Source organism: Pezoporus wallicus, unplaced genomic scaffold, assembly GCF_028554395.1.
Source record: "Pezoporus wallicus isolate ANWC-B61680 ecotype Strahan unplaced genomic scaffold, APGP_CSIRO_Pwel_v1 contig_593, whole genome shotgun sequence".
Taxonomy (NCBI): Eukaryota; Metazoa; Chordata; class Aves; order Psittaciformes; family Psittacidae; genus Pezoporus; species Pezoporus wallicus.
In genome coordinates this window covers 1,892,327-1,999,351 of record NW_026642342.1, presented here as the reverse complement: position 1 = coordinate 1,999,351, position 107,025 = coordinate 1,892,327, and the positions used below count along the sequence as shown (strand labels likewise).

Genomic DNA, 107,025 nt, shown 5'->3' with positions numbered 1-107,025 from the left:
CCTCTCCAGGTTTCTTGTTAGTACTGGAAGGCTGAGTATCTGCCCACCTCCCCATTCACCCCTTGGCTTAACTGTGACCAATGCAAAACACTTGAAAGAAAGCAACAGATAGCAAGCTCAGGCTCTTGTTAGCTGGATATATTTCTTTGTTGGTTTTGTTTGGTTGTGGTTGGGTTGGGTTTTCCACAGAACACTTTGCAGTAGAGGGAATGTGGTGGGGCAGCCTATGGGGCCGGTGCCCACACGCTCACCTCAACACGCTGCTCCCATCCCACCCAATCCCTCCTCTCACCCTGGGTTTCACGCATTAGGGTTTTTCATTATTCTATACTTTTTTTTTTTTTTTTTTGTCTTTTCAAACGTTTCTCAAGCTTTCTGTGAAGGAATGGCCACTGGCTCTCAGCTAGCAGCAGGAGACTATGGAAGAGCATGGGATGGATTTCCTTCTCCCGCCTCGCAGCTGACTTGGTCAAGATCATTTTCCAACTTGGTTTTTATTAAAAAAATAAAAAAGATGCTCCAGCTATCAGTTTTACAAGGCATACAAAATCTCTAACAGGGAAACACAAGCGCAGGGTGCTGAGGTACAAAAACCTGAGGTAGTTTCTTGTGTGTGTGTGTGTGATGCATGGGTCCTGGGGGGGCTGGGGCTGGTTTTGTTTCAAATGAATTTGCTAGTTGTATCATTGTTTTTTCCAGCCCTGGACAACAACCTCTGGTAAAGCTGTTTTCCCCCTTCCTCCACTTTGCCCCTCGTCTCCCTGCACCAGTGATCTTTCCCCAGAGATCTCTGCCCCAAGCAGGCAGGGCTAGTGCTGCCCGTCCATGTCAGGGGATGTAATGAGCACGGCTGGGTTGGGCAGTGATGGACAGACAGATGGGAAGGGGATAGAAGGGATGCAAGCCCCTATCTTGGACTCTGTGAAGCAAAGAGGATTGGGTGTGTGAAGGAGATTCCTCTTTTAGGAGACGGTATCCCTTCTGTTGGCTCATACAGGCACTGCTTGTCTCAAAGCCCTTAAGAAACTGCTTCTTAACACTCATTTTTCCCCCTGCTGCTGGCAATCCTATGTCTCTACTGTGCATCAGAGAACCAATGGACTAGCTCCTTTCCTTACAACTCTAAAAAAGCCTGCTCTTGCAAAAAACCAAGCACCTCCCCCCTCACCCCACTGTGAAATTAAAAAAAAACCAAAAAAAAACAATTAAAAAATCCCCCAAATTATCTTACAAAAATTAAAAGCCCCAATAAAATAAAATCAGTGTTAGTTTTGTTATTGATATATTAATTCTACACTCGATGAGCACTGCAGCCCCCCAGGCCTGGATGGAACAGGTGGCTTTTAGGACATTACAGATCTCTCTCTCTCTCTGCCTATGTTAGTCCAACTAAAGGGATAGCGTCAGGAGGCAATGGACTCAGGGGGGGAGGCTGTGGGATGGGAAGAGCCCTCTCAATACCCCTCCCTGTACCCTCACAGCACCCCAGCTGCAGACAGGGGAGGTTTGGGGGGGTTCTTTGGTTTGCTCCCCTGACCTGCTGGGGCTCCGCTGGCGGTGGGGTTACATTCATCAGGCGGTGCTGGCCGGCGCAATGCAGGCCTCACTTGCTCTGCTGCTGTGAGGCCGGGGCTCCCTGAGCAACGTGTTTGTGCTCCTGCTGCTTCACCTGCTGGACGATCTCCCTGATCTTGCGCTGTGCAGTCTGCCGGGGGGGGGAAGAATGAGGGTCAGGGTGGGCACCACGAGTGGTTGTGTCCCCACACACCCCCCCAGCACAACAGCACCTCGCTGCTCAGCACCCTCTCACCTTTAATTACAGGACAAGCACGTGTAATCCTTCATTACACAGCTGTAATGAAGGGTCATAGAATCACAGAATGGTTAGGGTTGGAAAGGACCTTAAGATCATCGAGTTTCAATCCCCTGCCATGGGCAAGGATGCCTCACACTAGACCATGTCACTTTAAGATGCACTAAAGAAGGGGCCACCGTGCTCCCACCACACAGCTGCAGGGATTTAAATTCTGCTTCCTCTAGAGCCTGAGTTTTAGGGTGCTGCTGTCCCACTCAAAGTATGTGCACCCAGGGGGGATGAGGGTGTGTGTGGGAGCTCCCAGGTGGCACTGATGTCAAGGAGGAGCTGATTCATATGCTTGGTGTCTAAGCTAAATTGAGCCAACCTTTAGTGCTAGCAAAACTGGCGAGAGCTGCCAAAACACCTTTATGCATCCTGGATGCACAGGACCCAGCTGAAACAGAGCAGCGGGATGCTCAGTGGCTTGCTTGATGGATTAAACAGGCTGGGAAGCTCAGAAAAGCTGCAACAAAGCTTACCTGACTGGCAAAGAAATGCCCAATGATTTTAACAATAACCTCCTCATTCTCATCTGGGGTTTGATCTCGTGGCACAATGACTTCTGCACTAGTTAAGTTCTGCAGTTCATTCACCTGGAACAAACAAGAGCCGCAGGTTTTGTTGCGGAAGAGCCTAAATCCTTCACTGCCAGCATCACCCCCCCAGTTCTGAGCCAGCACACAGCACCAGGCTGAGGTTGATCTCACTTTACCCCCGCATCCTAAGGAGAGCCACCACCAGGACGCTGGGCAGTGGTCAGGATGCTGCTCTGTGCCCCTGGGGCAGGCGGCGGCAGTGCGTGATGCCCAGCTCTGCAATCTCAGGACCCAGGGGGAGAATCCCTGCACCCCACACCTACCGTCTTGCCACCTTTGCCTATCACACGGCCAGCAGCAAAGGAAGGCACCTTGATGTGGGCTTCAAGCTTCACCTCTTCTTTTGGGTTAAAGAAGTTTTCCTCTTTCAGCTTCCCAAATATCCGCCCCTGGGCCTGGAGAAGAGACATAAGGAAAGTAAAACGTTGGAGGAGCAATCCTGGCAGTGCCTGCTGTGCCCTGAGGGTGATGATGGGCCCATGTCTGGCAGCATCAAAACCATGGTACTGAGCAAAGAGCATTCAGTGGAGTAAAAACCCTGGCTGGCAGCACGGGAGCAACCAAAGGGATGCTCTCAACGTGTCCCCAGCTACAACCCTCACCCTGTAGTCAACGCACCTTGAACTGAGCCTCGGGTGGCCCTGTGATGATGACCATCCGCTCGCTGGCATCAGGACCTTCTGCTGGGGCAATCTGTAGAGATGGGGAAGAAGTGTGAGCATGGTCCCACTTTGGCATGCAGGGGCATTCTCTCCCATCCAATAACGGGTGATAACCAGGGTGTCGCAGGAATGGGTTTCTGCTAACTTAGGGAGCAAAACCCTCACCCAAGGCTCCCATTCACTGCCCTCAGAAGGGGAAACTGAAGCAGGAAGCCTAGGACCAGCCCCACGGCACCCTGCTCACCTTGATGGAGGCACCGGCAAACCGTGCCAGCTGCTTGATGTGCTGCCCCTTCTTCCCAATGATGGCCCCCACCGCCTGTGTTGGGATGAACAAGTTCACAACCTCCTGCTCCGGCAGCTAATGAGGGCATGGAAGAGCAACACAGTCAGGAAACCAACGCACCAGGGGACAAGCTGCCTGCCATGGCCATATGCCCACCCTACCAAGGTGCCCCCATGCAAAGATCACACAGAAGGAGGTGATGGAGCACTTACAAGGTGCTGATGGGGAAAGGCGCTGCCTGGGGGCGTTCTGTACAGACCCGACAGGTATGCTGAGGAGCTCTATGGTGGGAGAAAAACTGAGGGTCACCGACACTCCCAATGTGCCAGCCCCTTCCTGTCCCCTCCCAGCCTGATGCAGAACAGCACGCCATCACCGTGAGCCTGGCAGAGACATGGGGACAACCCTTCAGCCCCCGAAATCCCTCCTGGGGATCTCTCATGTGAGCTGCAGCCTGGGTCCTGTGCCTGCAGCACAGTGCAAAAAGGCTGAGAGACAGATGGGAGCCAAAACCATCTGTAGCCACCATCGGTCCCCTATGGAGAAGGTGGGGGTTTGGTGAGAACTGAGCAAAAGGTCTAGTTTGGCTTTGATTGCCATCGCCATTTCCCTTCTCCATTTCAAAGGGAAGAAAAAGCAACTGCTGAAGAAGATGCTCTCCCAAGACGTGGGCTGGGTCAGGGGTAAAGCAGTGGGTCTCCATGGCAAAAAGGGGTGCATACCAGCACCCCAACGCAACCCAAGCCAACTCCTCTTCCACTCGTCTGTGTCTCAAGCACATCAGACATTTCTCCCGCCAGCATACACCACTCTCTCCTACTCTGGATTTGGGCAAGTACAATCAGATGCTACCTGCAAACCACTATTACTCAGGTGGAGGAGATGCAGCTTCCCTGCCCACAGCAGACGATGCTCATGCTCCCAGCCCTTACTCAAACCCACAGTGCTGCGGTTTTGTGCTCTTCCTTGCACCAAGCTCCCTGGGTCCACCCTCTGCTTCTGGCCATGGGCTGCTCCATATCTGCTATACCAACACATCCTCTCCTACCCAGCCAGGATAGGCACCGCACCTCCCCAGCTCCCCCTGTTCACTGTGAGCCTCCTTCCCATCCTTCCTCATTCTCACCAGGTCTCTAGAGCCTCACAGTTGAAGCTACTGCCACTGGCCCCAGGTCCTGCTGAGGACATGGTCAGAAGTGACCACTCTTGAGGTGTGAAACACACCGCACCCTCCAGGCCCATCACACACACATCACACTCGTCCTTCCCTCCAGCCTGGCACTCACCATTCTCCTCCGACCACTCTGCTGCTGGCGTCGCCAGGAAAAGAAAACAGCACAAGTAAATTAACCCACATGCAGCCAAAGCATCTCGGCACAAGGATTTAGAGACTGATGGAGACAGACCAGAGTCTGGTCACCCTCAGGGTGCTCTGCAGATGCTTATGGGCTGAGGATGGACCTTCTCCATCAGCATTATGGTCAGAATGTTTTCCTTACACTGGACTGTCCCTGCCTGCACGCAACCTCAGTGTTTCCCAAACACATGCTTTGCCACAGGTCTTGGCAGCCACAGCACTCCAAGAAAGAGGAAAACCTCTGCCTCTGAAGTCAGGGGAAGATCAGTTCCCAGCAAGTACAATCCTTCAGGTGCTAGGGCTGGGATCAAAACTGACGGTGGTGGTTCCTGTCCCCATTCATGCTGTGCTCCGCATGCCCTGGGGTGAAGTCGGCAGGTTCTGGTGGCAACCGAGCCCACACCATCACCACCCATGTCTGGGTCTGGGGCCAGGACTCATGACAACCTACATGGCTTTTCCATGCTGGCATCAGCACAGATTGCTGCCAGCCACCTTCAGAGAGCAGCTCCCTTGGGACATGGCCAGTCCTTAAACATGGATGAAACCGAGCTCAGCACAACATGGGGATGCAGCTGATCTTCCCGGGGAGCTAAATCCAAGGAGGAATTCAGCTATGCTCATTCACTGCCTCCTTCACTTTGCTGCTGTGACAAGTATCTTCCCCAAATGACTGGAAGTCAGAGCTCTTGTTCAAGGTGGCTCCTATAGCTACAGCATCCACCCAAACCTAAGAGGTACACCAGGAGAGTCTAGAGACCACTCTGTCCCCAAGAACACATCCCCTGCACCCCAAACCCTGTCACACTTACTGCAAATGGGGGGTATGGGGCAGCTGCTGCAGCCCCTCGCGCCCCTGGATTAGATGGGAGCATTGACAGCCCAGTCGAGAAGATGCCCAAAGCATTAAGGTTCAGTCCTGGGATCAGGTTGGCTTGTTGCTGGGAAAGCAAAGACACGGAGAAATGTGTAAACAGCAGAGTGGGGTTTTGGGGATTCTCACCACATAGCGTGGACATGATGGATGAGGCCAACCCTTGCTATAACAGTCTGAATACCCCCCCAGTTTTCCTCTGGCCACTTCAGCAGCGGCTCTGAAGTCAGGGCATTCCAGGCAGAAAGGCTGGGAGCTTACATTGACGGCCACCACATCGTTCTCATAGGCCTCTCGCAACTTCTTCATGATCTCCACTTCAGCCTTGGAGCACGCCTCGGTGCTGCCCTTCACCGTGATGGTCCGCTCGGGGTTGTAAATGGTCAGATCCTGCAAGCTACCCCACAGGTACATGTGGAGAAGAAGTGTGAGACAGCATGGGACCACAGGGCCCTCTCCCTGCCCAATGCCACCATCCACCTGGGATGAGGAACGCCAGACCGGGATGGGAAACGTGCTCTCTTTTCTGGCTCCAGCACTGCCTGCGCTGTGTTGCATGGAGGGGAATGGCTTGGTGTTCACCAGGACTTACGGGGAGATGGTGATCTTTGTGCCCGTGTCCTGCTCAATCTTCTTGAGGTTGCGGCCCTCCTTGCCAATGAGCCGCCCCACCAGACTGTTGTGTGCTAGGATTTTCAAGGGAATCTCTTCTGCTCTAAAATGGATCAAAACACAGTAAAATCTAAAGGTCCATCTGCCCAGGAAATCAAATCCCAGCAACAGGTACTAATGATATAGTGAAAGGAGCAGAAAAACCACCACTGTTTCCCACCACTGCATCTCCTCAGCTTCTGCAGAACAGGAACTTAAGGACTTCCCAATGGCACATCTGTATTTCATGGGGGTTTGTTCTCCAAGCTTGACCCATGCTCTTTGGACCCATCTGAGCTTCTGGTCTCTACAGCACTGTCAACCACAGTTGAAGTTACTGAGGTTTAAGTTATTAACTGACCCATGACTGTATTCTGACACTCCAAATGCCAGCAGTTCCCTCAGGGGATGGGGGGTGACAGAAGATGATTACTGCTCCTTTCATGGCTGAATTTACCTTCCTTCCCCCTTCAATCTGCACATTTTTTGAGCCAGGGGCACTTACGATTTAGTTTCATCAGCTTCCTTCTGCATGATGTCAAGGATCATGCGACATGCTTCCGAGCACCCCTCCGGAGTGGCATGGATGGTGATGGGCTTTTCAGCAGCGCCAGCGTTCTCCTTCCGATGGATGTCAACCCTACAGCGAAACAACCAGCAGAGAGGAGCCCCCTGAGGTGTGTCTGTCAAAAGCCACATAAAGGCTTTTGAGAGCTCAGGAGCTGAGCTCGCTACTCACAGAAAAGCTCATTTCAACACCTGCACAAGCTCTGGGGTGAACCTGGGTCTCGCTGACATACATCTACCATCACCTGGTCCCATGCAAGCCCAGGTAGCGTTTTGCATTAGTTGGTTTAGATAGGTTTTGAGCTACCTTCACCTTCATGACCCGAGGTCTGACTGGGAGCTGAGGGATGTCAGCCAACATCAAAAGATGCATCAAGAGGGGGCAAGAACAAATCCACAACTGGACAAAGCCCTGCACAACCTGGTTCATCACCTTTGACGCCAGTCCCGCTTGGAGCAGGAGACCGGACCAGAGGTCTCCCTTCCAACCTCAACCTCTCTCTGCACAACACCCGGGGCTGTCCAGCGGCTGCCACGACTGTTGTGTGTCATTCAGGACAGAGAGACAACTTACCCAGAGGCAGCGTGTGTCACGACACGGAGGCCCACGGCAACAACAGCTCTTGTACTCACGCCCTTCCACAGGGGACCTGAAAGCTCTCCCTTGCACACCGGCAGGGACCGTGCTCTAGCGCCTCTGGTCCTCCCCTCAGCTCATGGCGGGGAGGAGGCACGCACCTCCAGCTCGCTCCTCACCGCTCAACCATACCTGGCAAAGGCCCTGAGAGAGAGGGAGAGAGGAAAGCAGAGTAGGAGACTCCTGCAAGCCAACCATGCGTCCTGAAGAGCAGAGGTAAGAGATCTTCCCATCTTCTCCATGAGTCCGTGCACTCTTCCCACTAGAGGATGATGCCATGCAGCCATCCTGCCATCGGCCACCACCTTGGCATCCCTGTCACTGCTGCAGCCAGGGCTGGGCTGGCCCACATCTTCTGTGAAGGGGCAGTAGTGGCTGCTCAGTGAATGCCACCTGCACTCAGCTCCAACTTGTTGCCCTCTGGCCATGTCTCTGTTTCCATAAGAGGTCCCCATCCTGACCGGACTCATTCATGGGTGCTGCTGTGCATGCAAGGTCAGTGGCTGTGGTGGAGAGTCGCCCCTAACGAGTGCCACGTTTGGAGGATGGAGGGTCTCAGTGGGATTGCACAGGTCAGCTCTTCCAGGAGCTCATGAACCAGCACGTAGGTAGAGGAGACATGGCAAGATGAAGCTTTCCTGAGATAATGGAAGAGCCCACCCCATCAGCTTCAAAATGGACCCCAGGGTGGTTTCTTCTGAACACTGAAGAGGGAATGAAGACAAGAGTTGGATCCCCTTTGCAGGCTACATCTCTCCAGATCTCCTACAGCTTCAGTGAGAGCTGCGCAGGCAGAAGACTGGTCCTGCTTGGACCGTGCAAAGGGGTGCTAGACACACCGGCACTGCCGAGCCCTCCCTGCCCTTTGGTTATGTACACGGCACAATGACCCTGCGCATGCTGTGTGGCACCTTCTAAGGCACTCCTGGCCGTGGACCTCCATCAGGCTGACCTGGAGGATTCACCCAGGGAGAATGCAAACACATCACAACGTGCCTCAAGAGGCGATGATGGTCCCATGCTCCAAAGTGGTGCCACAGCATCATGTCGGGTTGGTGCTTGAAGCAAGGGGGAACCAATGAGGAATCCATGGCTACCCCAACAAACCCCACACACAGGAGTCAGGCAGCTTCTTGAGGCCATGAGCAGTTGAGGTTGGTGGAGATGGGGCTTGAACTGAGCGAAGAAAGGCAAAGAGCCACAGATGGGCTGAATGAATGAAGTGACAGGTACACCAGAGAAGCCCAGGAAAGGGCCAGGTTTCTGGCTGACCTCCAACCTATCCCAAACCTGAATGTGCAGGCACAAGCTCAATTCGCAGAGAGAAGGGGCCAGTGTATTCAGTCATGTTCCACCCCAAAGAGCTGGACAGTGGAGGAAGGCTCTGGAATTCTCAGCACATCCCAGAGCTGCTGCTACACAGCCCCATTCCAAGGGGAGGATGGAGAAAGGGACCCTCAACCCCTCACCACATCAGCAGCCACCTGGGACCCAAGGGTGCTGCAGGGACAGGAGACTGCAGAGGCTGATAACAGAGATGGTGTGACAGGGACAGGGCAGATTGCCCAAGGTGCAGCACAAAAAACCTCCAAGAATCCCTAAGTGGGAGGCTAGGAACTCTTCAGAGAGAGGTAGTTATGAGGGACAGCCCTCTCAAGGTGGACAATGCTGTGTGGAAATAGAGTTATCCTGGCTCCATAGCTGTTTGGTAGCAATAGTCCTCTCCTCATCAAGTTACAAGGGCTGCAATCACTGTGGAAGGTCACTGGCTGGGCAGGCTCTTGGTCTGGGCTCCTCCTCAGCCTAGAAACAAGATGGTTCAACCTGGGAACACTTTTGTCCCCTGGAGCTCAGAAGCATCTCTGGCCATCACTGTGTGTGGAGACGGGGTCGAAGTCCTGTGTGACCAGAGGAATCCAGGACCCAGCATCACTGATTAGGAGCAGGGGATGGGCAACAGGATGTCACCAGCACCATCACCTCCAGGATCATCTCCTGCAACTGCTCAGGCCAGGGGCAGGAGGTCCCTCTTGCTCAAGGCACACGGCCTCCTTGGGCAAGTCAGGCAGCCTGAGAGCACGGAGCACAGCCTTCCTCCACAGCACCAGATCTTCAGGGCAGGCACAGGGAACCCAAACCACAAGGAGGGACAGCTCAGCAGCAGAAGCTCAGTAGCATTTGGTTGGGAGAAACCAGCAGCCGGTGCCTCCACCTTGCTCGCCAGGTTCAGGGCTTGCAAAGGTCAACCTTCCAGTCCTGAGTGGCACAGACTCGTCGCTACCCACTGCTCATCACACCAGGGGACTCACCTGGAGAAGGAGAGCTTGCGGCCAACCAGGACCAGCTCACAGCTACTGGGTTGCCATGTTCTAGGGCTAGTCAGGCTCGAAGAGTTTCTCTCCCTATGCATACGTCCCCTTTCCATACAAACCTCTTCCTGCACACCCAACACCGGGGTTCGGCCCGCTTGGCTGCAGAGCAGCACATCCTCCTATTGCTTGCTCAAGCAGATGCACTATTACCAAACAATTTGCCTCTAAAAGCTTCTCTGAGAACTAGGATGCCCTGGAGGATGCTCTGGTACAGGAGTCCTATGTCCTGTGGGATCACCAGGTGCAGGATGATGAGCAGGGGAGAAGACAGCTTTGGGTTAAACACAAACAAATCTGGGCAGGAACAAACCATGCAGGAAAACCATGCAGAAAATCAGAGGTGAAATCAATGTGAAAATTGACAAGAGAAACATGGAAAACCGTGGCAAGAAAGTCCCATCCCCATCCCCTCACACCCCCCCCCCCCCCCCGCTTTTCTTTTGTTCTTCAACAATAAAAATGTTAAGATTGCAAAAACAGGCTTCAGTTACAAAAAGCCCATCCTTCTCAAGGCAGAGCTCTCATGGTGCCCCTTTCCCCCCTACAACAGCTACAACCCATAAACCCTATAAAACAAGGCAGGATGAGCAAATCCTGAGGGCAAAGACCATGGAGGCACTGACTGCTGCACCTAGCACTCCCCTTCAGCACTTCATCCCCAACCTTGCCATTTCTTCTTAAAGCCTCATCCCCAGTAGTTCTTGTGATTGGGCTTTAGAAACACGTTCCTGGCCTTTTTGAATGTGCATCTCCCTCCTGCCGCACCCAAACCACCTGGGCAGCAGCAACGGTTTAGAACATGGGCTTTTCTACCATCCCATGAAGGCTGCATCCCAAGAAAACGCCACTGGCCAGCACTCAACAGCCCCAAGCGCATGGAGGATCCATGCTGGGGACCTACAGCACCCTTTGGAAGGAAACAAAACCATTCGAGGTACTTACTTGGACTGGGTTTGCTTAGTAAGGTTCTTTATGGTCAAGCCCTCCTTTCCTATGATCGCACCAACAAACTGCGTGGGCACCAGCATCCGCAGTGGGAAATCGAGCTGTTTGGGCTGCGAGGAGCCCCCCGGGGAGGAGCCCTGCTCCCTGGAAGAGTGGCCCCCGCGGCGGGATCGCTGTGGGGGCGGAGGGGAGCTCACCTCTTCATCCGGGATGTAGGAAATCTTGAAGGAATAGTTCTCAAACTGGTGATCGCTCAGGTTCTCAATTGCCCTGCAATGCAGGGAGGGTGGTGAGAGGCTCTGTGGGGATGGTACCCCTCCAGTACCACCACAACTTGTGGGCTGTGATCCCTCCCCAGCCCTGCATCTTCCTCCCTCCCCAGTATACAGAAGTTGGCCATGGGAAGCCAGAGCACCCTACTTTCCCACAGCATGGTGGCACAATGTCCCCTCCCATGTGGGTGATGCCAGGGCTGGCATGCAGTCTGTCACCCTGGCAGAGGCAGGATGCCAGCCTCGGGATCTGCCACTTCATCTGAGGAAAGCACTGGCTAGGAGCTATCACAGAACATGGAAATGGTCTCATGGGCTTTTCGGACATGGAAAACGTGACAGAGGGGCTCTGAGCAAGAGCTGCTCCAAGAAGGATGTGGCACATGGTGCCCCTGTCTGGTTGTAGCTCCCTAGCTCAGTGAGGCTGGACTCCTCATCCCCTCCTTGGCAGTGCAATGCTCAGCCACACTGGAAGTCTGCAGTGATTTCTGTGAGCAGTGATAGCTTCAGCCATCCTTCTTCCTACTGCATCCTGCTTCAGCTATTCAGAGGCAGGCGTGTGAATGCACCACTGCAAGCAGCTCCTTTACCAGGCCTGAACTTCACATCCAGCGAGGACTTCTGCAGCTTCACCGCCCCTTCCCAAGATCAGCACAGTGCCCCTGTCTGGTTACTCTGCTGAGCTCTTCCTTTTGCCTGTTCCTATCACACATGCTCTAAACCAAAACACGTCCCCATGAACCACTCTGGCCTTTCCTCCTGTCACTTGTTTCTGCATCAAGCTGCTGAGCACCACCTAAGACAGGTATCAGGATGCAACAGATAACAGCATCTTCTCTAACCCTGAAGTCTCTTACTCCAAAGCACTGAGCCCTGCTGTGCTGGTGAGTATGGCCACCCCAAGAGGCACAAGGAGGACTCTCCTCCAGCCTTCTGGACCAGCAGATCATTCTCCCCATCTCTGTCCTCACAAGTCCAACCTCGTGATGGGTCAACTCAGATGGGAAGTTTCTGGAACATCCATCAGCAAATGGACTCTGGCAAAGGCTCTTCCTTGAATGGGGTTTGCCTGGTCTTGGTCATACAAAAAACTACGCTGGGCACTAAGTCTGAGATACGTTCACTACTTACTCGTAGGTAACTTAGGGCTTGTCTGTAGCACAGGGTTAAAGTCTCTAGAAGCCTTTAATAAGTGTTTTGCTTGAAACAGCCCTTGTGCTTCTCACACCCCCCCCCCCCCCAATTCGTGTTCTATTTCCTCTCTGGCTATAATAAACCTTTAAGCATGTCTTCACCCAGCCCTGCTGCACAGCTCTGTTAGGTTCTTTCATCCTTTTAAAGCTTTTCTTGATGTGCGGCTTTTCTTTACAACTCCTCTGCACAACATCCAGGTGATTTACCCTCTGCTGCTCTCCCTCCCCTGCAGAAACTGGCCAAGGACCCCTTGGCTCCATCTCACCTCCTCTAACCAGTCATTCATTCACCCAAAGACCCTCTTTTGTCCAGGCAGAACTTTCTGACAGCCAGTTTCTCTTGACTCCAGGAAGGTGACAGTCTCTGTATATTTGGTCTCCAACTTGACTTTTCCCCCCACTGGTGATGGTACTTACATTTCCCATCACAGCAGTGTTTCTCCACCATCTCTCCCACCTCCTTCAACATATTCCACCTCTTCAGCAGCTCAGGCTGGGTGGTCAGACTGGTGATTAATCCAGTGCATTCCCAGTTCAGGTCTGAACTTCCAGCCTGGGAAGACGGCTCCTTGACAAACTGCCTCTCTGACCTGACCCTCTGCTTTCTAGAGCGCTTTGCTCCCTAAAGATAAGGACACTGTGACCCTGCAGAAGTCCTTTTAGGAAGGAAAGTGTCCAAAGGTAACTGTAAGGTGGCACATCTGGGAGCCCCTTAAAAAGAACAAGAGAAGGAACAGAGGAAGAGGGGACAACCCGAGGGCTGATGGCGCCACGCTGGTGCCTGTGACGTACGATGGGGCACCATGAGGTACACCATCTCCCAAGTTAGGGGAGAAGGCAGAAGACTGCACAGCAGTGGGACAAAGAGAAGACTGCTTTCAAAAGGCACGTAAGATGACACAGCTTAAGGTAAACCCAACATCTGGCTGCTGTATCTCAAGAATATACACTGACAGCCCTTAAGGCACTTGAAACTTACACTGGAAAAGCTTAGAAACAACCGAAGGAGGCTTAGAGAGAAGACAAGAAGCAGCCTGGAAGACACCTGGGATTTGTCAGGGGAAGTTCAGGTGGTGTGAAAAGATGGGTAAAACCCCACTTACACTTTTGCTTCTTCTTTACTTGCATATGTTACGTTGACAACGGCTGTTTCTGTGTCTGTGTTGACTGTGGAAAAGCAAGAGAAGGAATGTTAGACACGCCCTGGAGGTGGGACACCAGTGGGGATGGTGGGAGGGCAATGCCTGTCCTGTGAGGATGGCCCTGGCCACCACACAGAGCGTGCACTTATACACCAGGACATTCCCTCAGCACAAGGACTGGGCTGGGCTGGTGAAGGACCAGAAGGTGCCAAGGCCTGATCCCACCACCCTCGCTGAGGAGGATGCATGGGTGGATGTCACTGATCCACCAGCAGACCCCAAACAACACTCAGCTTGGTTTTGCTTGCAGAGGAAACTGGGTTTCTGATCAGTGACCAAGAAAAGAGCTGGAGATGAGGTGTGATGGCCTTTGCCATACCCCACCACTGGACGGGCGGCCCCACCTCCATCAGCAGGACTTGTGTCCACGGGGAAAACCATTTTAGCCAATGACTAGGTTTCACCCCACTGGGTTTTCTCTGGCCTGGGAAGAGCTGGGGAGCAGTGCTGGGAGTTTTGCGCAGATGAGGACTACTCTGGACCATCTTACCTTGCTCTACATTCTCCACTGTCCCATACTGAGCTAACAGGCCATCCAGCACCTAGAGGAGAGAGCAGCAAACAAGGCAGGTGAGACACGCAGGAGAGGCTGCCAAACAGGCAGGGAGCAGGAAGGGCAAGAGCCTGCTTCACCCACAGACACCCTCCAAAGAGCCAACGTCACGGACCTGCATCCCATTATCGCCATGATGCCCTACTGCTCAAAGATGCCCCACAATCCCGTGGGAGATAGAGCCCAGTTCAACTCCACCTCCCTCCTGGGGTTACTGGGAAGGTAAAGGGAAGGTAAAGGGTGGCCCATGTGCAGAGCACATGCTCCTGCAGCACAACTTGCGCTGCTTGGCACAACTGATGGAAACAGTATGCTTTTAGGATCATCCGTTTCTTACCTCCCACTGCAGGTGGGGCGGGATGTTTCGGATCTGGATCTTCCTGCTCCTGCAAAGACAAAGCCCTAGGTTAGGGGTATGTGGTCTGCAGGGATGCTGCAGCAGAAAAGCAAAGGATTCCTGGAAATCAGACAGCAGCTGGGGAGAACTCACCAAAGCATCCTGCTTCCCCACACTGAGCTGGAGCTGCTTGTGCCTGGGGAAAGTCACTTCTCCCAGCCTTGGCCTGGTCACCACCCATTAGGGCTGAAGCTGTCTTGGGAATGCTCCCTCCTCATGCTGGCTGTCAGGTTTCCAAGGAAACCTCCTGAAATGAGCCTCTGCAGAGCCACAGCCGCACAGGCACGGCTGGGATGTGTGCATACTCTGACCACGCTGCGCTGGGCTTGTTGGCTGGGAGGTGACAGGACCCAAGACCCACCAAGGCCAGCACTGCTGTCCCTTGAGGGGGGCTCTCCACAATGCATCCTGCTGATGTTCAGCACTTCCCAGCAACGGGGGCCTGCTCTCTATGGGGAGAAGCCTAAATACATATCCCCTTGTAGATGGCCAAGGCACCCAACCTTGCCTAGCTGCACATTTCCACTCACATGACTGCGCTCCCTACCTGCGGCATGGATGCACAGGATGCATTGCAAAGGCTTCCCAAGACATTAACAGCCACCAAATGCCACCCCAGCCTAGCTGCAAGAACATGTGCTTGGGCAGTGAGGAGTTCTGAGACACCCAAGTCCATGGAGGATCCAGCCAAGCCGTGAACTCATTCTCTGCCCACCCAGGTCAGCATTCATAATCCTGCTTGTCATCAGTCAGCTCCAACCAAAGTAGGGTCCTGTGTTCTCACCTCATCCAGACCTCAAGCAAGAAAGGGACAGCAGGGAAAAGACAACTCCTGAGATGTGGGCTGCGAGGGCAAGACAAAATCCACAGTTTGTCCCACCAGGATGACCATGTCCAAGCAGAGCAGCTGAAACTACCACGGAGCCTTGTATCTCATGGTGCTGCTTAAACAGGTACGGTCAGCAGTGCAATCAGCACTGGACTACAAACCCTACGCTCTCATTCAACCGAGGAGGTGTGCTCACTCAGCAGACCCCTGCATGGGTTTCACAGACAGTTTCCTCAGGCTAGATCCTCCTCCAGGGATTCTGAGCATGGCCATCCTTGTTGAGCAGTCACCTCCCCACCACAGCTATAAATCCTGCCTGGCTCACGACCTGCCACCACACCACACATCTCTGCAGGGGTGGCTCTGCACCTCCAATCACTGCGAAACAGTGGGGAAGCCAGAGCCAGAGAAGATGGTGATCTCCTGCAGTGTTACCAAACCTCTGCCATAGACTACTTGCGTCTTCAGCTGCCACCAGGGATTTCAAGGTTAGGCATGCAGCTGTAAGATCCTTGCAAGGCAATGAGCAAGATTCATCCCATCCTATCCAACACCATCCCATCTCCAAACCATTCCACACCAGCAAGGAGGCAGTAAGGAGGACTTCACCTAAGGGGGGACCATGGCACTGCTGATCCTGCGCTATTCACCAACAGCCTAAGCCTTTCTCCTGCCTGTTCGTGATGCCACACCGCCGCTCCCAGCACCAATGCTTTGCAGGGCCCACTCCAGAAAATGGGACACATTTCATTTTTAAAGTCCACCAACATTTCCAAGAGGGGCTATGTCAGGATGCCCAGGTCCAGTCCTGGAGCTGTTCAGTTCCCAGGGATACCACTACTGTGGGCTCCAAGAGACGCATCCAGCTCTCAAGCCAACCACCAGCATGCTGTGAGACCAGTTTGCCTGAGCAAATCCCAGCCCAAGTGGGCTCCATGCCACTTGCCCACCTCCGAGACACCCAGAGAGAAGGACCACAGCAAGGCGCCATGTAACCCAACTTCTCAGTATGACACTACAGCATATTCTCATTTCCAATGTCCATCTGAGCTGATGCAGAGCATCTTAAAGATGTCCAAATGGTGCTCCAGGCTTCACCCTTACCATCCGGTAGGTCTCCCAGCAGCTCATTATCACCACTCAGCTTTTAAAGTAAGGCTATTGCTCCTAGTAGGCATATTTTTTATAGCTCTAGTAATTCTCCACCTGGCTGAAGCGGTGCTGGACCACATATGGTCATCACTGATAGAGCGATGGATGTGTACCTGGGGCCATGATTCCCAGGGCTGTGGCATGGACCACATGCGGGCCTCAACAGGCACAGCATCCTCCTTCAACACCACTTCCAGAAGGACTTTGGGACAGAAACTCCCTTTAACTTTCCTTGCTCCTCCCGAAACCTGGGAGACTGGGGATTGATTTCAGCAGAACACACACAATGCCCAGCGCAGGACCTTGTGACAAAGGCAGCAGCCATGTTCCACCCAACCTGTTTTGCAGCAGGCAAGTAGGCATTAAAATAAAGTAATAAATCAGAATAACCAGTAACTACAGGCACATGGTTTGTAGAAACATTCCTCATTGTGTGGTGTAACTACCTCTGTTGTACTGAGCTACCCACAGATAACCACAAGAGCTGTATCCTTCTGTACCACCCTCCCGCTCTTCCCTGCCAGCCCAGGACAAAAGGCCCAGAGGCAACAGAGCACCAGCTTCAAGTGCTCAGTAAACCAGATTTACACAGCATCACCTGCTTTTCTGCCCTTTTAAATTCAACAAAAAGTAGTCCTGCTGGCTAGCAGCTATTCTGGCTTGAGGAGGAAACATCTCCTCCATCCCAGAGCTGGGGTTCTGCCACCACATGTCAGCTGGCACCACACACAGAGTGAAGCACCCCATTCTCAGAGCAAGTGAGGCTGTAAACTGGGTTCATGAAATAACGCACATCAGAGCTGTCCTAGGTTTCATGCATCCATTAGAACACAATCAGGACGCCAACACTGCAGCCCTGCAGGGAAGGGGTATGAAAAACCCATGGCTACCATGTCAGTAGTCACCAGCCAATGTCCATCACACCATGTGCCGAGTATCTGTACTTGCTGAAATCAAGTAATACAACAGAAGATGCCTTAAAGCTCACAGTTTACTCCCAGGATCAGGAGGACTGGGGCTCGCTGGGCACACCTCTCCCTTTTCCAGCAGCCTAGGTAAGCAGCAGCACTCTCACAGCTTCATGACAACCCTTCCCATAGCTCCCAGAGAAATAACAGGTAACAGCCACGAACAGGGACACAGAAGAAGGAGAAGAAAGCTGAGACAAAGCTGTGAAATGAAAACAAGCCACCAGACCCTGCCCAGCCTCCATGAACCTCCTGTGTCTATCCATCCTGCCCCTGCTCACTGGGCTGCAAGTACAGGGACCACCCAATGTCACCAACATCCCCTGGTCTCCCGCTCCGGGAGGGGGGGGGGTCACCTCCCGTGAGCATTTGGGAACCACAAACTCAATTTCACTGAGCTGGCTTAAACGTAAGCCCTTGCAATAGTATGTAAGGGATGGATTCACCATTCTTTGCCCTAAAAAATGAGGACTTTTTTCTAGTCGAGCTTTGCAATATCTTAATATAATAAAGGCATAAAGGGATTTTATCACCTTCCACCTCAGATCAGTACCGAGGGCAGAGAAAACATCATCTGCCAGCTCCTGCTTCCAATAAAAATCAGTTTTCAAGAGAACTGGGGGTAAAAAAGCACAGAGGGGGAAGAAACACGCTGGAAATCAACCGTGTCCCCTGCAGCCCCGAGTGCTTTATGAAATATTGTTACAAGCACGAAAACATCTACAAAATATACGATGCTCATCATCAGGCAGGGACTAAACTCAGTCCCATGTGCATTTTTCAGACCCAGAGCCTGAGGCAGGGACATTCCCATAACCAGGCAGGGAAGACGGCGCCTGTTGGGTCTGCGTCTATTGATAATTATATGTATTTTTTGTGTCTATCGGGGTCATTCTCAACAAGTTTTGCTCTTGTCCAACCCAATCCAGCAGCGGATCTTAATGAGCAACGGCTCCGTCAGCGCCGGGCGGGATAAGCATTAAAGAGCTGCCCCAGTTTCAACCAGTTGCCAAGAGCATCACGGATGTGTCTGCTCCAGTTCCCCTCCCAGGCCGGGGGCTTTGCCTTGACGCTCTTAAGGAATTAAAACCCGTGCATGTTAAAGCCCTGTCCTCGTCCGCAGGACGAACAACCTGCCGAGGGATGGAGCCGGAGGGGGGACAGCAAGGACAGCACGTGATTGATACATCCCCATAGCTGGGGATGTAGTAACAATAGGGATGAATAGGAAATAAGGTCCCATCTGTCACAGCCTGTCAAGATTAAGGGGCAGGGGGGAAGAGGAGAGGGGGAAGAAAAGACAAGGAAAAGAAAATATGAAGAGGGGGTGGGGGAGGGAAGCCAACCCCCTGCATCGCCATTCAGCACTGGGAGGATGCCCAGTGGGGCAAAAGGGCAAGTTCACACCACTGGAGGAACTATAAAATGACAAAAAATAATGGTTAATTAAAGATAAATATTCATGTCTTATTTTCCTTTCATCTTTGGTCTCTCCGTGATGCTTTCTAATCCAGGTAGGCTTCACAGTGGTACCAAGTAGCATCCTGGCAAGCTACAGCTCAGGCCCAATCACCCCTTGCATCCTCCACAGCCATACACCATCCTGCATCCTGATGCCACCCCACTCCCATCCCCACATCCCAGTGGGCAGCACAACACCAAGCAAAAAGGCAGTTAAAGGAAGACAAAACAACTCAGATGCCACCAGCTCCCAGTTTACCCAGACCTGAAAATAGATAAAACAAGGGACAGCATCACACCTGGCTGTAACAAGCACTGCAGTCCAACTAGGAAAGGATCACCTACAAAGGGTTTCGCTTGGCCAGATCCATAGGGAACAGCATTCAAGACCTATGGGAAACCTGCCGTGCACGCAGCAGGAGGGAGTTTCCACGTTCCCTATGCAACCAGCATCTCCCTGACAACGTCATATTTGTGTATTATATATATAAATGTATATATACTGAAAGTATATTTTTAAATATACATAATACATAAAGATATAATTTATTTTTTAAATATACAGAAATACATATGAAAAAGTAACTCTTATGTATATAGTGTCTGCTATATAGTATTTATTTATAGTATATTTTTTTTGTACATTAAAGGTACTAAATATGCATAAAGTATATATATTTTATACATATTTATTTATACATTAAAAGGTACTAAGTAAATACTAACATTTAAAGTATTTTACATTTATATAAATTAATAAGTATTAGGTACTAAATAAAGGTACTAAATACTTTAAATACTAACACACGTTATTAATTTATAGAAGTGTAAAAGACACTAAAAGACATTAAATATATATATCTACTTAAAAGCCAGACTAGGACTAAGAGCAGTGCTACTTTTAGTGCTCTGAATTCCATTTTCAACCAGGCGCAACCCAACATACACCATTACACACAAAACCCCCCAGCAAGTTTAATTCTCTTGGCAAAGCAAAGCAAACCCTCCCCATACTGTGACTGCAGGGAAAACCCTCTTCCTGCTCTTTACGTTTCTCTAAATTCATTTACTTAAAATCAGTAATATTTTTTAAATGAAAGAGATCACAACTGGAGAGCCAAGGGAGTATTTTCACTGCTCCTCGAGTGGTGTTTATAGACATTCGAATAGGTGCTGGTGGCTTTTCCTGGCAAAGCAACTGATTTGAACAAGGATTTCCTCTCCCCTGATTAAGCATCTCATTGATGACAAGCAATTAATAGTAAGGAAAGAAGCAACGGGTTGCCCATGGGGAGACAAAGGGCTTGCACACTGATTCCGTGCCTTAATGTCACCAGCGTTATGGGTTTAAAAACAAGGGGGTGAAGAAAAAATAAGTATATAAATAAATAAATGAAGCCAAAACACACGGGAAACGACAACTGAATTGATGCTCAAGAGAGGAAAATTATTTAAGGATAATTCCTTTTGAAAAAGGAGAAAATCCTGTAGATCCCATAAAATCATGTAAATAAAAAAAAAAAAATCACAATAAAATCAAAGCTGCTTGGGCAGGCATTTTCAGATTCATCCAATTCTTGTATACAAGTCAGCTTTGGGGTGGCTGTATTTAACTTTTCATATTTCACAACCAATCATTATTTTAACACTCTTCTTTCCAACTAACAGGAGTTTCAAAGATCTCAGAGATGTCCAACCTATCTTTAAATGGAAAGATATTGATGCTTCCCTCACTGCCATGCTCCAGATAAAAAAAACCTCCTGAAGCGGAATTGCATCGCCCTGCTTTAAGCAAATAAAAGTATTCTCTGCTCCTGCTGAATTTAAAAATCACTTGGAAAATTAATTTAAAATTTTAAAACCTTGATAAAAATAAAAAAAGGGTGATTTTTTTTCTTTAATTCTCCAAGGCACAACACAGCATATACAGGGAAAAAAGAAAGCACAACAATTGAGACACTGTTGGATCCTTCCTATAGGAGCCCAAACCATTTGCATGGCAGCAGCAGGGCTGAGTTTTAACTCGTGAGAGGCAGAGCGGGCAGGATTCCTGCTCCTTCCCACTGCCGTGCCTTCAGAGAAACAGAAACAAACCCCACTGCCAGCAACTCCTGGCAGCACCTCGAGGAAATCCCATCCCCTACCTACAGTGGCACGATGCCGGAGCCCATTTCTCATCGAACCCTATTTATAAGCACATAAATACGTTGGTGAAATAGACCTATGTTAGGTTTGCTCATACAAATAAAGCACTCCAGGTGAATGCAGGGAAACACCGGGCATCAGCACCTTCTGGCTCCCATCCCTCTGATGCAGAAATACTGGGGCACAAGAGCCAAGAGGGGCTTGCATTCCCCAAACCCAATTAAAACACAATCTCATCTAAGTAACTGGGGGAATTTACCATCTGATTCCCAAGCCTTGCTCCCTGAAATCCCAGCGCCTCTTTGGGACTCGATTTCACCTACAAAACCTGGATTTCCCACAGATTTAAAGGGGGTGGGGAGGGGGTCACAGGACTAAAACATGACCACGTGAGGCTCTGCTCCCTGCCAGAAATCACGTTATAAAACCAAAATCTATAACCTAGTCAGGCACAGTCACAGCCCACCTACCTGGGTATATTAATATAAACTGGATATATATATAAAGCAGAATGTATTCTATTTAGCTGGGGGAAAAAAAAAGAAACAATAAAATATATCAGCTTAAATTAGATCTCAATAACCCTAGGAAACTTGGGAGCCAAGCTGGTATACAAAGCTCAGACCCAGCTGAAAACAGACTGATGCAAAATAAACCAGCATTTATTTCTAGGCTGCTTAAGTGTCCTTTTTTGCTTTTAAAACTCAGAAGAAAAAGTAGCAGCACCCCAGCCTGATGGGAGTATTTAGGTAAATAAGAATTCCTTGTTTACCTCCCCTTCGTACATGGTAAAGGTCAAGTCCCGGGTCCATACTATCTTCCCGAACTCCCAATTTCTGGCTTCATCAGTCTTAAAAAGTCACTAGCAGACCAGCCTTAGGCTGCTGCAGAGATTTAGCTTAGAAATACTATAGCCGGGCTTTCTTTATTCCTTTTGCTTGTTTCTGAGGATGTTTTAAGGTAAGGGAGTGTGTGTGATCGCTACCGGAGAAGAAATCCCACTCCGGCACACGTGATGCCGGGCACGAGTTGTTCCCCCCCCGAAGCCTCAATTACACAACAGCATTTCTCCCCCCTCCCCGCCCCGTTATTCCAAAATTAATATTCCAACATCGATCACAGGCCAAACCTCCACGCCAAACAGCAGCAAATTATCCAGTGGGACCATCCGATGGAGTGGCTTTTTCCCAGCGCATGGACCTTTTATCCCGAGACATGTCGGGGAGAAAATAAACCCTTGCGACGAGGCCGCTACGCAACACGGTCCCAGGGTTTATTTCCTCTCTCAAACGAGCATGTCGGTGCTCCCCTACACCTGATTAGAATCAGAGGGCGCGCTTCGACGCAACAGATGGACGCGTCGAGTTTTGGGATCGCCCGGTGGTTATCAACAGGGAAAGAGGGGTTTTGGGAAGAGCGAGCTGCTGAATGGCTTGTTCAAAACAACACCCTCCGGCAGCGCTGGCAGCCCCGCTGCTGGGCACGGCTTCAACGGTGCCAACTCCAGCACACCCCGCCGGCCCCCCAAGGAGAAAGGGCTTCTTCCGACCCCGGCCGAGCGATCCCTTCCCCCGCCTTCGTTTTCCGGACTGAAAGTAAAACCCGCCTCTTCTTCCCCCCTCCTTTTTCCCCTCAACTCCTGGAGCTTCCACAGACACCCCCCCCACCCCCCTTTCCGCTCCCCGGTAGGATGGAGGGGTGATGGCGGGGGGTTTACCTGAGCTTTTTGGGCACGGAATAATCCACTTCCATCACTTTGCCGTGCAGCTCCACTTTCCCTGCGGAGACAGCGGGGCGCTCAGCATCACCCCGGGGCAGAACAAGCCGTACCAGCCCCCCCCCCCATCCAGCCCTCCATCCCTCATCGCTGCCCTCGGCCCCTTCGCCGCCCCGGCCCGCCTGCCCCCGCCCTGCCGGGGCTCTGCCTGCGCCTCCCCGGCCGCCGCCGCCGGCCCCCAGCCGCCCCTTCGGCCGCCCTTTGCTCCTCGCCCCCGGTGAGTTGGAGCAGGGCACCTCGTAAAATGGTCCCCGAGAGGCAGCGGGTGCCGGGGGGGGGGCGGGTCGGGGGGGTCCGCGCGCGGCCGCCTCTTAATAAAATCGAAGAAAAAAATCAGCGAAAAATACCCCGAGGTTGGGAAGAGCCGGGGCGGCCGCGGGAAGGGCTGGGAGCGGGGGGTGGGAACCGGCGGGGATGCCCGTGGAAGGGGGGTCATCGGGATGGGGGAGCTCCGGTGGAAGACGGCGGGGAGCCCCGGGGGTGCAGCGGGAGGGGAGCCGGCGGGATGCCGGGGGTGGGGGGGGAGATAAAAGGGGACGCAGCGCTTGGCTCACCCGAGAGGGTCTCGATAGCGCGGATGGCCCAGTTTTGGTCCGGGTAATCCACGAAGGCGTAGCCGGACTTGATGAGGACCTGACCGGCCAGGGGCAGCTTCCTCTCCCCGAAAAGCTGCTTGAGGTCGTCGGCGGTGGCGGCGGGGCTGAGGTTGCCGATGTACAGCTTGTTCATCCTCCGTCGCTTCATGGGGAGCCCTCCCCGGCTCCTCGGCGGCCGGTCGAGACTCGGGGACGGGAGGGTTCCGGCTCTGCGCCACCCGCCCTGCCCCAGCCCCAGCCCCAGCCCCGCAGGAGCCTGCAGGAGCAGCGGGCGGAGCCGAGCCGAGCCGAGCCCAGCCCGCCGCCGCCCCCGCCCGCCGCACCAACGGGGCGCCCGGCCCCGGGGCCGCCCCGTCGGGTCGGGGCTCGAGAGCACGTTGGAGCGGCCGGACCCCCGCCGTGGGGCCGCGAACGGGGGAAGGAGAGGGGGGGACCTGTGGAACCTGACTCGCAGCAGGGAGGGGGTTCCCAGCGCGGGGAGAAGTGGCTTCCAGTGGGGGTATGCAGAGCCCCGGAGCAGGTTCTCAGCTATTTCATACAATCCCAGACTGGTTTGGGTTGGAGGGGATCTTAAAAGCTCATCCGGTTCCAACCCCCTGCCACGGGCAGGGACACCTTCCACCAGCCCAGGTTGCTCCAAGCCCCGACCAACCTGGCCTTGAACACTGCCAGGGATGGGGCAGCCACAGCTTCTCTGGGCATCCTGTGCCAGTGCCTCAGCACCCTCACAGTGAAGAACTATGTCAGGTCATTTATTGATGATGGGTCAGGAGGTGCAGCTCTGCCGGCAGCTGCTCTGCCTACAGCGTGCTCCCTGCCTGCACACCCCAACATCTCTGTCCTTCAACTCATCACACCCCATCTCTGGCAGGTTGGTTCTGGTGTCCTGCTCACAGATCTGGCTCTGTCCTTGTTTGAAACCACTTGAGTACCTTCAGGGAGAGCGAAACTGTTCGGGAGCCAAGTTAAAACAATCGGTCAATAAAGAACAGCCTGGGTTACATGCACGTGTTTGGAAAGTGCGAGTGCGCAAACCTGCCGCAGCCGAGGTCTGAGTTGCCATCGCTGTGTGCGAGCCCATCATCCAAAAGGCTGCATGAGACAGCGAGCCAGTGCTGTGACACCTCAGCACTGAGTTTTGCATGTTCTCAGCTCGGTGCTGGATGCCTGCTGTAGCTTCTGAGCCATAGGGCTCTCTAAGGGGCTCTGCTGAAGGACATCCTCAAACGACCAAGAGTTAGAGTCATGACCTGCCTTGTCTGCTGAGGGCTGGACACTGCTCATCAAGTGTTTTCTTCTCTCTGTTCTTGGGAATACAAAGCCCAGTCTTTACGGAAGTGTGTCTGGGATGTGATTGGACACTAAAATAAGGTGCAGAAGTAATACTGGCTGACGTGGGGACAAGTATCCTGGTTGTTGAATGTTGTGCCCTAGGGCCAGTCATCCTTTACTGAAGTGTGCGTGAAGGGAGGTAATCTAATTCCTCAGATTTTAGGTTGGGTGGTGGGACAATTGAACACGACGCTCCCTCCGGCTGCGCTCCATCCCGCTGTCACTCTTCCCCTGTCATGCGGAGGTGTTGGATGGAGTAGGAATAGCAGTGACGGGTGCTTGATGCCATGTGTACAGCAAAAATAGATGTGGTTGGACTGCGATGATGCAAAGCAAGAAGAATCCTTTCTCCTCCAATTTCTTCGTCTTCGCTTTCAGAGCAGCTCTTGCCGGGCTGTCATTCAGCAGCAGGGCTGGATGGGGCTCTGCCATCTCCAACACCTCTTTTGGGTGCTTTTAGACTGAGATGTGTTGGTAATGTCCTTTTAAAAACAAAGCTTACCCTCATCCAGGTCATGAACTCATCCCAAGTGATGAGCTATCAACAGTAACGGGGCAGGGAGCTGCCATTTCATCGTGTGAGGTCATTGCCACTGGGAAGCAGCAGGAGAAACCTGATGTTTCTGGAGTAATTGGTTCCCGCGGGTTGGAATATTCATTCATGGCTCCTTGCTCCAGCCTTCTGCAGGAGCAGGATGTAACGTAGGAGGTCTCCCGCAATCACCTGCCTGATCTCATCCCTCCTGCCCCTTGTTTTTGGCCTTGCAGAAGCAGCTCCACAGCCTTCAGGTGTTCTCCCAACTCTGTGGAGCTGGTACTCGCTTTCCAAGAGTTTTGGTGGACTGGTCTTGGTCTGGAGGGAGTGTCCAAGGGAAGTATGTGTGCTTTGGTGAGGAAGATATAAGAGCGCTGGCACAAAATAGCTGGTGAGGCAGCAATCACACAGGCAAAGCTGGAGGTCAATGGTCCTAAGTGTGGTGCAGAACCCATCAAGAAAGGCAAGTCTTTTTCTAAGGGCAGCCCTGCAGGTGGGATGCGCAGCGAGATCGTTCCTCTCTGAAGAGATGCTGCCATGGAACAAGTCCAGGAGGAGGCAGCGAGACTGATAAAAAGAGCAAAAACTGTGATATTGAGGGAAGGTTAAAGGAGGGTTTGTTTAGTCTGGAGGAGGACAAGATAAGAGGCAGTGTGTGTGAAGGGCTGCCTTGAAAAGACAGGAGATATCGGGAAAAATACCCTGTGTTTGGATGATCAGACACAGCAAAAGAAGGAGGTGGAGCTCTTCCTTGGCTAGAGGTTTTGGGAGGGTTTTTACCCAGCCTTTGGTGATCCTGTTTTGAAGCAGGCAGGTTAAGATCAGTGAGGTTTCATCTCCTTTTTCTGATGGGCTGGTTTAACTGCGACCTGCAGTGAGGGCATTTGTTTGGGCTCTTGTTAAAGGATGCTTTTGGGGTGCCTGGCATTGGGGCATCCTTGGATCCTGACTGCTCTTTGCAGCTGAATACAACAGGGTTATAGCTGTACATGTGTGCCCCAGGGGGTGGATAAATGGGCTGTGTGGGGAGAGGAAAATTGGCTGGACCAAGCCCTCATCATGCTCCCCAGGGGATGCATTAATCCCATGGAAAAAGTCTGGCTACTTGGCTGAGGAGGAACCTGCCTCGTCTCTTTGTCCTGCCTGTTTCCCCTGAATCCTTAAGGGTATTTTTCACTCATTCATCACACAGGATGAATCTCACCTTTGGTTTTGGGGGCAAGGTGGGATGCAGTTTCTCATCGCTCTGTGCAGGGATGCACCTCTGTCTCCTCACTTTCCCAGGAGAAGCAGTGCCAAAAATACCCCTCAAACATATAAATTCTGCCCTACAAAATGACTGAATTCCTGTACAGAAATACTTATTATTTGATTCCGAGTTGCAGAGGTGACTTCATGTGCCATGATGCACTGCAGAAAGGGATCAGCGTGTGCTGGTGGAAGTGGCTCTCACCTGCCCTAGACCACCGTGTGCCAAGGAATGAGACATGAGGAGGTTGGAGCAAACCTGAGAATTTAAACTCTAATACAGCATTAATGAACTTTCTCAAAAGTGGCTTTTGGCTTCTGGAAACCTCCTATAAGAGAACTGAGCAGCTGCTGCAGAGGTGAGGGAAAAGCAGCACAGACTTGGCTGCAGTTGATGGTGCACTAAAGCCACCCGTTATGGACAGTGTATTTGAGAAAATAGTTCAGAATTTGTTTGAAAAACATTTCTGTGCTTTTCAAGCCACAGGCCCTCCAGAGGAGGCCACAGAGATGCTGCAAGCGCTGGAACAGCTCTGCTCTGAGACAGGCTGAGAGAGCTGGGCTGGTTCAGCCTGGAGAAGAGAAGGCTCCACAGAGACCTTAGAGCAGCTGCCAGTGCATAAAGGGGCTACAAGAAACCTGGACAGAGGCTTTGGACAATGGCCTGTAGGGAAAGGACAGTGTGGAATGGCTTTAACCTGACAGAGGGGGGATTGAGATGGGATCTTAGGCACAAATTCTTCCCTGTGAGGGTGCTGAGGCGCTAGCACAGGTACCCAGAGAAGCTGTGGCTGCCCCATCCCTGTCAGTATTCAAGGCCAGGTTGGATGGGGCTTGGAGCAACCTGGTCTAGTGGAAGGTGTCCCTGCCTGTGGCAGGGGGTTGGAACTGGGTGAGCTTTAAGGTCCCTTCCAACCCAAACCAGCCTGGGATTCTGTGAATTGTTTTGCTAACCATTTGCTAGGACACAAGTGAAAATCTCCACAGAATTCCAGAGGCTTTCAGGTCATCAACCCTGAATGCTCAGGGGTGCTGGGGTGCAAGGCAGCTAGAATGGCTGGGTAATTGAATTAGTAACTGGGCCTTTGTTAATTACACCTGTACAGAGGCTGAGTGTGGCTGAGACATAACTCCAAAGTTTTACCTATGGGAACAGTGGACAGAGACTGTCAGTAGGGGTGTACAAATAGGTCCTTCGCAACAGGGTCTGACCCTCGTAAGGTGATCTTGAAGGTACGGATGTCTAGGACCGAGGTGACTGAGCAAAGGCCAGGTGCTGCAGATGGACACCAAAAAAGCCCTACTCATCGTGTCGGAGCAGGCAAAAGAAAGGGTCAGCTTCTCTCATCTCTGAAAGCAGCTCTTTTGGGTCAGGAGTACCTGCCTTTCCTGCAGTGGATTTGCTGGAGCTGAAACGTGAACCACCCTATAAATTGCTTGAACCTGAATTAAGGTGTTGCTAGGGAGGACTTTTAGGAACTCACCAACTTCAGCAGAGAGGAGAAAGCTGCCGCATAGCTTGTGCAAGGAGTGCAGGAGAGTCACAGCCCCATGCTCTCCATCCCTCACGCTCAGTGCCACACTGGTCCCAGATGCTCTCATGACCCCGTTTCCAGTTCATGTGTATTTGTGAGCCACCTTACACATTGATTTTAGTGTTTTCCTGAATGCACTAAACCCATGACTACTCCTGATGCTACCAATTCTGCTGTGCTAATGCTCAGCAGCTCCCTTGCGCAACACCACCCCCCACAGGGAAGATGTTGTGGGGTTGTGCAGGGACTGGTGCATCTCTCTCTCATGCCAAGGGAGGAGGACGCACAAGCTGACCCAGAGGAAACTCCACCTGCACGCAGTGGGGGGAGACCAGCGACACAAACAGTGCCCAATTTCCTTTCTCCCCCCACGTGTGCTTTTAAAGCTTTTTATTTATCCTCCTCTTGACGGGAAAGCGGGTCAGCACAGGGCACAGCATGTCACATCCACCCCAGCAGATGTTGCTTGAGCAGCCACTTCGGCAGAAAGCACTTCCCTGCTGCTGGTGGGATTCCTGCTGAAGTTCAAGGGACGCTTCTCCCCCCTTCCCCTGTGCTGAATGTGTGCTGCATGCTGGCAGAGCATCGGGACATCCAGCAGTGATTCAGACGTGGTTTCAAAGCGCATCACATACCACAGCAATCTGTCATTCCCGCGTAACAGGGCAACATTACACACGACAGGGAGCATCTGACCAGGGGCTCTCTTCGGACTGACAAGCAATGGGAGTGATTCAGCAGCAGGAAACACCCAGACAAAAGGCTCTCCCTACTGCAAGGCTTATGATTTCCCCAGCCCTAGAAACAGCTTTAGCACGGATCTGAGGGTGTACTGGCACCCACCAACACAACACCCCCATTCCCTTTGGTACCCTTGGTGGAGGAAAAGCTTTTATCCATACACTGCTCCACGGCAGGTCCAAGCTGTACCAGAAGTACCAGGTATCACTGTGCAGGGAAGGGGTGGGAGGATGCTCTGCTGGCAGCAGCGAGCCCTCAGCTGAACTCATCCGCCTGGAACTGCACCACGCATTGTGAAACCCCGTTTTACTAAAACATAAAGCAGCTCGCTCCACGTTCGTCAGCCCCTGCCGGGTGATTCAAAGGAAGCGTAAGACCGTGACTAAGAAAACGCGGTCAAAAGATGGAACAGACTGCCACTCTGCGCAGGAGAAAGGTCAGCTCCAGCGGGGGGGGACTCCCCCTTCCCAGCAGTACAACTGCAACCATCCGTAATGCTCTCACCGAGCGGAGACCTGGCCCAGGGATTTGGGATGCTCCGAGTGCAGGAGCAGCACTACGTGCTCCAGGGGACATGTAAATGGGAATAGCAACTCAGCCCTAGATGGGATGTTACTGGTCATTGGGTTAAAATAATTACTGCTGCAGTGCTGCTCTGTCCTGGACAGTGAAAACATATGGATTTAGAAATAAACCCAGGTATTTGTAAAAGCCTTCCTAAGCTGCCTGGTGTACTGCTCTTAGCTGCCTTCCCCCGCAGGCAGGTGCAGCAGGTAGGGCTCATTTCTTCTGTGTATTGCTCCATGTGATTGCACAGAAGTTGTCAAACTGCTTCTGAGAGCAAAACAGAAAAGCATTTTGCTTCCCTACATCTGTACCGACCATAATTGAGTACAGAAATGAATACACGGCTATTTCTGCACACACACAACACCCCAAACCAATGTGGGAAGCTCAATGCACATCCTACAACACAAGGTTAAAAACCAATCCGATCACAAATCTAACTGCATCGATTTACCACACAATATGACAGATGTACTATGTAGTGTTTGCCCAGGAGTTTTTAAAGCCAATAGGTAACTTGAGAGTTAACCTTCCTGAACAGCAAACGGAGCGATTCACTGCTGGCCTTGGAAATGAGAAATGGACTATTAGAAACACTTCATGAAGACCCATCAATGCAATCCAACCTTCATGGAACAGCAAATGACTGGCTGTTCCTATAAGTGAGATGTAGCTCAGACAGCACACAGACACTCGCTCTGGGGATCTACCTCTGAGGGTTTTTGTTAGGCTGACAGGACTATTACAGTAGCTCCCACTTCAAAAGAATTTGGGGGTAAAACAGGCTTACCACTTAAATCCCAACCTGTGCTGGCTTTGGTGGCACTTTATAACCAGGTGCCACCACAGCAGCTCATGCAGCCATGTTTTAAATTCTCTGATGAAAGGATGACTGCAGGGACGGGCTCCTGATCATTCACCCTCCAGTGCAAGATCTTGTAAGTCATATGAAAACCTTCAGCTCACTGTTACATAACAGAACTAAACCAGGACACTTGTGAGGTAGTACTCTTGACAGATGTCAGTATTTCATTAAGACGCAAACCCCCAGTTCCTAAGCCTGTGGAATAACGTGTGCCATACCGGTCCTTCCACCACCCTCCAAAAGATCAAAGTTACTGAAAACTTCCATACAAAGATCTACCTTGAGCTGAAAACCACAGCAAGATGAGATGAGGGGGACCCCTTATTAGAAATGGTGCAGAGATACATGGAGAGCAACTGTCTGCTTCATTTCCACACAGGAACAGAGGAAATCATCAAGAAAAGGTCAGGAGGCTGCAGGTCCACAGGGTCCTGAAACCGCTCTTAGTCCATGAAAAAAAATGTATGGAAGTTACCATACAGGAAAAGTTGAGAACAGTGGTGGATGTAGCCTAGAATCTCACTGCTCCTTTTTTCTAGGTCCTCCATGCATGGTGACCATTGAGCTATGATACAAGGCTAACGCAAGTTGTTGTCTGACGGTACTTTCAAATCTTGCATAGATTTTTCTTTTAAGTGTTTAAGTTCATGAAACCACTAACACTGGTAGGAGAGCATCATTTGAGAATTACATAGCATTTTAGCTGCATATGCAGTTAAAGATGTACTCTTTAGAAGGAAGACCGTCAGTGAATCAAGAATCATAGATAGAATGGTTTGAGTTGGAAAGGACCTTAAAGCTCATCCAGTTCTGACCTCCTGCCATGGGCAGGGACAACTTCCACTACACCAGGTTGCTCAAAGCCCCATCCAGACCAGCCTTGAAAACTGCCAGGGATGGGGCATAAGAAATAAGAAAAAACAAAGTAGTCTAAATGTTATTTCACTGGATTCTCTAAGTGTATGCTCATTTACTGCCACTGAAGCTCTCTTCTTTTTAAAAGTCTATAGGAGATAAAGTGCTCACAGCTCACCCACCTCAAGGCTCAACAGCATCACCAAGAGTTTGTTACAAGCCTTGCTCCATGTGTACAGGGCTGCTGAATGATGCTTCTTGCTCCTGCACAGACTTCTGTACACACTGCGTTTACATACCTGAAGCTCTTACATTTAGAGAGCAACAAGCCAGCAACACAGGGTGAATTTTACTTCTGGGTTTTAAACATTATTGTAGCATACATAGCTTAAGTGTTCTTGTGTGTTTTCAACCCGTAACTCACATTTGGCAAAAGTAAGTAGGAAAAGAAAAAACAAACTTCATTTTATTTTTCACTTTTGAAAGCATTTTACACAGGTTTTGATCTTCAGAATACTTCGGAATCAGTAGAAAAAACTAACTGAACAGTTTGTTTTTACAATAGAAACCTTTCAGGAGTCAAAATGGAGCCTAAAAAAATACATGCAAAACATACTCCTTTCAAAACACAACTTGAAACAAAGCACCAAGCTACACAAATATGCAGAATGAAACAGCATTTAACACCACAGAAGTAGTCCTCACAAAAGGTGTAAAAGTCACCTATTCACTAGGCACTGTTCACTTGTTTAAATGGAAGAGACAATAAAAATATTGTCCACAAACTTGCAATTTCAACTCAAAGGCTGGAGCTAGAAATTCCTCTACATGTCATGCTTTAATAGCGACCTGGAAGAAAAGACAAAATACATACACTGTTAGACTTCCATGGGTTGTCAGATGTTTAAGATTCCTCCTAAACTCATTGCCTCCCCTCAGATCTGCATCAAATTTAAACATCTTGTGATGTGTCGATGATCAATTCAAGCAGTCAGGACAGTTCTACCATTACGTTCCTTTGTGTAGGAAACTCCCAGTTCCTGTCATGTGCCCAGGGCCAATGTTCTGGAGCACAATGAGAATTCATACTCTAACTGCTCTGTGGTGGCCAGTTTCCCTATGGATCAGTAAAAGCAGTTACACTTGTTTTCATTTGGACACAAAGGGTAAACATGAGAACACGACCTATTCATTCACTCTGTATCCATTACAAAGGGACTATGCTAGGAATGCTACTGTGGTTTATTACATTTCTGCCATCAAAATGCAGCTTTATCTTCCATGCAAATAAGCAATTCAGGGGGAAAAAAAAGCCCTGTTTGGAGCTCAGATGAAGTTAACCTCCTCTTTAACAAGTTAGGTTGGGAAATTTCATGTTAGAATACGTGAGGCTTGGGGATTCAACCTTGCTCCCATAGCAGCACCCAAACTGTCAACATACTACAAACTCCTGTTTTCCTGTTTGAGAAAGAAATGGTACCTCAGACTTTTTAACAAGTAGTATTATCTAGTTTGGTTTATTTGCAAACTAAATATTTGCTCTGTCCTCAAGGTTGCCAGTTGCTCAATGGAACATTAAAGGGAACTGTGGTTCAAAAGAAAAAATAACCACACTGAAGTCAAATAGTCTGTATGGACACTAAAGCTCCAAAGAAGTTGTTCAGGCAAAGTGCAGGGAATCTGCTTTTGATATGAAAACTCTGCAAGTACTTACGAGGTGAATAGGATCGAGATCTGGATCGAGATCTGTAGCCCCCTCGGCTGTAATATGGGGATGGTGACCTCCTCCTGTCAAAGAGAGTGACAGAAAAATCCCTTTGTTAAAGCCTGTGGCAGATGAGTTGCAGCAGCTTTGTGCTGATACCTCTAACCCCATCCTGGTATCAACAGTATACCTGGGAAAGCTACTGAGCACATAAATAACTGATCAATATTTCTACTGGATAACAAAGCAAGCATTTGAATTTTCTTAATACTCTTTTTATTACCATTTCAGAGTACTATTACTTTGGACTAACAGAAGAAATACAAGCTTTCTCGCATTCACAATTTGACTAAATGCCGTTTTAGTGCTTCAAGCCAGGAGCATCTCAAAACAAGCCAAGTCACACTTCAGCTTTAAATCTAAATTAATTGCCCCAAGACAGAAGAGTTTGACTAGCAGTCACTGCTACAACCAACCTCACCCCAAATCCCTCAAATCCAGGCACTCTCTCAAGCTTTGTGTTTTCTTGCCTAGTTCTGCTTAATTCAGCACACTGACTTCTTGGCATAAATCACAAAGCTTTTCCTTTGCTAACCTGTGCCTGTACTAACCGGACCCCTCTACACAGCGACAAAGGAACCTCTGCAATGAATCACACTGCTCACTGAAGAGCTGCAAGTGCTCAGCATCCGCCCAGTTTCTGTTCATGTGTTTAAAGAATCAAGCCTATCTGAGGGTTGAGTCATAGAACACTCAGTAAATGCCATGCGCATTTCCCACGGATGACCAGACACTAAAAGCTTTCCTATTATACCTGTAAAACTGATCCCTGTCTTGAACAGCTCTCCATCCTCCACCGCCACCGCCACCTCCTCTGTGAATACAAAAGAAGAATGGCTTTTGAATTTTAGAAACAAACAAAAAGTTCATTGTACAAGGAAGAAGCATCATCAAGCATGAGAAAATAACAAAGAGAAGAAAACATTGGTTCCTACACTGGATAATGCTGAATGACTTCATTTTGTATTCCTGGAAGGAGCTGGCTAAACTTGGTGGCAAGGAGCAGTCAAAGAGGACTCATGTTCCACCTCACCAATATTCTATTTCACAATGTCATATTCTCCAACAAGCAGCATTCAAGATTGGTACGTACCCTTCGCTTCTAAGGCCACTTCTATTCCGAGATGCTTACCTGCTTGAGGCAAGCAAGTCTACTTTTTTTTTTTTAAGTAGCAAGATCAATTCACTGTCCTGAGGAAAAAGTTGATTCCAAGGGGAAGGTAGGGGGAAAAGTTCCACATCCTTACATTTTAACATTTCACAATCATGTTTAAACAAGGGCATTTAAGATACAACTTCTGATTTAAGAGCAGCCTAGAACTGAAATAATATGTTATAGTATTTAACAGCCTTTGGGCTGGTACCACCACAGACTGAGATACAGTAGAGCATTACCAAGAGACTAAATCAAGTTTGGATTATGGAATAGTCACTGCCAGAGATGACTCACAGCACCTCAAAAAGGCTGCAAATCAGATGAAGGACAAAGAGCCCCCAAACACCACAATCAGCAGGTCTCCTTTTTTAATTATTATTATTATTTGTTTAATGTCTTCTCTATTTGGTAGTGAGCCAATGTGCCAGCTGGGTTTTTTTAATGTTATTCTTTACTTCACAGACACTTTTCCAGACAAGATTAAGCATCCCACAGCAACAAGAAGAAGCTGAAGTTTCAACATGACAATTCCCATCTGAAATTGTATTTCACTAAAGGCTTCACTGCACAGGGGGGAAGGAAGGCAAAGTGTTACCAATTGATTTTCTAGGATTGAGTACTAGTATGCAATGCTCTACTGCATCTTTAACAATTCTAACTTCCTTAAGGAAGCACTCGCAACATACCAAACACTATCCTCTCTCCCTCAAACCACCATTATCTGCAGGATGAAAAAATGTAGCCACACACAAACCATTTGTGGCTTACATTTACTGTTTCAATATCTGCTATCAATAAACATTACAAAGGTTCTGCAGTGAGCTATAACACATTTGGGGGGGTGGGGGTGTTTGGTTGTCTTGAGGTTTTTTTCCCCTGAACATAGGAAATGGAAAGTACCTCTGCTGGAATTGTCAACATTTGGGTATTTCCACGCCAAAGCCCTAGTTCACAACACACACAGGATGGGAGAACATGAAGGAAGGTCAGAACATTGCCCAGCGCATGACTGCCTCACTGAGCTAGATCAGAGCATGGCTGGGAATTCTGGCAAGCTGCATTCAGACTAGTACCCTAATTGCAGTAGCCCATCTTCTATCATAGAATAGTTAGGGATGGAAAGGACCTTAAGATTATCAAGTTCCAACCCCCTGCTATGGGCAGAGACACCTCACACTAAACCATGTCACCCAAGGAGGCTCTGTCCAACCCAGCCTTGGGATGGAGCATCACTACTTAGTAGTCTGCTCTTCCTCATCTCATGCAATGTAGTCTTTTATGTTCACCCACTATCACAGTCTGCAATTATTTTCACTAGCATGCACCCAGAACCGATGTAATTACAACTTCTGATAATGTTTTATGAACATTTGAACCACTGTTCACCATCAGAAATCAAAAAGGTAACACTTAAGCACTTAAAGACTTGGGGTCACGCCATAACGTAACAAGGAATAAATTACACTTTAAGGACATGCAAGCAACAAACAACAGATTTCAAGGATAACCAGTACACCCTGACAGATCCTTTAGGAAAGAATAAAGAAACCTGTACTATGAAGATTAGTGGCGTAAAACTCCTACCAAACACTGCAGAGCACCACATCTTTTGCTGGTCCTTCGGTGCCTTTGCCCTTCCAAGAGGTTTACATCAGAACCCCACAGAAAGCATGGGAAGTGGGAGAAGCACCACTTAACAAAGAGCTTAGCAGACTATGTTGCAAGTCTTCTGTTCCCCAACACTCTGGCGAGCTGCTTCAGTTAATTTACCCACTGGATTTCAGTGAATTCCTTTCGGTACAGTAAGTGAGATGAGGCTATGTTAACTATTCCAAGCAAGCTTTTGCACCTTGTGCTTCGAAACAAACTGGAAGTTTGACTGAAGAGCCATCTTAAAGCCTACATACAACACGTCTGGGTTGTGCTATGCCCACTGTCAACTTCAGATTTTTAGGTATTACAGTTCTCCAAAACATTTAAACCTCTGGTATTCCCAAAAACTGGATTGCTAGAGGCAGAGAAGTAGCCTAATCACTGCATCTCATACATGGGCAGAACATGTGTGTCTCCTGTGTTCATTGTGATGATGTAGAGCACCTTGATCCCCTTCCCTGTCTCCAGCAGCACTGAAGCACTGCAGAAGCAAGGCACCCGATTTAAGTGACAACAGAAAGGCAGCGAGAGGAGAAACAGATCAGAAGCAACGCCAACATCCCAGGAAGGAGAAGTAGCTGAAAGTAGTAGTAGGGGAAGGAAGAGACAGCTTCCCTTGGTCAAGTACCAAGACCATACAGCTACCAATATCAGCATAAAGATGATATTTAAGTCTTAGCCTACAAAAGCACCAGGAGAAATACTGGAAGCTTAGCACTTTTATTTCCTTTGCCCCTAAACGATAAGATGACAATGCAATTTGAATTCATGTATTTCCATGAATATACAGTTGCTATGAGGGAACAATCGTAAATCCACCTATTGCTGATTTAAGCTTTGTAAACCACTTAGGAAGTACTACTATAGAATTCTGCAACTAAAGGAACATTTAGTAATTGCAGACACTAACAGTGAACTCCTACCTTTGTGTTAAGTTGGGAGTTACTAACTCCTAACTGAAGTGTACCAGAAATCGTGAGGATTTCACAGGGAACAAGTCTCGTTGGCACTCTTAATGGAAAATGCAGAGGACAAACTTGCTCTATCACTAAACAAATTACACAACAATCACGTTTTCTATCAGCATTAAAAAAGAGATTTTCTATCAACTTTACTACTATGCTATCAAACACAGAAGTTTAAGCTGAAGACAGGCATAAACAGGAGGAGTCCTTCAAGTAAAACACACACATCCAACCTGACAGAGTATGTTAAAAAAACAGCTTTTTTTTTTAATGCAAATGTCCGATATAGAACACAATGTTCCAATGCCTGATCCCTTATCTTTGGCAATGTTTGAGGTGCCATATTTTTTAGTAGGGAATACTAGTGACCAATGAATTTCCCACATTTTATCTACTATCTGACACTCAAAATGTTAAGTTCACACTATAATACTAATTCAAGTATTAGATCTGCACCTGTGTTCTCACCATTTCAGCACTAACAGATGAACAGAAGATTATTTTAAAATCAGAGTACAGACATAATGTAGATTAAACAAACATTGTGACCTAACTCATGCCACAGGTTAAATACCACAAAGGCTTCTCAATCTGACCAATCTGATTTGTACCAAGCAGTCATTTTGGTAAGATTCCAGACGGACAGTGAGACCAAAATTATTTTGGCATACATATGTATGCTTTACACTTACGTATGTAGAAAGGTAGATGAGAAAGCACAGTTTAAATAGCAGTCGAATATTACAAATATTGCCTCACCTGTATGATCTGCTGTAATAGTCACGATCATCATACCCTCTGTCATACCCTCTGTCATAGTAATCTCGTCGTCGTGAGCTGCCACTACAAGCAGTGAATGAGAATTACATTTAATAAAATATAAAGCATTAATATTGTTTGCAGTGCTTTTCAGTAGACATACAGTCACAATTAAGTACACAACATTTTAACTGGGTTATATTACTACCTTGCATTCTCACAGCTGAAATGTGTGGGAAAGCAGGACTGCTCACATCAGTACAGATGGGAACAGAACTCCTTAAATAATGGCTTTTTAAAAATGCTTGAACTTTAAGACAGCTACTTTTCTCCTTGGTTTGAAACCTCTTAACCTTTTGGTATCACAGGCACACAAAGAATTCCATTCTGTGACAACTCTTCATTCACTTTTAACTCTCAGAAGGCTCCTTTTGGAAGAACTTTTCAATTAAAAAATAACCTGCAGTCTCAACAAAATATTAACTACATAACCACCAGTATCATAAGCTGAATGCTGTGGGAAAACAACTGGGAAATTACTTGGGGAAATTTAAATTCTTTGCAACTGTTGACTTAAAGTGCACTCTGTGGACAGGCAAACTGTGCCACACAGCTGCTCAATTAGTATTTGTCCATTCATTCTTGAAAACTTGAGCTTGCAGAAGACATTAATATTTGAATCACATGTGGCAACAATTAAAAATAATTTAGAAGTTGTCAAAAATCTTACCACAGACTTATTTAAATGTTTAGATAACTTATGTCTGGGCCATGTAACTAAGGAATCCAAGTTTCTGCTCACTGTAATCCAGGCTGGCCCTTGACCAGTCATGATAAGTGCTATATAAATGAACCCCTTGTACCTGAAGAGGTGGAAAGATACACATTACTACCGATGGCTGTCACAAGACTATTAATCCTATCCCACACCAATTTGGAAATAAATCCACACAAGTAACTTACTAAGTGGGTCTTCCCATATAGATTCCAGGGGTTGGTGTATGAGGTCTTTTTGTTATGGAGAAGTCTACCCGGATCCTTCTTCCATCCAGCTCCATTCCATTGGCACGTTCCTTTGCCTAAACAGTGATAAAATACAATTGGCTTTAGGTATGAACTTTATTACCAATACAAGTTTCACTTCACACAACCACTGCTTCAAGTATTAAGTCCTAAAGTGGCTCAGGATGTACATCTTGAGTTTCACTTATGCCTCAATAAAAAAACACTGAAGATAAACTGCAAGACATTCTAGGCCAGCTGGATGTAGACGTTTGGTAACCACCCAAAACGTGACTAATACTGCATAACTCTTTCAATATATCTGCTTCTAATATGATTATGAGGAACTTTCAAACATGCTTATGGAGATGCAAATGCTCCAACACACAACATGAAGCCTTTAGAAGTTCACAAAGGAGCACTGTTAAGACTTTTTCCTCCAATACATCCTCAAAACCTACCATAATCTCAAATATAGTAGTATCCAAGTCGTAAGTAAATCTGATATAAAAAAAAAAACCACAACAACCCACAAACACCAAACAAAAAACCAAACAAAACCCGTTGGATTTTATGTCAATTAGCAGCATCTACATCCAAAACTCCAACCTAACATGGAAGCCTTCAAGCCAAATTTGGAAAAAGACTACAGTAAAGACTTAAAATAATGGAACTTATGCAGAATACAAGCCTAGTTACAGCCCATAAGCATGCTACTCTCCAACAGCTGGCCTGAGCATAGAATTCTATACCCATTAAGTACAGGATTCCCTGTTCACTCTGTAGCACAATTCCCTATTCATTCATTTATAAGCACAAATCCCATAATTTCTTATATTGAGGCTGACACATATAGCCTGGCCTTTTATTTTTCTGAAAAAGATTCCCCCCTGCTGCTCCTTCAGACTGAAGCACTAGAGGTCAGCAGAAGGCACAGCAGCACTCCCAGAGAGCTCCTAAAAGGCTGCCTGGCCTACTCTGAACATGCCTGTAAAATCACGTGAAGTTAGGAAAGAACTATTGTAATTAAAACAGAGCCTGTGTTTCTATTTTCTTTTCCTTATTGGCATAGTTTGCACTATGGCTAGCCTGAAGTTTGCTTTTGTGAATTACAAAACAGCTCAGCCTGCACAGGGACCAGTATTCGTGCCTCTCCACTCTCTCCTCTGATACCCAGTAGATCTTTTGAACTAGGACTCCTACATTTATTACGAGGTATCTAATATTTCTTAGGCCCCAAGTTTCTCCAGGCTATAGAATATACATCCTAGCATCTGAGAACACAGCAATCATTCCATATAATACTGTACCCCAACCTACTTCCTTAGCATCTTCAACGTTTTCGAAGTACACAAATGCAAATCCCCTTGAACGCCGAGACTGCTGATCATACACAATGGAAACATCAGCAATGGGACCATACTTGGAGAAAACTTCTCTCAGATCTCTTTCTGTGGTGTACAGGCTCAATCCAAACACGCCAAGACAACAATTTGGGTCAGGATTTGCCTAAAGGAAGGGGCAGACAGATATTAGAATAAGATCTTCAACACAAAACAAAGATACTGCTGCAATTCAGGCTGGGTTAATCTGCTAATAGACACTATTATAGTTAAGCTTACAGACTCACAAGCCTCCTTTCACAAAAATCCTTTGCATTTCTCATGTGCTGTGTGAACTACAGTTCCAGCACATAAGTACTACATTTAAAAGAAATTACCCTCCAAAGGCTAACTTATGACTATTGACTGTGGAGATTTATATATACACACACAGACTTGGATCACATCTTCATCTGTGTTAGTTACCACTTCCTCCCCCACTTCAGTACAAACCACACCACGCTCAAGCTGCCCAAGTCTATAAAGCAGCTAAACGCAAACTGGTTTGCATGCTCATTTCACAAAGATGCAATCCAAATAGCTTTTAATGAAATGAAATTTTAGTTTCCCAGGTTTTCTAATCAAGAAAAATCACAAATGTTTCTCCCCGCCTAGTTCTACCCCTGTCCTTTGCTGCATGTATTCACTCATTTATTACTGTCGGTATAGTGACAGCTGTTGACACTGGAATCACTTCTAAAGGCATCTGTTAAAAAGCAGACAAACAAGACACCCCCACCCCACAATCCCCAATGATCTTCCAGAGATCCATGGCTTATCGAAAGCTAAATGAACATTAAACTCCACAATATCTTTTAAACAGACCTGAAGCAGAATGTTTTTCTGGGAAACCCCAACTGAGTGATTACAGGAGGTATTTAGGACTATGCAAGAGCCATCTCTGGTAACAGACATACCCTGTTTCCAATATGACGTCTGCGAGTAGACATGGGTGAATGGCTGTGACTATGCCGCCGCCGATAATCCCGACTGTAAGACCTACTTCTGGATCTCCTGTGAGAGCGGGAGCGAGAGCGCGATCTTGTGTAGTGTCTACGGGAACTCCTCCTTGATCTAGATCTGAGGGAAAAAAAAGAAAGGTACAGTGTTGGTTTTTTTTAACCCTTCAAAAATTAAACCAGATGTTCACATACAAAAAGAGCCATTTTCCCACAAACCTGCAGTACCACATGATTTAGCTGCAATCAATTTAGTCACTACTCTCAAGGACTGTGCGCTAAATCTTTACAATTAGATTACTGTAGATGCTTAGAGCATTCCTATTGCAGAACAGGAATCTCAACTTCCATTTTAATTAGCTTTTAATTCCCCTATAATTTGTAACTTTCTCCAGCGAGACTATCTTGGTTTCACACAGTATCTTCACAGCATTTACACTAGCATTTAAGTAAAAATAGCTGGGGTGGCTTTCTTTCAAAGACTTCACACAAAAAGAGAACAGGAGTAAATATGACTTAACATAAAGCATGCAGGATTGCAAAGATGCACACTTTGTTTATTCTAGCACCCAGACTAGCACTGCTTTTAGTGTCACTGAAAAGCAAATATACTTTTTACACAGTGCATAACTACAAACATAGAAGTCTGGCAAATGCCCCCAAAACACAGAGCTTAATACAATTGAAGAAAAGCTGTAGTAGCCTTATTTACCTTCTGGTATTTCAAAACTTATTTCACATTAGGTGTTCATGAATGTTAACATGTTCACACTTCAAGTGTATTTAGGCAAAGGTGCTCACCAATTTCAGCCTAGGCCTCAAAACAGTTCCAGAAACATCTTCTGACAGCACTAGGTCTGTGGACATGAGGTTCTGAAACACTCTGATTCCTTCTCCTAAACCTTTAGCCCTCCCAACACAATCTTAGTTGAAAAGTTGGACAGGCACTTAAATTGGAATGTAATGCCCGACTTTGGCCTGCTGACGGCAGTCACTGAATAATCTGCATTCTACACAAATACAAAGGAAATCGCTGCAAGGCTAGAAGTGCCATAAACACTTTCACATTCAAGGGCTCCTAATCATAAATTGTTAATCTTCAGACTTCTGTTTACGTCTTAAATGTCCTTCCTCTAATTTGTGGAAGCCAAGATAGTTAAGTACTGACCAAAATCATAAGCTACCATCATTGATCAACCACGTTTCACAGTACCTCCACCACCACTACACTTGGCATGAATGAAGCTCTCAACCTGCACCTTTTTTTACTCCTGAGCATTTACCAGCTTCTTCCACAGTCAGGATTTCTCACTAGCTAAGTGGCATCAGACAGCCAAACTGCACATATATACTCTGTACGTTACTGGCCTCCTTAAAAAAATAAAATGCCTTCAGCCCTGTCTGAAGTAAGCCAGCTAAGTTTTGTCTTTAATTTGAAATATATATATATACACATATATATATATATAACCAGGAGAAATGACTTCAGCATGCCCCATTACAACACTACTAACTACAGATTTAGAAAGATCAAGGTTTTTTTTTTTTCACAGAAAGTAAAAAAAAAAGAGAGAACTTCCCTGAGGCAGGAAAGACAGCAATAATAATAACAGTTCAACAGATACAGTCACATTTCAACTGCTGACATAGAAGAAAAAAGGCAAACACAGAACTGATGGTTCCAGGTAACAGAATACACTAATTACACTGAACAAAATCTAGACACTTCTAAACCAGGTTATCATTATGCAAGATAACAAGGCTCATTTTATATAGGCACTGTTTATATTGCTGCCTTAAATGTCATACTGCTGTTATTCTGCTTTACTGTCAAGTCACCACAGCTGACAGCTCCTATTCCTTCATTAAGAACTGTTCAGACTTCACAGTCAACCAAAAATAACAAGCTTGCTATGCTGCTAATGAAAACATCAAAAAAGCAGGTTTTTTAATCAAGCATATCCACGCCCCAAATGATAAATATGCCAGGACACAGATTTGTTCCCAAATCAAAGTTTAATTCATAAAGCTGATCACTCAGAAGTACATTTGCAACAGAAACCACCAAGAAATATAAAAGTTCTCACAAAGTTGTTTCTCTGGTGAGAGCCAGAGTTAAATGACTTGTTTGTGATCATATTCAAACATGTGACAGCACTGAAGAGAGATAAATATATTGGTTCTAAGTATGTGTGTTGACACAATTCTGCCCAAATCTGCTAAAGAACACACTCCAGCTCTGCCAAAGGCTGGAAATACTGGAAGTATATATACTACATTTTCAAGACAGCTGTTAAATGCTCAGGAAGCTGTGGCAGACATAGCACCTACTTCTGTTCATCAAAAACTAACAAGTCAGTTGCCAGGGTACTAGTTAAAGGTCCATTGATCATAAATGATTTGCTAGGTCTCTTGCAAACTCTCTATCTTGTATTTGCTTCTTCCAGCATTTTAGACAATTTATGACTGCATTCTCATACAGTACTATTCTGCAAGTAAGAAACATGGTGCTTTAAAGAATACGCATCCCTATGGTTGTGGATTAAGGTGCAGAAGGACATGCTGGGCTGGGTCCTGACTGGCTTATTACTTTAAAATTTGGAAATGTTTTGCAGTCTCCATCCTCTGAGGTTTTCAAAACCTAACTGGATAAAGCAAGCCCCGAGAACACAGTCTGAGCCCAGAGTTGACTCTGCCTTGAGCAGCATTTTGGACTGGGCTCTTCCTGAACTGTCCAATGAATCTCTTGCTATTGGCAATTCCAGAGGTCACTCCAATTTCACACTCTGTAAACTGGTATTACTCTACCAAGTATTTAATAATTTAACATATTTGTTCTTGTACTACAGGGATTGCCAAGTGCATAATTTAAAAATTGTGACTGTGCCTGAAATGCACCAAAAAGAAACCCCAAAGCCCGTTCCTTTGCTATCAAAATTTCCCAGGTATTTTCCTTCTCACAAAAGGCTTTCACTTTGATCTTGCAAGGAGATCTAAACATGGTATTTGATAGCATTTTCCATCATGCGTGACTGCTAATAGTATGTTCCAGTGTTGTCATTCCCCAGCCTGACCCCCAGGCTTTGGCACGCCTAATCCTTTGCTTACACACATAAGTAGTATACTGTGAACAGCTCATCTGGAACCCCCACTGCTGAAACCCACATTTTCTAACCTGAATGCTTACGAATGAGTAAAGCAATGAACACATTCATTTCTATAGCCAGCACTCAATTATATAGACTATTTAAAAAAAAAATAACATCATTCACCCATTTACAGGCTTTGTTACCTTTCAATTCTTTATTTAATAGGCACATCTTACATGACACACCTGCTAAAGCCAAGGTAAAGTGGCCAGCAGTGATGTTTACAGTCTTATAAAATACACTGATAGTCTAGAAATGTCTCAGTTATGTGCCTTAGCAGTTTTAAGAGAACTCTGCCACTGCACACAGCTAGTTCAGCAGGTAACGATAGGTAATACAGTAGTGAAGGCATTTTCAGAGTGTGCATTTGCATCACCATGTAACAAGTAAAATAAGCAAGCTACTTTCTCCACAACCTTGTTGAGAGCAAGGAAAGTCGTCTAATCTTTAAAGCTTTCCAGCCTGTTAAATTATTATTATTTAAAAGGTCAGACAAATGTCTGTTGAGATTCACACTTCTCTAATGCTTCTTTTTCATGTCCTGCTGAACCCAGGACAACCATTAAGTACTCCAGAAATACCATTGTTTCCAGTAAGAAAACATAACACATTAATGTGACCTAACTAAGATCTTGAGAAAAAAACAAGATCTAGAATTAGTAGTGCTTCATGCTCAGAAACCAGCCATTACTATAAGACTTAAAAAGCATGCCACCTCCAAATTGTAGCAGCAAAGATACATGTCTATGTAACTTGTACAGGAAAAGCTGCAGGAAGATCTAACCTGATAGTTCCACTTTTCAAATCCTGAAACCAAACATGCCCAATGTCCACAGATCACCAGTTATCTCTGGAAACAAAATTGGGCTAAATCTGACTTCAGTTCACCTCTGACATAACGATCTGACTGTGAAGAGGAGGAAGAGGTAAAAGAAGTAAACTCACCTGGATTCAGACCTGGATCTAGATTTTGACCTGGAACGCCTGGAATCCTCCTTAGATCGAGATCTTGCAGGGGTGTGCCTCCCCGACTTGCCAGACCCATGAGCACTTCCGCTTCTGGAAGCAGAACGGGATTCCTGCACGCAGATATTGAAAGCCTAATTTGTACACAATTTCTTGTTTACCTGAGGTCTGTAAACAAGCTCCAGTGAAATAAAAGGTAAAAATTCACATCTATGTGTCCGGGCAGTTGGCATTAGAACTGCCTAGATTTTTTTTTAAGATTTTTTTTTTTGTCTTTCCTGGTAGACACTTCTTTACCCTGCATATACTTTTGCTATTAAACAGATAATGCATGCATGTTTAGCAAAATATACAGGGACACATAAACAGACTAGTAATTACTTAGCGTAGTGCTTTCAGATTCCAGATTACTTCTTATCTTAACTTCATTTTTATTCCTTTTCTTCATTCTTCCGTTTCAAATTCTGACTTCTTTCATCTTCCCCACTTCACACAAATTGCTCAATATTCTACAAGTGGGACTTCTGGTCTGATAATTAGCATGCATTCACTTTCTTTTTTTTCAAATTTCAGCTTCACTTATTCCTGAGCTTCAAATAATTCTCATTTATAAAACTTGTCAAATGGCGACTTCCGCATTTTCCTTCTTCAACATTAACCTTAATAGAAAAAGAACAGGATGAAGAATATTTAAAAACTCCAGGATAAAATCTAGTGCCAAAACTGAAACTAGAAAAAAAAAAGTTTTGTGGACTTTTACTATTATATGCAGTTCAAGAATTGAATCTACCAAATGCCCTACTATTTTATAAACAGATTCAGTCAATTCAGTTTAACTTAGTACTAAGTAACTGAATTAGCTATTTATTCCTGCATTTAATAGCAAATGCACAGTGGATCAACTGAATTATCAACTAATGAATTCTAGCATTAGGAAAGTCAAAATACTTCACTGTCAGCCACATACTTAAGACAAAATCAACAAGAAGTGACTTAAGTAAGATCCCTAGCGCGGCCACAGGTGACTGAAGTGCTTTTGGAATGCAGAAAGCACAATGCATTTGGTCCTTACTTTTTGGGACATTCTTGCAGTTTAGGCTTAATTTGAAGGTTTATGATCACACTCACGCCTACTCTGCCTGCACAAGCGTGATTACACATGCAGGCTTCATGCTTCGAAGTAAATCATCATTTTCCACTGAGTGAAAATTCAATTCCGTGCAATATGCACAAACACTGTTATACAATAATATCCCATCTCCTCTACTATTTATTTGAAATCATCTCTGGTAATGACATACCCTAATTAGCATTTTCAGCTTCTCTTTTTTTAATCAGTATATTAACTTCAGTCACATGGCCAAAACACTCAAGTTTGAGCATGCTAGAAGGTATTATTTCCAGATATTAAGAAAAAAACGTAAAATCAGCACCAGAATTTTATTCCCCTCCCCCCACTAAAAAACACACAATTCTAAATTTTGTGTCAATTCTGATCAAGAATGCTCACTACCACCACTAGGGTACCAGAAAATAAAAATGACTTCTTAAATCTTTGTAACATCTCTTAAACCTGAACATTCGACTCAAAAGACATTCTCTACTAAGCATTCAGAAACTCATCTGCTGACCCCAAATTCAATCATGCTTAAACCACTTCCACACAACTCAAAACAGTTTAACCATTTACAATTGCCTACCATACAATACTGGGGGGACACAACTTGCAGGATAAAGCTGATTTTCAATTAAAAGCGCAAAGTCAAGGACATTCCTCTCTGTCACAATGCCTACGGAGGTGTTCTAAACTGTAGCACTCTCATATACTAATCTGCAAAGGGCAGTGCAATAGAACTAAGTTATAAATAACAAATTTAACCTAAACCCAGTATTTAATGTATTAATTTAACCATAATAAATCTTCAACTCTTTAAAGAGAGTTAAAGCAAGATTGAAGAAGGGCTAAAAAACAACACCTGTTCTTCATTTGAGGAAAAACGCAAAACCTAACTCTCTTGACACACTCAGGCCAGACTGAAGAAGCCACGTCCAAATACTGGTGGTCTAATACTGAAAAGGATGCAAGAAGTAATGCAGGATGGGATCTTGCCTGTAAACATACCCATACCCTTTTCAGAGTTTTAGAAGTCTCTTGACATCTTTATCTTCAATCTATTTTATAGGATTATGCCACTTCTTTATTACTTCCTGGCTTAAAGGAATTCAGGTCACCTTATCTGCTCCAGATATTACTAAAAATAGTAACAAGCCCTAAAATTTCAAAGTTGTTACTATCCCCACCCAAGGAAATCCTTCCCACCCAAAATTTCAAGCACTGTGAGCTTGCAGCACTCCAAATTTCCTTTACACCCCATTATACTGCACCCATTGAAGGCTCCCTTAAGCTATTCTCACAGCTCACTTCAATTGGAGAGTTTATTTGGTTTTTTTTACCACCTGTAAAATCATCTGTTGCTCCTAACAACTTTTGTTTTTCTACTTTTTGCTCTTTCACTTTGTGTGTTTTAAGGTTTGTTTTTTCTTAAATGCCGAAGTAGGGTCTCATCATGACACACAGAAGACAACAGAAGAAACAACCTTTTTATCCTGTCTGTATTGAAACACTACTGGTACGCAGACAAGGACTGGTTTTTCAGTATTAAATAACTGGTTTTTAATAACCTTGAGACTGTGAAGCGTGGATTTTAAAAACTACCAGATCCCTTGATCTTTACCAACAGTTCTCCCCCTTCATCAGGCATTAGCAGAATTCAGGTGGAAGCTCTGAAGTCCAGGTCTGTGGTTTCCAAAGTATTCTTTCCATAGTTAAAGCATATTAAAACCAAAGTATAATACTATAGGGATGGTAATTTTAACACCCCTAAGCACATTCATCTACTCTATGAGCAGAGAATGTCACAGCAGGAGGATTATTTTGGGGGTAGTAGATAGAAAAGACTTCCATGGACAGAAGCAGCTGTAAGGTACGCAAGGACCATGCGTTCACACTTCTGAGATCCAGTTTTTCCCATGGGAATACGAGCTACAGATTTCAATTAATAATGTAAGATACAAGCAAATAAAATTAACAGTATCTTTAAAAAATCCTAAATCCCTATGAACTTACATATATCCACTTGTTTTCCCAAAGTAAGGTGCAGACACATTACACATTATCAAGTCTGGAGACAATTTATTCAAGGTATAATTGCGAAAATTTCACATTCCTTCAACCTCTCTACTAAATTCAGCAATCCATCCAACAGAGCTTTTGCCTCTCTACCCCTGGAGCACATGATCACCAGATCAGATCACTGCTGGGGGCAGGTGGGAATCCACTCAGGAGGGTAAGCAGAACAGCCCCTTTCTGCAACAGTTTCCAACCTCCGCCAAAAAGAAACAAGAATGTATTTTGAAAAAGCCCAGAATCAAGCTAACAGGCCAGGAGCAAGGAAGCCCAGCTGCCTCCGCATTGACCCTGAGGGCTCATTCAGTGCATCAAACTGGCAGGAAACGAACCCATCAGCAAAAAGCAGCCAAACTGCCTTCTTACAGCTTAGGGCACTGAATCAGCCACCAAGAAGTCAGATCAAGTGCCACCTGATGAAGGAGGAACACAGAGGATGCCCTAATCTTTTAGTGGCATCAAGCTATCAGATTACTTCTAACCTTCTCAAACTGTTTCTTCAGACCTTCCTCCACAGGTTAGTAATAAAAACAGAATTTCTGGAAATGTATGTGTTAAGTACATTGTAAGCAGATTTACAAATTAAGCATTTATACCATTCAAGTTACTTTGATCAAAACCCAAAACTATGTATTTTGACCACCTGACTACCATATTAAATAGTTTCTGATCAGACACAAACCAAGTAATCACCATCACTATTAACCAACAGATAGGATGAGACTCACTATTCTTCCTTTAACTAGTCTTTCCAACCCTTCCATGCCTAGATCACATGCCCTTCAATGAGCGCAATTTCAATGAATGAAATCAAAATAAAAGTGACTTAGGAAAACGTGGCAATTGTCACAGCATTCTGACAGTATTTTAAGCATGCTTTTGTATCTGAAGTATTGGCAGCATTCAACAATTTATAGTATTTTTAGTTAAAAAAAAAAAAAAAGCAGCTTCTAGAGTTTAATCCCAGTATGGAGTATAAACTGTAAAAGAGAATTTGACCAAGGATATTCTTCTCTCCTCCCCCCTTTTTTTCCTCTTTAAACTGTTACATAAGCCCATTTAAGTTTGGGCTGCTGTCAAAATAGCAATCCCATTACTTGTGAAAGCACCTGGTATTTCTTCTTCATCCCCAACGGTGATCAGAACTCCTGGCTACACAATCAAGTCAAGCCTGCAAAGCAATGCAGCTGGAAACTTACCAGATCTGACTGACTATACAAACACTAGCACAAGGGAAAGAGCAGGAACATGTTTTCAGGAGCACAATTCTTCTTGGCAGCACAGACTTGGAACAGCTTAACAGATAGTTGTAAAGTCATATCCTAGATTATTTATCCAAACACTGTTTCTACTTTGTAGAGACCTTAGTGTTTCCAGCTTGAAAAAGTAGAAAGCCATTGACTCAGTAAAATATAAGCCTTCAATAAGCAAAAATCACCATCAGTAACACTGTCAATAGAATCTGCTTATGATTCACAAAGTTCAGGCATAACTCATTTTAAGCCTTGGTGAAGACTGCCTGCACATGATGGGGCTTTTCTTAAAATAAAAGTATAGAAAAGACAAAATAGAAAAGCAGGTGGGACAGCAACTGCTGTCCTATCATACCCTTCACAATCATGTTTCAAAGACATTTTGCTCTTAACATTTCCACTCATTCTGATTGAAAGCTAAACCAATCTCCTAGTTAGGCTACCATCTTAAAGTGGTAATCTAACTGAAATTAAACCAATTTAAAAAAAGTTAACACAAAGAAATCCACCTTGAGCAAGTCAGAAGTAATACTCCCTCACTAAAATTACACTAGTTGTATGAGTGACATGATGACATTAATGAAAACAAAATACTGGGGGTGGTAAGAGTTTTAGTCCAGGAGTCTTTAAACCCTGCCTTTCAGCATTCATTTTCATCTGGCATTTTTAGCTTCCTTGAAACTGTATTTTTCTAGCCTAACCTCCCTTGAAGTAGAAGCAGTCATACTAATAAAACTTACTACAGTGAATCTGAAAGAGAAAGCGCCATATTCAAAGACAGCCATTGCAATTTGTGCTCAGAAGTATTATATTATTTTTTTTTTTGCCACTTCGAGTGAAAGTTTAAAATTTAAACTACTGCTGTACTCATGTGTTGTAGTAAAAATTAAAGATCCCAAAGGAAAACAAGACTGATTCACTAAAGCAAAAACAACTACAGATAATCTGTACTGCAGACGTACATCACAAATGTGAAGCTTAGCAAGTCATCTACTGCAGTATTAGTAAAATTCCATCCAGGTAGTAAGATCTTGCAGTAACTATGCAGGTTTCACAAAGCAAAGAGACTGCCCTAGCTCTGAACACGTTCAGTTTGAGGTTTAACCCTTCGACTACTGCCATCACACCTAAATTAGAGACCAAGCCACCTAGATGAAAGGCTGCAACTGCATCAAGAAGCAGGGTTAATGTTTCACAAAGCGAGCGCGAGAAGGAGCAAATCGGCGCTCTATTTACAAGGTATCTCACCCAAAGCGAAATGCAGTGAGCGTACAACAAAGGCTCAGACTACTACCGGCCCAGGATGTTGCCTACCCTAACCGGGCTGGTGGAATAGAGAAGGCACCACGGCACCAGCTGATCCAGCCGCAGCCCGGCTGCACACTCGGAGGGGCCTGAAGGCCCGTGTACTCACGGCGGCAGGCAGCCGGCCCCGCCACAGCCCGTGTCCCGCCACTCTCGCAGCAGGGCCGCAGCAGCCGGGCCGCAGAGAGACGCGCGGGCGGACCTCGGCCATTTTGTCCCAGTCTCCGGCGCGCCCGGTCACCAGCCCAAGATGGCGCCGGGCAGACACCACGGAACGCGCCGACGGGCGAGCAGCTACAGCGTTCCTGCCGCCCGACCTCCCCGCCGGAGGCCTCCTCATCCGCCACCTGCTCCGCCCAGGCCTCAGGACGGGGACACGGCGGATGCAGGGGGTGAGGAGGGAAAGCACTGCCCGGAGAGACGGAGGAGCGTAGTGGGGGGGGAAGACGGGACGCGGCCGGGCAGCGCGCTCAGGCTCCATGTATTACCCGCTCGCCGTAGTTCTGCTCCCCGCTGTCGCTCATCGTCTCACCGCCGCCGCTCCCCGCCGCTACCGCCGACACAACCGTCCCAGCCGCCTGCACGCTCCGGAAAGGAAGTGACGAACCCCGAGCGCGGGCTCCGGGGCCCGCCCCCTCCGCCCATGAGGGAAAGTTCCGCCCTCCCCAGGCGACGGAGGCTGCTGCGGTTGCCGGTGGCAGCCCCTAGGGGATCGGTAGCTGCTCGGTGCCGGGAGCTGGGACACGGGCGGACCCCTTCACAGCCGAGTGGAGAGGCCCTAACTGCCCGCCCGGCCAGGGAAGGCTGCGGCCAAGGCCAGGGTCTCCTTACACAGGTCGTGCCGGTTTAAAAACCTCGCTGTGATTGCAAGAGGGGGAGATGGCCAAGAGTGTTAAAGCATTAGCTTAGTGCAGGTCGGGAGTGAAGATCGGGATGTTTCTACAGTGCCCAGGCGAGGGCAGCATAGCATCACTGAACAGTCATCGCTGCTAGGTGCTGGGATTGTGCCTTCCCCTGCAAGGAGCGACATCAAACGCCTTTTCCTTCGTCGCTCCGGCTGCCGCGTTTGGTTTATTTCACCTTGGCAAGACAGGCAGCACGAGTAAAGCACCATCGTCCACAAAAAGTCAGCGTGGCTTCTGATTGTGCAGGTATTAAACGAGGACGCCCAAATGGAGTGGATTGCTGTGACCTAAAATACACCAACTTAAAATACACCCTTTCAGTTTAAGCAAAACGCTGACCTAGTGCTCTTGATGCCACGGCACTGCACAAGGGTGGAAGTGTGGAGACAGGAGTCATCACACCCAGTCAGCACATCCCAGTGCATCGGTTACCCCATGCACTGCTGCTAAAGGATGCACTCCCGCTCCGTGGCAGCTCCCATAACCATCTGACACACCAGCAGCAGTTATTTACCTTCACTTGAACACATTCCCTCTAGAGTGAGAGTTGGGATAAGGCTCTGCACACGCCTGTATTTGTGCTGTTAAATGAGCAGCGAGGTAGAGAGTTGAACACCTCGGTACCTGTTCAAACAGTGGCTTTTTTTTTTTTCATTCCCAGCGCTATTTGCCACACATTTAAGAGGTAGCAGCAACGTGCTGGAACAGTAAAGCTGAAAACACCAGACAGCAGCTTGGTGGCAAGCTGTGGAGACAGCAATTTGACTGATAGCTTTAAACACTGGTGAGCTGTGCTGTGTGGCAAGCAGCTCTGGTGCTGCACATTTCCAGGTGATGACTTCTGAAACGCCCAGGGGGATTCCAGCTCCGTTTCCATTAACTTTGACACTCACAAGAAGAGACAAGCTGGAGGCTGCTTGGCCGCTCTGCTGCCTCCCAGCCCCAGAACACAAAGATAAATTTATCAACCAAAGAGGAAGGCTTTTGCAGCTTTTGCTGATATAGAGATACTGCAAGTTTTTTTTAATGCCACTTTTCAATGGCTTCATCTCCATGCTTTGCTGCTGTTACAGCACAGTTAGTGATACACAAGCAAGAGTGGCAGGATGGAGACACAGAAAGCACCATGTGTTTATTGAATCATTGAGGACTGGAGCTCAGGAAAATCAGTTTTTCCTGTATGCTGCTTATAACAGAAGGGAGAAAAGGAGCTTCCTGTGCTGACAGGTCAGGGAGAGATATCTGAAATGAGCTGCCAAAGCTGGCTAACATTCAGGAGCATGACATTGAAGTTATGGGTTGTCTTTAGAAATCATATCGCTCCTCCAAAACATGCAGCAAAGAGTTCTGAGTGATTGGTACCTGAACTCTACAGGGTTCTCCTTTGGTTCGCTTTTGGTGCAGAAAGTTTAATGGCATTTATTTTCCATCCCCTTGGTCTATATAAAGCTAAGTAATCCACAACCCTCAGAGAGGGTCCTGTGACTGTGAAAGCAAAACCTCTGCTGACAACACTCACCGCAGAGCCAGGCATTGGTCTGACCACCCGTCCTCAAGCTGTTCCCCTTCAACAGCAGGACTGAGGAGACACCACTGGGGATAAACTGGCTGAAGTCTGCTAGGAGCAAGGGCCTCTTGCAGCTCCACTGTCCCCACAGCTCATGAAGATGCTCTGAGCAGGAGAACAGGGCACAAAGGAAAACAGCCGATCAGAGAGTGCTCTGATCCTTTCTATTCATAGTTAAACTGGGTCAACGAAGAGCTACTGAAGCAATCCTACCTTTCAGCAAACATCTGACCCCACTGTTCTTCACCTCTGCAACAGTGACGCAGATGTATGAGATGATCCCAAGGAGATTATCTCCCTGCTGTGGGAGGCACTCAGAGATGCAGCTCTTCCTTTCTCTTCATTTGGATTACGCAATTGGATTCAAGACATGCTTTCTGGTTTGCTTGGGGCAATCCCAGCTTGTGTTTTTACAGCGTGAATATGCATTTGTGGAACTCCTGGCTGTGTTCTCCACAGCCATATTCCTGGCAGAGGTTATAAAAGCCATTTGTGCAGTTAAAATAACAGTCTCACACATGCTACATCATCTTCAGAGGCAACTCATTCCTCAGAAGAGATCCCTCAAAATCTACAGACAGCTTAGGTCATGCACTCTTAATTTCAGAGCATGCTTAGACATGACTTGCACTCAAGCAGTGACTGTCCTCTCTGTGCTCATCTGCATTTGCTCTTTCAGCAAGTGTCTAATGCTGGTTCACTGATTATTTTTGAGCTGGCTCGCTCCCTAATGTGGTTTCTGTGTGCTCCAGCAAGCGTGTTGGCGTGCTGTGGGGGCAAGGAGAGGCAGAGGGGGAACAGGGAGCTGTCAGGTTGGCTCTGCAGCTGCAGACATATTGGAATCAGAGTGCGCCACTGAAAACAAAATAAATCTTTTCATTAATTTCAGAAGTGTGGGGTGTCTTTTTTATATAGCCTGCAATTCAGTAAGCAAATGCCAAAGAATTAGCACCCCCTGAGTAAGCATTGCTATTTGTCAAAATAATAATTTCTCCTCATCTTGCATTACTCATGGGAGTGGAGCCTGGGGAGCTCGTGGTGGGAAGATTCCACCTCTGCAGTGGAGCCGTGAATGATCTGATAGGTGACACTGCAGGGCTGCAAGTGGGATGTGGACATGCCATGGGTTGTAGGTGATCCCACACAGCCCTATGAGACCATGTTGTTCCAGACTTGCAGCCCTTTTGGTTTTTCTCTCCAGGCTGCTATTGTTTAAGCTCTCTCTGTTCTAAAAGACCAGGGAGGAGATCTCACTGAGATTATTAGTGATACTACTTGCTGTATGAAACTGGGGATTAAAATCAATTTAATTAACCTGAATGAAACAATCTTTCGCACATGGTTCAATTTCAGGAGAGGTGTCAGAACAGGCAGAGAAGTTTAAATAGACTGACCTGTACCTGTGTAAGCAAGGTAAGTATAAGAGTCTCACTGTAGCACCTACAGAAGATTCTTTAATCTACTTAACCTGTTTCAGGGACAACAGTGAAGCAATGCATGGCTGGGGCTGGGACTGTACAGGCAGGCAGGTGAAAGCATGCTCTGGTGTTTCTGTATTCCACTGGAAGTGAAAGCAGACGAGGATTTGGAGAAGGAAAGTACCACAAAGCTGTCTGTATATGCTGCTGTTCTTCCTGCCATGCTGAGGATTTGGATCCTGCAGCTGCCTTCACCAACACATGGCCCGAATCCTGTGTCTCAGCACCACCTCCCATCAGCGGGCCTGTGCACAGCTGCACACAGAACAGGAACTCCAAAAGTTGCTTCAACTGCCTCCAAGGCTTATTTTTGTATAGTTTATATATATACAGATGTAGGGGTATATATACATGAGTAGATATATACATGAGTAGATCTATATACACATGTATATATATCCCTACGTGCCACTTATAAGTCATATATAAGATATAGGTCATATCTGTGTTACATATAAATACATATCCATAAAGGTGTGAATGTCTGTATGAAACATTCTCTAATGAGATGTAATCAAATTAATAATCAAATCTACACGCAAGTATGAGGCAATTAAACACAACTGCACATCAGGGATCTTCAGGACACCCAGCCTGCTGCAGGCAACACAGCCCAATCCAGAGCTGGCAGGGCTCGAGCAGGAGACCCAAAGGGTCGGAGGGCTGCCAGCGATGGCCAGCCCGGCGATAGGCCGTGCAACGCACGGGAAAAGTAGACAATGCAATGCAATGCGTGCTGAAACTCCAGCGCCCAGCCCAGCCCCGTTCCGCCCCGGCCGGGAGGAGCCTGCGCGAGTGCCGGGCTCCGCCTCTGGCGACGGCGGCGCCGGGGCCCGGGGCGGCCCGGCCGGGCCATGAGGCTGACGCGGGCGGCGGTGCTGGCTCGGGCCAAGGCTGTTGCGCTTGATGGTGTCCGCCGCCTTAACTGCTGGTGGGCGCCGACGGGAACGGCCCGGGGCCGTGCGGGCCCGGCGGGAGGCGGGGCGGGCAGCTGGGCCTGGGCCTGGCGCTGGGCCTGGGGAGGGGGTACAGGCAGGGCTGGGAGCGGGGAACACATGGAAGGCTGTGTCAGAGGAGCTTTGGCGGGTGCAGAGCGGGCGTGGGGACAGCAGGCGGGCAGCTGGGCCCTGCCGTGCTCCCGGTGACCCGCTGCTCTCTTCCCACAGGGGCAGCCACTTGACGGATGTAAGTACTGCGTGCCCGCTCCCATCCTGCCGGGAAGAGCCAACGAGGAGGAGGCACCGCGGCTCTGCGCTGCTGTCGTGGAGCCCCAGCCCGTGCCCATCAGGCTGGCCATAGCCTAGGCCGGCAGCCGCAGAGGGGGTGGGGTTAACAGGGCGCTGAGGAAGGCACCAGCCTGGGTTTGGGCTGGCTTGCTGCCAGTGGGCTGCAGTGATTTTCGGGATTGATCGGCATCTCAAACTAAACAAATCAAAATCAAAAAGCCCATGCAGGGATGCTGTTGTTTTCCAGAGAGCACTTGGAACCAATTCCTCACCAAGGCCCTGCATGGACCCTTGGAGACCCTGAGCCATACCTTGTCTGTTTGGGACTTTGGATGATGTACTCTTGTTAGAGGGCTGTCTGGGGTAAGAGGGATCCTGCCCTGTATGTGCTGGCTGGAAGCCTGTGCAGAGTTGCTGGAGCAGAAAAGCAACATGCTGCTGGCTGGTGTCTGTGCTTCCACTCTTGGGCAGTGAGGGTGGAGGGGCTGCTGACTCTGCACTGATTGTCGCAGCAGATCTCTCTGGTGGTATTAAACTTGAGTTAGGTTGAAGCAAACCTAAATTCCTGTGCTTGCTTTTATCTTGTCTGTGATTTAAATTGCCTTTTTTCTCTTTTCTGGAGTGCCAACTTGCTGTTTCTGTCTCTTCCTGCCCCAGATATCAATATGCCGGGATTTGCCCAACATCGAGGTGATCACGTTCAGGTGACTGTTAGACTGCCAGTTTTGGAGAGGGCAGACGAAATCGCTTTAACATGGGGTTGTGACGTGTCTAGTGGTTTCTTACCACCTTTCTGTGGCTGTATGAGCTGCTTGGCTCTTCATGCCCCATTTCTCAAGTGGCAGAGATGCAGAAATGATTATTCTGCTGGCTCCTCTGCACTCTTCCCTTTGCTACTCAAGAAAATAGTCCCTGTTTTGAGAAGTGTTGAAACCTGTTAGGATCGTTGCTTCCTGAGTCCCATTCTATAGTTTGGGTGGGGATCTTCTGGGCCTCTGTATGGGGCCAGTTTGCAGAATGCATATTGAAATGTTTCATGGACCTCACAGAGCCTGTAATTTCTGTAAGACTCCCCCTAACAAAACATCCATCTTCCCCCTGTTCTGGGGATCCCACAACGGCCAATGCTGTCTGTAAATCTGAGCTGTTTAGCTTGGGGAATCTTACGTAGGTTCTCCTTCAGTGAGTCTGAGGAGCTGCTACAGGAAAGGACGCAAATGTGACAGGCATGCATTTGGGGAAAGCAGAGGCTGTCTGTCACTGCAGTAGAGAGGAGTGGCTGCTTATTATTCCTTCTGTTGAAAAGATTAAATGCTATAAGCCGTGGGTTGCTTGACGTCCCTTGCCATGATGTGCCACAGTGTGGAGTTGTGGGAAGGGGGGGTTGGAAAGCTGCTGTGCTACAGGGGCTGTGCTCTCATCTGAACAGTACAGTGAGGGAGGGATGGGCTTACTGGTCTCTGATCCTGTGCTGTCTCTTCAGTGTGAATGGCATCTCAGATCTCGAGCCACTGAATCAGTGCCAGAATCTGAGTGAACTCTATCTGAGGAAGAACAACATTGCAAGCCTAAATGAGCTCTTCTACCTCAAAAACCTACCCCGGCTGAGGGTCCTGTGGCTGTCTGAAAATCCCTGCTGTGGGACAGACCCCCACCGCTACCGAATGACGGTGCTTCGTAACCTACCCAGCCTGCAGAAGCTTGATAACCAAGGTGGGTAAATAGGTGAACAGCTCCAAGCCATGGGCAGGGTGAATGGGAAACCAACCAGTGATGTGCTGGTTCCTCTCTTTAAGGTGTCCTTTGACTCTTCCGTGAGTCAGGATGCATTGAAGGTTGAGTGTCCGCTCTGTGAGATCCACTGCTTCTAAGCTGGTTTCTGCCTTCCCTGCAATGCTAGAGTTAACACTAGTGGGACTGAGAGCTCCTCATTATAACTTAGTGCCACTAATTACTGGTTTAAAGAGCTCTCTCCTTAGCTGTGGCAAAACAAAGATTCTGCAACTTATGCTGGCATAAAAAACAAGCTTTTCCATCTGGTATCTGTAGCGCCGTGGCTTTTGGAGCCTTCTCCAGAGACAAGAAGTAGCAAAGCATGTTTGCAGCCCTCCTTGATACCTTTCTCACTTTGATAGACTGGTGATGGCTGCCATCATTCTCCTGTTGGGTTTTACTGTAGGAGGAGGATAAAAGCAGAAGGCCAGTACAAAGGATGATTTTGGGGCCAAACCACTGCAGTGTATCTCTGCAGCAGTAGTACCTCCCCTGTTAGAGATGCTTCCTTCCTGGGCTGTTGGAGTTCATTGCAGCAGGCTTTTGTTTTGGCTTTTGTAGCTGTGACAGAGGAAGAACTGTCCCAGGCCCTGGTTGATGGCGAGGAGATCACGGCCCCACCAGCAAGGAGGAATGTGGGGAATGGCTGCCGTGAGTCCACTGAATCCAGTGCTGCTGAATCCACCACAGAGACCGAGAGTGAACTGCTGAACTTCAGTCTGGAAGAGACAAAGTGAGGGCTTGCTTGTGAGCTGTTAGGATATCTGGGCTGAACTCGTGTAGTGTGAAAGGACACTAGCAGCCAGACCTGATACTCCATGGGCCAGGCCTGCAGCTGGTGCGGATTACCACTGTTCCAGTTATGGTGCTGGAGCTGTGCTGGTTTAATAGCACTTGTGGTTTTTATAGCTGGGTGGATGTTACTTCATGTGGGAGTTTTACTTGGGATGTTGGTTTGTAGGCAGTGGTGGTGTGAGAATAGATGCACCTCCAGTCCTTCAGCTACATGGTTCATTCATGGTTGCCATGATTAGAAAAGATTGGCCTGGCAGAGTAAGGTTCTCCCAATTGGTCATAACATTTGCTCTTCCTCCCCTTCTTTAGCAAAATCCGAGAAGAGCTTGGTATGAAGCCTGTTCCCAAGGATAAATTTTCCTCCTTTTCACCTCAAGAAACAGACTGTAACCGGAAGAAGAGAGTGAGTATCTTCTAAAGACCAGATTGCTTTTTGTTTCCTGCAGTTCTGGGCCACACCATTTAAGAATGATGTTAAGGTACTTGAATGCTTCTAGAGGAGGGCAATGAAACCGGTGGCAGGGCTGGAAGGAGTGTCCTGTAGGGAGTGGCTGAGGATTTGGGTTTTATCTAGTTTGGATTAAAAACAGGCTGAGGGGCAACTCCATTGCTCTCTACAGCTTCCTGAGGAGGTGAAGTCGAGAGGGAAGTGCTGACCTCTTCTCCTGGGTATCCAGTGATAGGACATGTGGGAATCATCACAGAATCATAGAATGGTTTGGGTTGGAAGGGACCTTAAAGCTCATCCAGTTCCAACCCCCTGCCATGGGCAGGGGCACCTTCCACTAGACCAGGTTTCTCCAAGCCCTGTCCAGCCTGGCCTTGAGCACTACCAGGGATGGGGCATAAGAAATAAGAAGAAATAAGAAAAATCAAATTAGTCTAAATGTTGTTTCACTGGCTTCTCTAAGTGTATGCTCATTTACTTCCACTGAAGCTCTCTCCTTACTCAAAGGTCTGTAGGAGATAAACTGCTCACGGCTCACCCACCGCAAAGCTCAACAGCATTACCAAGAGTTTGCTACAAGTCTTGCTGCACGTGTACGGTGCTGCTGAGTGATGTGTGAGGGTTGGGCTGGAGACCTTCAAGGGTTTCTTCCAGCTCGTGCTTTTATGATTCTAACAGCTCTTTATTCCTCAGATCAGACAGTTACTCTCCTTTCCCATCCTACATTCAATCACACTGGAGAGAGAGAGAGGGTGGCTGCTCATGAATGTGCCTTTCCTTACAGAAGGCAGTTGGGAGGGTGGCCAGAAGCCAGAGGCATGTGGGCAGTCTGCAGGACTGGGTGGATGGGTTTGTCCTGCATTCCAGTTAGCCTCCTCACATGCAGTCTCTGTCCCTGTTTGCCCTGAGGGCTTGGTTGTTCTGTCCTTGTAGCTGCAGGTGGCTGTTGCAAACTGGCAGTGGTGGAGTTCCTAGAAAGCAGTGTTTTAAAAATCAAGTGTGCTTTTCTGGGCTTGGTGTTAATATGCTTGTATAAAGTAGTGTCTCTCTCATTCCAACAGAACAATGTCCTGAATGCCATCCTACTACTCACAAAGGAACTGGATGCAGAGGGTCTGGAGATCATCCATCAGACAGTGGGGAGGAGGCTCCAGGCCGTTCGGAAGAAGGAGCTGCAGGAGCAGTGATGGTGCCCATTACAAACCTCCCTGGAGAACCAGCCAGACCTGCAGCACCATTCTGCTCACACATGCCTGGCTGCAGCCAAAGCCTCGGTGTTTCCCTCTGTGCTTTCCCTATGGAGGGACTGGACTGGGATGCTGCTGGCTGCCCCTGTAGCTCCTGACATCGCCCCTGGCTGTGCACATCGTGCTGGGGCTGGCAGTGCCTGACCTGGCTCTCGGGAGCTTTCCTGCTTGCATAGCAGGCTCTGTTAACATTTGTATCTCATGTTGCTGGGGCTGTCTGATGGAGCTGCAGGCAAAGCAGAAGTGAGCAGGTCTGCAGTGAGTGGTGCCACTGTGCTGTGTGATCGAAGGGGGATAGCAAAGCCTGCTGTCAGCCAGAAAGGTCACTCACTGCTTATTCGTGGCTCCCTGTCAGACTGATTCTTGGCCAGCCTCTGTGTGTAGCACACTCTGAAGGCAGTTCTACCACAACGATCTGCTTTTGTGAAGTCTGTTGGGGAGATGCTGTCTGAAGTGATCACCAAGAACTGTCTGGTGCAGATGGTGAAGGTCAATGTCGAATTCTTTATTTATCTTCAACTCCTGACTTCTGGTCATCATTAGCAATGTGCAGCATCTGACTTGGCGGTCAGGCAGCCCAAAGAAAAGCTGATGCAGCCTCAGTGAAACAGCAGTTATACTCTTCCAGATCCTGAATGCTCAGCTCTACTCTCACCCCCTCATGCCTCTGCAGGCATTAGAGCAGCTTAAGGGAACATCAGAGTAAAAAGGCCCTGGGCATTTTGCAGTTAGAAGGAAACAAGCCAGGCATTACTGTCGGGCTTGCACAGACATCAGGAGTTGGTGTTGCTTCCTTAAATGAAAAAGCTGCATTTACTAAGATTTTATAGAGCTCCTAAATACAAACTGAAATGTTGTGACATACCAAATAAAACCAATTATCCCTCTAGGATGCGTCACTTGTGGCTGGGGTTCAGCAAACATAGTGAGAACAACTGACTCTGGGCATTGCTCCATTATGTCTGGTTCATGGCTTGCATTGTTATCTTTGCAGAGCAGGAGGAGGGCTGTGGGCCCCTGTGCCTTCCCGCTTCACTGGACCTGGGAAATGGCTCACCAGCCTCTGGTGTGGGTGGGTAGCACACCAGGCTGCTGCAGGGGCTGCTTTTCAAAGGCACTGTGGTATTTGGGAACCTTCTTGCAGCCACAAGTCCACATGGAGCACAGGAAGCAAAGGAGATGGTGAGTAAAGCTGACTTGCTTGTGCAGAGGTGCAAGGGGATGGTAATGGCTCCTGAGACATAGTATGTGAACCCTGTGTGCTGCTCAGCTGTAGACCATGGTGCTGTGCAGGGGGACGTGGCGTTTTCCATGTCCCCACTCTCCCTGTTTGTCATGCTGCCAGAAAGGAAGGAATGCTCATCCTGGGGGATGATGACAGCCCTGTTTCTACAATACTGTTGACATTGGTGGGAGGGGGTACAGTTTGACCCTTATCACTTGGGTGAGGATTGCTGAGGCATTTAACTCCTCAGATGACCTAGTTCTTGCCTTCTGCATCAAAACCAGCTGCATTTAAATGGCCAGTGTGATTTATGCTATAGCAGACTTCCCTTGACAGCCAGGGCCCAGGAGACTTACCCGTCATCTTGCTTGCATCTTGCCCTTGTGCCGAGGGCAAGCCCTCTCCCAGGCTGTCTTGGTGGCAGTAGTTGTGCCTCTCCAAGTTGGGGGAAACGGGAGAGCTGCTCTTTGGGCATGCCAGAACCCCCCCATATCTCAGCTTTGCTGGAAGGAGAGTGATCAAAGTGTCATCTATCACGGGGGCTCCTTGCTGTGAGGGTGGCAAACAGAGCAATCGCCATGGCCTGCAGCTGCTCTGGCACAGTTCCTTCCTGCTCCACTGGAGAAGCTGGGCTGTTAATCCCTGACAGCATGACTGTCCCCAGGTTCTCGCCATTTACGTGCTGCGCTGTTCACACTTGGCGACTGTGGATGCTCCCGCTGCCAGGAGAGCTGCCCTTGATGCTCCCAAACACTCCTTGCAGGATGACCCCGCAGCATCCGGCTCGCTCTTGGCACAGCCCAGGGGGAGCCTGGCCCCTTCGGCTCATGCCTTTTCACCCCAGGGACCTGGCAGCCTGCCCTTCGCTGAAAGATGCTTGTGCCTTTTTGTTGTGCCTTCTCTATGGGGAGGGTGGGAACCTCGGCCTGAGCTGGATGTGATGGGGAGCTTGGGTGCACAGTCACTATGTCCTCTCCTGCTTGTCTTGGTAGGGCACGGGGTGGTTGCTCCCCACAAGATGGGAGGGCTGTGCTTGCCTGTCTTCCCCCAGGAGTCTGGTAGCGCAGACTTTTATGTTTTGGAGTGGAAATGAGGTGTTAAGGCTGTGGTGACCCTTGTCCATGTGGGGTCACCCCTTCCCCATTCACACTCTAAACCTGGCTGTGGTGCCATGCCAGCCCATCCACTGCCCTGCCAAGAGCTTTTTGGCATGACTTGCTTTCTCCCATACCTTTTGTCTCAGCAGGGAGATCTAGGGGTGAGGGCAGATGTTTCCCTATGGTGGAAAACACCAGCGGCTGTGGGTACAGCCTGAACTTGTGCTGAAACTGCCCTTGGGGACTCTTGGACATTAGGGCAGGTGAGTGGGACCACTGAGGCTTCTCAGAAGTACACACAGGATGGTGTGATAGGACAAGGGGTAACAGGTTTAAACTAAAATGGGAAGTTCCGGTTAGATATAAGGAAGAAGTTCTTCACTGTGAGGGTGGTGAGGCACTGAAATGAGTTGTCCAAAGAAGTGATAAATGCTCCATCCCTGGCAGTGTTCATTCAAGGCCAGGTTGGACAGAGCCCTGGGTGGCATGATCTAGTGTGAGGTGTCCCTGCCCAAGGCAGGGGGGGCAGAATTGCATGATCTTAAGGTCCTTTCTAACCTAAACCATTCTATGATTCTATTTCCCACTCGCCGGTGCTGGCAGGAGCAGCCAGGTCTCTACCTGGGGTCCCCAGAGCAGATGCTCACCCAGGAACAGCAGCAATGCTGCCTCCATCACCAAGGCCTGCTAATTCCCTGTGTACCCAGCTCTGGCAGGGAAGATACAGTAATTACAATCTTCCTCCAGAGCCTAAAACAAGTAATGGGGCCAGCTTGGGGAAAAGCAATGAAATTGCGCGGAGAAGTCATCGCTTGGGAACAACTCCATGGGGAGGAAAACATAACTGCATGTTCGACCCAAAAGACTGGGAAGTGTCCTGGTGCTGGCCATGTCTCAGGGGCTGGAGCCATAGCCAAAAGCCCTGGGAGGAAAGTGGCCTGGGAATGGGGCTACATGCGTCCATCTGGCATCGGCTGAGCCAAGCACTGCATGCGGGAGCCGGCACGCTTGGCAGCCACCCTGGGAAACTGCCTTAACAAACAAACATAGTGCCCCCATAAATCACTTCTGCGCTTTCTGTGAAGGTGGGAACCAAAACAAAGGACAAGCAATTTTCCTCCAGGATTGTGAAGTCTGCCAGCAGAGGGATGCTGATGTCCAGCTCTCCCAAGCTTTGAGGATGCATGAAGCAGGGAAGCCTCACGGCCCAGGGTTATTCCACAGCAAACCATCTGGCTTCATTCACCCCATCCTAACCACAGGTCTCCCCCACAGCACGCAATGATCACTCTCCAGCAAGGCAGGTTTGGCTCCAGCAGGTTTTATCTCTTAAGAGGAAGAGAGCAGCGCCACGAATGGTACAAGATCTGGGGAGTGAGATGACGGGCACAGCACCCAGGGCCGCATGGTGATGGTCGCAGCCAAGCATCATGCAAGGTGGCCGGGAAAAAGGGGCTTGCCAGGACCAGTGCTCTGTGCTGAGCCCTCAAGAGACCCCACAGGCCAAACACCACTGGAGGATTGAGCTTTACCAGGGCCCTTGGGGTAGTTGAGAGCCCCCAGGAACAGCCCCTACCCGCTCCGGGATCTCACCGCATCCTCCTTGGCTCTTCTCCTGCACACAGAGCAGGTGACTAACAGCAGCAGTTGGCTCAGGCGGTCAAGCCGCTAAGTAAAGAATCAAGATACCCCATTGTTAAATAACAGGAATAAACTATTAAGGGAAGACAAAGGGTCTGAGCTCTGTAGCAGGCCTCTAGCAACACCTCTTCTCTGCACCTGCAGAGGACCCAGACCGCTGGACCAGCATTTTGGGGCAGGATTGTGCTGGTTTGGGAGCTGCGACCAGGCTCTGCCTGCTTTAAGGGGTTGATGGCAAAGCTATAGGGCTATTGAGAACAGGGGACCTGGTGCTCCCCGAGCAGCATGTGGGGATGGAGATGACACAGGGTGGGGGGCTATGGCTTGGGCTGGTGGGATTAGAAGCCCTTCTCGATGCTGAGTGTGCGACGGGTGACGTGCTCCATTGTTCCCGAGATGTACTCGGTCAGACTGATCTGGTAGTTGGCGAGCATCTTCAGCATCAGCCGCAGGTTCAGCCACCACTGCTCCTGGGGCAGCCTGTGCCTGCAAAGGGGGGAGACACGGCTCTAGTATGGTCCCAGGGTCGACCCAGGAGAGGGTCTCTCCCTGGGGCCTGCTGAACCACTGGGGCACAGGGATGGGGACTTACTCAAAGTCAGTGACTTTCTTGAGCTCAGTCACAGGGCTGAAGGCCACCACCTTCTTCCTGAGCCCGATCACGCAGGCAGACTCTGCTGAGTTGGCAAACGTGCGCCCTGGGCGGGGGATGGATGCTGCCAACCATGGCCACCTCACCAGGGCCCAGCTGCCCAGTGCCACCAGCATCCACCCACCCCACCACAGGACCCCCAGCCCTCAGCTCACCCTTGCTGTAGGCCTCCTGCAGCTTCTCCGACATCCACAGCACCGCCTTCACTCCCAGCTTGGTCCCATAGTTCCGGTCAAAGGGGGTTGGTGCTCCCCCCTGGGGACAAACAAATGGCAATGACAAACCCACCCAGCTCTTGGGGACACTGTGTGTTGCCCCATCCCCTGTACCTGCTGGAGGTGACCCAGGACGTTAATCCTGCAATCGAAGATGCCTTTGCCCTCAGAGGAGTAGAGGTTGTAGAGGAACTCGGTGGTGTAGTGTTCGTGGCACTTCTCATTGCTGGGGAAACAGAGGGAAAGGATTGGAGGGGGTCCCTCCATGCTTCCCTGAACATCTTTTTTGCTGCTCCAGCTCATCTCCCCACCCTGGGGCAGGGGTGGTGACAGCAGCAGAGGCATCCCACTGCAAGACTGTTCCCCAGCTGAGTGCCCACCCTGCCGAATCTCACTGCACACAAGGACCCTCTCTGGCCACAGGAAGGGCTCAGCTCCAGCCTCTATCCATTCCACAGGGCTGGGTTTTTCAGTGAGCATCACCAGGGGTTCCCAACTCACCGCAGCACCAGCCCTCTCTGTATATCTGTCTTCATTTTGTCAGTCAAGTGCTCCACGTTGGCCTGCAAGATGAACACACAGCCATCCTGGGTCCCTCTGGTTCTCTTGTTTGGACCTGTGTCACTAACATCGACCCAGCAGCTTCACAGATCTTGGCCTTGTTCCCCTAAATCCTGTCCTGACCCAGAGCCCTCCCTTTCCAAGTTTACCTTCTTATTTTACCCAAATGATACTGCCAGAAAGCAGGTCCTGCCCTGCTCACCTTGAGGTCGTGGATGGTGAAGGGATCTTCATAGACATAGGCAGCATCAGCACCCACTGCGATGCCGGTGACAGTGGACAGGTACCCGCAGTAGCCCCCCATCGTCTCCACGATGAAGACACGGCGCTTGGTGCCTGAGGCCGACTGCTTGATGCGGTCACAGCTCTATGCCAGGAGAAGGAGGGATCACACAAGGAAAACTCACCTTTGCTGCCTGGGATGTGAGTCCGGTTCATTCCCAATGTGCCATCCCAAAACATGATGGGACCTGCTGGAGCAGGACAGCTCCGGGAGCTGCCCCCTGCCCTGTCCCTCACCTCCATGGCTGCATTGACAGCCGTGTCTGAGCCCAGGCTGAAGTCAGTGCCGGGCACGTTGTTGCTGATGGTGGCAGGGATGACACACATGACGATGCAGAGCTCCTCGTACTGCCCGCGGGCCTCCACCAGCTGCAGCACCCCCTCATAGGCCTGCAAACAGCCCAGAGCTGGGGAAGTGCTGGCCCTGGGGCTGGATGCACATCCCAAAAGGGATGCCCTGGGCTGCCTGCACCACATGGGATGCTGACAGCCCATCCCAGCCCCCTCTGAAACAGAGTTGAGGATTCCCCCCGCACCTCGAACCCCCCAATGACCAGCAGCCCCTGGATGTTGAATTTCCGCACGTTCTCCACGATCTTTTCCATGCAGGTCTTAGGCAGTGTCCTGGGGGAAACGGAGGAGAGATCGTGAGGTGAGGACAGGGGATCCCCTCCCATATAGCCCTCTGGGGCTGCACTTACCGCTTGGTGCCCAGCATGGACCCACCACGTCCCAGCCAGCCTGCCACGTCGTGCCAGCCCACCTCACGGATCTGAAAGCAGCAGAGTTCAGTTTTGGGGTAAAACACCCTGTAACCCCCTCCAAGCACAAACCCATTCCTCTGGGCAATCTGTGGCACCCAGGCTCACCATCCCACTCACCTGCCCCTTGGACAAGCCCTCAAAGCCGTCGCTCACCACGTAGACGGTATGTCCCTGGCAGATGCCGATGCGCACAGCCGACCTGACGGCAGCGTTCATGCCGGCAGCAGGAGCACCCACATTCAGGATGGCCAGGCTGAAGGGGCTCTGTGGGGACAGCGATGGGGATGGCACATTGGTGCGTGTCCCCCAAGGTGGGGACAGTGACCACTGCCGCTCTCTGTCCTTCCTCACCTTCTCCTGCGCTGGCTTCTGGTGCGCCAGCAGCTTGTAGATGTTCCAGTTGTTCTCAAAGCTCCTGCAAGAACAAGGCAGCATGCCCCTGATGGGCATCTAGACCCAGAGAAGGGAGGGGGAATGCCCTCCCAGCAGCAGGAGCCAATGGTTTCCCCCCAGGAGAGAATCCCCCATCCCAGCACATCCTTTTGGCCATCCCATAGGGAGGTCTCACACCATCCCAATCCCCACTCCTCACCTCCCACGCAGCTGGATGGCCTCATCAAACCTCTTCTCATCCATGGCCTTCTGCACATCCTTAGTCTTTGTTTGGGGGGGTAAGAGAACAGCACTATGAGACCCTTGCTTGCAGAGAAGGGGAGCAGGACCCGCACCCAGCAGGCTGGCATGCCTCATCCTCCTGGTACTCACCACCTGGACGCACTCCATGAGCGGCAGCCGCACAGACTGGTTCCCCGAGAGGCTCACCACGCAGGCCGGCGTGTCTGGCGTGGCCTCCAGCAGCGCCATCACTGCCTCCATCCCCATCTTGCTGCTCTGCAAAGGGAAAGGGGCACCCGGTGCCCTGTGACATCAGGGCTGCCCTATGCCAGCTAGCTGGGATGCTTCCACAGGCTTGGAAACTGCATGGCTGCTTGCACAGCTGACTTACAGCCAGGGAGCTGCTGGTTTTATTTAAAAACCCATGGAATTCGAAGCAAATGAGGGAAAAAAAGCACATTGTTCTGCAGTGCTGAGCCTGGGGGGACCATCTGAGTCTCATCCCAAGCTGGCAAGTCCTTTGCAATGGGTAGAGGGAAAGCAGGAACAGGGTTCCCTCAGCTGCCTGCTCCTTTCTGCAGGATGACCCTCCCCATATCACCCTCACCCAGGACCTACCAGCACACGGTCAAAGGCTGACGGAGTCCCGCCACGCTGCACGTGGCCAAGGACGGTGACCCGTGTGTCGAAACCCAAGCGCTGCACTACCAGCTGCAGAGAAGAGAGGAGGTCACACAGGAACCCACTGGTCACTGCAGGTGCTGAAGCGGATGCTGGAGCAGTCACTTACATCCTTCACGTAGTTGGAAGAGATTGGTTTGCCACTGCGGTCGATGGCACCCTCAGCAATGATGATGATGTTGAGCCGTGAGCCCCTGCTGCGTGTCTGGTGTAGGGAGGATATCAGCCACTGAGGTTAGCAAAAAATCACTGGCAACCAAGTCCCAGCATCCTTCCACCCTCCCCATATCTGCTGCTGCCAGGGGGTGGCTCACGGTCTGGGTGCCCAAGCCCCAAGGCAGCACTGCCCCTGGTACATTAGGGCTGGATTTGCACTCAGCTGAGTGCCCTGTTTCACAGGGACAATGATGGGAGCTCCCGAAGCTTCGCAGGGTTTGGCCACTGGCCACAGGGCGCAGCCCAGATCCCTGCGGGGACTCTCCAGAGAGAAAAGGGGGATGTGACCATAGGAACCCCCCTTCTCACCTCTCCAAGCCTCTCACACATGAGGTCCTCCCAGCCATCCTCTGGAGGGGATTCAGGGATGAAGAGCCAGTCTGCGCCTGAGGCCAAGCCGGACACCAGCGCCAGGTACCTGCGGGGACATGGTGGTGGCAGCACCAGCCCCAACACATAGCATCCCATCCCATCCCATCAATCCCTTCCCCATCTTACCCGCAGTGGCGGCCCATCACCTCCAGCACAAACGTCCGCTGGTGGCTGCAAGAATACAGGTAGGAGGAGATGGAAAGTGGATCTGATGCCCAGGGTGGTCCAGAGTCCAGCCCCCAGCCCGCTCACCTCTGTGCCGTGGTGGTGATGGCGTCGATCACCTCCATGATGCGGTGCAGCGCCGAGTCGGTGCCAATGGTCATGTCAGTGCCGCAGAAATCGTTGTCGATGGAGCCCACCAGCCCCACGATGTTCAGGCGGCAGTTCTCCCGTGCCACCTCCTCGCTGATCTGCCCTGCGGGGGGGGGGGGATGGCCGTGCCACCAGATATTTTAGGGCACTCCCATTCCCTGCCCCAGTGTTGGGCTGGATTCTGCAGAGCAGTGGAAGAGCCCAGCCCTCCCTGAGGCTCATAGAATGGACTAAATTAGGAAAGACCTTTAAGAACATCAAGTCCAACCCTTACCCCAGGACTGCCAAGAGCATCACTAAACCCTATAGTGGTGCTGTATCATGGTGAGAGGGTGGAGCCTCCAGACCTCAACGCCCCTTGAATGCTTTCACTCTACCCACCCAGGGTTTTTGGGAGGGGGTTCACCCACCGTCTTGGACCAACTCCTCCAGCAGCCCACCCCACTCGGAGCGGAAGATGTCAGCACCCGTGAGGCTGCCATCCCCACCGATGACGCAGAGGTTGGTGATGGCATGCTCCACTAAGTTACGGGCAGCCCGCAGCCGGCCCGCACGCGTGGTGAAGGCTTTGCAGCGGGCACTGCCAATCACCGTCCCACCCTGCAGAGAGAAAGGGGGAACACAGCTCATCGTACAGGTTTGGGGTGGGATCAGGGGATCCCATACCCTACCGCTGATCCTCACCAGCTGGATGATGTTGGAGACGCTGAGCCAGTTGGCTTGCTTGATGTTGTCTCCCCCCTCTACCAGCCCCTCGTAGCCCTGTGGAGAAGCAGGGGGTGGAGGTGAGGGGTACCCCGGCACATGGGGGAAGCTCCCCCCTGACTTGTGATGGGGATTGGGTGGGTACCCCAACCTCATAGATGAGGAAGACCTTGGCTCCCACATATATCCCCATGCGGGTGACGGCGCGGACGGCAGCGTTCATCCCTGGAAAGGCAAGATATGAACCAGGCTGGCCTTGAGGGAGCCTGTGCTCCAGAGGGGACCAATCACAGCCATGACCCTGAGGTGTCCCCTTGAGGAGTGGGGGCCATGCGGGCAGAGACCGGGGAAACTCAGTGCACGGGTGAGAGCTACAGATAAGCAACTGCCTGCGGGCGAGGCGCATTACAAACACCTGCCGTGGGGGGACGGACCCCACCGTCGGGCTTGCCCCGGAAAAATGCCCCCCGCCGGGGTGATGGAGACAGGGAAGAGCCGCGGGTGGGATGCACCGCGCGGGAAACACGGGAGGAATGTGCGTGCGTGTGTGTCCGTGTCCCCGCTGCGCCCGCCCCAGGCGTCCGGGGAGGAGCTGCGCTCCCCGAGGCCCCGAGGACTCCGGCCCCGCCGAGCCTGCGGGAGCCAGGGCGGACACGGCCACGGCCACGCAACCCCGACGGGGCGAGCCCACGGGGGCCGATGTCCCCGCTCCCCCGCGGCCGGGCCCCACCTTGCGCGTCGCCGCCGCTGGTGAGCACGGCGATGGCCATGCCGGCCCCGGCCATCCGCAGCCGCTCCAGCTCCGCCGCCGCCATCGCTGCGCTCCCGGCACCGGCGCCGCCGGACACGCCCCCGATAACGGCCACGCCCCCGGCGGTGAGGCCACGCCCCCCGCGCGACGCCGCATCGTTAAAACGTTAACGCGCATCTCGTACCGATTGAACGATAAACCATGGATCCTACAGGCAGCGCGCACGCGGAGCCAGCCCTGCCGGGCGCTTCTCGGTCCCGACCCCCCCCTCCCCCCCGTGAGAGGTATGCAGGGATGCTGCATCCTTAGAACCGCGTCCTTCCAGGGATAATTGTGGGTCATGTCACATCAGCGCGTGCCGAGAGCACCGGTACCGGATGTACGCACCAGGCCCCCCATGGGTGCAGCGTGGGGCTGTGAGGCTGCTCCCCTCCATCCTTCCCGTCTCCTCCTGCAGTGGTCCCCTGCCGCTGTGTTTCCCTGCCGCCATCGCACATTCAAGGGGCAATGGGTTTAAACTAAAACAGGGGAGATTCAGGTTAGTTATAAGGAAGAAGTTCTTCACTGTGAGGGTGCTGAGGCGCTGGCACAGAGTGCCCAGAGAAACTGTGGCTGCCCCATCCCTGGCAGTGTTCAAGGCCAGGTTGGTCGGGGCTTGGAGCAACCTGCTCTAGTGGAAGGTGTCCCTGCCTGTGGTAGGTGTTGGAATGAGATATTAAAATCCCTTCCAACTCAAACCATTCTGTGACTCTATGATTCATGGAGCTCCTGCCAAAGGGATCCCTGGAGCTCATCCTCAAGGAATGGGGAAACTGAGGCAGGCCCTGGCTGCTCACTCCCCCGTGAGCTCAGAGCTTTAGGGCATGTCCGGCAGGGAAGGGGTGTGGGTGGCTCGGACTAAGGAAATGGGAGAGACCTGGCTGGACTCCCACTCTCCTCCTCCTGCAGCCCCACCTCCCCGTCCTGCTTAACTCCCTGCCAGGCCAGCCGTGGGGCCACCAATCCAGTCCCCATCCCCACGATGCTCCGGTTACTGCTGCTCTGCGGGGCCCTGGGCTGTGGGGCAGACCAGGCAGGTAAGGCAAGGGCACGGTGGTGGCTGGGGTTGGAGGAACTCAGTGTTCGCATGCGGGGACACCCATGGCTTTTAGGTGAGGGGATGAGGCATTGGGTGATGCCTGCTGTCTCCTGCAGCCCCACTCACCTTCACCATGCTGCAGCAGACCCTGGTCTCCAAAGGCAACTCTGAATTCTGGGGGAACGCCAGCCTGGACGGGCAGCTCAGCCATCTCCTGGAAGGGCTCAATGTCACCCAGGTGCTGCCTCTGGAGCCCCCGGATGCCTGGGCCAGGCGGCAGCAGGATGTGACCACCTACCTGAACTACTTCAGCCAGCTGGTGAAGCTCTTCAGCAAGGAGAGGCCTATCAACTGTGAGTGGTACCCTGGGAGGGCACAGGGACAGGTCCCAATGGGAAAGAGGAGCCCCCATTCACTGCCTGGTCACTGGAACAGCTTGGCAAAGGGATGGACATGGCCATGTGCAAATTGTCTCTCTAGGCAAAAGGAGCCCTTCTGAGCTGGGAATTTCTTACCCAGAGCCCACCCAGGGGACAGGGTGATGCTCAGCCTTGGGAAAAGGGCTGGGGGCTGCAGCCTGAGGGGATGGGGAGGTGTAGGAATTCTGCCTGCACCCTGCCTTTATGTTGCCTTCACTCCCCTTCTGCACCCTGCCTGCATCCCATCTGCACCCTGCAGCTGCTGTGGGAGGTACGGAATGCTGATGGCAATGGCTTCATGTCCCTGCCTGCATTGCTCCTCTCATATTCCTGCCCAGGCTGTGTCACCCCATCATTTCCTTTTTTACCCCCAAACCAGTTTTGCTGCAGCTCTGCATTTCCTTACCTGGCCTTTAGGAAGCACTTTCTCACCTTGGGGTTTCCCCTTGCCCAGGGTCCCATGCTCCCTCTACTGCATCCTTCTGTGAGGGTGAGGAATAGCACCTGAAACCTACCGTCTCTCTAACACTGAAGCTGTGCTGTACTCAGATAAGGAAGGGGAAGATAAAGTGCAGTGCCTATCTGTTGGGAAAAGTTGCCATTGCAGCTAAACCGAGTGAAAACAGATCAGTGGCTGGGTTGTGTGGTGCAAGGCTGAGGCCTCGTAAACTCAGTGCACAGCTTGATGCTGGTGACAGCCATGGGCTGTCGAGGGTTAGGAGCGTGCTGACCCTGACCTGCTCCCTCTGTCCCCACAGACACCCAGAGCCTGTGCTGCCGCCTCGGCTGCAGTCTCTTCCCCAATGGCACAGCCCAAAGCTTCTACGAGGTGACGCTCAACGGGACAGCTTTCCTGAGCTTTCACGTCCCCAACGCCACTTGGGAGCGGCGCTGGCCCGGCAGAGACGCGGTGGCCACCTTTGCTGAGAGGGAGCTGATGAAGTACCCCAAAACCACGCAGGACCTCCAGCATTTCCTCAACACCACCTGTGTGGGCCTCTTACAAGCTCAGAGCGCTGGGACAGGTCTGTCAGGTCCAGGAGGGGAGAAGGTGGCTCGGTGGGTGTGAGCCCTGTCTCACCTCCATCCCTCTTCTTGCAGGTAAACAGAACAGCCGGTCACACGCCCCGCTGGTGCTGGGCCTGATCCTGGGGACCTTCTCCTTGCTAGGCATGGCCATAGGGATCTTCCTGTGCACAGGAGGGAGCTGCTAGCGGAGCCAATGGTACCACATCACCCTGCGGAGGCAGGGAACGGACCCATCAGGGACCAAGCCTGTGCCCCATGAGGGATGTATCTCCCTAGCACCACAGGCTTTGCTCTCAAAAGACACTGGTGGGTTCCCTGCCTGGTCCCAGATGGGTTGAGCCCCCCAGGCAGCAGCAGTGCCTTGCCCTGGGGACGGTCCCCACACCAGGCTGGTATGATGCACTGAGTCTTAACACTGAAATACACTTGGCACAGATGGAAAAAGGGAAGCAGAACGGGGGTTTGAAATCAGCAGGAGAAACAACCAAGGAAGGGTTTAAAAGGATGGCATCATATTCTCATTTATCCTTGTTTAATGGGGATAAATGCACGGGAAGGCGGATGTCAGACCCCGTGGCACTGCTTGGAGATGTTGTGAATAAAATCACCCATCAGCTCTCATGGTGTGTTTGGTTGCTCTCATTTTCCCTCCCCCCAGCACTGACATGGGGCTGCAGTTCCATCACAGGGGAGGCAGACATGGAGAGGGCTGTGGTTGCTTTGGATCAACTCAATTAAGTCACCTCTCCCATGGCCAAGTGGCAACGCTTCATTTAGTTTTACATTCCCTCATCTTTCTATGAGGCATTGAAGTTGAGCACAGACAGCCATAACAGGACAGTCTGTCCTAGCAGATTAATGCATTCAGCGCTCTGATGGCCTGTAAGGATGCTGCCAGAGGGATACAGGAGCAGGGGGATGCCAGGAGAGGGGAGATTCACTGGAGACCCCAAGATGAGAAACCGCTTCCCGGGGACCAGCTAAAGACATGCAGAGCTCTGTTACTAGTGCTACTGTGGTATTAGTACAACAACATTAATTGTTTTATTTTCCCTTTCTGCAGTCTAGATCAGAAATAAAAGCTCTCTGACTGTTTAGACTTTGGCTACATTAAGTATTAATCTTGGCTGCATTTCCCTTTCACCCATAGTGAGATTTCGAGCACATCAGCCTTCTTATGCTCATCACTGCTGCCCCAAAGGCAAGAAAGGCTGGGGATTAGGCAGGAGCTGGCTTGGGCCACTGAAACATGGGACAGCATAGGAGCTAGGAGCTTTCCTGGAGTAACTTCCAGCTCATTCCTTTCTAAATACCCTTCCCTGCAGCTCAAAGAAAGGAGGGGCAGTGGGGAAGATGGGGAGAGGTGCAGGGCAGAAAGGGGATGGGAAGATGACATAGTGCTTGTCCTTAAGGAGGGATGGAGGAGAAGGTCTCTAAAGACCACATCTCATCACCCTGGCCCCCAGCCACAGCACAAGCAGCCCTGCCAGGCAGGCAGGGGCCGAGGCACTCCCCACCCTCCAGCCAGCAACTTTGCACAAGAGGAATGGCAGCCAAGAGGTCACAGACTCCAAAACAAGGCTGAGGCACACGGATGTCACTGCTTGGCCTCGGAAGAAGTGTCCTTGGCCAGCAGCTTTGCTGTGGACTGAGCACTACAAGTCCTTGCTGTGGGCATCAGGGGACAAGGGTCTGATGCTGAAGGTTAAACAACTTAGGTTTGCTCCCCACAAAGGGATAAGAATGCTTGTAGCCAGCTTCCAGCAGGGAGAAACTGCTTCATTCCCAGCTCTGTCTTGGTTTTTGGACTTGAGGCATCACCGTTACCTGCATGTGAAGGCAGATGTTGCACTGTGGTCCCAATACACAGAGTGATTCTTATGCCAAGTGTGTCATTGGGTACAGACTGGCATCAGGGATGATGGCACTGGGGATAGACCCAGGCTGGAGAAACTGGGTAGGTCTGGAACAACAGGCTTGTTTTGCTTATGAAACTTGTAATATTTTGGAGAGATGAGGATGTCTCTGCTTTAAAGCTCTGTAAAAGCCTTTTTCCTGACCCCAGTTCCCTATGCATGTTGGTTGCAGCAGGAGAGAGCTCCAGAAAGGAGCAGACTTGGCTGCTGATCTAAGTCTCTGTCAATGCTCATGAGGATATGAGGCAGCAGCCAGCAGAGGGGATTCCCCTGGAACTGCTGGATCCTAAGGAACAGCCTCATCTCAAGCTGTGCCCATGGGCAATGCACCCGAGCCCAGTGCCACCTCCCTAGTGGTGACCCGCACCTGCACTCAACACAGACACAGTGGCCAAGAGCAGAGGGGTTATGGTGATAGCATCTGCTCCAGCACATCACAGCCCCAAAACTGCTCTTCCTTATCCCAAACTGCCTCATCACAGGGTCACCAATACCTAGCCCCAAGCACCATGCTGGGGACACATGGCCAGGCTATCCCTCACTGTTCTGAGGTGCACCATGGCTGTTGGTAGCCACATGCATGGCTGATCCTCTCCCAGATTTAGCTATTCTGCCCTTTACCACAGCCTGGGACAGACACTAACACTTAACGGTGTATCCTGTCAACTGAGGGTTGTTTTTAGTTTGCTACTTGTTTTGCTTCCTGCGTGAGGGCCAACAAGCCCACACACAGCCCTTCAGAGGCTTTAACACCAAAGCAGCATCTTCCCCAGGGAAAACTATCCTCGTCATCTGCACTGATCACTGCATGAGGCTTGGCCTTCCATGCACCACATGGTTTCCATCACTCGGCTCTGCTATCGCTAGCTTGGATAAGAGTTAAGACGCCCAGCCTTGAACATTGTTCCAATGAGTAAGATGATGCTGATGTGCCGAGAACTGGCTTTCCCTTTCACCCATGTTCCATGGGATGAGGGGCTTTACAACACTTCCAGCCAGCCCTCCTGAGCTAGGGATGCTTTTTGGGGGAAACAGTTTTGGGGGTGAAAGCTGTTTGGTATCTGCTCTCTAGCAGCATCCTAATTCAGAGTGAGTGGGCAGGTCCCTGGAAACACTTAACAGCAGGGAAAAGGGAACAGGGTGTATGGATGCCCAGGACCCATCACTGCCCTCTTCCCTTTCCTCTCACCTCCCAGCCCAGAGTGCCTGACCACACCAGAGGAAACAGGAGGAGAAAGCTGGCTGCTGGCCACAGTCAACACCAAGCAGGGCTACGTGGCACTAGGGATGAACGGAAGCTTCTGGGCAGTGGGATACCACCAGTGCTGCCACACCTCCTGCCCTGCCCCAACCGGGCTGTCCCCTCCCTGGGCTTTGGGCTGAGCAAGACATCCGCTGCTATTGCCACAGGAGCAGAAAGCAAAGCTGTTGTCTAGAAAGCACATTATCCAGGAAGGAATCATCACTTCCACCTTCCCTTCCCAGCCAGGGACCCCCCCTGGTCCTCAGCAGTTTGAGCAGATAGATTTGCAGTGCTCCTGAATACATGTGCCTTCAGAGCAATCTTATCCTAGCATCAGTCACTTCTGCCCTCTTTCCTCTCTCCCTGCACTGCCTGTCTCTCATAAGCAGAAAAGTTTAGACAAACATAGATAAGTACTTTAAAATAACAAGCTCTTAAGTAAAAACAACAGGAAAACCAAACACTGTACTTGCAGAGAAGTTTCCATGGACAAGAAACACTTTTCCACTCCCTGACCAGACTTGGGGATAAAGGAATGCTCTATGCAAGCAGTGCCACTTGCTGTAGCAAGAAGTAAGACAGCAGTGGCCTTCTGCATAGCTAAAACCCTCAGAAACAAACTGCACCTTTGGGCTCCTCAGGACACACATACCTAATGCTGAAGCTCTTGTGCATCCTGGGATGCATTAAGAAGAGTGTGGCTAGAAGGTCAAGGGAGGTGGTCCTCCCCCTCTGCTCTGCCCTGATGGAGCCTCACCTGGAATACTGCATCCAGCTCTGGGCTCCCTAGTACAAGGGAGACACAGAGCTCCTACAGCAAGTCCAGCAAAAAGCTACTACGACAAGTAAGGGTCTGGAGCATCTTTCATGTGAGGAAAGGCTGAGGGAGCCAGGCTTGTTCAGCCTAGAGAAGACTCTGGGGATCTGATCAATGTGTGTACGTATCCAGAGGGAGAGGGTCAAGAGGATGAGGCTGGGCTCTTCTCAGCGGTGCCAGGGTATAGAACAAGAGGCAATGGGCATAAACTAAAACACAGGAAGCCCCACCTGAACACAAAGAAAAACTTCTGTACCATAAGGGCAATTGAGCACTGGAATAGGTTGCCCAGAGCAGTTGTAGAGTCTTCTGCCCTGGAGATAGTCAAGAGTTGCCTGGACACAATCCTGAGCAATGTGCTCCAGGAGACCATGCCTGAGCAGGTAAACCCCTAGTGGTCCCTTTCAGCCTCAACTGGTTTGATTCTGTAAACATCTAAGCCTCCTAGGAAGCATTTATATGCGATGGAGTACACGCATGCTAGGACTTACTCACACCAGCTAAATGTTACTGAAATATAGGACGCAGGATGTCACAGACACTGAACAGCTCCCACACCCTCACCAGCCAGACATCTTGGGGCCCTTTGGAGGACAAATACTTCCCCCCATGATGCACAAGCAGCACAAGACTTCTCAGGCAAGTGGACAAAACCAGATGGAAGCATTTGAACCAGACCCTGGCAAGCACTAGTGTATGCTGGTGCCTGCAGAGAAAGCATGGAAATCCTGGAAGTTCTGTCTGAAGGTGGGAAAGGTGGAGGACCCCAGCTCTGCACAAAGCCAGGGGGGAAAAGGAAGGAAGCAGAGTTGCTTGCTGTGATTTGAGGCTTTCTTTCCTGTTCTGATTCTCACCCTTGTAAAAGCCGGGGCTTTGCAGTTACTGTTTTTGTTCTGCACAGCACTAGCTCTCACAGGAGTGCAGACCCACAATGAAAACTAAAACAACCAAAGGAAGGAAAAGAATTAGCAGGAAAAACAGCAGCAGGAACAAGTACTCATGCCTGAAATAAATGCACTGCCTGCTGCTAGGGGTGCAGGTAGGAAAGGTTACACCACCTTTTCCTGGAAAGTTGAGGCTTTGGTGTTAAATCCCAGCTTTTGGCTTTACTGCTACAGGTGGGCACTGGCAGCATGACTGTGCACCAGTGGAACAGCAAGGCAACCAAACAGACCCTTGAGGGGCCGAGACAACACGGAACAGCCCCATGCAAAGGGATATTGATGGAGATTTTCTTTGAACTCTGAGGTTTCTTAGAAATCAAATCTAAGGAGGGAAGTGCAGACAGAGCTGCCTACACACACCGGCAAAGAGGCTGTCATCAAGTGGGCTGATACTCAGCCTCAGCTGGGATTAAAGCTCACACTTACAGATTTGGAGGAAGACAAGCATTGAGAACAAAGGCTTGGCATCCCAGGTTTGTCTTGTCCCCCTCTCAGCTGACCCCGAAGCCCCCACTTTGCTCTGCCAAGGCAGATGTACAGAGCATCCAACAGGAAACCTTCCCGGTGTTGCTGCTTCCTTTGCGTCAGCTCCCGCTGAAGGGTTGGGTGGGACATTGCTAGACCAAGGGCACACACAAGGGCTGGGCCAGAGCTGCTCTTCCCCCTTCCCAAGCTCATGTAGGAGCTACTTAAAGTCCACAATGAAGAAAACCAAACACCACAAAACAACCTACCTCAAGTGTCCTGCTGCTGCTGCTCCCAGCAAACACCTCCATATAGAAAAACCCCAGATCTCATCCAAATCCCAGGCACGGCACAAGGTACAAGGCTGTAAGGATCTCACTTTATAGTTACTAAGAGCTCAGAGGGAAGCAGCAGAATGCTGTGTTACACCAACTCATTTCTCTTGCTGCCTACATCCCTGTCAGTAAAGCAGAAGTCTGCCTGACACAGGCATCTCTGAGAAATTGTTTATCTACCAACCCTGAAGAACTTACGGAGATGAGCATCTTCTGATCAGGATACATAAGCAGAGTCTTCATGACAGAAACCAGAGCAGCACAGGAACCTTCCCACTGGGTTACCAGACTCTCAACTAGTTCAAATAAAGCAGCTACAAAGCTTTTGCTGGTATTACCAGCTGTAGTTTCACCCTTTACAGCAGCTCACAGCTTAGATCATTGAAAAGACCATTCCCTGTTAGCTGTTCCAGGGCTGAAATACATAAAACCAGGTAGATTTTGCCATTCCAACTCAAAACATCTTTATTTCTGTGCTGTTGGCTTCATCTGTCCTCACAGAGGACAGACTGCAGGAGGTAAGTGAACTTTTCCAGACAAGCTGATGGTTACACTTGGGAGCAACAAGGAAGAGCCAAGGCCATGAGGAGCCATTCTCATTTTCTGTGGAAGTCTTGAGGAGTCTTTGCTTAGCTGTTGTGACTTCAGATTCAAAAATCAAGCATTAGCTTCTGGGACAAGAGGACTACTCGGTAGTTAAGAGTCCACAGGAGCAAGAGACTCTTCCCCTGCTTTCCCAGCTGTATGGGCGGCTTAACATAGCCCCTGAAGCCTCTCTTGCCAGTCCACTCCCACCAGCACCTGTACTCCTGCCCCAGAAACACAGACTCTGAACAAACTCCGTACTCTGGGCTCAGAGGGGAAGGGGATGAAGGGCTGGGATTAAAAAAAACAAACTCCAAAAAGACTGACACAAAGGACATAAAAAGCAGGAGAAGCTATGAAAATATGTTGAGATGGTCAAGAAAAGTCACATCAAAATATATTTAAAAACCAGAAATTCCAATCTGTGTGGAATTTAAAACTCCTTTCTCCACCTTTTTTTTTAATCCTCTGCTCAAGGAGTCTCTGCTGTTCCAGGACATGGAACATGATAGGCAGCACCAGTTATATCCTGAAAAGGGTAGCATTTCTCCCAACTCATCTGAGCACTTCCACCATTGACAAAGAAAAAGAATTATATATACCTCAACAATTGTCCCACCCTCCCTCTTTTCCATTCTACAGTGGGCAGGAGAAAAGACTGCAAACAAATTTGACTTTCTGTTGTCAGGTAAGTCCCATTTTTTCACACATCAATATCCCTGCAATCCATTGTACACCTTCTGCACCGATCCTTGTTTCAGCAACTGTTTGAGACCTGCAAAAGAAAGGAAGGCATTACTGCACAGCACAAACAGGACTCTGCATTTCCTGTTCCCGCTGCATTTACACATCTGGCTCAGAGAATCACAAAACAACCCAAAAAAATAAGAAAAATCCTCCCAAACCCAGCAGTGTGACAGCTTTACTCCCACTCCTTCAGCATCCCCACCAGAAGAAACAGGACCAAGGTTAGCGATGTTGTAACAGGGCTTTCATGCACTCTCAGGACCACACAAGACCAGTGGTTCCAGGGACAAAACCTCCTTTCCTACAAACTCAAGCTCCTCACAGCTCTGTAAGGGATAAACCTTACTTGCAGCGCTGCTTTGCTGTTGAAGTTGACAACAATTCTGTCATCTTAAAGTACAAATGCAACAACAAACAACTTGCTAAGTACTTCCAATGTCTAATTAATGTAGCTTACCTCCCAAGGCTCCCTCTGCCACCCAAGAGAAACCTGCCAGCAGCAAGCTCAGGAGGGCTATGTTTGAGTCCTGGACTTGCCAGCTATAGAAATCCACAGGAGTAACTAGAAAACAGGTTTTCACACTGGTATGTGGTGCCTGGGGACACTACTGTCCACTAGAAGCAATCCTTAAAGGCAACAAAGAGAAGCAAACTTATCTATGGGATTAAGGATCCTATTGAAGGCCTGAAAATCTTAAGGGTTTTTGAAACCCACTGTTTCAAAAGGATTTTAGATGACTTTTCAAATACCACCTTCCACATTCATAAAACACTTCAAGGAGCTGACTGCTCTGAGGTCCTGTTAGTATTAAATTTTCAGCAGAACAGGATAAGTGACTCAGCCGTTAAAACGATACTAGCTCATCTACTGGGGTCAGCATATTCAGGGAAAGACTGGCAGTGCTACTGAAAGGACAAGTCCACACAAAACAGAGGAAGCAGATGTATTACACTGTTTTTTCCAGAGATAAAGAGGGAGACCCCTCTGATTAAAGTCAGCCCCGACACACACTGCCAGGACTCCCACTGCCCTGGCCACAGCATCCCTCAGGGCATGGCAGCATCTCTGCTCTGACCAGCACCAGAAACCACTGAGCCTGAGGAAGTGCTGTCAGGACTCAAAACAAAGGAGAAAACTCCCTGCACCATGGGTAACTTCCAAATAATAATAAAAAAATTAAGTTAAACTGCTATAATTCTGCTGCTGGATGTTCCCAGAACAAACCACACAAGCAGCTGGCCTGTACCTCAACATGACAGTAGATGGGACTGCAGTCCTGCCTCAAATGACCTAAATCTGCTGCTGCAGTGAAGCCAGTCTTGGCATCACAATGTACAGGTTTGTACAACAGGTCAGATCAGGCTGCCTAGAAAATACTGTTATAGTTGTTAACTTGAAGTGAGGTCCTCAGGCATGGGGAGGGAATATCAGCAATTAAACGAATCAATTTGTGACATTCCTGAAAGGTTAGGGGTTTTTTGGTCCAGTCCATCAACATATCCAGCTAAAAGATATTACGTTTCCCTGCAAACCTTGTCCTGCTTGTCTACCCTTCAATCATTCTGGCTATAGATACTACTGTTCTTTAAGACCAGTGATTTCATGCAGAAAGGTCACAGTAGCTGTTAAAATACTGGAAAACTATTCTGGAAGTAGTAACTGGAAAAGAGATGGCTCTCTGCCAGGCAAGAGTTATTCATGCTTCTTGCTTGACAGCCAGAGAATCCTGAACACTCTTCTACGCTCAGAAATATCCCTAACAGTGGGGCAAAGCAAGCCCCTATACAGGAGCCCCTAATCATTAAGGGTAGGTCATTCTCCAGGGGAGTGCAACACAAGTTCACTTCCCCTCCACAGCTAAAGGAGGCTCCAAGTCACTTCCTGGCTAATGGGCAAGAGGAAGTGCCAACTGGATATGTAGCTCTTTGGAAGGAAAGCCATAGCTGGAGAAAGGTGTGCTCCAGTAACCCTGAAGGACCATTCCCATACCTCATTTCCTGCTAGCTAGCTCTAGGCAGCTGCCTGCTGGCCTGAAGGATACCCCCATTATTGCACAGGATATGTCAACGTGTACCTGATGTTCAGCCAGGAGCTACAGCACCTCAGGCATTTTTTACTAGAGACAACCTTGAGATTATTCTGACACCAACAGGTTACAACACAACCTGGACACTTGCTGAGCCTGCTGGTGCTCTCTGGGCACTCCAGAGTTAAAGCATGGAATCCAAAGCTCCAAAACAGACTATAAACAAGCATCAGTAAAGATGAATGAGAAATGTCAAAGAGAGAAAGTGACCTCTGAGCAATAGGCAATAAATTCCCTGATGTCACACTGGCAGGAAAGAAAGCATATTATTTCTCTGACTCTAAAGCTTAGGCTAACCAGAGTGGTGCTCTCCAAGTCAAGAGTTATCTTCTGACTGCCCCAGGAGCTGTGCATATGGTTATGAGATAAGAAATTAGGACCACTGCCAACAATAAGAAAAAAAGGGATGTTTTGAATCCTGAAGCTTACAGTCTTCCTTTGAATGTGTACACTGAACTGCTGCCATACAACATGAATAGATGTACGCCCTCACAAAACTCCTTAAATCACTGGATGTTTGGAGATATTCTAGCACTCAGAAATGCATCTGACTGCCTACCCAGTCACCTTCCCCTGGGGAGCATAGAACTGCTTTAGGAGGGAGTGAAATGTGCAAAGGGCCCATGCCTGAACACCCTCATGCCAGTACCGTCATGTCTCTGATGCCAGGATACCAGTAAAGGTCTGTGAGCAATTTTGACAAAGACAGAGGCTTCTGTGACTGCTCCTTGCCTCTTCTAAACTGCCAAGAGCAACAGCTGGAATAACCTCAGGTCTGTTTGAGAGGTGTCATTGCCTTACAAAGCTTCTAGAAGGGCAGCAGATCCTGGAATGAGACCACACTGATGTGGTCACTGTGCTCTGCAGTCCTCACTGGGCACAGGGGTCAAAACACAAAACAAGTGAACTCAAAACACAGCCCACAGGCACAGTCCTCACTGCAGAAGTCTGCGACAAACAGCTGCAGAGTCACAGAACATCAGTCAGCCCTGGAGCTACCAACTGGGCTCCAAGTGGTAGCTAGCACAGTATGGCCAATGCAACAGTAAATGTCACAGGGCTGAACCCCCCCCCCCCCCCTACCGGGACTGGCTTCCCTCTACACACTTGAAGTGTACAGGAAAGCTGCCCATACACCTCATTCCACCAGGACAGCTGCCAGAATCCACTAAAAAGGTAACTTAAAATGGAGAAAGTATGATAGCCCTGGCCAGCAGGAAGAAGTTTTGAGGTTAAGGTTTTCTAAAGAGCTGTACTGGTATATTCCAGGAACTTCTTTGTTCTATAGCAGAAGACAAGGCCCTTGATGCCTACTCTGAAACCTTGTGAACCTACCACAGAAGCTGCTGAAACAAACAGGAATTTCCAGCTAGGAGTACAATATTTATCCCTTGTCAATCTTGGGATTTCTACATGGGTCATCAAGTTTTCATTTGAGTACTAAAGCTGAGAAGCAGATCTCTATTGCATCCGTCTTTCCTAGACAGCCACAAAGCACTTAGGGTAGAAGGAAATGTAGAGAGGAACAATCCTTCTGATGCTGTATGACTCTTTACCCTTGACAGCAGAGGGATTTTCACAAGTCTTGCCCCTAAGAAAGCAGAAGCAGGGCCTTGAAAACTGCCTGTGATCCCATTCCAGCAGAAGCAAAGCAGGCAGAAGCTAAGCCCAGTAAGTCTTTCAATTCAGACAGATGGCCAGCTACAAAACAAAGAACCTGCAAATTTGCCAAGTGCTACATACCAGCAGTAGCACATCCCAACTTAATCTGGCTCCCTACAACTGCAGCAGCCAAGTTCACTTGGCTTCAAAGGGAAAGAGAAGTTAATCACAGGGCACTGGCCAACTGTGTTATGTTGTACAAGGGGCACAGGGAAAGGAGAGCCCCTCCTGACCACTGCAGGCCCCGATTCTGTTGTGCCAATGTCTTATCAGCTTTGGCTAGAGGTCTGTGCAGCCTGCTGCCATGGCAAGGCTTGAAAACACGCACCTTCCCGCTGCTCATTTGTCAGCTGCTCTTTGGGGAACTCCACATCAAACGTTATTATTAGTGAGCCTTTGATATTATTGTTATCAAAATTTGGAAGACCTTCTCCTTTCTTCCACAGTTTGGCCCCAGATTTCGTAATTTTATCCCGAGCAATGTGAACCTAGAGACAAAAGAAATTTCAGGACATTACTACTGTTCTGTGTGCATTCCAATACATCAATGCCCTTTCCATCCCACTGGAAAGCTTCCAGTGATACTGATTCTTTGCCAAAGTCAGTGATACGCAATGGGTCCAGGTGGTGTTAGTGTCAGAACTAACACCACTGAAGACAGCAGATGAAGTAACTGCTGTGACAGCCAGGACCAGAGCACCACACTGTGCAGCCCTTGCAGAGCCTGTTATGACTCCACGGAAATTTGTCTGGAAGGCATTAGCCAAGGGGATGCTGTACACAACCAGCAGTTCACACCCCCTGAGCAAGATAACCCCCAGCACAGAAGACCTGCAGTTAAACTTTTTTAATACAAAGCAAGAACACAAACTGTTGCCTCACCTTGTGTCCATCCAAGTGGGCGATATCCATTTCAAAGCCTGTAAGTGCCTCGACCAGCGAGATTGTCACATTTGTATACAGGTCATCTCCTCTTCTTTCAAAGACTGGGTGCCTGTGGAAATAAAAAACATTGGAACTTTTCTTCTTCCAAATAGGGAAAACAGGTCCTCTAGCTTCTTCCCCTCTGTTTATGAGTTTGGAGAACTCACAAATCAGAGAGGAAGTGAAAAAGGAATTAAATTTAGCTTCATTTTCCTGTGTGTGCTATGTACTACCAAATAACTTTTCTATTTCTAGGGCAATGAGTGGCAAGGCGTGTCAAGAAGCTGTGACTCACACAACAATCTTAGAAGTGCATTTCCTTATAATAGGGAGATCGTATGTTTATGGAAAAATGAGATTTTTCATGTGATTCACACAGGAGCCACTAATGCACGCCAGCATTCAAGCCAAATAAAAGTGGAATTATAACAGCATCTTACCAATGGTGAATCCAGCTACTTCAGCATCAGCAGGGTTGAACATCCTGCACAGCCCTGAGTAACAAACCCCTGGCTGCACCAACTCTGCTGAAGGGCAAGATACATACTAGCCAAGCAGGCAATGCTGGCCAGAAAATTGCTTGCAAGCTTCCTTTTATAGTAACCAGAAAAAGCAGACTAGCTAGGCCAGTTACTTACTTAAGGACTTTTATTCGGAAGCGTAAATCACCTGGCTCCCCATCCACATGGGGCTCACCTGTGAGGGGAAAAGCTCTGTTTAAAGGAGCTAGTTAGTAACAACTGAAGAAACAAGTAGTATATTAAACACAAGAGATTTTCAGCTCACATGTTAGGAGAAAAAACAAGTAGTTGATCTTTACATGACTAAAACCCTGCTTAGACAGATGTGCTATTAAACAGCTGAGGACTTTTGAGTATTGCCTCAATGAGCTCATACTGCTCTGCTGCTCTGCAAGACTTGCCTGCATGCTAACGATGTCCTTTACTTGTTGAAGGACTTGCCTCCTTGGGCAGAGACATTCCCTCACATACTCAAGCCCAGCACAGATGCTTCTACTCAGAAGTTATCCAAAACATCAAATGTAGATATTGCTTTATTTTCTTTTTGTGCACACCTTCAGTACCAGCAAAGGGAGTAGAACTTGGAGTGTTCTCCATACTTATCAGAGAATATGCTCCTGGATTTCAGCAGCACACAGAAGACGCAGCACTTAAAACCACATGTACTGATCATTTATGAAAAGCAGGGCTTGGACACTTTGACTGCCACACAGACCAGCTTTGCATGACAGGAAAGGAGCAAGACAAAGCTGAGCAGCAGGGCAGTACCCAAATACATACCTTCACCAATGAAGGGATACTCCATACCATCCCTCACACCTGGCTCTATCTCCACTTCCAGCGTTCGCTCCTCATTCACAAGCCTGCAAAGGGGAAGAGCAGCCAGGCACTAAGTTTCCAACACTAGGTAGCAGCACCTACTTATGTTACTGGGGTAACACATCTAGAACTGGAGGGTGAGTGCTGCCTTTCTTGTGTGCTGACACCTACCAGAGAAGGCAAGGTTAAGCCACTAAATGCACAGGACAGCAACTGGATGTGCAATTATGCCAGTATTCTATGTCCAGCTGTTCCCAGCTGGAAACTCTGGGCTTCTCTCACTTTGTTTATTAATATTTAGTTGTGGAACTCCCACTGTAGTATTACTGATTGTTCAAGGAAAAAGAGGCTGAAGGAGCAAACTGGGGAGTTTTACTTCTAATAGAGATTGCCAGCTCGACTCTAAGAGTAAGGATTGGCTCCTTGGAAATGAGAAACCTGTGTTAAGTTTTTCACCCCGGATCTTACTGGTAGTACAGGCGCCTTCCTCCCTCTAGTGGTAGGTTTTGAATAAACACCCATATATCATTAAAGAGCATACAACTCACTTGACATTTGGACATTCATCACAAACGACTTCTTGAGTCATTTGGAAACGTCCAGGACCCAACTGGGTGGTCCTCATCTCCTGCCGGCAATTGCATTTCCGTTTGCCAGGTGCCTGTCTTGCCACTGGCTTGTTCCTGACAACCTGCAAGAAAGAGGAAGAGGTCAATACAGCACACAGGCCAGCAACACCCCTAGGTCTCCACAAGCATCTGGATTTCTCAAATACCCTGAAAATAATTTGGTTTCGTATGCTGCCTCTACAATCCACCTGCCAAGTGGCCTCAGTAAAACATTCTGACAACAGCTTTCATCTTGTGCTTCTTGCTGATCACATTAAATACCAGAAAAACCTCTCTAGGACACCACTATTCCCATTTCTTTTTCCTGCACACCTTTCTAAATAGAAAAGGTAAAGCTAGGATGAAAAACCTCACACTTTGTGCAGGACAAGGTGGTGATTGTAACCAATGGGCAAAATTATTCGGAGTTCCCCATTTACCCAGAAACTCAAACTTAAGCATCACATATTCTAACATGCAAAGCAGCAGGGATTGTCAGCACCAAAAACGTAGCTTGCTTAAAACAAATACCAAAAAATTAAAGGGCCACCATATATTCACCTAGCACATAACCCAGCAATTTGCAGTGACATGTTTGGCCACATAGAGAGACTATGAAAAATCCTCAACATCGTTCTGCAAGAATTATGACATGAATTTAAGGCTTATGAATGGACCCTCAAATATCAATAAATTCTACAGAAAAACCACTTACACTTTTTCCAACTGGGCTACTGAAATACAAACAAGCTACAGATGGTCACTAGCAGCAAATAAATAAGCTGTTATCTTAAGGAGCATTATTTTATAGAGAATGGCAGATGGCAAAGATGAGTGTGTTGTTTCTTCAGTTAACTACTAGCAAACAGCATCATAACATCCTTCACTGTCACTGCAAAATACTGAGAAACTGAGCACCTATTTAAGTTCTGTTCTTTGGGATGTGATATCATTCTGAGTGGTGGCCAGGCCAGACATCTCAAACCTGAGAACACACTGGACAGACCAACAGGCAACCAAACTTACTTCTACGAAGTTTCCCGAATACACCTCCTCAAGTGTAACCTCCAGGTCCACGATTATGTCACTTCCTCGGGGAATATTCCTGTCTTGTTGGCGAGGGTTACCTCCAAACATGAATCCAAAGTCCCCAAAGAAGCTGCAGTAAAAGCACATCAATTAGTTCAGGAAGAAATTCTCATCAAACACGGCTCTGAAAGAGAGAGCCATCCAAGGCAGCAGCAACATGGTGCTTGGCAAATGCTTCTAGTCCACTAGTGAACAGCCTTCTCACAGTGCAAAGCACCACAGTAAATCCAGATACCTTTCTTTGCTCCTACAGAACACAAACTAATGCCTTCAAACAAAGTTGTCATGTTGGAAGATATTTCTGTACTAAAGAAAATCAACTTTGGAGCAGGAATTGAACAACACTTCAAAATCTGACCACTGCCTAAGGGAAGTTCTCTCCACATTACACTGAAACCATCACCATAAGGCACAACCTCCGAGTAGTATGTCACCTCTGGCATTTCAGGTCAATGCTAGCAGGTTGTTTTTCAGTAGTTTAAGGACAAGGGGCAGGGATGAGAAAAAACTTCCTAGCAAGTCTCTGTATTTTTCCTCAAAACAGACCAGAAGATGGTGTGAGATCTCACCCAGAGGGATTACCCGAGATGAGCAACTTCAAGAGTTGTTCTAGTAACTGTGTGTCTAGCAGAACCAAAGAGGCCAGTCCTGGGTTCAGCAGTAGCAGTCATTTTTTCTCCTTCTTAGTAGCTGGTGCAGCGCTGTGTTTTGACTTTCAGTCTGGGAACAGAGCTGGTAACAATGATGTATTAGCCTGACCAAGGACTTTCTGAGCCTCATGCTCTGCCAGGGAGGAGGGGAAGCTGGGAGGAAGCAGAGACAGGACACCTGACCCAAACTGAACAAAGAGGTATTCCATACCACAGCACGTCATGCCCAGGATGTAACTGAGGGTTACCCGGAAGGGCTAGGACTGCTGGGCTGGACGAGGTATCGGTCAGTGCTTGGTCAGGCGAGTTATCAGTCAGCGGATGGTGAGGTGTTGTATTCTCTTCCCTTATTTCCTTTATCATTATTATTATTGATGGCAGCAGTAGTGACTTGTGTTATACCTGTTCTTATCTCAACCCATGGGAGTTGCATTCTTTTTGATTCTCCTCTCCGTCCCTCTGGGAGTATGGGGAGGGCAAGAAGGGGGGGAGTGAGTGAACGAGCTGTCTGACTGGTTTTAAACCATGACAGGGCCTTAAACAGAAAATCAGGTTCTGCCTCAGTAACATGCAAGTGCCTTCAGATTTTACTGATCCAAATTCTACAGTTGCTCTAAAACTTACTCTAACTCAATACAGCATTACTTTGCAGAAGAAAAAAGTGACCCAAAGTGCATATGTGATCTGTGACAACAGGTTAAACATCAAGACACTATTGGTTCCCACTCACTGATTCTGAAGCGAGGACTGATGCATGACAGATAACTGAAAACTGCACATGGGATATCCACTGTAAATATATTTCCTCAAATTCTCAACTGTTGATTCAGATCAGTGCCACCAGACTGGGTGAAAGACCTTAACGCAGAATTTGCCCACGTCAAATGTGCGCACAAGCATCACAAAATTAAAGCCCCAACAGTAAAACAGCCTGAAGTGGCAAAATCTCCTTACTGTGAGAATATGTCTCCATGAGAGCTCTGGTGCCCATCCTTCAATCCCTCCTCACCATATGCATCATACTGCTTCCTCTTCTCCTCATCTGACAGCACCTGGCAACGACATGAAAGCAGACAAGACATTCACCCACAGCTGAGCTGAGTTACTTGAATAAGGCTCTGAGAGGAAGCAGCTCAGCCGTGCTCTTCACTGGGGGACAAGCAGCAATGCTTTACATTACAGAAGTACTGGCTAGAACTTGCTTGCTGCACTGGACTAGAAAAGCTAAACATTTATCAGTTAAACCCATAAAAAATAAGTTTTTTTATTCAATCAGAAGAAGTAACACAGAAAATTAAAGTAACACTGAGTTTTCTTACAAATTAAAGAAAGAATCAGAAGGAATAACTCAAATAAGTTCCTGCAAAGCAGCAAACTGAAAAAAAAAAACCAAAACCCAAACCCATAAAGCATGCCACCCCTGTTTCTCAGTTTGTTCTTCAAGCATGCAGAATATGTATTTCTCCAGCCACTATTTCACGGCAGTGATGGCAAGTTCGTCCACCAAGCTGAACCTGCCAAATACAGTAACTGCACCAGTTTGAATGCTGGCCCTCATTCAGAAGGGCCACAGAAGTTAGAAGTAACTTCAGTACTGAGGCAAAATAACACATCCCAACACATACAACTTTCAGGACTACAATTTTAATTCCTGAACACTGATCTTTGCTCTTTTCTCCTGCAGAGATCCAGAAGTTTCCAGTCAGATTTAGTTTTCCTTTGCCTTCTTCACCTGTTGACTATAGTTAGGAAGGTCAAAAGGCTAGGAGGAGTGAAAACAAATTGAGAAGCAACTGAACAGGTGGAGAAGCTGGCTAAATGATGAAAACCAGCCTGAAATTGTAACTGATGGTAAATGCTAACAACACAGAAAAAAACCCAAATTACTTTACTAGCATCATCTAGTAGATGAGTTAAATTCTCCCTTTGTCCTATTTTGTATTAAACCACACATTTCCAAAGTTGTTGGAGAACACAAGTCTAAGAACACATTTTCAAGACTCCTTGGTTGTTACATTTGGTTGCCTTGACAGCAAAGCAATTATAGTGGACAAGCTTTAAGGGGAAAAAAAAAACCAACCACCCTCAAGCCATCCTGAGACTAATCACAGACTGGCTTGGGTTGGAAGGGTCCTTGAAGTTCCAGCCCCCTGCCACAGGCAGTGACACCTTCCAGTACAGCAGGTTGCTTCAAGCCCAATCCAACCTGGCCTTGATAGGGCAGACACAGCTTCTCCGGGCAGCCTGTGGCAGGGCCTCACCACCCTCATAGTGAAGAGCATTTCCCCTCTGTCAGGTTAAAGCCATTCCCCCTTGTCCAGTCACCACATACCCTTGTGAAAAGTCCCTCTCCAGCTTCCTTATATGCCTGCTGAAGTAGGGTAGTCTCAGTTCCCTCTTCTTTCTTACTGAAACAACTGTGCACACACCACACAGCTGCAGGGTGGAAATCACCTAAGCTATTATTAAAATGAGAGACCAAGCAGTTGAATTAACCTACTTTCTCCACATTTTCTTTGAAGACTTTGCTACAGATAGGCAGCCAGCCAAACCCTGAAGAGCAGTACTACTACAGAGGCTGCTGCGTTATGGCACAAAGCACCTTCATTTAGGTTACAACATACACATAATTCTACCTCCCTTTTGCCCGAAACAATCAAATCAACACCCTGAATTTAGCAGCCACTTTAGCAAAAGGATGTGCAAGCTGTACTTGCTAAACAAAGAAACAAAGACCTTGCAGGACATCAAAACGTTACTCCTTCCAAACCTATTTTAAAAGCACACTTATGTCAATACTGTATTTCAACATTCTGATGCATCAGCCTCCAGCTGAAGACTTTGAAGGGAGGTTTCCTAGTTTAATTTTACCAGCATCCAGTGAGAGCATGTTGCATTCTATATGTCTATGCTCCACACTTGATGTTGAACAAGGACGCTGTTGTGCTTCAATAACACCATGGTTAGGGGAAAACAGGCTCAGTCACTGCTCATAATCAATATTCAGCTCCTTCTGCCACCACATCCCCTGCTGATTTGATTTTACAATCATTCGCTTTTAATAGAAGGAGTACTCTCAACTGTTACTATGGCAAAGAAATAACCTGGGACTCAGGGAAGAGGTAGGGAAATGCTTCCTATGCATACTGTCAATGTGACAAGATCCCAACTCAGCAGTGACACTGAGCTCACAGCTTTGAAGTAAAACACATTCATCAATCTCCAGATGCTGCAAGTGACAGGTAATAAACACTTCTGTCCACAGAAAAATTCCTTATGTTCGCTGGCTTCCTTGTGATAGTTCAGCCAATTTGTTTAAATACGTAACTCTGAACTAAAAAGAGGTTCAGGTCTGATACAAAAGTAAAGTTAGATGTGTTTTCTTTCTGCTCTTTTATCTCCTATCAGCTCAGCCTTACTCACAAACATGCACATATTTGCTCCTGTGCCAATAATCAGGGTTGCATCAGCTATATTCCCTCCTCAAAGAGCTATTAATAAATACCAGAGAATTTAGGTTGCTGCCCTCACTTTCCTCTGGCTAAGTAAGCTAAGGTCTTCTGCTGTCCTTTGACAGAAGGAACTCTGTAATCAACCTGGCAGCCTCTCCATCTCTGTTTTGTATTTGGTACAATGCCTGAAATTTAATATAGTAACAGTGGAACAATGGATTGCACCTGCACCTTATTAGAAGGGCTCCTTTACTGTTCCTCTGAAAGCTATACGATAAAGCTTCACAAAACTACTTGTTGGCCAATCTCAGCTTCGTGCTCACAGAATCATAGAATGGGTTGGAAGAGACCTTAAAGCTCATCCAGTTACAGCCCCCTGCCACAGGCAGGGACACCTTCCACTAGATGAGGTTGTTTAAAGCCCATCCAACACAAACCCCCATCTACCCTTCACAGCATGGGAGGACTTCAGATTCCCTGACCTACTTATAACAGGGTGCACAGCTTCACCCCTCATCTGCCCCCGCAGCTACACCAACCCTCACTACACCTGCCCTACACTGCAGGTAGTAATGCCCACTGACAGGCGCAGGGCAGGGGTAACCCGCAGGTCCCGGCCTCACCTCATAGGCAGCCCCCAGGTCCTGGAACTTCTCCTGCGCCCGGGGGTCATCGGGGTTCCTGTCGGGATGGAGCTGCAGCGCTAGTTTCCGGTACGCCTTCTTGATGTCCTTGATGGAGGCGCCGCGGGACACCCCTAGGATCTTGTAGAAGTCCCTCCTGCGGGGAGAAGGAAACCTCGGCCCGCACTATCTCCGGAAGATGGCGGCCTACGCCCGAGCGCGGGCGGCCGAGGGCTGCTTCCCGCGGCTGTCGTGGCCCCGCTGGCGGCACATCGCCTGCGGGAAGCTGCAGCTGGACCGCGGCCTAGCCTGGCTCTACTTCGAGCTCTTCCACAGCGTTCTCCGGCCCGACCCGCCGCGCAGCCTTGAGTGGGCAGAGGCCGAGGCAACCTGTGCCAGCGCCGAGGAGCTGGAACGGGAGCGGAGCAAGGCAGGAGTCCCAACCCGAGCAGGGCAGGCGTGGGGAGAGCCCAGCCCATCCTAACGCCTCTTTTTTCTCCTCTCTTGTCTAGCTGTCGGTGGACACGCTGCAGTTCCTGCTCTTCCTGTACATCCAGCAGGTAAGCAAGATGTCTCTGCGGAGGTCTCTGATCGGGGAGGAGTGGCCCAGCCCCCGGACCAAGTCTCCCAGCCTGACTGGAAAATCAGCCAGCGAGAGCAAGGTAATTGTAGCTGTAGGACAGTCTCCTTGTGTGGCCGTGTGAGGAGCTGCACGGTCCTGCCTTGAGGTGAGTTGAAAGTGGATGGTTTATGTTTGGGAGGGTGCGACTCTGCCTGTGGTGAAGTCTGAGCTAGGGTCAGGTTGGACATGCTTCACACAATCTTAAATGGAAAGGAGCTGGTGTATTCTCTGCAGCTTTACCTGCAGAATTGCTGGTAAATTGAATCTGAGCTGTGAAAGTACTCCCAGAATCATGGGAATTCTCCTTTTAAGAAGCAACTGCCCCTTTGGTGAAATGGGAAGCTTTTCTTGGGTTGGAGGTCCTGTGATCCACTGTGAAGTATTAGGATCCCAAGGTGGTCCCTCACAGTGTATTTCAGACGGGAGCTGGTTGATCAGCTGTTGATCAAATGCACAGAATTGCTAATGTCTCCTTTTAAAATACTATCAGGTGTTGAAAGAAGAGAATCAAGTTGGATGTGTTTGGTGTAGCTCTGATTTTAGAGTGAATTGTAGGTGGGCAGTGTCATAAAGTGTAGTTGCAAATTGTGGTGGATTTCTGTCATGACTGCAATGCTGGGAGCTATATGAGCTAGTGAAGTACAGCTTGGGGGAAACTGCAGGAATTAAAAGCAGGAATTGGGTGACTTTATACTGAAAGATTTAACAAATGGGAAAAGAAATGAGGGGACCTGACACAGGGCTGTGAGTTGGGTTGCTGTGGAGCATCCAGTGTTATTTGAAAGCTGATGTTTTCCTTTAGCTGTTGCCATTTCATAGAACTTGGGACAGGAAGGAGGAGAGACTTGGCTGACACTGTAACCTACACAGAGGTTTTGGTCCCAACAGGACTGGGGTTGGCTCCACTGGTGTTACTTTGTGTGACTGAGAGAGATTTCCCAGCTTCAGCCTTTTTCAGTGGTGTAGTGGGGCTTGTCTGGTGCCAGAGGGTCTCTGTCCCAGAGCAAGGATCGAAACTCCTGGATAAGATGTGATGGTGAGGACAGTGTGTGATTGCAGCATGTGTTGCTTGTTCTGCAGTTTGCAGGCAAGCCACAGTTGTCTTTAGTAAGATCTGCCATAATTCTGCCTTGGTTTTTTTTGTTTGGAGCCCTTTAGAATTTAAACTGATGATCCTTTCAGAGGTAGTTTGGTTTATTGGTCCTCTTGCTGTAAAGAGATGACCCTCTGCTTTTTTCCCCACAGCGCCTCAGAAGGTGGCAGTGAATCATAGCTGAAGGTCTGGGACAGATGCAGTGATTTTCCAGTAGAACATTTTCAAGACCTTGACTGTCAGTTGTTGATTTATTTCCTACCTTCAATTACCAGCCATGAGCTGGCTGAATTTGTGCAGGAAGGATTGTGGGAGAGTTTTTCTGCTTTCTAGAATTAAATATTTGCTACCTGGAGTAGAATATTATTTTTCCCTTTCTGGGGGAGGTTGCTTTCTGAGTTTAGAAGAGCAAGGCAGCAGAAACAGTGAGCAGGAGAGACCACCATGTTTGACTTCACTTTCTCTTTTAGAACAAGTGTAAGGAAGGGTATGTAATGTCAGCTTTGTGAGAACTCACCTTCTCCTTATGTCTCTTTCTGCTCACTGAGATCTGGAACGATCAGGACCACCGTGCCTTTGTGCAGAGCCACCTCTTGGAGATGCTTGAACTGCTGTTGGAGCCTGAGCAGCTCAGTGCCTCCTCCCATTCAACCCAGAGCAGCCTGGTGTCCTATGAAGCTGTCTGTGCCCTCAGCTTCCTTATTGAAGGAACTGTGAACAAATCCAGGACGGTCCATCCACTGCACGAGCTTGCCGTCTGGCAGTCCTGTCCTGGGCAGAATGGCTACTCAAAGATCTCTAGAGCCTTCTCTTTCCCCAAGCTAGAGAGCTGGCTGCGGTCTTGCCTGACAACAAACCCTTTTGGAATGACTGCCTGCCTCAAGTCTGGGAAGAAACTCGCATGGGCACAGCAAGGTACCTACAGGCCTTGTCTTTATCTTTAGACATAGCTTTTAAGTCTCAGCTCCTCTTGCTGACTGGGGATCTGGCAGTTTTGTGAGGGCTTGCCTCCTTTTCCTGTGGACGTGGGGAAGGTGGCAGCTTAGGGGCAAGTCTGGGAGATGAGAGAGTGCTGCATGACATCTGTGTATGTTTTTCTCATCTTTGAATCACTTTTGTGAGCAAACATTAATGATCTTATTGTCAAAGGCCCCTCTGAGTGAGATCAGGATTAGTATGCTTATTATTTAAGTACAGCTGGGCACAGAGATAATGTGATGTGTTTGTGGCAAAGCTGAGAACTGGTCTGGGTTTCCTTGGCTTGAATAGCAGCCCCTTGCCTGCAAGGACATGGCAGTGGAGCCAAGGCACCTTCTACCTTGGGAAGAAAAAAATTCAAATGAATGTTTTGTTTCTCTGACTCCACAATTGTAAGAGTGACATGTGTTAGGTAGGGCAGTGAGATTGCTCAAGGACTGTAGAGGGAGCATTTCACTGTCTTAAAACATACAGTTCCTGCTTTCAACATAAAACTTGCCATAAGGATCTTCCTGCCAAGCAAAGTCTCGTGTTTGGGAAAAGACTTCTGGAGTTGGAGATGTCCAGGTCAGGGCTTCCTGTAGCTTGTGGGAGGCATTGGCCACCCCTCGATAATCTTGAAATGGTTTTGATTTTTCAATGTGCCCTGACTTCTGGAGCTTCAGACTGCTTTGTGCTGCTGAGCTGCCTGGTAGGCGTCGGTGGATGGTGTGACTGGTGCATGAAGTGTGGAGTCTGATGGTACTATCCTGCAAGTTTTGGGCTGATTATTTTTTTGAGCGATTGCTGGGTAATGTGGACAGTGAGCCATCATGTCTGTCTCTCTGTAGGAATCTCGTGTAGCCTTTTTGGGCTTAAAAAAAAAAAAAAAAGCCACAATTAAATGCACTGGAGAACTTTATTTTGCAGTTGAAGGAACAACCAGAAGAGCAAAGATTGCCTGCAATACTTGTGTGGTGCCTGAGGTGTTTCCCATGGTGATAATGAGTCAAGTGTACAAGCAGACGCTGGCCAAGAGCTCGGACACCCTGGTAGGGGCTCATGTAAGAATTCATCGCTGCAATGAGTCCTTCATTTACCTCCTCTCTCCCCTCCGGTGAGTTTTTGTTCTCCTGAGACACAGTTAGATGTCTTTTCAGCAAGTTTGTTCAAGTGCTACATTCTTGTTAGATGGACTAAGCAGTGAAAAAGTCCTGGGTTTGCTCTTTCCTGCTCACTGTGTCCTCTCTGTCTTGTTCTTTTGCAGGTCTGTGACCATTGAGAAGTGCCGGAATAGCACTTTTGTCCTCGGCCCTGTGCAGGCATCTGTGCACGTCCACAGCTGTGACAGCATCAAGGTCATCGTGGTTTGCCATCGTTTGTCCCTTTCTTCCACTGCTGGCTGTACTTTTTACGCTCTCACACCTACCCAGCCTCTCATCCTCTCGGGGAACCGAGCAGTCAGCTTTGCCCCTTTCCACACCCACTATCCGATGCTTGAAGACCACATGGCTCAGGTGGGCTTGGCCACTCTGCCAAACTACTGGGACAGTCCCATGCTGGTGTGCAAAGAGAGCAGTGACAAGAGTGTTTTCCGCCTCCTGCCACCTTCGGACTTCTACACCTTCGTGATTCCTTTTGAGATGGAAGGAGACACCACGGAGACGCCAGGTGGGCTTCCCCATGCGTATCAGAAGGCGCTGAGTCAGCGGGAGCAGAACGTGCAGATATGGCAGAAAACTGTGAAGGAGGCAGGCCTGACCAAGTGAGTGCTGCATCCAAATGGGAGTATGTGAGATTCAATGAAAAGCATGCCCAGATACTGTTGAGGGCTGACATGAGGGAACCATCCTGGCAGTAGTAAGAGTTTACAAATGATCTCATGCTGGGCACTGTCTCTGTTCTGCTTCCAGTGTTGCATGCTGCTGTGGGTGACATCTAGGTGCATACCCTGAACAACAGCTTGACTAATTATTGGCCTGCAGCTGATTGGATCTTAGTCCAACCATTACAAGAAGGCTGAAGCTTTAAATTACTGTCCCATCTGTTGCTGAGGTGAGCTGAGAATGTGCATGTGAATCATTACAGTAGATCACCTCATGGACAGTAGCTTTTAAAGTCCTCTATCAGATCGCATCACATCCTCTGCCCAGCTTTTACTGTACTAGCTAGACCTGGCCTAGCCCACCTCATGTGCTTTTGCTTTCTCAGTACCTGTTGTGGAGTTCTGACAAAGTTCTTGCTTCTTTGTCAGCATGCTTTCTTCTGCAGCCAGCCAGATTGGACAAGGCTGCAGAATCTCTGCTGACTTCAGTTTAGCTGCTTTTATGTTTTCTTGTGAACTGCAAACCTGAAGTACCTGTCTTCCATTGCAAATACAGAATGGGGTTAGAAACCCAGATATTCAATTGTAAAGACTTGAAAAGATGAGAACAAGTTTAGTTCCCTAAGCTGGACTTAAGCTGTATAGATTTTCTTTCTGTTCTGTGCTCAGTCAATGACTTGTAACAGGTATGTGACTGGGTGCTGATAAGCAGTGATTTTGGAGGGGTTTATCCTGTAGGGAACTCGGAATGTGAAAACCTCCTCTTGGGTCAAACTGTCAATACTTCCCATCATACCAGGCTGAGGAGTTCTAGCCCAATTGATGGTTCATCGTTTTGGAGGAGCTCCCCGTGCTTCTCTTGATCCTCTCTGCAATCCAGGTGCCTCCATGCTGAGTGTGGAGGAGCATGCAGTTTGAAAGAGCTCTAGATGGAGAGAGAAAGGATTCTGGGTCAGGATTTTGCTGCAGGTTCAGGGTGGCTGAGCAGTGGTGACCCAATAGTGATGACAGAAGTGACTCTGGACTTTCAGCCCTGAGTCTTCAAGGTCAGCAGAGAGAAAAGTTACAACTTTAGACTTTATGGTTAGATTTAACCTCTTCTACAGCAGTCACAGGAAACAAGCCACTCTCTAGTGGAGTGGCTTATTTCATAAAAGGGGGGAGAACTGTGGCAAGTTTAGAAGCTTCCTAAGAAGAGAAACTGGGCAGCTGATGGTGTAAAATGTCTGTCTCCTACAGGCAGGGAAACAACTTGGGAGACAACTAGGAGGCTTAGAGCAAGCAGGGTATCAAACTTGTAGAAAGAAAAAAGCTGCCATGCTTGAGCGGGGAGGTGAAAGAGAATGTTAGAAATAAGAAGACTTCTTTCAAGAAGTTGAAGTTGTCTGAATGAGGAAAGTGGGGCAGAAAAAGAATGTAAATCCTGCCAGGCTGAAAGTAAACCCCCCGTAAGACAGGACCAATAAGACAGCTTGAGGAACAACTTGCAAAAGCATAAAATCCTGTTTATTCATTTCCTGAGCATATCGGGCAGAAAGTCTTTCAGGGTCAGTAGCAGATCAAGGTATATAAAAAGCACTTGGAGAAAATAAAGCCATAAGGGAAGAAAGCAGTGACTGCCTTTGTGTTCACATTCACTGGGGAGGAATTTAGGTTAGTTGCTGTCGTAGAACCCTGCTTTCTGGGGACCATCTCAAATGGAAGTGATAGTATAAAGAAGAGCCTATAACTTGAAAAAAGGGTCTGGGCACACTGAGCCTCTCTGAAGCTGAGTGGCACAAAAATGAATAGGGCTTATGTGCTGCTTTTCACACTAGAGGATGGGATCAGCACATCAAATTAGGAATGGGCTCCTCCTCAGCAGCCCTGTGGAGCAAGTTTACTGTGCTAGTGGGATGGGGAGATTTGCGTGGTTTCTGCCGCCACCAAGTTCTGCCTTTGGGGTTCATTGCAGTCGTGCTCACTTGGTAAAAACCTTTTCTTCCGATAAAGACAGTTCAGGAACCAAGTCCAGCTCTTAGCTGATACATAGGGAGGCTTGTTTTGGTAGTGAAGGTGCAGTTAAAAGTATAATGCTATAAATAAGTGACAGCTTTACATACTTCCCTGCTGATCTTTTGGTTTCAGGGATCAGAGGAAACAGTTCCAGATACTGGTAGAAACCAAGTTTTATGAATGGCTGGTTCAGACAGGGAACCGTCAGCAGCTGGATAGCCTTGTCCCTCCTGCAGTAGGCTCCAAGCAGGCAGCAGGATAGCATCCCATTCCTGTGCAGCAAAAGGAATGGAAGGGTGAGTAGAAGCCTGTTTCTCTTGATTCTTCTCAAGAGTTGTCCCATGGTTGTGTATACAGGTTAGGCAGAGGTAGAAGAAAGAGGAGGCTGTTCAGTAGACTATTCTCCCAATAGCCTTGTGTTTGGTTTTAGTTCTTATTTTGCAGTCAAAACCTCTTTTCAGTTTGAATCTGTTCATTGTGTACTCAGCACATCCATTGTTCTGTGCAGGTGTTCTGTTTGCTTTGTTGGAGAAAAAGATGCTGTGTGCATCTGTAAAGGCAGACAGGCATATTGTACGTAATCTGATGTAAAAGAAAAAAACAAAAACCAACCTGATTTGAACCTGCTCTTTCAAAGAGGCTCTGTGCATTAATATCTGTACTTACCTGTCTCACCTTTTGCTTAAGAGAGCCGAGTGAGACTCAAATAATTCTTACATTGTAGTGTCTTTTTCTTCGCAAGCAGAAGTGGTTTAGGAGCCAGAGACAAGCCTTTATCATGCTTTTCCACAAGTTTTTGGTGGCCCAGATGGGACACTATTTGGACTGGACCTTGCTTGGGGAATCATCGCAGCCAGAGGGATTCGCCAGATGAACTCCAGCACACACCGGTGTGATTATCCGGGGACTTTCCTGGCGAACCCCTGGTTGTGGTGAGTTCTTGAGCGATGTCCTATACAAGATATTGTTACTATTATTTCTGTTTTGATTTCACCCCCTGAGCAACTTGTATCAGAAAAGATACGTATCAGAGGAGTAAAAGGCACCTGAAGGTATTCCCGTGCATGATTACGGTGGTGACTGGAGCATGTGGAGTTTGGATTATTGTTATATTCCTAAAAATTGGTTTGGGATGCATATTGGCCCATCAGGGCAAATATAGGGGAGATCTTTTAACTTGGAAGAAGTTCTCTCTCACTTTTTATCTGGCACCATGCTCAGTTTTTCCTATGCTGAGGGGCCACCACTGATTACAAGACACTGTTAGCTTAACTGAACATAGTGCCTGTTTAGCATGAGAGGCAAGAGGGACTTTTAACCAATAAGTAAAGGGTGGAATACTAATTGATTGTGTAACTCTCAAACAAAGGACACTGATTACATTGTCAAAATATATAAATAGCTTAAAGTTACGATCCTGGGGGTGTTTGATTTGTGGAGACTTCTGAGCACTGTGCAGAGAGTAAACAATGTCTCCTTTCTGAACTAGACTCCGTGTCTTTGTTTAGAAAGTCCCAAATCGGCAACAAAGCCATTAGAAACTTTGGTTTGTTTTTTTTCCCCTTTTCTTTATTCTCTAAGTTGCTTATTCACTGTTGGTGCTGTAGTAAAATTTTCTCCTCTTATTTTGTTACAGAGCTCTAGAAAAACAGTTCTCGTTAAGGCTTTGTGGCCGTCTTGCTTGAACTCACTTGACGTGGATCTGACACCCACCATTGGTGTGGATTGGACTGTCTGTCTGGTTTAGGATTTCTGATTGCTGCCACTTTCCCAGGAATGTGCTGCAGCTATTCTGTTGGTAACTGAAAAAGTATGTTGCTAGAGGATGAAGAAGTATGCCTCCTTGAGTGAGGAGGCTGTCATTGTGGCTAGTGTCCATGGTGTGCAAGTATTCAGCAAAGCAGCCCTCCCTGGTGCAAAACTGGATGCAGGGCCCTTGGCGTCACCTGCATCTTTTTATGGTACAAGCCAGCTGCACTTTTTTTGTGAATGTGAAAAAGAAATGTTTGATTTTGTTGTGAATGAAATTCAACTGATTTTTTTAATCAAATTGATTTAAATTTAGATGGATTTTTTTAAATACAGAGATGGCACTTAAGCAGTGTGATTTTATGGAATTCACTTCTTTGTATGTTTGCATGTTTTTGATAAATGTCAATAAAACAGAGTTCTTAAATAAGCTTGATATATGTCCTACTTTTACCTGTACAATGAGTGTCAGACACAGCATCTTTACTCCCTTGTGAAATGTGAACCGGTCAGTAGGGAGAAAAGTGCCAATTTATTAACAGCCATGGAATTGAATGTTTTGAAGGCTGCCCTAGCACAACATTTTGATACAAATACTGTTTCCTACCTTTAGTATTTCTTCTAGAGAGTATCAGCTTGAATGAGTACTGTTCTCAGGGCCCGGTGGAACCAGTCCTGGGAAGATGTGCTTGTAGCTGAGCACCTAAATAAGGAAGGCAAAATAGGCAGAGGCATTGGATGACCAAAGGCAGCTGTTGAGTTGTCATTCGATAGGACCTGGATTGTGGTTGAACACTGATCTTCATAAGGCAGATTTTACTTTCTTTTTAATTGATATGTGAAGTGTTCTCAGAGCGTTTGAGCAGTAAGAGCTGTAAGCAACAGCACTGGGCGATTCAAGACACCTAAAGAGGGAGAGGGTGAGATACTGCTGAGCACATCTGTTTCAGGCTGTCTGTTAGGCTGCTGCAGCGATGTACATGGGATGGCATGCAGAGCTGCTGCTGCCAGACTGCTTGTCCTGACAGATTTGAAATGGGGTCTGTGTGCTGCAGGCGCTGCTGTGCCGAATTCATTTCCCTTTGTTTCACTAAGCCTTTGGGCTAGTGCTGTGAATAGCTGCAGAGGTGTTTTTTCATATCGTGCTGGCGGGTGTATGTAAGCCAGCAATCTCTGACCCCTCTGCTCAGTGGGCTGAAAGGAAAACTCTTCTGCTCAAGCCTCAGGTAGTGGTGTAGGAGCTCTGAGTTGAATTTGTGACATCAGCAGATATGGTCAGAAATTTGGGCAAGTTCCTTACTATTTGACCCTTTGGTGGGGTGTGGCTAGATGTTCTCTGAATATTGGGTTTCCTCCTCACAGGCAGAGGTGGGCCTTTTGGAACTGACAGAATGCCTTCTTGCTTAACATGCTTAAAAGGGAGAGAGCAGCCAAATTGCACCCCATCCTCCAGGACTTGGCGGGGGGCTGCATGTTTTTGAGTGTGTTTGGCAGAGTTTTGGTGTTCTGATTCAGCAAATGGTAACAAAGGGAGGATGGCAAAGCCTTCCTTTATTCCATAATCCTGCTTGCCTTTCTGGAAATCGGCTATAGCCTCAGAATTACTGACTCAATTTTTGGATCCTATTCTCATGACAAAGCAGCTGTCTCGTTTAAAACAAACCCGTTATAAAAAGGGTGCCTCGGATCCTGGCTGTTTGTAACAGCTTCCGACATTCCTCTAGCACTAGGGAGCTTGCCTGGAACAGAAAATGTCCGGAGCTGAAACCAAGGTAAGTTTATTTGCAGCCTATTTGTTATCATGGCTAAGGGCCCTTGCTAGTCTTTTCCCAGATCTTGGCTGTCTCCTCTAGGTGTGGCTCTGTGAGAGGATGGAGTTGAACATGGTGACTGGTGAGAGCATACTTAAAGATGCACCAAGGCCTAATGCCTTGCACATTAGTGGTGGAGGCTGCTGTGCCAGCAGCAAACCTGACGAGCTGCGTTTGCAGAGCAGAGTCTTGTGGAAGGCTTCATTGGGATGACCTGAGTCCGTGTCGGGTACCCTCCATTTTCCCCTCCCGTGGTGGAGCAAAAGGTGTGCTGTGACAGAAAGATGCCTGTATGATGACCACAGCACTGAAACCAGTAACATTCCCAGAGAGATGCAACTGGCCTTGTTTTGGTAGAATCAGAGGTGACTTTAAAGTGGAGAAGGAGATGCATCAGAAAGTTCAGCTTCAAGGGTGTGCATCAGATGGCGATCCAGCTCTAATGCTGTGTTCTTCAGCCTTGATGTTAGCCGAGCTAAGCTGTTTGGTCACACAGACCTTGTTGCAAGGTTGGGACTAGGCAGGAATAAACAGCTGGGAAAGGAGGGCAAGAACTTTAGCTAGTGGCCAGTTCCTCCTGTCAAATATTAAACATCAGTTAAGAGGCTGTGGTCAGATGTACATCTTTCCATTTTATGAGTTGCTGTCGCATGACATTCCTTCGGTAAATTCCTCCACAGTGCTGGGACTGTAAGACCTAAGGTAGTAGAAGGCTCAGAAGCGGAGTGGTGTGTAGGCATTGTCTGATGTCTACGGAAGATCTGGGATCAGTCTCTGCTTCCCTGCTCCTTTCATCTATGATCTTGGCTCAAAGTGATTTGGCCATTTATGAGCAGTCTTTAGAAACTGAAGATGGATGTGCTGCTTGCTTCTAATCTGCTGGTTGTCAGATTGCAGTGGTACAGTCTTTATGTACCTGTGCATAAAGAAGGTATTGGGGAACTGGAACTGATTCATGCTGGAGTCTCCTGTCTGCTTGAAGAGACCCAAACACATCCTGCCTTTACCCCTGCTAAAAGCCATGTCCCTGTTGAGTGTGCTACAGGGAATTAATTATGTGGTGCAACAAAATGTCCAAGGAGACTTAAGTCAGTGAAAGAGTGTGAACCTCCTCTTTTCTCTATGCCATGCTCTTATCTAGCACGTCCCAGGAAGAAGAAGAGGGCAAAGGAAATAATTAAACACCGTTTCTCACAACCTGAGCAAGCAGTGTGCCCTAGAAAGGGAGTTGCTGCCTCCATGCTGCTTACTTAGAGGGCACTGGTAGTTACTATTTATGAGCTTTCTTCTAACAGAGCCACTATTGGGAAGAAATATGGTAACTGCTATGAGGAGGCCAAAGGAGTAAGAGTTTTACAGCCCTGTAAGGAAGATGTGTTATGGCAAATCTGTTATCTGCCAGGTAAGCCCCAAAAAGCAAGTTTGGGCAGTGAGTGGTTAACAGGTTAGCACTGTAAGCAGAGAAACTTGATGGCTTTCCTATAGGAAGGTGATTTGTGTTGGAGGAAGATGCGACTGAAATGAACTGACGAATCTGGAATTGAAATCTCTAATTCACCTGTCATTATGCTGCGGGTGAGAAACGTCAGTCGGGTCTGCTTGAGACTGAGCTGCTGGGGGAAAACTGAGGAGCGCCAGGTGTGAGGGTCTTGAATGAACTGAGGTGTGTGTGCAAAGGGCTGTGGTGGAGAATTGGGTGGGCAGGAGCCCTGTCCTTAAGTCTTCCTATAAATGATCTAGGAATAAAACAAACAACACTTGTTTGGTCACTGTGCTGTGGGAATGGCCATACTCTTAATGTTCTCTTGGATTTTTTTCACTTTGTGGCTTTATAAGTACAGGGAAACAATGAAGTTCAGTACTGTGTCAGGCTAGGTGGAGAAGAAACATCAAATGAGCTTTTCTGTTACAAAACTAAAGGCCAACTTAACCAACTTCATGCACAGCTGCTGTGATAGGAGCTAGTTCTGCTGGATGTCAGCCACAAAATCAAGGCAGCTTATGCAGAACCAGGACCAGAGGTGATGGAGACCCATTCCTTTCCCACTGCCAACTACTGGAGGAGGCATCCCTCTGCCCAGGCAGAGTACTGCCTGCATGGAGACCAGACCTGTGGTCTTACAGATGTTGGGCAGAGTTCATCATTAACCCTTCTGGAGCCTCACTGCATGAACAGCGGTGGGACTGCAGAGCTTGGGGAGTGAGGCTGAACAGGGGAAGATGCTGTAGCTTCCTCGACCACTGGCTTCAAGAAGAGGATTACTGACGATGAGTGGCTGCCAAGCTTCCATGGGCAGGGCTTTCAGTGTTGCTTCTGGGCTCATGCTGGTAGATCTTTCAGGGGACACCTCTAGGGACAAAGATCCAGAAGCAGGATTTGTAAAGCAGCAGCAGGGCTGTGGCTGGCAAGGGCCAAGCAACATAGTTAGTGTGGGCACAGAGGGGTTGGACATTTTAGTGCACACCTTTTACAACTTTTATTCATTTCATGGAAAGACAGTGATCTCCCAACTCTCTATCACACTGAAGATGGGAAGAGCTTACTCAGGAGGGAGAGACATGGGGACAGGTTACACAGTCCATCTGCTAGTTGGCTCCCTTGGTCATAATTTAGTAACTACTGATCTAGACAAGGTGGGATAGAAATGTATTAATAGTGTTTTGCTGCTGTCTGGGGCTTCACCAAGGGAGTTTTGGGTTGGACTGGAACAGAATTAGATGCAGGGAAGGGTAAGACATTGGTGGCAGACTGAAGTCATTGGGACCACACTGGTGAATCTGCTGCCAGGGTTAGATGGGATGGAGTTCATCCTGCTCAATGCTTGGGCTCCATGACCTTTTAACATCTTGAGGGCTTTGTTTTCAGACATTTCATGTCATGATGTGGCTAGAATATGGCTGCAAGCATGTGCTGGGGGACAAGGAACCTCCCTGCCTTCCTTCCTCTGCTTGTGTTTCAGGTCACCTTCTATGAAGACAAGAATTTCCTAGGCCGTAGCTATGAGTGTGACGGTGACTGCCCTGATTTTCACACCTACCTGAGCCGCTGCAACTCCATCCGTGTGGATGGAGGTGCCTGGGTGGCCTATGAGAGGCCCAACTTTTCTGGGAACATGTATGTTCTGACACAAGGGGAGTATCCTCATTACCAGCACTGGATGGGCCTGAACGACCGCCTTGGCTCCTGCAAAGCCATTCAGATAGTAAGTGTGACTTCTTCTCAAGGGACATCTTAATTTGCACACCTATAATTAAAAGGTTTCAGTATGTTTGTGGGTGCTCCCTTGGGGAGGATGGCTATAGGGGGCTTTTTCCTGCAGTCCTTCTCTGGGAATAGCAAGGTGTTTGGTGGAGTGAAGAACTCTTGGCTACAGTGGGGAAAAAACAGATGCCTTGGAGTGCTTTGTAGGTGAGTTTCCATAGGAACAGCAGCATAGTTTTATCTGTGTGTTCCTCTAGGGACTTCAGTGTCCAGGCAGGTCACTCCAAGGTTTGCCTCTTGTTTTCTCCCTGAAGAAAGATGGTGGATACAAGGCTTGTAACAGTGGGATGCAGATTTTGCAGGAGCACTTGGAATGAGGGGCAGTTTATTTGCCCCTGCAGCAAGCCAGGGCTCCCTTCTAATACAGGGAACCAACTCTCAGTACCAGGAAGCCCCTCTGGGCATGGGGATAATGGGCCCAGTAGCAGACCTGGAGTGACTGGAATTGGGAGTGCCTGAAGTCCTCCATAGGCATGCTTGGAGCAGCCCTGTGTCACCTGGTATTAGGAGAGCACAGGGCAATGCATATCTCCCTGCTGCAGTAACTGTGCCCATCCCCTCCTAACTGGGGATGAGAAGATGCTTCTGCAGCCTCTGTCAGCACATGTCCTTCCACCAGCAGGAGACGGGATAAATATGGGTTTATCCATCCCACAGTGTTTACACTCTGTGGAAGCACTGGCGGGGAGAAAGGAACAGAGGGAATGATCCCTTTGGGAAGCCTATAGAGAGAAGCACACTTTAAAACTGGCAGGGATGGGAGCGTAGATGGAGCGTGAATTGGGGTTGAGACTGTTGAGTGCTGCCGCTGTGGTTTTGCCAGCAGCAGGGCAGACATTGGTGATCTGTGCATTGGTGTCTTGAGTAGCAAGTCAGCATGGAGCAGGTCTCGCAGCTGAGAAGGGGTTTTGCTTTTATGCCTGAAGTCTTTTCTGGGTTTGAGCTAGGTCTAAATCCCTTTGCACAGGGCAGGAAGAGTTTCCAGCCAGTTCAGAACACAGGTCTGGCAATAAAAGATGGAACCAAAACACCCATCAGGATGGAATGCAGAGGCCTTATCCTGCATGTCCACCTGGTGCCAGGCTTCCCCTCCTGAGCCTGGGGATGGTGCATGGGGACCTGCTCATTGCAGGTGTTGAGTCAGAGCATCCCAGTGGCAGTGAGGAGACCCTGCAGAGCTCGGCTGGGGCTGGCAATGAGAGCAGACTTGAGTGGATGGGGGGAAGTGGAGGATAGGCGGTGTCCAGGCAGCTGAAGATTAAACCTGCAGTGCCTTCAGGCAACGCAGCGCTTCAAATCACAGTGGAAAATACCCACGCTGTGTTCGCCTGTAATACAACTCAGCCGGGGTCACCAGCTCATTAAACTCCTCGTTGCCTGGAGGAGCGGGGACTGCAGGGGGTCCGGCTCTCCTGATGCTCACGTGGAGTGGCTGAAGGGTCAGACCAGCAGCAGGATAGGCAGGCTGCCTGGGGTGGAGAGCCTAGCGCTTGCTGACTTGGCCTTATCCTTCCCTGCCGCCTTCCTCCCTGCCAAAGTGGGGCTGTGGTGGGGGTTTGAGCTGAAACTGCTCTGCTCGGTGCTTTTGTGTCTTTGCATGTGATGCCCACGCAAGAGTTATCCCGACTGACTCCCCAC

The 107,025-nt window shown here is 48.6% G+C and overlaps 8 protein-coding genes across 15 annotated transcripts in view; 4 read left to right on the top strand and 4 right to left on the bottom strand.

Moving 5' to 3' along the window:
• Nucleotides 1-475: 475 nt before the first annotated feature.
• IGF2BP2 (insulin like growth factor 2 mRNA binding protein 2) lies at nucleotides 476-23,635 on the bottom strand. Of its 4 annotated transcripts, XM_057429010.1 has the most exons (18): nucleotides 23,309-23,635; nucleotides 22,695-22,755; nucleotides 14,363-14,411; nucleotides 13,963-14,014; nucleotides 13,374-13,437; nucleotides 11,003-11,075; nucleotides 10,803-10,870; nucleotides 6,790-6,924; nucleotides 6,226-6,348; nucleotides 5,895-6,030; nucleotides 5,572-5,700; nucleotides 4,689-4,712; nucleotides 3,615-3,683; nucleotides 3,361-3,477; nucleotides 3,073-3,147; nucleotides 2,718-2,849; nucleotides 2,338-2,451; nucleotides 476-1,705 (listed from the first exon to the last, which is right to left on the bottom strand). In XM_057429010.1, the coding sequence occupies exons 1-18, from the start codon at nucleotides 23,496-23,498 to the stop codon at nucleotides 1,604-1,606; spliced, it is 1,713 nt and encodes a 570-aa protein (XP_057284993.1). In that variant the 5' UTR covers nucleotides 23,499-23,635; the 3' UTR covers nucleotides 476-1,603. The 4 variants fall into 4 exon arrangements, with proteins under 4 accessions (XP_057284993.1, XP_057284989.1, XP_057284990.1 ...); XM_057429006.1 differs by having other exon boundaries at nucleotides 10,803-11,075; XM_057429007.1 differs by having other exon boundaries at nucleotides 4,689-4,709; nucleotides 10,803-11,075.
• A 7,833-nt stretch (nucleotides 23,636-31,468) lies between these two features.
• TRA2B (transformer 2 beta homolog) lies at nucleotides 31,469-51,163 on the bottom strand. 3 transcript variants are annotated; one of them, XM_057429013.1, is made up of 10 exons: nucleotides 51,018-51,155; nucleotides 45,166-45,443; nucleotides 44,764-44,897; nucleotides 40,628-40,790; nucleotides 39,649-39,837; nucleotides 38,290-38,405; nucleotides 37,327-37,410; nucleotides 33,548-33,607; nucleotides 32,743-32,816; nucleotides 31,469-31,877 (listed from the first exon to the last, which is right to left on the bottom strand). In XM_057429013.1, exons 4-10 carry the CDS (start codon nucleotides 40,658-40,660, stop codon nucleotides 31,867-31,869), a joined length of 567 nt encoding a protein of 188 aa, XP_057284996.1. In that variant the 5' UTR covers nucleotides 40,661-40,790; nucleotides 44,764-44,897; nucleotides 45,166-45,443; nucleotides 51,018-51,155; the 3' UTR covers nucleotides 31,469-31,866. The 3 variants fall into 3 exon arrangements, with proteins under 3 accessions (XP_057284996.1, XP_057284995.1, XP_057284994.1); XM_057429012.1 differs by lacking the exon at nucleotides 51,018-51,155 and adding an exon at nucleotides 47,912-47,932; XM_057429011.1 differs by lacking the exon at nucleotides 45,166-45,443 and having other exon boundaries at nucleotides 51,018-51,163.
• A 4,105-nt stretch (nucleotides 51,164-55,268) lies between these two features.
• On the top strand, nucleotides 55,269-60,199 carry CFAP410 (cilia and flagella associated protein 410). Its single transcript, XM_057429016.1, has 7 exons — nucleotides 55,269-55,410; nucleotides 55,646-55,664; nucleotides 56,363-56,409; nucleotides 57,189-57,418; nucleotides 58,040-58,211; nucleotides 58,583-58,676; nucleotides 59,783-60,199. The coding sequence occupies exons 1-7, from the start codon at nucleotides 55,334-55,336 to the stop codon at nucleotides 59,906-59,908; spliced, it is 765 nt and encodes a 254-aa protein (XP_057284999.1). The 5' UTR covers nucleotides 55,269-55,333; the 3' UTR covers nucleotides 59,909-60,199.
• Nucleotides 60,200-63,595: 3,396 nt separating this feature from the next.
• Nucleotides 63,596-70,176, bottom strand: PFKL (phosphofructokinase, liver type). The gene is made up of 22 exons (XM_057429015.1): nucleotides 70,040-70,176; nucleotides 69,461-69,534; nucleotides 69,289-69,366; nucleotides 69,015-69,204; nucleotides 68,542-68,707; nucleotides 68,416-68,460; nucleotides 68,227-68,335; nucleotides 67,811-67,906; nucleotides 67,639-67,731; nucleotides 67,171-67,296; nucleotides 66,998-67,062; nucleotides 66,757-66,820; nucleotides 66,523-66,669; nucleotides 66,343-66,413; nucleotides 66,178-66,265; nucleotides 65,879-66,031; nucleotides 65,562-65,726; nucleotides 65,300-65,361; nucleotides 64,913-65,024; nucleotides 64,739-64,838; nucleotides 64,524-64,629; nucleotides 63,596-64,417 (listed from the first exon to the last, which is right to left on the bottom strand). Exons 1-22 carry the CDS (start codon nucleotides 70,122-70,124, stop codon nucleotides 64,270-64,272), a joined length of 2,343 nt encoding a protein of 780 aa, XP_057284998.1. The 5' UTR covers nucleotides 70,125-70,176; the 3' UTR covers nucleotides 63,596-64,269.
• Nucleotides 70,177-70,846: 670 nt separating this feature from the next.
• On the top strand, nucleotides 70,847-73,030 carry PROCR (protein C receptor). Its single transcript, XM_057429067.1, is given in 5 exon segments — nucleotides 70,847-71,020; nucleotides 71,023-71,136; nucleotides 71,255-71,491; nucleotides 72,316-72,582; nucleotides 72,659-73,030. Coding segments are annotated over 5 exon segments (828 nt in total). The 5' UTR covers nucleotides 70,847-70,923; the 3' UTR covers nucleotides 72,772-73,030.
• A 6,227-nt stretch (nucleotides 73,031-79,257) lies between these two features.
• On the bottom strand, nucleotides 79,258-92,259 carry DNAJB11 (DnaJ heat shock protein family (Hsp40) member B11; the record flags this gene model as incomplete). The annotated part of the gene is made up of 9 exons (XM_057429171.1): nucleotides 79,258-79,666; nucleotides 83,716-83,875; nucleotides 84,270-84,381; nucleotides 84,950-85,007; nucleotides 85,613-85,695; nucleotides 86,200-86,342; nucleotides 87,286-87,418; nucleotides 88,953-89,050; nucleotides 92,074-92,259. Coding segments are annotated over 9 exons (1,038 nt in total), but the record flags the coding sequence as incomplete, so codon positions are not given.
• Nucleotides 92,254-100,555, top strand: TBCCD1 (TBCC domain containing 1). Of its 3 annotated transcripts, none has more exons than XM_057428961.1 (7): nucleotides 92,254-92,503; nucleotides 92,586-92,735; nucleotides 94,337-94,703; nucleotides 95,676-95,862; nucleotides 96,013-96,510; nucleotides 98,698-98,861; nucleotides 99,311-100,555. In XM_057428961.1, the coding sequence occupies exons 1-6, from the start codon at nucleotides 92,273-92,275 to the stop codon at nucleotides 98,825-98,827; spliced, it is 1,563 nt and encodes a 520-aa protein (XP_057284944.1). In that variant the 5' UTR covers nucleotides 92,254-92,272; the 3' UTR covers nucleotides 98,828-98,861; nucleotides 99,311-100,555. The 3 variants fall into 3 exon arrangements, with proteins under 3 accessions (XP_057284944.1, XP_057284945.1, XP_057284947.1); XM_057428962.1 differs by having other exon boundaries at nucleotides 99,308-100,555; XM_057428964.1 differs by having other exon boundaries at nucleotides 99,290-100,555.
• Nucleotides 100,556-104,945: 4,390 nt separating this feature from the next.
• CRYGS (crystallin gamma S) overlaps nucleotides 104,946-107,025 on the top strand; it is a 2,570-nt gene continuing 490 nt past the window's right edge. The window contains exon 1 of the mRNA XM_057428965.1: nucleotides 104,946-105,328. Coding sequence (XP_057284948.1) covers nucleotides 105,020-105,328 — 309 coding nt within the window. The 5' untranslated portion in view covers nucleotides 104,946-105,019. The remainder of the gene's footprint in view (nucleotides 105,329-107,025) is intronic.

Excerpts from the sequence above, each read along its gene's own strand:
- TRA2B (XM_057429011.1), bottom strand. The coding sequence starts at position 51,053 with ATGAGCGACAGCGGGGAGCAGAACTACGGCGAGCGG. Across the intron at positions 38,406-39,648 it reads ACGTTGAAGATGCTAAGGAA|GCAAAGGAACGTGCCAATGG; the intron begins GTAGGTTGGGGT and ends ATCACTGTTTAG. Across the intron at positions 37,411-38,289 it reads TATATGGGAAGACCCACTTA|TGGCAGCTCACGACGACGAG; the intron begins GTAAGTTACTTG and ends CACTGCTTGTAG.
- CFAP410 (XM_057429016.1), top strand. The coding sequence starts at position 55,334 with ATGAGGCTGACGCGGGCGGCGGTGCTGGCTCGGGCCAAGGCTGTTGCG. Across the intron at positions 57,419-58,039 it reads GCAGAAGCTTGATAACCAAG|CTGTGACAGAGGAAGAACTG; the intron begins GTGGGTAAATAG and ends TGGCTTTTGTAG. Across the intron at positions 58,677-59,782 it reads ACTGTAACCGGAAGAAGAGA|AACAATGTCCTGAATGCCAT; the intron begins GTGAGTATCTTC and ends TCATTCCAACAG.
- TBCCD1 (XM_057428961.1), top strand. The coding sequence starts at position 92,273 with ATGGCGGCCTACGCCCGAGCGCGGGCGGCCGAGGGCTGCTTCCCGCGG. Across the intron at positions 92,504-92,585 it reads TGGAACGGGAGCGGAGCAAG|CTGTCGGTGGACACGCTGCA; the intron begins GCAGGAGTCCCA and ends TCTCTTGTCTAG. Across the intron at positions 95,863-96,012 it reads TACCTCCTCTCTCCCCTCCG|GTCTGTGACCATTGAGAAGT; the intron begins GTGAGTTTTTGT and ends GTTCTTTTGCAG.
- IGF2BP2 (XM_057429006.1), bottom strand. The coding sequence starts at position 23,498 with ATGAAGCGACGGAGGATGAACAAGCTGTACATCGGCAACCTCAGCCCC. Across the intron at positions 14,412-22,694 it reads TCCGTGCCCAAAAAGCTCAG|GAGCAGGAAGATCCAGATCC; the intron begins GTAAACCCCCCG and ends TTGTCTTTGCAG. Across the intron at positions 6,925-10,802 it reads ACTAAGCAAACCCAGTCCAA|GGTTGACATCCATCGGAAGG; the intron begins GTAAGTACCTCG and ends GTTTCGCTGTAG.
- PFKL (XM_057429015.1), bottom strand. The coding sequence starts at position 70,124 with ATGGCGGCGGCGGAGCTGGAGCGGCTGCGGATGGCCGGGGCCGGCATG. Across the intron at positions 68,708-69,014 it reads GGAGGAGTTGGTCCAAGACG|GGCAGATCAGCGAGGAGGTG; the intron begins GTGGGTGAACCC and ends CCCCCCCCGCAG. Across the intron at positions 68,336-68,415 it reads GTGATGGGCCGCCACTGCGG|GTACCTGGCGCTGGTGTCCG; the intron begins GTAAGATGGGGA and ends ATGTCCCCGCAG.